Source organism: Anguilla rostrata, chromosome 4, assembly GCF_018555375.3.
Source record: "Anguilla rostrata isolate EN2019 chromosome 4, ASM1855537v3, whole genome shotgun sequence".
NCBI classification, from domain to species: domain Eukaryota; kingdom Metazoa; phylum Chordata; class Actinopteri; order Anguilliformes; family Anguillidae; genus Anguilla; species Anguilla rostrata.
In genome coordinates this window covers 16,198,058-16,342,236 of record NC_057936.1, presented here as the reverse complement: position 1 = coordinate 16,342,236, position 144,179 = coordinate 16,198,058, and the positions used below count along the sequence as shown (strand labels likewise).

Sequence of the window (144,179 nt, the reverse complement as noted above, 5' to 3'; positions counted from 1 at the left end):
CTTATGCTTTTGATTGTTTTACTGTATTTGCAGTGTTGCACAGTGCTTTGAGGATGGGAAAAAAATTGTTATAATGAATTTAAAAAGGAGTTATTATGAATTAACTAGTTGACTTCATAAATAATTTCATACATTAAAACTATTAGCCATGAACTGTCATGAAAAAAAACAGGGATCCTTATTGTAGTATAAATAGATAAATAAATAAATAAATAAATAAATAAATAAATAAATAAATAATAACAAAGAATGTTCTGCAGTTTTCATTTGGATGTTAAAATTACAATGAATACTCAACAGAAACTACCATTGAGATGGCCAATCTTAATGGTATACTGCATTAGTGAATAACCAAAATATCAAGAGGTCGACCATATAGGCCTGAAAACATTCAGGCATTTAGTCCTCTCTCACTACAGACTATCCTTATCATTTCAACAATTGTTACTTTTTTCACTACGTGCACAAAAGTATGTTTGGTGACCAAACGAAAATAATGATATATTATTAAATTAAGAATTAAGAATAAATCACAAATCGATGGCCCCAAAGAGTCACTTTACACCCTAACCAGAATAAATTTAACAACTTTGCTCCAAATAAACAAAACATGTAGTCAAAGATCACTAAATAAAACAGAAGAGGATTTGAGTCTACATTTAGAGAGGGAGGCTGAGCGCCCTCAGAGAAGATGACAGGATGCAGGCCTGCTGGACACTGTGTATGCGAAAGCCTGCGGAAAATGATTTAATGTGTCCCTGCTGTCCATTTTCACATTGGTAACTACTGGTCTGTGACCTTTTCTGTAAACAACTGTGAAAATGGCCCTGTAAGGAATTATTTGAATTAATCTATGTGGTAGAAGAGAAAAAGAAACTTCCATTAGGCTGTTTGAAATGTGACAAATGGAGATGAGTATGGTTACAGTGATTCGGTTTTTGTTCTCCTTTAGCACGGCTACATTTGTGAAAGAAAGCTGTGCTGCTGGCTATTATTTCCAGCATCCAGAAGGTCATATTATGATTGCCAAGGCCATTCATCAAGAAAAAGGTCAATACTCAATGAAAAGCCCCCACACAAGATTTAATCTGTATTTTCCATTTGAGACCCTGGGAACCTAATTGAAACTTTGTTCTTTCAAAACATGGGGCCGCCCTTTGTGCTGAGTAAATTCTTTTCACAATTTTTATGGCAAAAAGCAATTAATCATATGAGCAATGCCAAAGCTGTGAATGAATACATATTGTGTCAAAAGGGTTAAATGCTGTTGAAATGAAAGCATGTATCTATTGTTTTTTTTAGACATCAGCCTGAAATCAAATCAACTAACACATTAAAAAAAAGAAGAAATGCTGTTTGAATTTTACCTCAAACAGCAAACAGATTTTCTGAATTTATATGATATTAAATTGAATGACAAATGTTGAGAAGGTAGACACATGGTAGAATGGTAGGAATTACACCTGAATCATGTTGCTTTCAGTTTTCCATAGGCCAAAAAACCCCCAAAAAAAACGGACTGAATATTACCTCCTTATGGTACGCTCACGTCCACTTGTGGATAGAGCCCTTGCAATTCAAAACTATTTACCTAGAAACAACTTAGCAAAGCGCTAAAGAGCAAATAGCTATTTGTGTAGATCTACATTTTTTATGAACTTATTAAGGCCCAAATTCTTCTTTAGAGGTGCTGATGGAAACATGATCACTTTACCTTACCATCTTTCATACACTTTTGTGTTGAAACACACATGGATGGTATAATTCAGAGTGCACTCAGTACCATCAAATCTCTTATGGGAAATGTATTCCCTTGGTAATGACCAAGCTATTTATAATGGAGCTTCTATTTCAGCACCATGTCCATATATCCAGAACTATTTTTCACTGTAGTTTCACACTCAGTCTTTACACTGTGCCTTATCACAAAGCTTTCCTGCAAACCAACAAATGAAACATGCTTTCCTGTGAAAATAATATTTTCTATAATATTTTCTAAAATATATTGATGGATAGAAACAATCATATAAAATGCCAGTTCATTAAAATACCGGTCTTTGTCTAATTCAGCATTCTTAAGCCTTTCAAAGCTTACAAAATAATCATTAAAAAAATTAAGGCAACTGTGATTATAGCCAGCTGAATTATAGAGCTGTACTGAGATTGGAAATAATTAATGATATTTATCTTTGACTTTAAGATAAATTAATATTTTATTCTGAAAAAATAAACTGTTTTCCTGTTTTCTTTTGGTTAATTTTTTACAAAAGAATTGAAACAAATAAACACTGTATTAATACAATGCTAAAATAAGACCATCGTCATGCCATGTTGTGCCACAGTGAAGGTAAGTACGTACAGTAAAACAAGGCAAAAGCAAAATGTGCCATAAAAGAAATCACACAAAGAACTGACTGTGGATCAATAAATCCTGTTTAGTGATTTATTAGCAGAAATTAGAGGCAAGTAGACGACCATGTTGATGAAAACAGTGATTCATAATTAGTCTCCTACTATGGAGAGTTAGGAATAAATCATGTTAGTAGGTGAGCAAGCTGTGTCTACCTTATAATGAATTAACCCTGTATAGGATCAGATCAGCTATGACTAGTCTATATGATTGCCTGTTCTCATTGGGAACAAGAAACAATAAAAGCTATGGTCTGGATCTACATTCCCAAAGGTGAGGAAGTTCTAGGGAATCAGAGGTCACAAGAGTCTAGATGTCTGGTATGGGTGTAAGGCCTAAAAGTAGTGGACGGGTGGGGGGTTACCAACACCAGTTTTTAATCTGAGGTATGACCAGTAGTAAGTGCAAGAGATGAGATGTAACAGGTGAGTGTAAATACTTTGGTAAAGTTATGCTAATGTTAGGGTAGGCTAGGTTCAAGCTAATTAATGTTAAATGAAAACATACTTTCAATTGGGGTGTTCTAAACTTCTGTGCAAGACCGGTAAATATATGGAGGCTTTGGAATTGAGAGGGTAAGTCTATCAGCAGGGAATTTCTTGAATGAAAGAACAACAAGGCAAAAAGGTTTAAGTTCCATCAAAAATAGAATGTTAAACAGATATTTTCTCCTCCAATATTGATGGGATCAAGAGTGACAAGGACAAAAGCTTCCCATGTTTGCATCTCATTTAAAACCATTTGACATCTATCTGTACAATGAGAAATTGAACTGTATGTGTCAATATTCCCCTCACCTGTGTACAGGGGGGGTGCTACACAAGGTTAAAGCTGTATTTGGCTTTTAAATATGATGGCCTTGCATGAAATGTAAATTTCTTATCTTCTCAGAGCCAACAGTCAGGTCAGTTTTCATTGGGTCCACTGAATTATGAAAATCTATTTCTTGTTTGAAAGTGTGCCATGCATACATGAACCTGTTTCATTTAACATGTAGGAGTTACATTTAGAGCGAGCTTCAAGCCCACAAGCAGTTCAACCCATTCTAACTCAAATTGAGTGATTTACTTCCGAGATTTATATAGAAGTTTACTAATGAGCTTTTATAAAGGGTAATATTTAGAATGTGCGTTTTACCAGTATTGATAGACATATCAACATTTGTTAAATGATCCACCCTTTGCATTGAACAAATCAGGCTTCACTAAATAAAAGGACCAAATGTGAATCTGGACTGTGCCAGTGTAGACTGTGGCCGGCAGCCACATAGGACGACATGTAATTGGGAATTGCGATGCCCAGGGTATGGGAGCACTTAGTCGGATAAGAGTCCACATTATTTCACTCTCTAGCGAACCCCTCTGGTCAGGAAGGTGCCCATGGATTGCACACCAAAGTTGCACGAGATATCTTCATCTGACTCAACTCTTTGCAAGCTTGGCTGTGGGCTGCAGTGTGAAAAGAAGTAGGCTGGTGACACCACCTGTTTTGGCAGCTGTCACTCTCCTGAATCAACAGTGAGAGATCATTCAAGAACATGGCTACAAATAGCCGGATATTACAGTTAGAGTGGGAATTTGATAAACTCCGCCTCACGTTGGGTGCCAGATTTCTGGCAATTTATTTATTTTTTTAAAAGGGACCTGAAAATATATTTATTTTATCCATTTTCACTGCAACATTATCACAAGGAAGCCTTTGCATAATGGGCTTCATAATGTTCTGTTAAGAATCAGGACAAGGACACTATCATCAAAACAACTTTAGCTTTGTAAAAAAAAAAACAAAAAAAAAAAAAACAGCTCAAGTCAAATCAAAATTTATTTAAATAGCGCATTTAATGATCAATTGTCGCAATACCCTTCACAGACAACCCTGGCCTAAACCCCCCCCCGGGAGCAAGCCTAAGGCAACAGTGTCAAAGAAAAACTCTTTGTAACAGATAGGATGAAACCTCGGAAGGAACCAGACTCAAAGGGGGAACCCATCCTCCTCTGGTTGGCTCAGGGTGCAGCTTTGTGACCAGCATGGTCAGTCAGTTCACGTTGATCAAATGAGTGACAATCGAGAGATGGCGGCTCAGATGATGGACCAGGAAAGTGGGCAGGGTGGCGGCGACAACAAATTTCTTGGGGTTGTCATATTTTCCAATGATGACACTAAACTTTTATTTTCCTTTACTCTCTCTCTCAGCTTGCTTGAGTGACACTGCATGGTGGATGACAGACAGTTCCCTAAAGTGCAACCTGGCTAAAACATTTTCTCAAAATCATCACTACTGAAAGACCTCTCCATCTGTTTTGATGCTTCAAGAGAGCTCACACAGAGCACTTCTATTGTAAGGAACCTATGGGTAAGCCTAGAGACTATCAACTCTCCTTCTCCTCCCTCATAATGGCTGTAAGTCTCTTGGCCTCTTGGCAGTACAGCACTTGGTCCATGTTCTAGTACTCTCACACCTGGCCTACCTAAAATTATTTCTTGCCAGGCTCCCTGTGCCACTAAACCCCTGCAGTTGAAATGTAATCACATTACTCACCAGTGATCTCACCAGGCATGTTCATGTCACATCTCTCCTCAGCTAACTTCAATGACTGTCCGTTACTGCTTGCATGTAAAATGTATGCAGTCAATGGAAAAGCTCCACCATATCTCCAATAAATATTGAAACTCCACACCTCTGTTGCAATGGTCGAACAAACTTCCACGGTGGTTTTAAATGGATGTAACCTGTACATATTCAGGGTTTATATTTGGGTTCTTGTTAAGCATAGTTAATGTGCATTAATACTTTAGTGATGTTTTATGTGTGCTCACTGGCCTAAGAATGCTGTTAGCCATGCCTGATGCCATTATACATGTAAACCAGGTGAATGTGCATATGTTTTCCTCCATTGTAAGTCGCTCTAGATAAGAGCATCTGCTAAATGAATATTATGAAAGATGGGATAGAGGGCTACTCTAAGCAGCTGTTTCTATTTGTGTTTAAAATTGGTCTTTCATGTTCTAGCAAAGGGAAATATTTCAATTTACTAATTCACAATTAAAAAAAAACAAAAAACCTGTGGTTATGTAAAATTAGTTTTTATTCAAAAGAAAAAAAAATCAAGATTGAAAAGTTTTAAATGAATTGCATTTTTGCAGTTTCAATGTTATTGCTGCCACCATTGTTAATCTTAAGCATCACATTATATGATGGAAATCAGTATCTCAGAGGATTGTTGGTTATGAACACACTCCCAAAATGGGATTTTCCTCTTATTATCAGAATACAGGGCAGGGCATAATTTCCAAGGTGGTGAGGCTCACACACGATAAAGTTAAGAGCAACAAAATGATAGTTGTTACATACAGAAACCTCTATGTGAACCACAAGTGAAAACTGTATATGAATGCCCAAAGATAAGTGTTATTCAGCAGTGATTATGCTGAGTAACACTCACTTATTGCTGTGTGGGTCACCCGGTGAAAGCACCTTCCTCATTATAATACATGGATGGAGACCCAAAGTGCAGGACTGAATATCAACCATGCCAGTGCTGACTGTAGCCAGTAGCCCCACAAGGCAATGCATAGTTGACGGTAGCGTTGCCCAGGGATAGGCAATTGCACATTGCTCGATTGGGCGCCTGCAAATCCGCCTGTTATGCCGCAAGTGGAGCGACTTCATCTGACCCCTCTCTGTACGAGCAAGGCTTGCAAGCTGTGGTGCGATAAGAAGTGGCCCTTGATGTTGTTTCAAGAGCATGTGCATGTCTGCACTCTCCCAAATTGATCCAGAGCTGTGTTATATGATTGAACATTCCAAATTGGAAGGAAAAAGGGGGGAAAACCAATAAGAAACATTACCGCCTCCAAAAGTTTAGACGGGGCAAAGGGTGCAACTTGTATGACATTGCCTTGAAATTATGAGGATTCAAGCTTAAATTCAAGCTTCAGTTAAATCATGTCATGCTACGCTATATTATTGTGTTTTATTCCACCTTCTTTATTCAGTTTACACAAAATAAAACAGCAGCCCATTATTCTCACAGCTGTGCTGTTATACAATGTACTTTGGCTGTCTTCATGGTTTATAGACTCTGGGTCTACTCCAAGCTTGTGTTGATTTGTCTATGTGTTCATCTGATGACTGTTTAACCACTTTAGCTAGGTAGGTTTCCTTTTATTAGACATGCAAATATTTCAAAATAAACAGATTTTACATGTGCCTAATTAGATATTTACATAAATGACTGTTCAGAGATAAGCAATGTTTGCTTTTATTTGACACGCATCTATGAATATTCCCAGCTGTGGTAATGATGATGCCTGTACTCAGTCCTATTGTACCATTTGGCAACTTTGCATCTTTAAATAAATAACTTTAAATAAAATCTAAGGTTTCTCTTCTAATTCTCTGCACAAGCACAACTAACTTGTACTATTTTGAAATGATATTGTGTTTCAGATTATGTGAACCAGATGTAATTACAGATCTTTAGACTAAATACAGGGAATTTGAATAACAGTGGTATGAACATGACAGCATTGTAAATATGGGGCAGCTGCATTTCAAAGGTGCCGGGATAATTGTCTTGTTGATGCACAATGATGGTACTGGAATCAGAATGGTGTAGGAGAAAAAGTAACTGAGAATAGTTTATTTTTAATGATGACAGGACAAGTGTAGTGGTGTTTTGAAATAATGGGGAGATTAAGTTTCAGAATCTGAAACATCAGCTTTAGCAAACGTACCTATGATGTACTGTAAATGTGTGTGTGTGTGCGTGTGGACGTGTCTGCGTGTGTGTGCATGTGTGTGTGTGTGTGTTCATTAATCCATTGATAATTAAATCCTGAAGATGCATTTTGTCAAATTTACCTTCATAGCATGGGTTGCTGCTCTGCTGAGGAAAAATGCTAATATGTCTGTCCAAAAAGGCTTAACACCAGTAGATGGCTCCATAACACTTACAAACCAACGAACTGAAAATCCATTAGACTAAACGCTGTGTCAAGGCATGAGGCAATGGTACAGTGGTATTTTGAGCTTTCTGCCTTCTTTGGTTATACTCGGTGGATCTGAATTTGTATGTATCGGTGTTTCAAGGAAACATCCTTCAGGCAATGGGGTATACATGTATGACATGTAATTGTATTCATTGGAGAGCACAAGTAAAATAATTTCAAGTCTGGTCAGTTTTGTCTCATTAAAAAGCTCAGAAACTGCCATTGTGAAGGTCTAGATTCATGGAAACTAGTAAGATACTGAGAAGCAATGCTTGCAATGTAACTAATAAGAGATATTTTCACAACCTGACTCTCTGTACAGCTTACATAAGTCTACTGGGGGAGGTAGCATTAAACAGTAGAGAGACATTCAAGAGGAGGTATGTAGTGATGACATACAGGTCCTGGAGAACAATTTTGCTAAGATTCTTTCAAGGGAGCATAATCACTAAGCTGAGATACATCATACCTGGTAATGCATTTACCAAATTTTAAAATTAGATCCAAAATTAGCTGCACATGTATTCCGTTGTTTTTATTGAAGTTAAACTCATACCATTTAAATAATCACTTCCAATAATTACTTCTTGGGGAACTAACAGGTCTTTCATTTATATTTGTCTGTATTTTTCACTTTTTTTCTTTTTCAGGTTCATTATTATTGTTGAGGCATTTTGATGTACTAGAACTGTATCACTCACACTGAACACATGTTATTTAGAAAAGTAGACAGGACCATAAAAATGTAAAACAAGACTTTGTCTTAGTTGAACAAATATTTCAAAATATCAGAAATACTGTATCCCACTACTGTTTATATTTACCCTGTGAAATAATAAAATGAAAATCAGAACCAAATAAAAAAAGTATTGATAACATCTGCATGTACAAAGACAGAGACATTATTCTGTAAAATAAAATGCAGCATCTATGAAACAAAATTCCATGTCTGAGGGCCAGGCCTTAAAGTTTGAAACATCTCATGGAAACATTGTAAATGCAGAAAAAAACTTTATAAAACCAAAAATATTGTTAACTTGAGTATAAAGTTTTTATAAGGAAAGAACTTGGCATACATGAATTCTGGCTGGCAGAAAAATCTTTTCATTAGGGACAAGCAGCGATCCAACATTTGGATTGGAGTGGAGTTTGCATGTTCTCTCCGTGTCCGCGTGGGTTTCCTCCAGGTACTCCCGTTTTCTCCCACAGTCCAAAGACCCATAGATTGCCGGCCTGTCCGTGTGTGTGTGTGTGGGGGGGGTTGTGCACATCTAAGGTACTTGATTTGTAACAGCAACATATATAGTATGTACCTGTACACACTCTAGTCCCCAACCATAAAATCTTTTTTTTTGATCCATTTGCACTTTGATCTTAAAAGTACACATAAGTGAGAGCATATAATTATCAATGAACCTTGCATCTTATTGGAAATTACAGGTACAGATTCTCAGAGGTTAACTGGAATCATGAATACTTCAGAACCTTCACTGAGCTTGAAAGACGTGTGCAAATAAATCGACAGACTTCATTACAGCAATTATGGTGGATCCTCAGAGTTGAAGAGATATTTAAAAGGACATTGCTGCAAGTTTTGGAGTTGTGCATGTTGTTTCTTTTAATATACAGCACCCACGGTGCCCCTATTTGTACATAATATTGGCTGGAATGAGGTTATTCGGTTTGTGCAACTTTGTCCTATGGTACATTGTAGTAATTCACTTGTTTAAAATTCTGCATCAAGAGGTCAGAGTCCTTTAAATGGACCTTGCCTAAGATTATAAATAAAACTTTAGAATTATTTGCCTTTATAAATCAATTATGGATCATGATACGCACATTTGTTAATAATATTGAGATTAATCTCTCTCCATACAGTATCTTCACAAAAAAAGCGGCCAGGAGCGAATGTTTCACTGTCCTCTCCTCACACGATACAGAGTAACTGAATGACCAATGCTTTGATACAAATTGCACAAATTTTCTTGCACATATAATAACACAAAATTAATTAATTGTATTGAATGATGAAGTTGATATTGACTTCATGGTGGGGACAAATAATTGTGGGCATTGCAGTTATAGAAATGTTAGGTTTATAACTTGAAGATAATGCCTTTGAAACTTTGAATAAACGTAACAGACTACCCTATGCCAACTGCTTATTTGTGTGCAGTGTAATTCATTTTGACTGAAGAAAGTGTTTCAAAAAGCACTGCATTTTGTATTTCTTTTAGCAATTAGCTTTTTTTCATATGCCTAGATATATTTTTCTCTTAACCAATATAATAAAACCGTTATAATTTAGAAATACAACTGCTGGAATTTATTCAGTTGTGTCCTTTATTTCAATAAAATAGTTTTGCAAGTTCGTAATCAGTCTCTACTTCAGTGTCACTGGATTAACATTTTTGAAAGGTACCTCTCTTGGGTAAAAAAGTTCAGCGCTGCTTTCATTTAAAGCCAAAAAACTCCGCAGCAGCAACAGAACTAGCGTTAGCACGCCACTGCTGCAAACACTAACTAAAACATATAACTGACTTCTCTCTTGAAGTACACTTGGTAGTGTATGGTTTGTTTTACTGTTTTGGTGCTTCTGTGAACCTTTTGGTTTTAAAAAGAACATCAACCTGGATTGCCCTTTTTAACCTAACATTCTACCCGCTATGTAATCACAATCGGTGTTCCACACAGAAACACAAAACAAAATTGGCATCTGGGCTCACTTTAATGGGCCATTTAAGGAAATAAACAAAATCAGAGTCAATAAAGCTTTTAAATTGTTTCAAAAATGCATCGGCAGTTTAACAATGTTACTTCACTTTTGGAGTCAAAGGATATTATGCAAAGGAGTCATGTCTCGATCCAGGATGATTTGTGAATGTGTGTGTAACCTCACACAAATCACCTGAATGTTGAAATGGCCTGCCTTACAGTTCACATATATGGCCAATTTTATTCATCATTACTGCGTTTGTCAAATTTGGATCAATAAAATGACTATCCATTATGACATTTTGATATAAACAATCACACATGTTATCTTTCACATTGTAATCTTGATATTTTTATGAATGTTTGCGCATGCCCCTGGGGGTGTAATAGTGTGCATGCCCTTTGCGCACTCGCTTATGAAGGTGCACATTTCTATCTTAAGATTGCGGCCGTAAAATAACACTGAGACTGTCACACGACTTAATACCAGGTTTTTTCTGGCCTTAGCGCAAATGCTTTCAGGTGCATCAAAACAGCAAAACACCAAGAATTTCCCTGACCATGCCTCATTTTAGGACCAGCCTGCCCAGATGGGCACAGGTTCATTTGCAAGTTCATGTGTTCAGGTGAATAAGGGAATAACTAAGCTTTTTCTTTAAAAAACAAGCAGTTTTTAAAGACACTTGCATTTGTGTTACCCTCACTTTGAGCTGAGTATATGTTTTTTTTTCCATGTGGCTTGTTTGCATAATTTATCATTGGTCTATAGCAACAGACAGCAGATACCCACCTATTTATAGCAGTATGGATATATGATATTAGTGGGATTGAGACTGCTTCTCTGTGCAAGTAAGGCCAGTTTTGCTCAGATGAGAGGTCAGATGTAATCTGATGTACAAAGCACTTTATCCAAAAACAGGAAAAGCAATTTCAGCTACTTTAAATGGCATTTTAAAAATAGTAAATATACAGTATGAAAATATAAAGTTGTACGGTAGTAGACTATATATGTATAAATATATTAAGTAATAATAAAAATAAAAATAAAAAACAGCACATCAGAAAACTGAACAGCAAACGGTGTGTTTAAGAAACTTTATGTCTCAAAGTTTAGCGTAAAGTACAATATTAGATGAATCAATTAATCATGTACAAGGGCACTGGCTGTGGAGGAAGTTTTCACTGGGCTCTTTCAGAAGCCTTCCCACAGATTCATTTGCAATGGAAGCAAACACTTGGATAGCAAATAAATCTATGTCAGGTAAGCGGATGCTCCAAGTGACAATGAATAAAAACAGATCCATACTCCATCTTGGACAATCAATCTGGAGTGCAGAGGTTAAGAGAGAAAGTTCTGGAGCAAGTCTGCGTTTTGCCACCCCAGGGGGGCCCTCACCACTACCCTCCCATTTGGCGTCTTTCCATTGTGCCGACTGTAATTAATTTTTTTTTTCAGTTTTTTTTTTTCCTTTCTTTTTTTTCTGCTCTACTACTTGAATCTATACAAGTCTAACCTAGGGCAGAAGCTTTGAACACTTGCAAAGACCTGCTCTGAGGCAAGGGCAGTTGTGATTTGTTTATTCTTCTCAGGACTTTAGCAATAAAAAAGGGAGTTCAGGTTAGTTATCCATTCACTGGGGATGCACTTGGTCCTTGCGTGGTCACATATTTTGTGACCAGAGTTACATGCTAATTGAGCCTTCCTGATTCAGCATTAAGGATAAAGGAAAAATAATATTGAATACATTATTACTAAAACACTCCCAACTCGATAATTCTGAAAATGCGGGTGTGTGTGTGTGTGTGTGTGTGTGCGTGGGTGTGTGTGCGTGAGTGCGTTTGTGTGTGTGTGTGGGTGGGTGCATGCGAGTACATAGTAATAGTCGGAGATGCATTACCAAGCCAGCAGTAGATAATTGCAAACTAATGATACTAAATGAAATCTATAAAATTTCACCAAAAACATTGAAGCTGCCCATAGCCAAGACTCTGAATGTCCCAGCATGCTCTATTAAGTCTTTACCAGTCCGTCATACTCTTAAAATCTGTAACTGAATGTCATTGATGCTCTTTCTTGATCTGATTCTGTATCTCTAAATAATATTCATGCATATGTGAAAGCACTGAATTTCAGTCATGCTTAGCCTTAGTTGTTTTTTCTTGCACATTACCATCAGTCTGCAGGAACTTCCAAAGGCTTTCCATTAGTTGTCATGTTACTCTAAAATTTTTAAATATCTACTTAAGATTTCCTGTTTGTGTTCCCATTGTCTGAAACCAAGGGTCTGTTTCTGAATTTGGTGAATGTGTTCAGGTGAATAAGACATTAACTAAGCTTTTTCTTTAAAAAAAAATAAAATTTTTAATTAAAAAACAGCATAAAACTGATTGTTTATTTATCTATTTGTGCTTTGTAAATTGAAATATTTAGTAAATTTGAATACTTTAAAGATACAATGTCTGTTATGCGTTAATCAAACTTTTCTTAAAAAAAAAAAATCTCTTATATTTATACTCTAAATTGGTTAGTATTACTTGTCTTTTCAATATGTATAGATTAAGCCTGACAGTTATTCTGCGAGATCAGTTTTATGAAGAATGGCAGTACACAAGTAAGCATGTGATTTGTTCTTCTCCATGGTAACAATATGTAAGACCAAAACTCCACTTCAGATGTAATAGCTGTTATTCATTCTACAGGGGGACACCTCCATTTAAAAGTGCATTTTCAAGCTGTAATTTAAGCCTATGCCTCAGCTTCACTGAGCAATAAATTCATGTTCACTGATTCAGACTGCCAAGCTGGATTTCAAGTCAGATATCATTCAGGATTTTGACTTACACGATAATTGCATAGTACAGCCTTTTCTCGTACAACAAATTATCCCTATCTATTTGAATTGTTTAACACACAATTTAAGGCACAGTTATTCAACAGAGGTTTCAGGAGTCTGAGATTTGTCTGCTCATGATACAAATTGCATGAAGGTTTGGCATATCTGCCACAAAGCTCTGAGTCCTAATATGTTTTATTTTTTTTGGCATCCTGTGAATATGTTACTTGAGCTGAAAATGTCCATTTACAGTGGAGTTGGTGCGCCAACAAGTCTTAATAAAGCAAATGAGGTGCAAACCTCAGCTATAGGGAATTTAGCATTAATTAGAAGTTGTGTCAGCACATTAAAATCACACCCAGTTCATTTTCCAGATAAAGTAGGTACCTAGATGAAAACTGCATAGAGCATACAGCACCAGTGGTGCCTGCAGCCATACGAAAATACGCAATGTGTGTACCATCACACCTACACAGTAGGAAAAAAAAAGTATTTAAACAGGTTCCCATCAATAAAACTGCAGAAAGGCATGGGTTGAATTTCACTGTTATGATTGGAAGCATCTGCTCTTTGTCATATTCCATTAAGCTTTTTTCTAAAAATAATGTCTGATGATTGACTTGTAATTTCTCTTGTTGGACTTCTGATCACTTACTGAAAGAACAGTAAAACACTTCAAGGATAGCGAGCAACCCGGGTTCACCGTCCTCACCTCGCCACAGTCTGCAGATTGGGGACACAACCTTTGTTTCACAAAGCAGGATTACTGCGTTAACTGCACTGCGTTACTTTCTGGGAGCTGCATAGACTAAATAAAATAACTAAGCATCACTAAGCATTTCTGATGTGCTGATATATAGGGAAGCACTACATTTATAGGCTAGTGGGCAGCAGTGTAGTATAATGGGTAAGGAGCAGATCTTGTAACCGAAAGGTCACAGATTTGATTCCCAGGTTTGACACTGCTGTTGTACCCTTGAGCAAGGGACTAAACCTGCATTGCTTCAGTATACATCCAGCTGTAAATGGATGCAATGTAAATTGTATGTCAAAACAACACGTTCTCATTCCCAACTCGTCAACTATTGTAGCTTGGGCAAGGGCCCTTCTCGTCACTGTTCGATGCGTTGGATAGACTTGGGCATCTTGGGTTGATGAGTGAGGTAGCCCATTGACTACTAGGCTACTGAATAAACTATGTCACCCAGCATGCATTAGCCTAAGTTTATGTTGATGTTTTTAAAATAATTTTCCGTGTAGCCTATAGTATTAAAATGAAATAATTTCTGGTATATTTCGGTATATGTGTATGTGATTTTAAGTAATTAAATTAGAATAGGTCACAATAGTGTTGATTATCTACAAATACGAGGCTACTGTCTGTCCATAGCGTCAAAATCCGCCAAAGTGGTAATTCAATTCAATGGGCTACCTCACTCGTCAACCCAAGACGCCCAAGTCTTTCCAACGCGTCGGATAGTGATGAGAAGGGCAAGGCCCAAGCTGCAATATTTCACGAGTTGGGAAGGAGAACGTGTTGGTCAAAAAGTTGTGAAAGTCACTCTGGAGAAAAGCATCTGCTAAATGCCTATAATGTAATGCTGATCTCTGATACAAAGTACTGACAGGCCTTCAAAAACTTTGATGCATAACTATCTAGCCAGCGTGTGCTATTGTTAGAAACCCCATGAAAATAGTTGGTGCTAGTGTATTCCATAACAAACCTCGCAAACTCCAACAGACTTGCATTACTCCGAGTGCTGTGGGATTGCAAAGGCATTCAAGAAGTCCCCCTTTAGTGTCTGTGTCCTCGGTCATTAGCAGGGGACCCTTCATAGAACTGTATAACTAGAAAGGAAATGAGGTAAAACTTATGACGAGCCATGTAGTCTAATGTTAACTAAATGGCTTGTAATTTGTAATTTTTTCCCTGTTTTTGTTCATCTGGTGTGGTGACATGCTGTGTGTCCACAGGTGCGTACAGCAAAAATACTTAACAAAACGAATGATTTATTGTATTGCCAGAATGAACTGTCATATGACATGTCTCTCTGCTGTTATTTTGATGCACTATTAAGGTCTGCATGCTAAAAAATTTTACCTATTTACATAACCGAAACAAAGTTTCCCATATAAAGTAAGTTTAGATCATTTTAGAAACGGCAGCAATGTGAAATAAAAAAATGTTGGACATGTTATAGGCTTAAGTTATATGAAGTTATAGCCTATGTTACAATGTTATAATTGGACATACTTACTGTAATAGCTTGTTTTGAAATGAACACAAATATTTTGCATGTTCCTCACACCTACCTGTCCCAAAAGCTATGGAAATGCATAGCCTACACGCAATAGACATCTAATGTTTGTTTTTTGAAACACAGCTTTGATTCATTTGTTAATGTTTGAAAGAAGAAACACAAAGCTTTCCTTTTTTCGTGAATAAGGTTCAGCATTTACTTGTTAAGCTTTTAGTGGTGTTGAAATTAAAGAGTTTTGTAGGCTCATATCGGCAAGCGGTTGGTGGAGCAGCAGTTAAAGGACAAGAGAGGGCCTCATGATAAAATTTTGTAATGGGTGGTCATGGGTCACATGTCAGGCTTAAAGTTTGCGACTCTGTGTAAGACACTATTTTAAAGTGTTAACTGTGGTTACATGTATTGTTTTCAAGAAAAATGAAAAAATGCAGGTCTAAGAAAGCACCTTCAACTACCAACCCCCACACCCCCCTCCCCCAGTACTTCTCAATGTATAACATAAAACTGTTTCAGGGCAATAGGTCAGTCACAGTCTTCTTTTTCCATTAATCATCCTCTTGTCTTTGGGGAAAGAGTCTGGGTGTGCTCACACATTTCAAGGGGTCATTACTTGACTTTATCTGTTAGATGGGGGAAAATAAAACATTACTCTAATAGATGCACTGTTGTGCCTCATGTATACCAGTGGGACAGTATCACTAAATCTGCGCTCCATTAGACCCGCACACAGGTGTTTGTTCCTTTGGCATTACCCTAGGTCACGGTACCATTTTTCAAAAGTGAGAACATGCTTTTCTGTGGCCTGTAGACACACTAGGAGCAAATGAGACAAAGGTCTGATGGAATGTGTTTTTTTTTTTTTTTTTTTTGCATCAGGACAATGCATCTTGTCTCTGAACTGACCCCGGAAAGTGGTTGTGGGATACAGTGACTGTTTTTTCCACAGTGCTTGAGTTTCCCTTACTTGGACCGGTCTTGAACTTGACCTCACCAATGGCTACTTCGGATTTATTTAATTGTTGGTTTGTAGTAGGTGTTTTTGCAGTTTAGTTAATTGTAGATTGCATGGTGTATTTGCACGTTTACAGTATAAATTATACTTGGCCTTTTAATCTGCATTTGAATCCACTCACAGTTTCTAAACGTTTCTTTGAAAAATTAAATATAAAATTTAATGGAAAATATAATAATCCCTGAAGTGGTCTGTGCTCTGCACACTGACAACAGTAACATGAAATACATCAACGGGATACAAATGTTATTACTATTGCTTACATAAAGCACAAGACTCTGTAGAAGTAATTTACATTATGACCCCTGCTACATTTATGTGAATTGCATGAATGATTCAAACAAAATCTATATAAATGACATTGATGATAAAACTGGGTATCATTGCCCTGGCTATATTGAAACATGAATAAGCATCTGACGTGTTTAGAATTTAAAATCAGTAGCAGCATCTGGCTAATTTGCCTAACTGAACTAAATTCTAACTTCCAAAGGGAGTTCCTTGCATCTTCTTCCTGCAGGAAGACCGTGCAGTTTAATTAAATGTACACATTTTCTTGAATGCCACTGGCTACAGACCAGGCATTTGGCTGCACACAATTCATTTTTTGACATTGCAGTCTAACACAGTTCCCACCAATTTTTTTTGTGTCTATTGAATTAGATATTTCAAGCCGTAATTCGTAGAACCAGACAAATGAAAGCTATATGGATTTTACCATAAGGATGATTATGAAAAGACAAGCGCACATTAGTATCCATGGGAGAATATAAGAGAAAATCCCACTCTGTCTCTTGCAGCAGGCATTCTTAAACCTGGTCATGAGCGCTCTCTCTACCCTGGTGTCCATTCCATCCACACCTACAGCCACTAAATTGCAACAAGCTCTTAAATGTACTTAATCAGACACGTAATATTTGTTGAGGATTGGTTTATACATGAGGGATAGTTTACACAGAATTCTGTGTGGATCTTGTGTTACTGCAACCTCTGTGTATGCAGATATTTCCATATTCCCCTTGCTTAATGCTCACATTGTTCACTGCTTAGGCTCTGATGTGGAATGTTTGTTAAATGCTTGACGGAAATTATTTCTGCACACTTTTGTTTAAATGGCTAAAATAAGAGGACAATCCATTCCTATTTAAAATGCTTTAAAGCTTTAAAAAAATATATCTATGAAAAAAAAAAACCTTATTGTACATACAGTGAGCTCAATGTTTGGGTCAAATACATGCTTTTTTCTTGATTTGGCTTTTCATAATCAAACAATTCACATATGGATGAAGTGCAGATTCTCAACTTTTATTTAAGGGTATGTTTTATATATTTTGGTTCCACTGTGTGGAAATGACAGCACTTTGTATACATTGCCCCCTATTTCAGGCCACCATAATGTTTGAACATATTAATATCATATAAATGGAAGCCATGTTTAGTTCATTGTTGCATATTCTTCACATACAATAACTGGCTGAAGTCTGTCCCATGGACATCACCAGGCACCATCCTTTCAGCATGTGAAATGCATGTTCAATTTGATTCACATCGGGTGAATGAATTATCCAGTCAAGGATTTTCCCATTTTAACTTTGAAAAACTTTGTTGTTTTAGCAGAATGTTTGTTATCATTGCTGTAGGATGAAATGCTGTGCAAGGACTTTGGAGGCATTTTCTTGAACTTGAGGACATAAGATGCTTCTGTACGCTTTAGAATTCTTCATTCTGCTGCTATCAGCAGTTACATCATAAATGAGGACAACTGACCCGGTACCTGTAGCAGCCATTCATGCCCAAGCCATAACTTGCCATAATTTCTACATGGTGAAAGAAGAAGAATCTGCGATGAGAATCAGCATTTTAAGCATATGTGAAACCCAACCATTGGATGCCTCAAAACACATTGGATGGTGCTTCACCTTGCAGGAGGACAATGATCCCGAACATACTGCTATTAGCAACCAATACATTTTTCAGGGCCAAAAGTGGAATGTTTTTGACTGGCCAAGACAGTCACCTGTCCTGAAATCAATTTAAAATTTGTTTCACTTGCTGAAGACAAGACTGAAGGTAAGACGCTCCAGAAACAAAGAGGAACTGAAGGCGGCTGCAGCACTGATCTGCCAGAGCATCACCAGAGGACATATCCAGCATTTAGTGAGTGATGTCCCTGGGTTGCAGACTTCAAGACATCATCAAATTAGAAGGATTTCCAACCAAGTACTAAATATGATGACTTCAGATTATGGATAATTCGGCCAATTAATTTTGCTCCCCTGAAATATAAAAAGGACTGTAATTCTTACATGGAACACTAAATATGAATATAAAAACTTAAAGCTGACAATCTGCATTTTAACCTGATTTTCATCATTTCATTTCTGCACAACATTCTGAAAAAGCCACATGAAAGCATAACAAAGGAGGGGATCCAAAGAGCTATTTAATGAATTCAATTAGGAATTCTTTCCCAGTGTTTGTTTGCAGTTGTGTAAAAATAGCTGAAGAGAGTAGTAAGCTGATTTTACAGTACTTTCGAGTAGTTGGGCAGCTCCTCATTCCACAATCAGCGCATGTACAACAAAAGAACATTCATCAGCAAGGTAATTAACTGATATTCAGCGAAGTCAATGTCACAGCAAATGTGCACATCTTGGTTTCTTTTCTTTGACAAAAAGCCTAGCATTCAAATAAATTACGAGAATAAGGAAATATGCAATAGACAGTAGAATTTTCCATGAATACTGTGCAACACCAGATACTTTTCTGGCACATTCACTCTACATTCATAACCATTAAGAAGTGTATTATCACAAATCATGTGACTGGAAATGACTTAAAGCTACAAGAGACAGATGATAACATTGAAGTTAAACTATTTGAGGGAGAATATGCAAATTTACACAATGTTTCTTCATTAACAGTAATTGATGCATAGCATGAAAATGAAGTTCTTGAAAATATTAAGAAAATCATCTTTACAGATAATTTTTGTCATGGTTCTGTGTTCCCGTCTGTCCTTCCTTGTTGGGCCGCCAGATGGCGGTACTTCTGTTTTGTGTCCTGCTCCCCCTGTTTGATTGTATTATTGTTTTCAATTGTTCAATTATTGTTTTTTGGTTGTCTCGTTTTCCCTTCCCGCTCTGTGGCCTGATTGTTCATTGTGCCCTCCTGTGTCTCGTCAGTGTCGTGTCTATTTAAGTTCCCTTCTTCCTTGACTCAGGTGCTGGATCCTTGGTTGTTTGTTAGTGTGTGCCTCTGATCATGTTCCTGCCCCATGTGTTCCTGCCCATGTTCTGTTTTCCACGTGCTTTTGGACTTTTGGATTTTCTTGTTTCCTGTGTTTTTGAAGTTTTCCTTTGTTTTTGAGAGTTGCCCTGCGAGGCTTTTTGTTCCCTGCTTTTGTTCCTGTTTTCTAAGTAAAGTCCTTGTTTCCTTTACCGTTTGGAGTTTTGTGTTTCCCGCCCCACTCTGCGTTTGGGTCCTAACCCCCCACGCATCCTGACACATTTTGTTTCTATGAAGATTTGCACAATTAGAAGATTTTACGATATAAGGTTGTGTGGAAATGTACTGTAATTCTCCCTGTAGACTAAATGTAAAGGTTATAATGGTTCCTTGTTTCCTAATCATATCCTCAAAAATATTAACAAATCGGTGATGAATCTTCAAGAATTTCAAAATATTGGTCACACATTAAATATTTTAAACTGCTGTATTTTGACGTTCATTTTTCTTTGTTTTTCATGTGAGGTTTTCAGCTCACAGCCTCAGGCAAACCATAAAGTATTTTGCAATTGAAGGACAATCATAACTCATAAGCCAATGCATTATTAAGGACATGCACAGTATGTAACAAGATACATAATTTCCTTTTGTATCCATGCACTAGATTGGTATAGCCTACAAAGAATTTTCATAACAATAAATTAATTAATATTAATAAGATTGGCTATGTATAATGTTCAGGAGTATACAAATAATATACAATTCAATTCTTGTTTTGTTTTATTTACAGACGGAGTGACATTTCTATCATGGACAGAATCCTTCTGCAGTCATACAGGCACATTTAAGTCACATATCAATTCATAGTCATGAACATACATTTGTGTCCACTCGCATGTATTTCAATACAGTTATGGCTGAATTAAATCTGCTGCATCATCAATGTATCTTTGGTCAAATGACTCAACGCAAATAGTGTTGCTATTATATAATTTAAAAAAGCTTACTTCTAAAGGTCGATTTCTTTATTCAAGTAATTTTCTTTAAGTACACATTTTTGTAAATTCACATTGAACTAGTTGCACAGTTTTCAGCTCAACAAATATAATTTACATGTAAATCCCGTGGAAATCATATTCTTTTTGAATGTAAAAACAAAAAATTGAAGAATATTTGTCCCCTCTGCACAGCTTATTGGCAGAAACAAGTCATGAGACCACTATGAATGAAGGTGTCCACTTCATAGTCCTGATATATTAAAAAATAAAGTTTTGACTTATGTGCTATTTGTACACAAGGCACATAATGCCAGTGTAATAGGTTTGGAGAATGGACAGCTCATTGGATCATGTTGGATTTGAATGGTATTGCACCAATTTATAGACTTGGCTGAATAAACAAATGGCAGCTGAGCCACACTGAAAAGACATACAGTTGTCATAACAGTGATGGAATAACACACCTGAAGGCAAAGTAGACTAGCGCTCAATACGCAAAGTCGGACTCAGCAGTGCTTGATGACTAGTCACATACAGATTGATATGTTCGTTATGCCAGCTGGCAGGGGTGCTCTGCTTGCTACCCCTTGAAACAGAACATATTTGAGAACAGAGCCAATCTGCAGGCAAAACACTCAGCCCAGATTCTATGGTAACAGATGCTGTTGTGGTTGGCAGTCCAACTGGTCCCATAAGAGCGACATCAGTGTTGTGTTTGCAGTGGCAGTTGGTGAGCAACAAATTGAGGAGGCAGAGAACCCACACTCCATCTCCTGTGCTGTCAAAACTGCTTGATTGGTGCTTCTTGGTGGCTTTCAGTCCCCAGATTGCACATCTTTACTGTAAGCAATGTGACTGGAGAGATGAAGCCAAACTGTTTACACATAGCCCAATTTCCCACTGAAACAACATAATTCTACTTCTGTTAATCACATGAAAATTTTTGTATGGATTCGACCAAACTATCCGTGTAAGGGCTATGATTAGTGAGTCTCGACTGCTGATGTGTCTAGAGAGGGTCATGACAAATGGGCGCTTTTGGAGATGGAGAGAAGACCCATCTTTGGTTTCTGCACTTGGGTGAACCCCGAACACCATGTGTATTATGTGTGTATCCTCACAGTGATGGAGATGAGTTCATTACCTGAAGCCTGAAGGGGAAACAAAACATCCTCATAACAAAGAGGAATCTCACAGGAAGTGCTTACAGTGTGGTGTGGGCACAATGAGGCAGACATAGTGAATGAGAACACAAGGTTCAGAACCAGCATGTTAACACAAAATATTTGGCCTATGGCACCACTGACATCATGCCCCAGAGAGAAAAAAAGTGAGAGACATTAAATGCCAAAGGAGGTTAGGCTTCAACATGGCTTGAAACCAAGGACACAAACGTCTGGAGGCATGCCTTGTTTTGGGCTTTGAGGCAGGCCCAGGCAACGGGAAGTCAGGGATTTGTTCTTCTGAGATTTATGTAACAAAAAGCAAGGAGTTCCAATGAGATCCAAACCCCATCCCACTATATGCCCCAGCTACATGCGGATAGATATTCTCCCTTTGTCTTCAGGTACAATGCTTTCTGATGCTGACCCACTTGTAAAGGAAATACAGACAGCAGCTCTGATTCCTCATGTAAGACAGGTGTATGGAAAGACATGGGTGCCAAGCTGCAGTGAGCAAAGCTGTGTCCTGTCTGTCCTTTCTGGTGCCCAATTACCTTTAAAATTATCATTCGTCTCAACCAGTTTCATTTATGTTGTGGATTAACTAATTTCTTTTAATTGTGTTTTAAGTTGTAGCATTGTCTTTCTTCTTGTGACAATAAAATGTTAATAAATGGGAGTTCAATTTCATTAAATTACTCAATTGATTTTAAGAGCTTTTCCCAGCATTTTCTTCTCAGAGAGAGAGAGAGAGAGAGAGAGAGAGAGAGAGAACAGCAGAACTAGTGCATGTCAGCTTCCTGGTAGCAGGAGGAGACTTTCACCCTGAAGTCCTCGGCATATGGAATCAATCAGGGCAGTGATGTATGCTGAAGGAATCGACTCACTCCAGAGAATTAATGTGCATCACTGTTATGGACCATTAATTCTGGAATCTTTCCATCAAAAAAAGAAGAAAGTTGGCAACCTTGGAAAGTGCTTTCTCCTCTGGATTTTGACCATCAGTGGACAAAAGCATCCTGATTTTCAGGCCTCTAAACTACAATAATCCATCAGCGACCACAGCATTTCCTCACACCTGAAAGTCTGCTGTCTGAGTCGTTTTATGAACACAGGTCCTGGATACCTTGAAGATGATCACATTCTCAATTTACACACAAAGCAACATAAGTAGCCCTCTTTAGAATTCTAACCTAAAGCCCTCCTTCTATACAAGCATGGCTACAGTATAATTATGTACATGGAAAGAAAATCCATCTGATAAACAAAGTGATATTGTAACTGAGCTGGAAAGTTGAGCTGATTTGTTTACACCTCAATACTAAGCAATGCATGCCTGTATTAACCATGTCAACACAAAATGGATATGAACACTAAATATTTATTGAATATTGATTCTCCCCCAAAACCACTAAGCATCTGTCCCATTTCTCACTTTTCCTAGACAATTATATCACTAAATGAAGCTAAACATTTCATTTGCAAAATCTTCATTGGGACAATGCAGTTGGATAACCAGATTAGTTGAATTAACATTGCATTGATCGTCCTTTTAAATTCTATGAGTTGATCAGTATTTATACTTGAAAATAAATGTACAAATGCACAAAACAGGTCATTTACAACAATTGTAGTTTACATGAGCCAAGCATAAGGAAACAAACTGATAGTAGAGCATGGATTGGCCATGTTTTCTTGGTATAAACATCAGTAGAGGTGAGGATCAGAGGGAAATGTGTGAGGATTTTGTTCAATTGAACACCTGCAGTCCCAACTGTTCAAGGTGTGCAGTCATCCAACACAATGGCAACATAGGCAGTGAAAGAAAGTGGCAGCTGACTGTACACGTGTCTGGACACGTGCATTATTAGGCATTCCAAATACGGCAGTACAATTAATGAAGGGAAGGCTGATAAACAATGTCTGCGTATCTCTCTTTTTCAAGCCAACAGATACATACATACATAGCCAAGTACTGCATTAGTATGCGATAAAACACATGCTGAAAACAAAGTAATAGACAAAGACACTGTTTCTCTTTTGAGGAGTTTGAGGGTTCTCTTTAGTTGGGGTAGCATTGGCCACTCCCCTTTTTCTGTCACCATAGAGAGCAGCATCTCCATCTTCTGCTAGAATCCCACATCTTGCCTTGAGCTAGGAATTATTAGCTTGTCAACATAACTCATCTGTCTCCTACAGAATGGAGTGACCCATTGCCACAGGTTTTCCACAGACATGCTTCTTAGGTTGTTGCATCTCAGAATTTATGGGCTTCTCTGATACACAGCGTACATAGATGGCTTGTGTAAATAAAATTTGAAGCAAAGCAAATAGCGTTTGTAGCACGTTAAATACTAAGGGTAAGTGCAATGGAAAGGTAGAATGTGATAAAAATTATTTCTGCCAAGTATGCCTTCAAACATGATGGAAGAAAATTGCATGAGGCTAATGGGAAAGAGCCAATAATTGTTTCTCTTCCAAACTGAAATTACTCATACAGGATAATGTTTAGTGGAAGGTCAGTTGCTTATTCACAATTACCAAAAAAAGACTAAATAGATAATACTCTGCATACAAGACATTAAGTGAAATCTTTGTTTGGTGGGTTAATATTCCTTCTCTTGTCTGACCAATCAAATTAAGGCATCAGTTGGAGGTGTCATATGCCAACCAATTGTTTAGGGGTGCCAAGCAACTTGTAGGAGTACAGTGTAATTGTAGCAGGCAGTTATTAGCTTATGAAAAGTTCAACATTGATAAATCAACCTCTGGAAAGTACACCCTAAATTCCAGCCGTACACAATACCGACATGCTTGTTGTCATTGGGGTTTATAAGTTTCTATATCAACTACAACACTGTGTTTTGTAAAGCCAATGCACAGGCTCAGAAAAATGAGTTATGTTACTGCCATGAAGTGTACTGATCCAAAGTAGAATTTTCAGAAGAGATGAGAAACCTTGAAGAGCCTGATCAAAGTAAAAGGCTTCTGGTAAAAAGGAACCAGAAAGAGACTTGAGACCAGACTACACAGCAGGGCACTGAATAAACATACTAGATTAAGAGTGCAAGACCTTTACTCTGACAGTTATTTCAGCACAATTTTGGCAACCAACATGGAGCCAATGTAATTTTCCTGTCAGGCCTTAGATGGTATCTGTTGCACTTCAGTTGCTCATTGTGGGAAAAAAAGGGACATGGAAACTTTTGATTGTTTTAGATTGCTTTGCTGTGGAAAGTTTAAATGAAGCAGGACTGTACTGTATACACATTTTGTTGTGCTCAAGACAAGAGTAAATTGCTCCCACTGAGTTCAAGTTCATGACCGGGTTTGAAAATAGGTTTACTCCAGGAAGAAAACCTGCTAAGACAAGTTATTTTTTGATTATGCTAAGGAACTTTTCTGAATATTTTCAGCTGAATACTCAAGCATCACTTCACATTTCTGTAGTAATGCTTATAGGGAGAGACACAGCCCCCTTCCTTTTGTTTGGTTATACCAGATGAAGTGAAATAGTACTGCAACAGCCTTACAAATGCGAACATTAAGAATGTACATCAACAGATCTTATGAAAGGAACAAACCCCAATAATATGCTTGACATAGTTCACACAAACTATAGCTTTGGTTTTTTTCCCACGGTGCACAGGAACTGGCGCCGTGGGCTATGCATGGCAAATTGTGGTCACTCACTCACTCACGGATGACCTTTGAGGGACGTTTTGTGGGACGCATGTGCAGGTGATGCTTCGTTTAGTAGGACACATGCGCAGGTGGTGCCAGCTAAAATGTGTCTGCGGAAGTGAGTTGCGCCGTGGGTCTGGACAGTTCCGTGCTTGTTTTTCTCAGTGGGATTGGTTTTGACAGGGTAAAAATGAATCAATCGCTAATCTTGCTGTTCTGAGAACTGTGTTGCTCCCCACTGAGGATGGAATTGTATTGGGCAACACATGCTAATCACATGCTTTAATGTCATAGTTTTAGAAAATTCAAGTGTTTGCAAGTCTTTGTGGTCATGATTCATAATTACTATCAGTATTTAATGTCAAAGTAGCTTCTCAAAGTGATGAGAGCCCTATGTAATATTGGAACTGGTAGAAGCATGATACATTTCACATGCAGGAGGATTTGTTGCCATTGTGTTTAAGATGCTGCGTGGCTTTTTCAAAATTCCCTTTATGATTATTTAATTCTTATTTACTGGGAGCATTTTAACAGATGAATCCAGTGAAGGCATCCTCTGAGATGACGCATCAGTTTTTATGAAAGTCCCTTTACAGAACTGCCTCAGGATAGACCCAATCCTTAATCCGTTAGTATGGATGCAGCATCAGTTCATTTTATTATTGCACTCATTTCATTATTGATTTTTATTTCAATCCAAGGACAGCCTCTATCGGGGGTTTTGTATGGTAGCATATGGACTTGCGGCAAATTGCAGGCATGTGCCGAGAAAAAATCTTGGCCGTAGAATTCATTAATTCATCTATGAATCATAATTCACGTAATATTCAGAGATTCGGTGAATGTGACAGAAATGGCACATAACTTTAAAAAAAAAAAAATCACTGAGCAAGAACATCACCTTCCGAAATATAGTTTTTTTTTTCTGCCCCTATCCGTGAACTAAAGTGTTGAAATGGTGTTGTCGCTGATTAATTCAAGATGCCACACGGATGCAAAATTCCTATTTGAACTGCATAAGGCAAAAAGAAAAGGCATAAGCTAGACAATATAAGAATGAAAATTCTGGACCAAGAGAAGCAGAGCACGTGTAATTCCATGTGACATTGAAAATGTATTTCTATCAGGTGCCTTGTAAAGCAATGGCTCCGGAGGGCAAAGTGTGTGACAAATATTCCTCATAATGGCTGAAGCCTAATGAAGCATGAGAAGCCAGAGAGAGCCGCTGGGAGCCCACAGCCGTTGCTCTCTCCCTCCCTCTCTCCCTTCCTTCTGTGCCTTCTTTAGGGTTTTGTAGGACAACATGTCAGAAAAAGCCGTGTCTTCTCTGATACTTGACAGTATGACCCACAAATCTCAGGGTCAGAGTGCAGCATGCCCAAGAGAAAACGAGCACAGTTCGTCACAGTCAAAAGGGCAGGCCACAGATATTGAATCCATGATGACTACTGCTATAGTATGACTAGTGTGTCCTTGTGGAGGCATCCACCTTATGATTATGAAATTGTTGTTTGTACTTAACATGACACTTTATAAAACAATGCTCTTTCCAAATGAACAGCCATTAGGTAACTACTGTTCAAAAAGAATAATGTTTGTTCAATGAAAGTCTGTCGACATCATTTAAAAACAGAGGGCAGTGAAGCCTGGTATTTTTAACTAGTAATAAGCATACTGGAAATGGAGCCTGTATGTCACAACAAATTCCGAAGTTTTTACTGAAGGGCTTTCATTATACAGCTTGTGCATATATATTTTGTTTTAAGCCTCCTTATTAACCACTGGATACACTGCCATAATGTTTTAACATGTTCAGTACTTTTTCATCAGTTTTCCCTTTTTGCACCAAATCCATTATTGTACTTTTTTTTTTAATAGTCCCTATATTGGTTGTAATTTCATCCCCTGTGCCAGTTCCTTCAAGGTTCATTGCTGTCAGGTAATATATTATTCTGGAGCAAAATATGAACTATGGTAATTTCTTTTCATCAATTTTTATAAGTCATGCATTAAGGCACAAACTGTGTGTAATCACACCTGACCCCTAAAAATTAAATTGTGGGTTCATTTGCATGCCATTATAAACATATTGTCAAGTAAAATATGCAAATACGATGGTAGGGAAAATGTAAGTCTAAGAGGAATACTAAGCATATTAGTTAAATGGAGCTTGCTTAAATCTACATATAACATGAGGTACATAATCTGAATAATGTGAACTGATATCTCATTTAATAAATCCTAAAACATTACATTATACATCTGAAGTGGTCTTCAACTCAAACAATTGAAGTCTCTGTACATTCCAGTGCTACCTCACTTATATTCTATACAGTACATTTTATAAACTATCATATGTAGCTGTAGCCACATTGTTTTTTCCTTTTTAGTAGTAGTCTTCACCATAGAATGATAGAGGCAACAAATAATCACTTAATAATAATCAGTCATAAACACTGAGTGTCATAATTTGGCTTTCCAACAAAATCACGGTCCTGTAGCATCTTGACTACGTTCAAATAAAAATACATTGACTCAGATTTGATGAATTTGGAGCATTATATTAATTAGGATTTTTGAGCACAGTTAACACACACAGCCAACTCCCACGAGCATACGTCACCTTCAACCCCTTGTTCTACAGCCTTCGAAGGTCTAGCTAATGACAAAGAAAGCAATTAACTGGTATTTCCACCAAGTGGACACATAAGGTTAATACCCCCACCTTTAGGCTAACCAAAAGTCCTTCTACATGGACTATAAACACTAAAATAATGAAACCGTGGTTGGTGCAAAATGTGAATCGATGACCGTAGAGATATTTATGGAATCTCTGTATTGTAAAGATCACGGCCAGGCCCTCTTTATCATGCAACCCCTTGTGCATTCTCCCAGTTTAACGGGGCTTAGTAAATTCCATTTCAGGCTATAAGTTTGTGCCCCGACAACACTTACGTGAATGGACTTTTGCTTGTCTGCATCGTCTATTCTGTTTCAGAGAAAGAAGTGTCCCAAAAACTCATAATATTCTGAAAATTTCGACTAAACACCCCAAATGGTGTCCTATTATCCCAGGCATTTTTCGTAACGGTAATTTCCATTTTTTCCAGAAAAAATATGTGTCACTTACCCACTCCTCTGTATTCAGGTTCACCCATTTTGCGCCTCATTGCCAAATTGTAGTATCTTTGCTATATTAAATTAGGAATACACACTCAGAATTTATGAAATTGGAGGATTATATTTACCAATTTTAAGGTATTAAATCTTAATTGATGAGGTATGCCAGCATGAGGTTTCCTAGACCACCCCTGTTGATTCACACACATGCGTACACTTGCACCTCTAATGGGTACCCCCAACCCCCCTGTTATTATCACCTGTTTTGCATTGTTCTGTTCAAGGCTTTATTATTTTTTTATGCAGATTAATATATATAACTTATATATTAATAATATATAATAAAATAGTAATAGATTTTTAATAATCTGCATGAATAATGGGCTCTAAATTCACAAAATCCTTGCAAAACAAAGCTACACAGTGCACTCCTGAAAGGCAAGGATGTCATACTTTACATTTCCTGGTTCACAGACCACTTGTCCACATGCAGGTGATATTTTAATGGGACATGTAAAACTACATTCTACAAGGTAATTTGTAAACAGTGTATCCTGTGTTCCTTGGTGTCTTCAAATCTATCCAAAGTGGATAAAATGTGCAACAAGTAATGTTTGTTCTGACACATAGAAATCATGTTTGCATCCATTACATGAGGGAATTTCCATCTTTTCCAAAATCATTTTGGCTTGGATATATAGGGGTGAAAAATGAATATAACAAAAAATAAAAATAAAATGGTAGAACAACACTATGAATGTCAAAGAGTCAAACGTTTTTTTCCCCACTTTAGTTGATGAATTCCTTTCAGCCCTGCCAACAGTTTTGAAGGAGAGCCCACAAGACAGAGACTTCTGGCTGACAGGATGATAGAACAAGCCTGTTTGAGAATAGATGTGACACATTGTTGTTTGTGGTTCACAGATAATATACTATGGCTCAAAAAATGATTACACAGCACGCTTAAACTGTGTGCAGAGACAGTAAAAAGACATTTATTTTGGGAAACTGACTTCTGTGCCTCTATGAAGCGACATAGGTGTCATTTTTGATGTAAATGAATAAATAGGCAAAACTGTTGCCTTGAACAAAACATAAGTTTTAATACTAATCATTTTTTGTCATTGGACATCTCTTTCATTACATCACAAACACTCCATCCAAGAATTGTTTTAATTACTGGGTCAAAGTTTTGATGAAACAGAAACATCAGAGCAGGACACAATATAACAGCTTGTTATTGCCAAAAATTAAATTATATTGCTTTTTTAATTGAAGGAGCAGTATTCCACTACACACAGGTGACATGGGTGAAGATTCAGCATCACAACAGTGGATCTTCCAAGACAGCATTAACAGTAGCAAAGGTCAGTTGACATGCATGCTTACATAACAGGGCCTTAAGCTGTTGCTTAGTCAACACAACAGTGATTAATTATGCCCAATGGACTAATTATATGTAAATTTGGGGAACAAGCTGTCTGAAATCTCCCAGTCAATTTATGCAAAACAAACAATATACTAATATAGAAAGTCTTATAAAAAGGCCTTTAAAACATTCTAGAGTATCAGGAAGTCCACAAAATATAGTAAGACATTCTACGTGGCCTTGAAAAAAGCAACCAAGCATAAAGAATGCATTCTCTCACACAAAAGTACAAAAACTGGCAACAGTCATGGCAGTACTAGTATTTTCACAAAGAGGGTGGCAATATTGCCATGTGTTCTTCACTTAGTAGAGTGTTCCAGAAACAGAAAAGCTAGTGTAGTGTAGGTTCCCAGTCCACCTGTTCTGAGACAATACATGGGTACCTCATGTTGAGTGCAAGGATCAAACTGGAACTAACAGCTACTAACAATTCTACAGTGTATGAGGGCATTTTCTCATTTAAGGGATCTTGCAATTGCAACCTTGTATTTGTAGCACTATTTCACAGGGAACAGAAACAAGTAAAACAGACATGATGTCTTCAGTCCTACAGTCCTTCAGTTGGCTGGCAGCTGAATTATGGAGCTACAAACTACAACTTATTCAGTTAGCCGGATAGGTTTAGTAAACTCACAGCTCATAAGGCCTCATTCAAATTGAAAAGGAAGTGTCAATTGAAGAAAAACAACCTAGGACATCATTTGTAAAAAATAAATAAATAAGTCATTCTGAGGCTGTGGATAGTTACAACATCCATTATGATAGTACCTCTTACAATGGTTAAAAATCTAAAGTGGCTCAGCAGTTGCGCATGTGACATCATCAGATGGCAAGAAGAGAGTTTTAAAAGCTGTAATACAAACAAATCCAATCACATGGTCCTTTTTTTTTTTTTTTAGGTAAGGAAATTCCTGAATAACGTTCAGTTTTGAGGTTTACCATTTCTTTAAGGTATCCCTCAAGTTGCTCTTGATGCTGCAAAGATGAACTGCGGCAAATTACCTATTGAACTACAGTATATGGCAGCGACAATCTGTATGAAAGCAGGTTTATTCATCACAGCAATTTCATGTGTGGGTAACAACAACCAATGAAGACCAATGTAAATTGGACATCAATAGTGTGGAAAGAGTTTCCAATTAGTGGGCATTTTTAGGAGTATGATATGAGAACCATTGACTACGACTGATGTTGCTGGTATAATGGAATGAAAATCAAACCATGAAGGAGTATTAAAGGCAAAATTCTCCAAAGCTTGATATATGAACTTGGTATTTGCAGGCAGTTGGAAACTCATCAAGATTAATTGGGAAGTGTTTACCGTAGCATGCCTATTTTCGACTTAATTGGGAAGTATATACAGCAGTTCATCTGTTTTTAGACATTTGTTCCGTGGAGCATAATTACAATTTATAATTTGAGTGTGAAAGATCCTGTCGAGAAAATTAAGAAAAAAAAATTCTTTGGATGTTTATGGTGGCCCTGAAATGCCAAATACTAAAGCAAATAAAAATGCGTGAACAAATCATAAAACACAAATACATCAGAGACCAGCTATGTCACGCAGCTAATTTATTATGATGGACAAGGTCTCTGAAAACTTGTCAATATATGTTGTCTGTAACGGTTTTTTAATTTATGCTTAATGATGTTATGATTTTCATGTTCTACCATGTATTAATAGGTCGCACCAGATGTCATAAGAAAAAATGAGAAGCTTCATGGTACGGGCTATTCAAAAACGCGTTTTGCAGGTCCCTCCACACTCTTGAAATCAAGACGTCAGAACAGAAACCGACGGAGATGCTGAACGTAGAAAGACTTTTTCTACATATGGTCTTTCAAATAAGATTGGGGGTTTAAGCTACTTTAAGATTCAGTGTCAGTGAGAGGTGGCCATGGACATTACTGAGTATCAGGGTGGTGACACAGCTGTTACATATCTGAAAATTAGTTTGATGCGTCACCGCCGAGCCCCCAATTCTGCAGTGTGTCACCTTTCCACTCTTAACTCAGTAACCATCTGTAAAATCTGTTAAGTTCCCCCCGGGAAAAATAAAGTTCTTCTATTGTCACGGTTGAGGAAGGTGGGACGCAATTGCGGACCGAGGGGATCTAAAAAAAGTTAACCCTGAGGAGTCAACCACAAAACCGTCAAGTGATAGAAAGGGACAGGGGAAATACCAAATAAGAGCTAAATAATCTCTCCCTCCACTCACTGAAACTTCTGTCAGTGGCCTCAGAAAACTAGAAGAAACGAAACACCGCCACAGCGTAGCTACTCAGAAAGTAAAACCCCACTAGAAAAACAGAGTGGAGTAACTTACAAAAGAAAAATGACACTCGCAGCCTGGCGGGTAGAAAACAAAAGGAAAACTAAAGAGACGAGGGCAAAATGTCCTCCACAGCGCTAAGAGATAATCTGCTCAGAGAAGACACTAAATGGCGATCAAATCTTGCAGATAGGATCAATGCGGTAACTTCTGCAGATTCTTACACACCAAGAGCATGACAAACAATGAGTCTGCACTGAACCCCAGAAATCAGCGGCTAGATATAGGACTCCCACACCTGACCCTCATCAGGGACAATTAACTCAGAGCCCATGCCTGTGAGGTGCCATCAGCTCACCATAGCACTCACACACCTGCCCCTCATCAGGGACAATTAACCCACAGAAATCAGAGTGAGAGGTGCCACCACCTCACATCTATTCTAAAGGTTGCTTATGGCGACCAGGCTTAAGGTTCACCCTAGACAGGGAAAAGTGAGTTTCCCCTCAGTTATACCCAGTCAATTCCTTTGGCTATATTTATGGGACTGAACTATCAGAATAATTATCAATGCAATACATGATTTTAAATGTTACTTCAAAATGTCATCTTCTGCCAAGTTACAAATGAGGCTAGGGGCATCCTTATTACATTATCAAACTGTTCCTATGCCCACCTCCCAGACACTGTGTGTGATATCACACAGTATCTTCTATCAACTCTTTGCTAAATGAAATTAATAGAAACTGTGTCAGACCATCTTGGTTGGCTGGGAACAAAATCAATTTTGAATATTTTTTTCAAAGCACATCAGTTTGCACAATCTTTCAAACTAGCAGGAAGTCATCCGTGTGTTTAATTGGCCAGGTGTGGGATGGGGCACAGTGCACACATTGGGAATTATTTGCACAGTCCACTGAGTTTTGTGAAGATTGCACTAATTAATGGTAATGTCAAAATGTGCATCTCTTAGGTCAGGCGTCCTTGAACTTACTTGAAGTTGTGACCCAGTTCGGTTTCATAGCTGCAAGAAAAATTCATGATTTGTGGAGAAGAATGAAAAAAAACTCTCTTCTTTAATTCAGTTTATATATATTACAAATGTTCTCTCAGTATCACATTGTTAAATCCAACATTTATATATAATACCTGACTATATTGCAATGTTTAGAGGGCTCATGTTCAAATTGGAAAAATGTGTGAAGTTGAATTACACATGCTTGAAGTTCAATGGATGTTGCCATGGAAACGAGTTGTGCAATTTCTACCACAGGACCTGTTTGGGATATGCAAGCCCACCCATCTCATTAGACTGGTGAGTCAGTGCAATGAGTTATTCTCTGGTCAGTGCACATAATTATAACATAATTATGGTCAGAGCTGCATGAATGGTGTCATGCTGCCATGACCGTCCTTTTCTTTACTGTGGTATATAATCTTTTTGAATTGACTACCATGGTTGCAAATGTAACATAAATTATATGTAAAAAACAAACAGAAAGAAATATGCATTGTTCGTTCAATGCTTTTGGAATAGCTGGGTCATATTTTTTTATATTGGTGTCTTCTGGTTTAGGAAGAGATTAAATGCTTAAAGAGTACACCTTTCTGGTATCGGTTATTATTCATGAAAATGTTACAGAATGTTTTGAAATATTTAGGATACTGGATATCCTAAAGAAGAGAGAAGTGTCTACCAGACCAGACAAGACCACCTTCAACCTATAATTCAATATTTTATGGAGAGGGGGCTTTTTAGAATTATGTGATATATACTGAGTATAGGAAACACAAACAATCCATAAAAGGAACAATTGTATCTAAAAAGATCTGCATGGGTATTGTTAGTGTTTTCCCTCCTATCCTGGGTAATCTTCCATTTTCTGTCACAAAGGCGCAATCAGGGAGTCCAATACAATTTTCCTTCATTTGTATTCACCTGGTTATTTTACTACACAGTGAAAATCATCTTTGTCTGGTGGCACTGTTCTTTCATTTGCATAGTTAAATGCTTATGGTTGTATCTGATATTGTAAATGTGCTACAGTTTTCTGCAAATATGAACTTTGCATTGAAATAATTATTGTAAATATCTCAGCAGTACATTACGTAAAAATGCTTTTTATTCAGTGCCATGAGAAGGGGCAACTGGGAAGTTTAATAATGGGAGATCCAACACAGTGCTATAATTGACAGATAAGAACAATAACTAATATTCTGTAAATGTCAAGTGGATAAACCCACAGCTGTCTGAAATGCCAATATCAAGAAAGAATACAATTTAGCTCAGGCATTTGGGAACCACTCAATATGAAGAATGAGCGGTCAGCTTTTCAGACAATTAAGCCGTCTGTTAAGATACTTTCTGTAAAGAAAGTGAACGGTGCTTATTTTCAACACAGCCAGCTCAATTTCTGAGAATAACCTTAAAACAAGCGTTTTCTGTTGTTGTCTTGAATACATTTTGAAAGAAAAGCAAATATAATAAAACAATATTGGCTGAAATGTGCAAAAAACATAAACTGTAATGTGATCCTTTGTAAAATCTAACAGGCACTCAGCGCTGACACATTTCAAACATATCTGATCACCGTTTACATATTCACCTGAACAATTCATATGATTGGCAGTTAAAACCTAAGAAAAAAGTACAATGATTCAATAGTAGAAAATAAATCACCTATAGTGTTAGCAGTTGGGTCCATGAAATGTGAGCAGTCCCAACACTTTACAGTTATGAACAGTTGAAGTGGCAACAGGTCTTAAGAGCTGCAGATACACATTTAATAGCCTCACTTTTCTGTACCCGCACAGATATTACGCCTGGCGACGAAAGTCAGTTTTTGAGGATTAACTCAACCAGTTTCAGTGATTTAACATGACAAAACACAACTGGTGGCAGTACATTCAGAACAGGCAAGAGGCTATCAAAAGTGATAGATTTGCTTGTTTTGTTACAGCATTCTGATTTATTTGTAGATTGGACAAAATATGGTTTTGACTGCCAGACAGTGCAATAACCCACTCGTGAGGAGAAAAAGGCATGCGTGTGTTTTCCTGATGCTTAGTTTTGAGATTTTTCTAAGATGAAAGAAAAAGGCAGCTCTGTTTTTGTTTTTAAATATTTTTATGTTTAATAAAAGCACATTTTCTGTAATGCGTTACATCCCGTTGAGGAATTACATGAGACATAAGGGTATCATGTATGGGAAAAAAAGCCATGGCCCAAGAATAGAGCCTTGTGGGACACTGTATTTTACTAGGAAGATGAGAACAAATCCTTTGATATACACAATTTAATTTTTTTCCTGCTAGACATGCTCTGAAGCAACCATGCAATTCTGAGCTCTATGTACAGATAAACATAAAAGCATTGGGACAGTGACACTATTTTTGTCATTTTGGCTCTGTACTACAGCACATTGGATTTGAAATAGAACACTGAATATGAGGTTAAAGAGTGGGCTGTCAGCTTTGATTTGAGGTAATTTACATTTGGGATGGACTGAGTATTCAGACAAAACAACTATCCATTACAGATATTGGGTTTCCTACAAATATGATTGTCATCCAATCATTGGAAGCCATTATGGGTAATCAAATAATAGAGGAGTGCATATTTCATTAAATACTTTCCTTCAGTTTCATTGCTTAATTTAGCTGGTCGAACGATAAGATACACACTCGGACCTCCTTTATGTCTCCGATCAGCATCCGTTTACGAAGGCTTTCCGTACAGATACAAATATGATTATGAGTTTATCAAAGTTGGCACACCCCTTATTTCCATATCCAAATTGGCTGATTTTTTGTAGGAATTACATTTTTATACACAAACCCCCATTTTACGGGAACAAAGGTTATGTGACAATTTGCTGCCCAGCTGTTTCTTGGCCAGATGTGTGTCTTTGCATCATTGGTTCATGCACAAGAAAATGAACAAAACATGCAGAGCTGATTCTGGATGGGAATTTGCATTTGGAGTCTGTTACTGTTGTCTCTGAGCATAAGGACCAAATAAGTGCAATAATAGCAAAACAAAAAATAAATGTTTTTAAATGATCAGACATAGGTAAACAGGCGTGTCAAAATCAATTTTGTTAGGAACTAAGAACAGACTGCGGAGCCCAGCAACAGCAACTACCAGGGAGAACACTGAAAACCACTATAGTGGAAGACTGAATAATACTATATTATAATAATAATATCAATTGTGAAGAAAAAAACAATACACTTTTCAACTGTCAAACAAATCAAGACCACTCTCTAAAATTACATCACATATCATTTGCTGACTTGCATATATAGCTGAACACCAGTGTCAGCATACAGTGCCGTGAAAAAGTATTTGCCCCCTTCCCGATTTCCTCTATTATTGCATATTTGTCACACTGACTGTTTCAGATCTTTACTCAAAATTAAATATTATTAAACGGAAACTGAGGAAACACCAAACACAGTTTTGTTTTTTTTTCTCATTGCAACGAATTTCAATTTGGGAGAGCACAGAAAAGCATGTGCTTTCCTCCAGAGCTTGTAATGTCAGTCACCACTTCTTATCAAGGCACAATTTGTAAGTTGGGCTTGCACAGACACTAGATGGGGGAAGACATTTTATGTGTACATCAACAGACAGACTTGCTTGATCAACCAGCTGGGGTCACTGGTGTGAAACGAGACACCCAAACCTGTCATCCCAGTGACTGTAACTCTCCCATTCCTGGGCACTGCCACAGCCAACCGTGCGTCACCCTGCAGGGCTGCCAATGACAGTGGACGCTGGCACAGCTTGGATTTTATACCACACCTAGCGTAATGATTTGCTGAACTGATGTTCCATTTGTCATGCATTTCGTATCCTCCTGAGACCCAGAAGAGAAAAAGTATTTCAATTTTACAAAATACCAGTGTCTTGGATGCTGCAGTGAAAATAATTTTAAAAATATTTTTTTAATTTTCATTTCTATTAAATGTCCTTTCAGTACACACACACACACACACACATATATATATACTAAAAAATGTTTTTCGGTAAGTTGTAGTATAATGCTATAAAATATTGGGATGTTGACATCCCACCGTAAATAGGAATAAGAAAATGCAAGACTTTTGTCATTTCCAAAAAAATAAGGTTTATTAAGGTGCGTACGCATCGTAGCCTAGGCCCAGGTCATAGTGCCGCCAATTTGCCACCCCATTTTTTTGCCGCCCTAAACGGTCACCTACAGCTGCCTAATGAACGGTCCAACCCTGTGTCTCCAAGAGGGGACAAAATTAATTACCGAGTCTTAGGAGGATATCCTGAAGACTGAGGAATTGAACCTTTGGATTTAAATTAGGACCATATACCAGCTAGAAACTGAATTTAAGTTTATCATTCCATGCTGAGACAGTTTTTGAAAATATGCTCATTGACTTTCACCTTGTTTTCACTTGGTCCATCCGCTTCCAATAATTCGTTGTTGAAGTTCATTCATTCTTGTATATAATGTGTATAATGATATTTTCAGTGTGCTTAACAGATCATTTGATATGGCAATGAGATGCACAATGCTTCAGAACTATCCAGCATTCAAACGACACTTCATTTGTGTGTTTCCATTAAACCTGGTTCAGATTTTCATAGCTTTTTGCTAATGGAGAATAACAGTGCAGGCTATTTTGTGTTACAGCCTGCAAATTGATTTAAGCAAGATGCATGTTCCATTGCTTTTCTCCACTAAAAACACAATTACTCGTACTAGAGGAAAATGCCATCCCAGTGAATTTAGGCTGCCAATAAATCTAAGCACAATGCATTTTATTCTTAATTTTGAGTAATACACACTTGCATGGAGTCAGTGCTTTGCCTCAGCCACATCACTACCCCCGTCGTACATTCTTTTCCAAAAACAGGACAGCCCATTGTTGTTTATACTTTACACACTGGCATGTATGTAAAATATATATATACATACAATACATATATACATACTGTACACTACATGGCCAAAAGTATGTGGACACCTGATAGAGAATTTCTCATCCAAAATTATGGGCAATATGGAGTTGGTCCACCCTTTGCTGCTATATATATATATATAGTTTTATCTGGACAAAACAGTAAGCCTCATTATTTAATTTGTATCTCCAGTAACCCAATACAACCCATCTACTTCTATTTGTATTGTGCTCCGCCACCTTCTGAATTACAAATTAAGCACTGCTTGTCCTTAATGAGAAACCCATATTAAGGAAAGGACAGAGCATCAAAAAACTACAACAGAGAATCAATAGTAATCAAGCTAGTACAGTGCAGTGAGGGCAGTAGTTGAACAGAGCTTGCAAATGGCCTCGACAACTTCGAAGTTAAATAAGTTGTTGCAGCCACGTGCACGCTTTGTGCTTGAAATGTAAGCAACAGCTTTGCGTCACCTTCTTAGGTTCTTACGGTTTTTCGACTGCTGAATTGATTATAACGCATTGTAATCAGGGCTTGGCATTAACGTTTTGGCTCACTGGCCACTGTGGCATGCGGTTTTCCAAAGTCACTAGCCATGTTGTATCACTCATGTAGTATCACCGCAAATTATTTCTTAATTATTTCTGATGCCTCTTGTAAACCATAATAAAAAATAAAAAAAACATAGAAACTGCCAATAAAAGGTCACCCGCCAAAGTGGCTGGTATGAGTGATGGAGCTGCATGCTACTGCCGAATTCTACCCGCATTTGGTGCGTGTTAATGTCAAGCCCTGACTGTAATTATAATTCTTGAGTTCTATCTGCAGAAGTGTAGAATCACCATGGCGATTTCATATGAAGTAATTCAATATAACATTAAAACGTTCAATTGATTTATTTAATTATAAATTACATTTTAAAATAAATTTAATTTTGCAAGAAATCGTTATTAAGAGATATGAAAGCACTTTGGCAACAAACATTGCACACTAGAATAGACTAAATTCAGGTCAATATACTGTGGGTCATTCAATTTTATTGAGTGCAAATTTTGGATCATGATTTTGCATTTAATATTTTTAATATGTATTTAATTAATGTTTCTATACACTCTTAGAAAAAGGTAGAAAGGTACAATTGCTTGTCACTGTGGCAGTACCCCTTGAAGGTACAGAACTGTACCTTTACTAGAAAAAAAGGTACCATTCGGTACCTAGAAAGGTACAATCGTTTGTCACTAGTACCTTTAGAGGTACAGTTTTGTACATTGTACTACAGAATTTGTACCCTTGTGTACCTTTATATCTGCGAGTGTATAATCATTTACACAAGTGAATGATTAATTTTTTTTACAAACTACACCTACATTGGTAAAGTCCAATATTCATTTAAAATTTTATTAGATTTTTTTGACTAAACATAAACATTGATTTTTACAAAAGGATGCTTGCCTTCAAATACCTTTTAGTTTGACATATGGTTTGTTTTAATAGTAGATCTTGAAATCTTGTACTAACAAAAAATGCCTTTTCATCATCTGACACTTGAATGCATCTCAGATACTAACTCCATATTTGCCTCCAGGAAACCTTGGGGGGAAATCACACAGCTTATTTAATTTTTATAGGCTTTTCATGGTATTTTTTTAGTTCTCATGCATTTTGTACATTTTCTCCATGAAACCTAACTTGTTTAAAGCCTGCTTGTTTTTATGATTAACTTCTCTAGTTTGCAGATATAATCTCTTTTTCATTTTTGAAAGTGATTTGATCACCCTGCATGAAAAACTCAGATCATTACCATATCTTTTTTATTTACACTGTGCATATATTCTTCACTTCTAATTAACACATTCTTAACTTTGTACCTTAAAATAAAAATGAAATGGGCAATTAGATCAGATGTCAATCAAATGTCATTCTTCTAGTGGGGAATAGCATGGAAGAGCAGGAATTTATTTAACCTTTATTTAACCTTAGAAATTACTCAGAATCTGAGCTGTCTGTGGATACAGTTAAGTAGGGAGTTGTGACAGCCGTAAGTGAAGATTTGATTACACAAGACATGCCATTTCACAACATACATCAGCTCATTGTCATAACCTTTATCGTGTAGTTTTGATCCCCTCAGACTCATCTTTCTCTTTGGTATATAATGCAATAGAGGCCACTCCTTCTTGATTCTTGAAATCCAAACTGAATGTTTTACCACTGATAATCCTGTACAACCAAAATTAGAAACAGGGAAATTACAGAGAATTTACAAAAGACAACCCGTGTAATCACATATTCATTAAAGGTCTATCAATTGCCCTTGAATCCATGCCTACATTAGACACGGCTATTGTCTTGGAACTCTGTGTTCTATGGGGAGTGGCATCAGCTTTTTTGGATGTTCAATTCTTGTATACTTTTGGATAAAGAAACATGTATATTGCAAACAAATCCTCACTGTCATGATCTGTATTTGTCATTAGTAATGATAATAATCACTAAACCATGTTATAGTTGTTTGTAATATGTTTATACTTTTACATAGTATGCGTTGTTACAGCAGAGGCTCTTTATGAAGGCGCCACAGGGTGATTTTATAGTAAAATAAAAACCAGAGAAATGGCTTGTCTTTAAAGTTTTACAGTCCAGTCATTTGTATTGCAGGATGGAAGTGTGGTCCTGAAATATCACTGAGCACATCCTTTCTTACAAGGTTATCCACCTGACATGCCTTTCCTCTGTTGAAGAGCTGAATTTCACGAGAGGTGTTCTGCAGTTCTGTCAAGCTAAAGTTCTGGGGGCTGAGAATTAATTGTCTTTTACATGTAGATTTCCAAATGTCAGCTCATTTTAGAAGCTAATACAAAACTGCCAGGGGTACTCTGATTGCTGTCTCTTTAATCATTAATCTGGGCAGGTAGACTGGTTGTCTGATGCCATGTTCGCCAATTCCCACCGGCAGTGTTTCTGGTTATTTAAGTAGCCTGTCAAAATCAGTTTTTTTTTTCTTCTGTACCTTCTTTCAGCTTTTGAAATTTTGACATTTAATCTCAGTTTTTATATGGTGGTTGAAACTCACCAAACACTAATTTTTAAGATGCTTCTCTTCTCAAAAAGTCTAGTGCGTCCTGTCAATGGAAATACTGATTATAACTAAATACTGATACCTGTGCCTTAGAGTTTGATACTGTGTAGAGCTGCTTAGTTTACTGGTTCAACGCTATGTGCAGAACATTCCGGAGTATGTTTTGCATAATCTTAATTTCACCATGCATGGTTTATTTTGATTTCAAGACTCAGCTAATGGTATTCCTGTAAGCTATCATTTAGATAGGAGAGGAAAAAAATGTAATGTAACTGCCACCAACCTTCACTTTGACTGTCCCTGGAAACTGGCCTGACACACATACTATCTGGCACATCCTTTTCCTTGTCACATTTTTGTATCAAGCTGCTGTGAAATTGTGCCATATTGGACTAACAACCCAACAACTTGCAACATATTCTTCAGTATGTGTGTTTGTGTGTGTGTACAATAGTGAGGATGGATAATTAAAATGTGTTCATTTTAACAACCCTTACACCTAGGCAACAAGGATGCAGGGGATATAAATATACATTACCTCATTCGGTGATCAAATGCTGCAAAAGTATAATCAGTCTCATAAAATTAATGATTAAATCATGATTACAAATTTCAATATTAAATATGAAAAAAATAACCAATAATGTAAACATGCATTCTGCTGGTCTCAATACCTTGCATGTATTTCAGTGCTCAAAGGGTCCTCTATTTAAAGCCATGTGACAAACAGTCATTCAGTTAATTACAACAGTAATGTCAATTAATCATCCATTCACACTTAATTAGAAGAAAGACAGTGGAATGTTAATGTCTGTTGACACGTATATGTCAGACAGCGGATTGCATAAGACATTACAGAAAAAATTTCAAATATCCACCAACAAAATATAAAATATCTTTTCTTTGAAAAGTCAGTTATATTTTCTCGGTAGTATTTTTTAGAAAGTAATGTAAAGTGAAAAAGAAGTCAAGTAGGGGTACGTGAATAAATGGGGCAACTGTAAATACATCATACATTTATGTTTAAAAAGTCAAGTGTTCTGAACCTTTCCGCTTAAAAAAGTTAAATCGTTGTGAAATAACTCAAAGGTATTAGCAGACTTAAAACAAAAGGAAGGTAGTTTTCTTCTCATTATATTACACCAGCATAATGACATATTGCATGGGTCTTGTGAACTGCTGGTGGAGAATTATGGCTTCCTGCGGCAATGCTGCCTCAACTTTTTTCCTTACCACCAGTGGCATTGGAATTCATTTTCAGATGGGCCTCAAAATGAAAGTGGCTAGATTATAATTTTTTTTTGCTAGATTTACCTAACATATTAGTCAAATGTCAACAATTCATGTTCCAAACATAAAATTGCAAATATTATAATGCCAGTATTATCATAAATAGCAGGAAATGCACATGATCACACTCTCTGAGAGCAAAGACCCATTGCAATACAAGCAACCAAGTAGTGTTGTTCCATATAGCACAGGTCACTCAATAGCTGATTAGGTACAGACATTTCAGGAACTAAACAAGCAACCAGTCAAAACCCAATTAAGAGGCCAGTGCATCATCCAAAACCGAATATGGGTGAGGGAATTATAGCAACCATTAATGTCTTTGTTTAATCTAATTCAGCCAAATTACTTAAAAACATACAATTCTGGAGAAATGATTGTGCCAAGCCTATTCAATTTCACCCATAACTATGCCACTGCTTACCAATTCAAAGATCCACCATGTGTAATAAAATTTTTTTAAAGAATTTTAAAAAATAAGCAAATGATGCAGCTTTGCATTTTAATGCAATAACATGAAGTACAAGTGATGAAGCAGTTTGATTTATAAAAAGGTATCCAATGTCATGCAATTCCTTCCATGCAATTTTGTTTAATGCAAGTTACGTGACACACTGGGCCATTACATTATTACATTACATTACATTATAGGCATTTAGCAGACGCTCTTATCCAGAGCGACTTACACAACTTTTTACAAAGCATTTTTTACATTGTATCCATTTATACAGCTGGATATATGCTAAAGCAATGCAGGTTAAGTACCTTGCTCAAGGGTACAACGGCAGTGTCCTTACCCAGGAATCGAACCTGCGACCTTTCGGTTACAAGTCTAGTTCCTTACCCACTGTGCTACACTCCGTCCTATACAGAGCTGCAAGCCCACACAGAGCTGCAAGCCCTCTCAAGGTTATCCAAAGAAATGGACCACATCAAAGGTCCACCCATCATGGTACACTTTAGGGTAGTGTGACCCAATGTTGGAGTCTCATCTCGTTTTTAATACTGTGAGATTCCCCAATGTGATCTAGGAATGAGAATATCCATTCCTGTCCATAACTGTCTTTTGAAAATGATCTCTGGCAAAACGCATCAAAGACTTTCTTTTGTAATGTCTGCCATTCTTTTATGCCATCCCATCGATATGAATGGGAGCACACTCTGTAAAAGGACACGTTCAAATATTATGGTTCTATGATTATCATTACCTTCTTCAATTTTTCTGAATTTCAAAAGATCTGCTGAGCAGAAAAGAGGTCAGTTGAGAAAATGGAACGAGGAACAGAATAAAAGTGAGAGAAACAAATTATTTTTTTAAAAATGGCCATTTATGTTTGTATAAATGCCAGCACTGGCAATATAGCGACAATCCCTAATAGACAATTGGTTCAGTGATTGGATTCACAATAGTCTAAATGTTAATGAGATACAGTTCAGGCCTGCATTAAAGAATATATATTCATTTGAAAGAAGCTCCATTTTACATATGACAATACAGCCGTGTGGTGCCTGAAAGCCATCTCTCATTTATTACGGTTGGTTCGGGGGCCAGGGACGTGCTACAGATTCATTTAGAAATAATGACTTCCCATAGCAATCCTGCTGAACGGAAGAGGGGGAAAAGCAGTCCAAATGAACGAAGAAGGGAACTATCTGTTTAATCTTCCTTTTCATCAAAAATCGATTTGCTAGTCCAATGGAATTAATTACGAGCAGGCTTTAGTATAATTAACAAAATGATGGCTGCCTTCTAAAATTTAGGTTAAATATGCAGGATTGCAGTGAATATCAGAGTAAACGGAGAGTGGAGACATAATATGCAACATATTTGATCAGTGGCCACTTTATTAGGTACACATCTCTAGTAGCAGGTAGGATGCCCTTTTGCCTCCAGAACAGCCTGAATTCTTTGCAGCATTGAATTCACAAGGTGTGTGATATGTGTGCATATTTTAACGGTACATCAAAAGTTGTAAGTAAAAAATGGGCAGGATCTACAATATATGCATTATATCAATCGCTTGTTGTGAGTGCCATTCATCCTAAAATGACCAAACTATGCTCAAACAGCATTCCTATTCATTTCCTAGTCAGAGTACAGCAAGTTAAGTTGACAAGATAGTTAGAAACCTCATAAAATGACATATTCCTTGACTTTTCATCCTTGACGTCTGTGCAACTCAACATTTATTAGGGACTGCAGCACCTGACCCTCTTCTTGAAACAACCAGTTCCCGATACAATACCCACCTTATAAATGTTCCCTATTCCACAAGGTTGTTTGTAATACTGTATGTTGTTATGTTCTGAATTCTGCTGAACAGGAATATAGCACAGGACAGCAGCCCTTTATTCTTCCTGCAGTCAGCTTGGTTTGTAGCATGTTGTTAACTACTGGACACTGGTTTCAACCAAGTATGACTGACATACCCAGCACTTCAAACGTAGTAAGCAATCATTCACAGCCTTAGACACTGGGTTGGTATAAGTCATGTCTAATTTTTTCTCTGCCTAATCATCCTTTTTTCATACTTTCCCCTCCCATCCTGAAAGGAAAAACCAACAGGATCTCTAATTGAAAATCCCACGTCGTCAAGTTCCCGAGCACATTATATCACAGTGAGCGTTAACCACAGGAAAAGGCACTTATGAATCTCAGCTACAAGACCAATTAATTACATTTATCCCAGCGCAGACACAAGCTGTGGATCTAAACTGAATTAATGTATTGAGGGATGAAAAAAAACTAATTTCCTCCCTTTCAAGCTGAAATCTTTAGACAGCATTGGAAGCGTGAACTTGTCTAAAAGTAATTATGATTGAATCTTGCAAATGGCTAAACAATGGGAAATTGCTGAAGACCTACAGTATGCACAGAATTCTTTCAAGTAGAATAAATGAGTGACTAAATATTTTTCTGATATATAATATATGTTTTAAGACTTTATTTTGGGGTTCACACGATAAAAGCTAATTAAAACCATATTAATGACTCTAAGAAATGGTTACTATTTAAACAAGCACGGAACCGTCCAGACCCACGGCACAACTTGGCAAACTATATTTTTTGTTTGATTTTACGCACTCATATATGACAGTTGGTTGAAAATAGACACTTCATGCTACAATCATGATAACGGCAATGACTGTGTTGTGAAGTTTAGGTAGTAAACAACAAGGCTGAATCCTTTTGACGTAATTTACATAGAAACTATATGCTCAGATCGCCTAGTTTCACTCACTGTGGCCAAGCGGAATCGATAACATTTCAGAAAATATATAACGTTAAAAGATTTAATTCAATCTTCTACTGGGAGTTGTGCCGTTTATTGAGGGTGTGACAGAAAATGTCGGTGCCACTGACTGTAATCGAATGTTTTTCACATTTAATGTTCGATTGGGCAAGTACCATTCACAGTACATTTTTATGGTTTAGTGCTGTCAGATTGTGCTAGCTACTTTACATGAACCTTGTACCGCGATCAATAAAGGCTAACAGCACAGTACCACTTACTTCTTGTCACTTGTACCACCACTGTAATGAACTAAAAAAAAGGCTACAAACTACCTTTTCTATGAGAAATGTGTTGTCGAGCTCATGCGCATACACTGCTGGCGACATTCTAAAGCTCCGATTTGCACTACGTACTAAACTCCTCAAAAGAATGTTTGGAAATTTGTGTTTGGTCGATCATATCTCTGTTGTCACTGTATTATTAGCATTGTATGTTATATCATTGGAAAGCCTGTTCATTTCCCTTTACAATGATGTTCCATTTGTAAGGATCATTTATTTGTGGGATGAGCAGCACAGCTGATTCACCCACATAATCAAACACAAATTTCCAAACTTTTTTGAGGAGTTTATATAGCTAGCTAGCTATGGCACGTCCTCACCTCTGTAACGTTATTTGTTGTCCTCCGTGTGTCCATACATCTGTATCGGTGGTTGTTGCTGTGTGTCCTTAGCTCCTACTCATGCGTGCAGGATAGCATCCCTACGCGCTAACTAGGTTAACTAAAGTAGGCGTTCTGTATGCGCTAACTAGGTTAGCTAAAGTAGGTGAAACGCGAACATGTTAGATTTAGCTCAAGTAACGTTAGGCGATAAAGCTGTACTTAAAAATGTTGTGCCGTACCATCTGTGCATGCGTCCTACTAAACGAAGCACCACCTGTGCATGCGTCCCAGCAAACCTCCCTCAAAAGTTGTCAATGAATGAGTGAGTGACCACAATTTGCCACGCATAGCCCACGGCACCAGTTCCTGTGCCGTGGGAAAAAGCACCAATATTTGTCAAGGCTTGGGAGCAGTTTTGACAGTGTTATGAACATTCTAAACAAATTATGACCTACCATTTTACTTTATTTATTTCTGACTAATTTGTGAGTTCTTCATTAAGATCTGCATGAATGGGCCTTGAATAATTTGACTTTACTCTGGACTAATGCAATAGTTGGCAGTTACTCCTGCATAGTTACTTCCTCATAAGTGTCCAAGAAAGGCAAATGATAGGTACTAATAATCAACTTGTATTCCCTATTCTGCAGGGGACATTTTGTTTCAACTTATTGTTTGCTACATTGTTACAATCACTTGGCAGATCTTATCCAGAGCAATTATAAAAGTGGAAACCATCAGTGTTGGTCTTAAGAACACAAAAGAGCTATAGCACCAAGAAAGCATAGAAGGCTCATTTATAATAAAAGTGTACATTTAGCCAAACAAAGGAATTTGAAAAGAAAGAAAAAAGATAGCTAAAGAAGGCAAAGGGACTGGTGCAGTCTGCAGCGGTGTGTCCAGATTCTGCATCGAAAGGTGCGTAGGGTCTCTGCTCTCCTGCCCACTGTGGAAAGTTCATTCAACCAGGGGGCCCAGAACAGACAGTTGACATTACTGAAAAGTGTAGGTCTGTAGGGGCGCAGGGGCCAGGTGCCTGGTGGTTGCAGAACGGAAAGGTCTGGCTGGCGTGCAGGGAATGATGATCTTTTGAAGATATAATTGAGCGGTCCCTTTAGCTGCCTGATAGTCCAGAACCAGGGTTTTGAATTTGATGTAAGCTGATGTCAGTAGCCATTGGAGGGAGATTGAAAGGGCAGTAACGTAGCTTCGCCTGGGGAGGTGATAAATCAGGTGAAGAGCAGCATTTTAGATGAGGCTCTGAAAGGCTAAAGATGTCACTAATAACACAACTTGTAATTTCTATTCCATTATTTACAGTTAAGGTAACCTTGTCTCATAGCTGACATGCAAAAAATAACATGTACTAAATTCCTCATTGTTTGGGTTTGAATCCCTTATCTTGCTTTCCTTATCTTTATTTTTATTTACTTTTTGAACAAAGTCATTATGTTGAGCATTGCCAGTTCACCCAGGAGTATGGGTGTGGGGGTTCTGGAGAATGTGCAACTTGAACCACTAAACCTTCTTCCTCACCGGCACAGGCAGTAGGTGCTGATTGCACCACTTCATCCAGCTCCACCCCTAGGAAACCCCCAAATGCATTCATGTACCTCATTCATTATCACAAACCACGTTAGGAAAATTAATGACATGGGAAACAGCACCTTCTGTCCTTTCAATTACTATGATGCCAAACTGCACCAAGGTATCAGTGATATGTACAGTATAAACAGGAGACAAGTTGTTTTCCAAAGAATTAAAATGCAAAACAGTTCACCCGGCAGCGACAATTTACAATGGCTGTATCAAAAGACTAAGTGTAGTCTAAAATCCCCTCTGTTCTTCCATCTTGTTTCCAGGTGGAAGACTTGTACGTGCATCACACTGTGCAGCACTGGTGCTGCAGACATATTAATCATATTACTCAGACATATTCTTCAAATGGAATCATTTTGGAATAGAATGATAAAATGATCAACTCATGTTAGGAAACACAGCACAGATAAATAAATACATATTCATGTATGAATAGTCAATGTTTGATATTGATAAGGATTTTTCTGCTGTGTGCTGTGTGAAGTAACACATTGACAGTATTGCACACTGGGAAAGGTCCAAGACTTTGAAGAAAATTATGGCAATACATCGACTGAACATGATAAGAGAGAGATGGAAACATTCCTCATGTTTGAAAATCATCTTTTATATGTGATGTGTCTGGAGATGTATTATATCATTTGAAGGAATTTTACATTATCAGAGCGGGAACTGTTAGGTAACAGTAATATATCTGTACCACATATGAGGCTGTCAACTTTGATAAATAATGAATATCAGAAAGAAGTGTATGAACAAACAATACCTTTACATGTGAACATGTTTTTTTTCTCCCCAAAGCAGTAGATGCCACACATCATTTCAACATACTTTAGCTCCCAAGTCTCTTAACGTGACAGTGTGATTGTCATGTGGAACATACAATTAAAGAACAATCTATTTCTCGACTGAAAATTCTTAATCAGTTCATTTATTTACAAGACATTAAAAAAGTTTTTCAATAAATCAATTCATATAACTGCAAATCATGACCATGTAATTCATTATGTGAAACGCTGAGTCACTCCATTGTAATTATGTAACCTTTATATATATATCTGTGATCTGTTAAAGATTTTTCACTGTGAAAATAGTCTGGGTTGGTCAATTAGTGGTGTGAAATGAGGCAAACACAGAACAGTGTATTATATATATTTATGATACCCCTTTCCTTTATCTGTCAGCATAAAAATGACAGACATTGAATCACTCAACTGTGCTTTCTACAAGGGGAGACCATTCTATCAGTGTTTTCAGGAAGGTAATATAAAATGTAAAATGCCATGCAAACACGTTAGCCTATCCTGGGTCTGAATTTGCTATGTAGATTTCAGGAGCAGAAAATAATTTCAAAATGAACGCAGTAAATCAATTGCACAATTGGAATTTGAACTCGGGGTGGGAGCGAAAGTAGAAGCAGAGAACACAGCATTAATAAATAAATGAATAATGCAGTGCCACTGCTCATTTATTTGATTCTAAAGCCACACTTGTGCATAATTTCAGAATTTTACTCTCAACAATTCTGAACATCCTCTGTCTTGCTTCACTAGACTGAACTATTTTGTCAGGTTTTCACTGAATTGCCTTTGAGGCACATAAGCTACGTCCCAACCTGTTGCAATGCTTACACAATACTTGAAGGCATACAAAAAAGATTGTTTCAAACATGCACATATTTAATCATGGCTAGACTAGTTGATGAGTCCATACTGTCTACATCTTAGCAAAAGAGAAATTAAATTTGAGTCTCACTATCATTAAAAGGAAATGTATTAAACATCAATAGTGTAGTCCTAGGTGGTTGTGGTGCCCAAGAGAACTCTCCAATGCCCTGAAGATTTTCTGAGATTGTCTTTTGATGTGGAGGTTTGTGCGTGTGTGTGTGTGTGTGTGTGTGTGTGCGCGTGTACAGCATGTAGACATACATATACACCAATCAGCCATAACATTAAAACCACCTACCTAATATTGTGTAGGTCCCCGTCCTGCCACCAAAACAGCTCTGACCCATCGAGGCATGGACTCCACCTGTGAGGGTGTCCTTTGGTATATTTGGATTTCTGTATATATTTGTATCTACTGTATATTTGTATCTGATATTTTGTATCTACTGTAAATTTGTATCTGATTGTGTTACTTTGTTGTCTTTGATGCTGCAACAGTGCAAATTCCCCCCCGGGATCAATGAAGTACACTACTACTACTTATTACATTATTGGTTTTTATTACATAAAATTTTTGAAATGGATTACACTATTGGGAATTATAACACTATTGGTAGTTCATTAAATTACTAGTTGCTACAGGCCTATAAAAAGCTAAGATATTGTTAGAGGTGAATTATTTCAACATGATTTTAAAAACTTGCGATGGGCCAGAACTGTTTTGGCGGCACGAGGGGGACCAACATAATATTAGGCAGGTGGTTTTAATGTTGTCGCTGATCGGTGTATGTATAACATTTAATTTTCAGCCTAAGCTAAATGTTTTTTTTTTTTTAGGATTTAAAATAATTTTATTTTCATTTGCTGAATGCATGTTCCCTAGTATACACAGAGAGGATGAGATCTTACCATTGTTGACCTTGAACAATCAGCTCCACTCCTCTGCCCAACATCATTTAATGTGTGATTCACTGCATTGGCACCCTGTGGCACTAGCTGGCACTGCATGAACATTACCCATCTCTATTTTTTTTTTTTTTTTGCCTCCCAGCAATGTGTCTGCAGCTGTATCTCCATTAGGGAACAATAGAACACAAACTCTTCAGTACATTTTCAAATGGGCCAACATGACTAAATGAGCCCTTCCAACGAATAACATACATGCACATAATTTCTCAAAATTAAAAAAATCTATTTTTAATTTCCTTGCATTTTTTTTTTTTTTTGGGTAGCACATCTGGAGTTTAGAGCTGATATAGTCATGGCTCATACATAACTCTTAACATTAGTACTGGTCTTGTTTGGTTTTTCACTTTTAAAAACATACATGGTGCTGCCTTTTTCTATAGAATATGGAATAACAGTATATGTCCCATTACTAATTGAATTTATGGAAGAACAGTATATATCACATTATCAATATAATACAACTTTGTTGGATTAGTAACCTGTACAGTCATGGCAACGACAGACAAAAAAAAAAAAAAAATTAATTGTGCATGTAAATATTTTTAAAGGATAGTGGTTTTGGACCTGCATTTGCACTTTTACCCACAACCATTAATTGATTTCTTCACTCAAACTCCTTACACATACAGTACATGTTAGCGGAACACACACACACACACACACACACACAGACTTTCATACTTCACTTACTGAATTTACTTATGTTTGTTATTCCTTTAATACATTTAAACACATTATTATTTCCAAATGTGTCACCTGGCATTTTATTTGCTCCACTGAGTGGCTATCTTAATGAGCGTAACACATCAGGCACATAGTTATGTCAAATTTACACTTTGAATGGACAAGATAATTAACAGTTAGCTTAAACTTTGTTCTGACATTTTTTTCACGATTCGCATAACGATTACTTTGTTCTGACATTTTTTTCACGATTCGCATAACGATTCACATTTCTTCATGTGCTGTCAGCACATAGTGACTGCTTATTATCCCTTGTCTTCTCTTGTTGTAGCTATTGGTAATCCTAGAGGTATATTTGAACTATGAGCTAGCTCAACCCACTTTAGTGTAGGTCAACCAAACTTGACAAAATGCGCAACCTAGTCCACGAGAGACTAGTTTGATTGGGATTGAATCAGCAATTTTAAGAGACTCTGTACCAATTTGAGACTGTGCTTGCCTCCTGAATGCCTTATTACACAGTGCTACACTATCTGACACTTTAGCATCACGCTCACAGTAGCAAGAGAGGTGGCAGGGGTGGTAGGAAACATTAGACCAGGCTAATATGTTGAATTAGTCAGTGTTTGCCTCATGGGTCTCCCTCTTCTCATTTCTTATGCAGGCAGTAGATACAGTATTACTTTTCCTAAGCGCCACAGTAGAATAAATGTCCTCACATTTATCAAGCTTTCTCATGAGAGGAAACCTAAAATATGTCAAATTCCATACACGGCATATTATATTAAACTATGGAAACACTGCTTGTACATTTTTCAGGTTACAGCATTCCCCCCCTATCTCTCAGATTTATGTTAAGACTTTTTACATACTTAAGTAAAGCTTGTGAGGGTGCAATACTGGCAGTTTGATTTACACACACACACACACGCAAACACACACACACACAAACACGCACACAAACACACACACACACACACAAGCACACATTAGTCTTCGATAAAGGGAGAAACAAGCCATGAAATAGGAATGGGACCAGGATTGTTCAGTGAAACCTTCAAAATGGGCGGGGCTATGATATTCTCTCATCTGTGACTTGACGGTATGAACAAAACATGTTATTGTGTTGCAGAGAGCAGTTTTGACTGACTCGGGCAGCCCATTACTGCTGTTCTTGCTGGGTGTTTCCCTCTGATTTAATTTTCATCTCCAATTAGAAAACTGACAGCTACAGTGGTGACAGGATCTCTGACCTTCCCTGGCTTCACTTGGCTGACACCTTCAGAGCTGTTAATCATCTCCCCACTTCCGTCCATTCTGCTTTGTGCATTTATATGCTTTAATCTTCACTGTATTTTATGGGTTCTCCATTCTCTTTTAATCATTCAAATGCATTATGTCATTAGGGAAATGTGTAGACCTCATAAGTTTACAGTATGTCTCTAGGATTTGTATGGACAATCCAGGTTTAATTAACTGAGGTTTTTCTGGAAAAATGTAGAGGGCAGGTGTGACATTGTGTCTTTCTGTAGTTTCAGAGAAGAGTTGACAAATTATGTTTCCCCCTTAAATACATTTTTTTTAATGTCACAAGGCAAATATCAACTCTTGGACATTGAACTGCAACCTAGGAGTCTATTAAATCATTATATCCTAAGATGCAGGCTGTTAGCTATCACAATTGCCATACCCATATATATATATATATACCCATATATATATATAGGTGGGTTGCCATTAACAAAAAAAGAAAAAAACATCTGATGCTCTTGTGAACTAGAGTTGACAGTGGTGAGTGTGTAGGAAGCTGTAGGAAGACCCCGAACAGCTACGCCTGAGGGACAAGAATTAAGGTCACTAATACAAGTTCTGAACCCTAACTAATAGGAGTGCTTTTGAATTTTTCGCTCAAATGTGTGAGTTGACACATGACTGTAGTACAGCACCATCTGATAGCTCTTCTAGTGTCCTGCTGCATCAACAGGAAGCTAAGCTGCAGTTCACCAGTTGCCAGAAAATACCACAGCTCGCAGTAGACAGGTAAGAACCTATAACCCATTTTATGTGTGCCTGATGACTTTCTCTATCTTTGTATAATTATCATCCCTGACTCATAGCAAGGTGGTTTTGTTGCTTTTACAAATTGAATTAAAAAAGCGGTGGCAATAAAAAAAAGAACTCTGGTGGCGAAGGTTTTTGTGGCCTGTTGAGAGGGATGTCCTTGTGCACTGGGAATCACCTTTGTACAGCGCTGTTTTATCTTTTTGGTGTGCTATGTAACTTTGTGCAGTATGCTTTCACAGCATACAGGAGGGGAAACGTGTGTAATGAAAGTGCAGAGTAGGGCATGTATTCTGCAAGGAGAGTTCTCTCAGAGCACTGAAACTGACAGCTGAAGTATTGGGCAGGCTGTGGGAAGAAGAAATGGCATTAGGCTCTATAATAATTCTTTCTTTTCAACTCTTCCTGTACCTGCTTTATTTGTATATTTTTGTATTTTTGTTTAGGCCAATTATTTAATAGCATTTATTAATTTCTGTTTGCAAGAGATGCAATAGTGCATTAAAAGTTCTGTACAAATCAAAATATTCATAATGAGATATCACTGTTAAAACATGGTTTTTACTTATGCAATGGCTAGCCGGTTGGGGGGAAAAAGGGCTTGACAAATGGAAAAGAACATAAGAGTAGCTTCTAGCTACAAGTATAATCAGTACACATCAAGCCTAGCTACTTAGGTTGATTTCTGCATGTAGCATGACTAATGTTGGCTTCATCCAAATAGAGAACAGCATTAGCTAGCTACACTAGTGCTGCTGAGCTGAGGCAAAACAGGGCAGTGTAATGCCCAAACCACAACTTGTCTTTTTCCTTTCTCGCTGCACTTTACAACTGTGGGGTCTTGGGATCTTTGGGTTGTCATGCAGGTACATGCAGTGTCACTAACAATTCAGGACTGTATCTTTTCAAAAGTGTTCACTTTCCTGAATAAAATAAAAAAATATTTTGGACATTCCTACAATACAAAATGATAACTTATATGCAGTGGATTTCATCACTTTTGACATACACTAATGACAATGAAATTGTTATCTTTTTGTGAATTTTCAGATATAACGGGCAGAGCTGTAGATAAACTAAACTAAAATTGATGACAGTGACCCTGAGCACCAGATCAGAGACTTCTAACAGACTACAAATCGATGCACTTTTGGTACTGCTGCATTAATAAACTGAAAATGCCTTCATGGAACAACATGCTGCAGGAGAATGAGGAAGAGGAGACGGTGCATTCTCCAAAAAAGTCAGCATTTCCTTCAAAATGTTTCACATGCTCACAGCCCATTCATGGTGCTCTAAAATACAGCTTTCATTGGACTGTCACTATTAAACTATTTTTTAACCATTTTGATATTGATGCATTTTTAAAACCATAAATCCAAAGCCGTCATGCAGACATGAAAAGGCAATCATGTATTTATTTATTCATCGTTTCATGAACTATCAAATAAAAAGGGAGGAGATAAAAGAAACAGACTTTTGATAATAATTTGTATTTTCTTTTTATCTTCCGAGTTATCTTACATATATTTAATTGCTTTCATAAACATACAAAACTAAATTGTTTCTCAATGTTTAGTTCTGACAAACACTCACAAATTCAGCTTGGTATAAACATGCTTTAACTTGGTAGTGAGGGGTGAGACTTCAGTGTTGGAAATGACGTCTGTCACACAACACACGCAATGTGATAAAGAAAACTTCAAAAAAGATTGTGTTTAAATAAAACAATGTGATGTTTATGGTCTGTCGTCTTGGGTTTTAGTTATATTTGACTAATGGGATAAACATAGCTCTGGTATGTGACCATAACATCTATTATAGGTGAGTCATGGCTACAGTGTGATAGCTCCATGCATTATATACAGCCACCGCTGTATTTAGTTAATTTTCTAAAATGATTATATACACAGGTGCTGGTTTATTTTTTATTTATATATATACATATCAGAACAGTAAAAAGATGTTTTAACCAAGGACACATGTGCAGTTTGCTGACGTTATCAATAAGATCACATCAAATAGCTGGGATAGTTCATTCAGTAAGAGCAGAAATTCTCATGAAATCCTGAATAGGACCAGCCCTTGTGCACCCCTGGTATAAGTCAACTACGTGGATCTGAGTGCTAAGCCTTCACTTTTGATTGACCTTGTGAGGGTGATGCACTTTTTAATATTTAGTAAGACTCTCACTCACTGTCAAACCACTCTGTCTACTGTAGACTCTGAAGTGACTTGTAATCTTTTCAGCCACAAATTAAAAGGCTATTCACTATTCACTTCAAATTCAATGAATTCACCATTTAGCTCCTGCGAAAATACAAAAAAGTGATTTCAATACTTTTTTCTTTTCTTCATAAAACTACCAACAACCTGTAACAGTGTTAAGTGTGGCATTGACAGTTCTTTGGTCCTCATGTTGGAAAAATAACAGCAAAGACTACAATGCTAATGCTATACGTAGAATCAACTCTTGTTACCTTGACATTTTGTGAACTTTCTTCTGCATGAACTAATGATGCTACAACACACAAAAAAGTAAGTGAACCCTTGTATCTAGTAACTGGTAGGACTTCTTTAGCAGCAATAACCTCTAACAAATGTTTCCTACAGCTGCTGATCGAACTTGCACAATGGTTAGGTGGAATTTTAGAACATTCCTCCTTACAAAACTGCTTCAGTTCATAGTTATTTCTTGCGTGAACGGGCCTCTTCAGGTCATGCCATTACATTTCAATTGGGTTAAGGTCTGGACTCTGAGTTGGCCATTCCAAAATATGATTTTTCTTTTTTTTTTTTTTTTTTTAATAAACAAATGAAGAACTAGCCAAACAAATAATGGCTATGTTCACATGGACAAACCATTTACCTGTGATTTCACAAAGCATTCATTATACTTCATCCTGGTAACTGGGCCATCGACAGGATGTGAAGGATCTGCATTATTAGTAATGAATCTAATACTGGATCTAATACTGTAGGTAGTATGAACAAACTATTGACTAATGTATTAAATCATTATCGATACTTGTTCAAGCCATTAAAAAGTGTAATAGCAAAATATATCTGGCCATCTAAATGCATTTAAAGACTTTTAAAATATCCTGTGTACCTCATATTAATGTGATTAATTGTTGTTACCTTTAATTTCCATTCAATGATGTACAGGCTGATTGATGTAAGTTGTCTTATCTTTTTGGGAACTGCTTTTTAGAGATTAGCCTAATTCCAGATGAAATCACATCAAAAATCACACATAGGCTGGTATGCTACAAATTGCTTTAGGGTCCAGCTACTTAGATTTCTAAAATCATTCTGATGCATGTAATAAGATTTTACACATAACTGAAAATAAAATTGAGCAAGGTCAACATTAAGCAAGTTATTTAATGTCAGACAAATGCATTACTTCTGAGACACCAACCATGCTACGCCTCATCCATAAAGAATCACAACTATATTCCCCCTGAAATAATGTTAGAACTGACATATTATAATATATTAAACCCAGGCAAAATTTCAGGGGAAAAAAATTGAAAGGGTTAGAACTTACACATCACACAAAATGTCTGTTGATATACAGACTTACAGAGCATGTAATAGAATTAGACAAGTGACAAGATACAGTACCACAATGAAAAAAGGACATGAGCCTACAATATTTTCTTAGACCTGGTTAATATGCCATTGGCATCAGAATACCAATTTGGTTTTGTGAAGTATACAAGACCAACATTATTTATGTTTAATGGGGCATTATCGAGAAGAAACATAATTCAATTAGTAGATAACACAATTAATTAGGATTTCTCTGCTTTCTTTTTAGCATCAAACACAGAGACTTGTTTAGGAAAGCTTGCACTAAGTCAATAAGTAACAGCACCTTTGAATTGTAAATGAGATAACACTTTACCTAACTGGAGTTCAGCTCATCCTTTCTCAAACCAGTCTTATTACTCCACTTGTATAGCCCACATTGTTGCATATATTTTTTTCAAATCCCTTATCTTTTAAACAGCTGTGTAAGCAGTTCTACTGAGAGATTCAATCAGGTATAGCTAAACATATCATACTCATGACCAAAGTTATTTGCTTTGTGTAACACACATGCTTTTTATTTTATTCCATTTCTTAGTTTACTTTCAATCAAGTAAATTTAGTTATACGCACTAAGTGAACTGAGTCAACTATGCAACACTCTGAGTGCTTAAAAATAGGCTCACCAAAAAGGTCTTGCCCACTTTAGTCAGTAAGTTTGATCTCCTTTTCCACCAATATGCTTCAGAGAAGCATCTGGAAGTAGATTAAAAACAAATGTTTACTGATTCTAAAATGGAATCTGTCTCAGTTGGACAAGATGTGATTTCAGCTGGCTGTAGTTCAGATTCCACCTGTGACTCATTTTCCTGAGCCAGTGGCAAATGCTCAGTTCAGCTCTCAGTTTAAATAGCAGTCCCTTTGCATTACATAAATAACCGGGTGTTATGCCCGTATGCTTTCCCCTCTGTGGTAGAGCCCCTCTGTACCCTTAGTGTATCGGTGTCTCTAACATGGGTATCAGCCTACAGTACTCTGGTATGATCTTGTTTGAATATATATATATATATATATATATATATATATATATGGCTGCCAATGTCATTTGCCTGTATAAACTTATATCATCCAAATAAATGGTGCTGTTTATGGTAATTTCTCAGGAGTTTTCGGGTTGTAACACAGATTAATAAATAAATGTTACATCTGGAAAACAATTCAGGGTTTAAATAGTGCACTCATTATACAACAATTCTGCTTCACCCTTAGTGGTTAGTCTTGAAACGTACCTATTGCAGTACAGTGTTGCAATGTGGACCAGAGAGAAACTACTTAAAAATGATTAGACTTTTAATCGGGAACCATTTGAGTCTTTCATCCCTCTCAGAACATATGTGCCATGCCAAGTAAATATACATGCCTGTTGTGAAAAGGTACATTGCTTTATATTGCGTAATTAAAATAAATCATATTCTTTTTATGACCCTTGATGAGTAGATAAGTGATCTTATCCTCTTGCAAATATTATCAGCTTATTTTTAAGCTAAGTTCCTGTAGATTCGTTTTAATAGGAGTTTTTGTAATATATTCCAGATACACTCACTAGTATTAGTTTATTGATTGGTTGTTTTCTTACATGTTACATTTGATATCACATTGATAAGAGCATCTTCTAGTTTGTAATAATAAGAAAAATCTTTCTTTATATGTCATTGATCATGGAAAAATGGTGCCTTCAGCTGTGATGCTCTGAAGGTCATAAAAGAGAGAGACGCTCCATTTGGTAACTAGTGCAACATTTCCAATCCAAAGAAATCCACCTCATGTGTAATGACGGAAGTAGGGTAGCACCCCAGAGACCCACAACAGGAGGAAGGAGTGAAAGGTGATGATGTTTCCGAGAACACCACCACGCCCCAGCCCCTCCTGTGTGGAAGGCTGACCAGTAAGGTGGAGGGCAGGTCAAGGAGGAGCTCTGCTCTGTGCCAGGCCTACAGTATGCTCTCCCCAAAGCCTTCATAACCAACATAAAAGTGCTCCAGATAATTTTTGTGTGTGTGTATGTGTGTGTGCGTGCGTGCATGCACGTGCCTGCATGCACGTGTACGCCCTCCTCAAATAACCTCCTGAAATGCGCAGTATGTCAGCCTACTTAAATGTGTACTTGAATAACTTAACAGCTTAGCGAAAGGCAATGGCTGGTTCACATTGCATTATTGAGTTTATAAACCCTGGACAGTTTACAACGCACATTATTATAGTACAGAAGGCACATTGGTTATACCTTGCTCCAGGGCACAATTACACCTCCTTGCTCCAGAGTTTCAGTGCTGTGACTTTTCTTATCAGTGGCAGAGTGCGCACACCTCTGCATGGCATGACAGCATCATTCCACAGTTGAATTAGTCCGTCTGCCAAAAAGTCTTACCAGCCTTCATTAGACAGTCCATACTCACGGGAGAGCATCAAAAGCTCTTTTTATAATATGATTACACTTTCATTTACAGCACAACTTAAGACTTAACTTCATTTCACCATAGAATATAGGATCCGTATTGCACTTAGTGTAAGGTGAGTCAATCACGGCTCCTCAGAGACTCTATGGACCGGTGATATCACACAACAGCACTGTGTGCTCAGAGCATGGAGACTGACAGGGCAGGTAAATGACTGTCACGCATGGGAATGGAGTCTCGTCATGCAGGGTGTAACTAAGTCACACAGATCCTCCACTGTAATTCACAGAATCAGATTCATTCTATTTAATCTGGCTTTATTAGTATTGCTCAGCAAAAAAAACTACATCAAGAAAATCTCAGGTCTCAAAAGCAGTCAGATGCACTTGCATTTCTCCAGATTTAAAGATTAAGTCATTCTGCATCTACAGTACTTGATAACCGTAAATCAAATTGAGTGTAATAACGCTGCAGTTACAAAACACTGATTGGTACTATGATTACAAATTATGTCTATTATTTTTTTCCACATCATTTGAAATCATCAGTTGTGGCTCTTAAGGCACTGCTGGGTCACTTGTCAATAGTACAGGACAACTCCTATGATTCGCATACCTGAATAACAATTATCATGGTCCACACTAAGAGCCAAACAATACTACAGGAGAGCTAGCACTGATCTTAAGAGAGAACAGCTGATTGTCTGCCGGCACCTGACGCTTTGCTAGGAGAACGCAATTCCAAACCCTGGTTGCTTAATCTCACCCTTTTCCTGCCTGAATAAAGCCAGTTGTTTTGTAACTCTGAAAAAGCAAGTAACAATTAATGAAAGCCCAGACGCAAACCTGCTACCTTGTCCAACTACTGAGGTTTTATATAGATCTGTGTTTACAGTTTGTTTTCCCTAATAGTAAGGCTAATATCGGACTGAGTGAAGTGAAATTGAAACTTCTCAGCAGAAGGATCTTTAAATTAAATATATATATATATATATTTTTTTTTGTGTGTGTGTGTCACTGCCAGGAATCGAAATCACAGCCATGCGAGGGGATTTGTATATGGGTTGGATATCACACCTGTTTCACCCAGTTTATAAACGATCTGTTAATGCATTTGTTGATGGCTTTAACATGTACAGTATAAGCATTTTATAATTATTTGTGAACACATTCATTACTTACTGCATTTGTTCACGATAACTAAGGAATCATTACTTAATATTAGAATATTGTATGTCCATGCCATTTTGTGATAGTTATACCCTTTCATTTGAACTTGAGAGCCCAGCTCAGTGTATTGGTTGTGTGGTATATTTGTTATTTTTTCATTCTATTATACTCACTTTCAGTTAAACCATTCTTTATTTTTCAATTGAACTGACATTTCTTTTGATAAATATATACTAATAATATTTTGGATGGAACTTAAATAGGTACAGTAGGTCTCATTAACTGAAATTAGTAAACCAGCTGGAAGCCACTGACACTGCTTGGGTACTTCATGCTGGTACTGGGAGACGTGCTAACATTGATCTTCTCACATAAAGGAGTGGAGCCCTCAGAATGTGAGTCACAAGCAGTGTTTTCTACAAGAAAAGGTGTGACAACACATTTCAATCAACTGGACTACTCAATTGGGTCTCAATCTAAGCTATATCTGTTAGCCATATCAAAGCAAATTATAATTAGCAGTAAAAGAGCATAAATATTTAGTGATGTATTTTCTTCATTCAGTTCATGAGGACTGTAGACGTATTTGAAAGCAAAAAAAAAAACAAAAAAAACAGGAATACTAAGAATAAACAGGAAAAGATTTGGGTAGAGAAAGAAACTGTGCATGTTGTCGTGCAAACTAATAATTAAGACCGGAGTTGAAGCAAAGAGCAGAAAACAAGCACGAAACCATCCACGGCGCACCTGTACAAAGTTTCATGAGTAAAACTTGGCTAACTATATAGCTAGCTAGCCATGGCATGTCCTCACCTCTGTAATGTTATTTGTTGTCCTCCGTGTGTCCATACATCTGTATCGGTGGTACGCGCTACCTCATTAACTAAAGTAGGCAAAATGCTAACATGTTAGGGTTAGCTAAAGTAACATTAGGCGATAAAGCTGTGCTTAAAAATCTTGTGCCGTTCAAAGTGGTGATTTTGGGAGATGCACCTGCGCATGCGTCCTACTAAACGAACCACCACCTGTGCATGCATCCCACCAAATGTCCCTTGAGTCATTCATGAGTGAGTGAGTGACCACAATTTGCCACGCATAGCCCACGGCGGCAGTTCCTGCACGTTGTGGGGAAAAGAGTACCTAGTCCAGACTATTTGTTTTGGATAACTATAGAAAACTTTGAATGTATCCCAAATATCAATCAACCAAGTTAATGAACAAAAGTACAGAGCCTCTAAGCTGACATGGGTGAGAAAAAAAGAAAAGAAAATACTTTGCGTTCCCTCACAAAACTTTTGCATTCCCTCACAATACTTTAGGGTTCCCTCACAAAACTTGTGTTTCCTCGCATATGTGATTACTCATTGTCATCATCAGCACCATCATCATGCAAAAACAGAAATGCTATAGCATTTCAAATGATAGTAGGCTATTAGTAGCAATATCAGAATGATTCACAAATGTTTTTTTTTCCTTTTTTTCTCACCCATGTCAAGTTTAGGGGCTCCATACAAAAGTGCAATAAATGAGGAGATATTTTATATTGCAGACCTACATTTTCTGATGAAGTTTAAACATTGAACTCTGCACATTGGTCAACCTTGTTTATGCCCTTCTCATAGAGTTCTCTAATTCTAGTCAATAGGTTGCAGAAGTAGCAACCATTAATGTTTAATATGTTGCCTGGAATATTAATAGCATTCTCTTAATTACACCATAGAAATAATTTACATACTAAAGTGATGCTAAATATGCAATTAAATCTCAGCAGCTGGGCATTTATAAATCATTTTTCAAACTCCTTAAGTTCCAGGTTTGTTTGGCAGTTAACATCAGAGATTCTGCTCTCCTTAAGCTCTCCTTGCCATTTAATGATGCTTGTACAGTTTTACTTATTTTTGGCAGATGTGCCAAGCCCACATTCAGCCATTTATCACATTATTTTAATGGAATGTCATAGCACATCAGTGTACATGCACATGGCAATAATCCATGAAATCATAAAAATAACAGAGAGCTTTTGCTTATTTTCCAGTACAGAAATTTTGTGTCTGCAGGGGTGAATGGGCCCCACCAGAGCTTCAGATTTAAAGAATATTAATTGTTACTCGCAGGCATTTAGGAATGATATCATTCTTCTTGGCTTTCATTAGTGAAAAGGCATTGTCCCATTAGTTCTTTGACAGTTAACATTTAATGCAGAAAAACAATAATTGATACCACAAATCAACAAAACTCCCAGGGGCTTTCTTTTGTTTTTCTTTCCCACTTTCCCTTTCCCTTGCCTTCTGCTCATGAAATTGACCCACTAACAAACTGTCTATGTTGTTTTAAAATACCTACATTGTTCTTGTTTTTATAGATGGAAAAGTACCTTGTGCTATTGTAAAACTACGGTCTGAACAGATGTCTCTTTAATACTTGAGTCCACCAACAATGTGTAACATACACACACACACACACACACAGTGCAGTCTCTAAATATTTGGGCAGTGGTACAATTTTTGTTGTTTTGGCTCTGTGTGAATTACAGGTTTTTATACACAGTTCCCCTATTTTAGGGGACCAAAATTCATTTGACAAATTAATATTATCTTAAAGTCTTGATAGCCTATTTAGAGTTTGGTAGTAAATATTTAGCATTTGATGACTGCCTGACGTCTGTGTCACACAGACATCACCCAATGGGTATCTTCCTTCATGATGCTCTGCCAGGCCTGTATTCCAGTCATGTTCACTTCCTGTTTGTTGCCATAACACACTACCCTCCCCCATGTTTCAAAGATGGGTGGGGGTGGCCGGGGGGGGGGGGTTTGGGTAGTGAACCCCCTGAAGAATGCTGGTGTAGTCTGATCTTCATTTTAGACACATTTATGCCTACACCTGAAGAGGGTCTGTGGGCTGTTCAGTTGAAAAGGGGTTTCTCTTCACAATTGAAAGTATTCTTTGGTCATCTACCACAGTGATCTTCCATGGTCTACCAGGTCATATGCTATTGCTCAGCTCACCATTGCAATGTTGATTTTCACACACCCAATGTTTTGGCTATGTCTCTGAATGATGTATTAAGATTTATCAACCCCATCATGGCCTGCATACTGGCATGGACACTTCTTTGGCTCTCATGTTGAGAGACCACAGCAACAGACTCCAATTGAAATTCTACACATAAGATCAACTAGACCTTTAGTTAACTTCCTTGTACATTAACTAATGATGCAAAGACACACAGCTGGCCAAGAAACAGCAGAGCAGTCAACTGTCCAATTACTTTTGGTCCCCAAAAATGGTGGTACTTTTTGCATGGATTGTTCGCATGTAAAATAGCACAGTGTGTCTAGTCTTGGTTTTAGCCTTTGTTTTCATTTGGGGAGATTACATTTGGATTGAGAAGCATATACCATCATGAAGACCAGAATACTAACTGGCTAAATTACAAATTACAAAATCTAATGGTGGATATGTAGAACTACTATAGATGTATGAAGCAAAAACTAAGCAGTGTACCCAGTGTCTCCAAATCTATCCAAAATGTCTAAATAATGCATATTCACGTATTTCACTACGAATCAACTGTTTTGACTCAAGAAACTCACTGTTGCATCATTTTTAAGTGGGAATTACAAGCTTTCTGTCAGTACAGTGGTCTAAAATATCTAGGGGTCCAGAAACATATCCAAAATATCTCCAAAATGAATAGAATGCTTTTTGTCCATTATAAAACATATAAATGAGCCCCATATGAAGGTTTAAAATGAAACATTGCTATTAGATTACAAAAAATAATGCAAAAATATTGTCACACAATGCGGTACAGTACATAAATGTGTAATAATTAACTCTTGTATGTATTTGTATGCTCTGTACTCTCATATGTTTTCTTGTATGGGGATGGGAGGACAATTTTCAACTGCCCACCACCTTTTGGCAATGTTCCAACTCTCACGTCATCACTGTTGCATGTTTCACAAAAACTATTACACTACTAACTAACTAATACATTCCAGTGTGAAATATCCACATTATATAATACCACTAACCTATTTAAAGACACTCAATTTCAAAAATAACGTATATAACCGAAATATTTTTAGCAGTAATACTTACATAGCAATGATGACATCTTATCTATGTTCAGTAGATGGAGACACGGACAGTAGGCTAAATCAATGATACTGTTCTATTAGCTTCTGTTTTGCTCCAGAAAACGATGTCAGCTAGGTCTATCAGCAAACATATGGCTTAGCTATGCTCAGAAGTCCTCAATAATAATAGTATTTTCCAAGAAATTACGAAAAATCGTTGACCACGTTTCGTTAGGTGCAGCGTCTTTTACTGCTACCACAGAGTGCGTTTAAGTGAATGCCATAAGAAACATTTTGGATACGCTGACCTAAAAAACTGTTGTCGGGTTTATCTTATTGCTATGACAAAAAACGATTTTTTTGTGGTGAAAGAATATTTTTTATGAATGCCAAGATAGACAATATTGTCCATTATGTCATGGGTGGGTGGGTGGATGTAGTTATAGATGAGACTGCAGGGAGGGGGTGCGTGTTAAATGAACGACCAGAGTGACAATGGCGGAGCTGCAAAGCTAATTATTCGACATAGTTGTGGTGTATCGTCTACTAATGAAACTAAAACGCGTTTCTGTTTTTAACTTTTTAATACTTTGGTTGCAGCAGCACCGAATGTCTGAGTTCAGTAATCTCGGCACCATCGGCATGCCGACCACTAGCGGCTTTGTGCTAAGAGGTTAGTATTGTTTCCATTTCAACTGTTCACTCTATCAGTTACAACAAACAAGTAATTCATTTACTTACACGCCGTTTATTAAGTCCACCATCCATTCTTCATCTGATTTGTTCTTTCTGTTAGCCATTTTCTCTTTTTATCGTTTTCAGTCTGAAACTATGTTTGCTCTGCCAGAGGCTCTGCTGTCAGATGCGCTTGTTATTTCCTGGATGTGCCACAACAGCGTATTTCCGGGAAATACTAATGTTTAAATTTCAAATGTCCTGGGTTATTTTTTAAGTGCACCCCTAGAATGGTAATAAATTATTTATTGTATAATAAGTTTAATTATAAGTTTAATAATTCCATAATTAAACTCCTATTCTGTATTGCATGGTGATGTTTGGATACATTTCCAAACAGTTTAAATCCAAACCTTAATGCAACTCCCCTGTCAGTTGTTTGGTACAGTCCTTTGGAGGGAAACTCAAATTGTACTGCCTATTTAAGCAGTGGCTTTTGGGACTGCCGGGGACTAGTTTAACTAGTACTGTATGTGATACTTTGTGAGCTGTTGAAGTTAGCTGTCTAGTTATGACATTCTGGCTGTTTAGCCAGTAAATCTCTTAGGGTTTTTTGTTTTTGTTAATTATTATTTGTCTACTAGCCTGTTGTATATACTTACATATCTGATCACTGTTAATAAACCTGGAACTTTTTGCACTGGTTTTGATCTCCTGCGTACTTCCCTACCACCCCCCTTGGCGACTCAACCGACTACATCTTTACATTTGGTGGCAGCGGTGGGGTCCAGGCCAGTAGGGGGCAGCAGGGCAATATGCCTCAACACAAGCCAGCACCAGTGCAAGACCTGGAGGAAGATTATGGCACTGAAGAGGACGTTAACCAAGAGGGCGCGGCAGGAGCACTGCCTCCAGCAGGCCAGAAAGGTGTGGCAGAACTCAGTGCCATGCTACACCAATTCATACGGACTCATTGGAGGAGTCTTGAGCACCACTTCAGCCAGCTTCAGCAGGAGGTCCAGAGCGAGAGCAGCAGATGGGGGGTGCTGCTGCATTCACAACTTCAATAGCAATACCGTCTCTAGTAGAAACATTGAGGGCACCAGCTCTTCGTGGGACAGGCTCAGAGAGTGCTCCAGCCCAGTTTCAACCAGGGGCCTCGCCAGTGAGTCACGTTTAATGTATCCAATTCCTTGCTGATCATCTGTAAGCTTTTGTTACCTCAGTCATAGTCATTCCTATCTCTTGACTAATTTATGGTGATGTTTTGCCATCACCATAAAGTATGGGAATGATTAAAGGGTTTAGGATGATTCCGTGACTGACAGGGGCCGTCAAACATATTATAGGATTTTATGGGGTGGTGGGGCCCAATGTGAGATTTTGTCAAGGGGCCGAAAATCCCTGGTGGTGCCCCTGCCTATTTCTGTATAGATTTTTAGTTTCTTTGAAGCGGTTTGCATCTATTGTCACTTGACATTTCCTATGTCAAAGACTTTCTGCATATGGCAAAATAACACGTTGCCTGGTATTTTTAAAATTTATTTACTTTTTGTGATGAGATTTTAGCTCCCCATAACTTTGGGGAGACTTTGAAACAACCATATTTTCAGCCAGAAGTATACTTCTAGCACTTCATTCTAAAGTTCTGCTAAGCTGCTGATGTTGCAGATTGCACATATTTATATATAGCACACATGAGGTTAGCTAAAGTTGAGTCCAACATAAATACTTTTTTTTGTCAACTTAAACATTTTGTTTATTTTCTTCATGTATATTTATGTCTCAAGTTTTTTCATGATTTGCGTATTTATTTGTTAAGAAAGTTAAACATATGAAGCGTGAAAGCGTGAAAATATGCATAAACTGGAACTAACTTTTCAAGATAGTAAAAATCCCATCTCACAAGTTTCAAATAAACCAGTATAATCCATGAAACCTCCAATTTACATATGACTTTATAATAAGTAATTAGGCTTTATTGATAATTTAAATACTTGCTTACTTACATAGCTGTAAAAAGCAAGTGTTTTTGGCTGCATTTTATGCCAAGAAATTATTTGCAAAAGGACTTAAGAGAGATGAGTTTTATGACCAATTTTTATTCACATTGACTTGAGTTAAGTAGTTGGTCACCAGCGGTCCCATTTATCTAAAAGGAAATAAAAAGAAAAGAGGCTTTCTTGAAATATTCAGTGTATTTTAAAACCCAGATTTCTTGAGTGGCTGAATAAGAGACCATATGTTGAGTAATTGCATGTATGGCAGTTCCTGGCTCATCTTATGAAATCAAGTTCTTTACTGTCATCACACCATTGCAGTACTGAAGACCAACATTTGAAATTGCTCCAATTTAGAAAACCGCATTGCATTAATAGGTCTGTCTCATCACAGTCTCATCACATGTCCTCTGTCAATGTGAGATTGCAGACAAGCTCACACTCCTTCTTTCCACTCTGCATTGCATCAGCGGTAGTCATTGCACTCCAGGAGTAAATAGAGTACGTGTGCCTCCAGTATGACTTCAATAACTTATTTAATGGATAGATATGCTAATAATCATACATTAAAAATGTTTCGCCACATTTCGATTTGAAATGAGTGGCTTTATAGACTTTTTTAATTATTTTGAATTGTTCGTATGTTCTTCTGGAATAGCCTTCTTGTCATCTATGCTGTGACCAGATGCAACTATTTTATTAGTGCATGCTGATTGCTTCCAATTTTACAAGGCCTATGTAGCCTAAATACCAAGCTCAATGACTTCACAAGATCACAATAATTCATGTTATATTGTGATCTTGTGAAATCATTTGGATGTTTCCCATTTTGCCATTACGTGCAATTCCAGTCATAGTGATTCATTATCCCTGAACCAGCACCCTACATTGCCTTCTACGTATAGATGATGTAATGGGCTCTATTCTGAAGAATGCAAAGGCAAGTTGCAAACAGTAGGAAAGTGCTGTGAAGATAAGAGGTTTGTCTGAACAAGCTTTGGTACACCAATTCTTACTGTATAAGAATAAATGCTAGTTTGCTGCCCTACTGGTTTATATTGGCCTGGACCTAGTTTTTAATTGAATTTGGATGTCTTCCATTGCCTTTTTTCTGCTGACAAGGTAGATCCACTCCTGTTTTGATGATATTTTGTTAATTTAATTAAATAAAAGTGCCAAATGCACTCTTGTGAGGAAAATGTGGCCTGATAATCTTTCATTATGGCAAAGCAGTCCCTTGGACTCCTAGCCTGTTTTACACAATACAGATCTGTTGCCTTATTTAGTGTGATGTGTCATTTAATTTCATCCACGCCCAACATTCACCATGTTTCTGCTAATGGAGTAAGGCTTGAAAAGGTTGAGTGGAAATAACACATGCAGTGGCAATTATTTTGTTACACTGAATATGCTGGGGTGAGTACAGATGCTTTTGTTTTGTGTGCCATGTAATGCATACAGTATATCCTGTAATTAGCGGAGATGCTATGAGTTACTGCCAGCTACACAGGCAGCAGCCAAAATCTGAGAGCTTGAGATATTAAATATTTGCTGAATTATGGCAGCTGAGCTCAGAATATTTGAGAACAGCACAGCTTCAACAGCTGTGATGCTTGTCAGATTTCTAGAGACAAGGAGGGAGATGCCATTGCCAGTGCTTCCCTGTCATTGCACAAACTTGACCTATCAACAGTGATGTCACTTGACCAATTAGGGTACACAAGGTGCATGCTATTCAGCCTCAGACAAACCCAAAATAGGCGTTTCAGTACATGGAGTCAGTTGTTGTTTCTGACATTTTCTTATAGTTGGTATAGTTGAGGTGGGCAGAATATCGTAAAAAGAATTCTGTAGGAACAGTCTGTACCATTTCCCAATAAATGTGGCTGATTGGCCTCATTCAGGTAAGGAGAAGGGAATTGTGCTATTATTCCTTTGAGATTGATTCAATACAGAAAGTTGACAATAGTGTGAGTGAATGCATTTGCTTTGCCCTGAAAATATATGCTTTAGCCCTCCTCCCTTTATAATATTACATTTTTAGAACATGCCCCTTTTCACATATAGCTATGTAGCCAGACAGTTATACTTGACCACGAAAACAAACAACATCTGACAACATTACATTTGTCTAGCTATGTGAATTTGCTTATAAATCACCCACTTCATGTATAGTGCATTATACCTCATTGTTAATTTTGAGTTTTGATCATTCTGGTGTTTCCATTTATGTGCTTAAAAGTTGCATTATAAGGACTAACTTTAAAATCAGCATCTACTTAATTTGAATATAATCGCTAGCAGTTATGATGGCATGCATAAAACCCAGTTGTGTTAAAAGGTCTTTATTTACCCATCAACCTCAGAAAAATAGCACAGGCACAGGGATATCATAGCTGGCATAGATTTTCATGCGTCTTTGATTGCCATTTCTATTATTCAAGTTCTCAGCATGCAGTATGAAAACTCCATTTTTTTAAAAATTGTCTTTGAATACCGTCAATGACACTCAACGCCCAGTTTAATAATTCAGTATTCTTAGAATTTAGGTTCAGCGTATAAATTAAAGAAAATTAAATGTGTTGTTGCTTGGGGAATATATTGATTTTACATTGAACTCCATTGTTCAATGACCTTGAAGTGGAGTGAAAATATGCCACGGGTGAGGGGAAAACCATGAAGTGTCTTCACTCTAAAAGAAGTGCAAATGGATTTCAGAGTATCTACAGCATTTCAGATGAAAGCGCCAGACAAATGAATCATTATCTGAAGGCTTTGACTGAGGCATACCCAGGTCTTTGAGGAGCTGCTCTTTGAGTATGTGGGGGTCTCTGTCAGATGATCTGCAAATCAATTCATTGAACAAATTGCCGGGCCCATCTGGTTGCCTTCAAAGACTGCAGAGGGGCAGATTTTTATTGTGCATTACATTTCTGTGGGCGACATTCCTCACACATTTACAGTTAAAAGCCGATGCACACATGCCTGACTTGAACAGACCTTCTTGCAGAGGGAAGGACTCTGGGGATCTATAATGCAATGGCAACCTGAGATATGATTTAAGCACATTATAGACATTTTTATTACCCCACCCCAGCGTCCCTTTGCATCAGTGACCCCTGAATAGATTAGGAGATTAGGGCATTGTCTGTCATGGTGTGTAATCAGCATCAAGAAGACAGTCCAAGACACCAGAACAGTGATTGTGTGTGTGTGCGTTTGCTCATCTCTATGTGCGATCATCAAAAAAGTTAATTAAAATTTATTATATGCATACATGCTATGTTATGGTTATACACTTTGTTGTACGTCGCTCTGGATAAGAGCGTCTGCCAAATGCCTGTAATGTAATGTAACATGCATTTTGCAACAAATACTCATAAATATGCCCTTATGTAATTCTAATTAGTACAATAAAAATAAATAATAATAATAATAATAATAATAATAGTAATAATAGTAATATTAGTAATAGTAATAATAATAATAATTATTATTATTATTATAATACCATCACCATAGTTGACAGTATATTGTCATATATTGGCTGGACCTCTAATTTGGCTGGGGGCAAATATATTTCACAAGGTACATTAAAAAAAGAAAATTGCATGCACAGTGTGCTCAATACATTATTTCTCAAGCCAAGTACTTATTATATAAACAGTAAAAGCAATTACCATTTACTGACTAACTGTTTAGGTGAACATATACATGCCTAAGAGGGTCTTTTGATCGAGTACGGTATAAAAATGTCTCCCCGAAAAGAAAACCGAAGTTTCAGTAAAACAAATGCAAAAAGGTTTTTGTTTTTCATAAATGTTGAAAAAAGTATACTGTACCCCATGTCTTTTCCACTTCACATCTCAAATTCCAGTTCACTCTTTTGGGTCCACTGAAGGATCTTAACAGGTAATTCATATATCAGTCTTTATACAGTATGTAACTATACATTTTTCATTGGGCTTTTCAGTCTTTCTGAAATACCTGATTTTGCAACAGGTGCCTTGAGAGCACCATTATGTTTCAGAGGAATAATACTGGGATGGATGCAAAACTGAGCAGCACCCTGCAGATTCTCTTTCCCTTTTCTCCTAATTTTCCCAGCCTCCCTCCAACAGCTTTTACTAGGCAGCCCAATGCTGAAACTCTCTCTTCACTCCCATACGCAGCTTATTCAATGGCTAATCCCACATCACATCAAGGTGACTGTGCCTCACTTTTGCTTTACCCTGCGTCCCCCCCCCCCCCCCATTTCTCTTGCTTTTCATATCTGTAATATGATTTATTCATGCATTATCCGAGGCAGGTGCAGATAATGAGACTGGCAGGTGGCAAGGGAAGGGCAACCGATCCTGTGATAACAATCGGTCTTTGCACCCGATACTGGGGGTGCTGTGTGTGAGGGAAAAGATGAAGGTGAGGAAAAAGGAAAAGGGTTGGGGGGGGGGGGGGTGGTGAAAAAAGCCAACCGCCTTTTGAAAATGCTTTGATTTCACACTCAACAGAGTACGATCCACCTTCGCCCACTCCCCTTCTGTGCGGTCAGCGGCCCACCTTTGAAATACAGTACATCATACTCAAAGATAAGCTTGCTCAAATTATCGCTGGTACAAAGCTTCCATTACACTGTCAAATGAGGCAGGTGTTTTCTGGTTTGGTATCAAACCATTTGCGGATGCATCCTAATTCAGCGATGTGCGCCCAAATTGAAGCCAGCCAGCTTGGAGGGACATGTAAACAAAAGTCATACAACTGTTCAGGGGGAAGAGCTTATGCCGAATGTCAATGGGTTCTATGATTGTTGGCCAGATGCAAGGGCAGAAAATAATGGCAGAAAGAGAATTAGAATTGTGTACACTGTAGGTATTGGGCCTTGGTGTAAAGAGCGGGTCAGTGGGGATTGCACATTGAAGTGTGGATTGCACATCAGCCAACAGGGTCAGAGTGTTAAGACTAAACAAGGAAGGGCAGGGACAATGGTACTGAAAACCAATATTGCCCCGTGTAACTCATTTCAACAAAAAAAGGTTGTGTAAGCGCTCTTACCTGTACTCATACAACAGTCAAAAGGTGAAAACATTGAAAACTTTCTAGTATACCTCCTTGAACCCTTCCGTGAGAACCCTTTATCTTTTTTCCCCACTACTTTGTCTATCTCTGTTAAAGAGGTCAAGAGCATGTGTCCAGTTTGAAGTGTATATCATTATCAACACCAGAAAGAGTGCCATCCAATTACATTACAATATTAAAATGAAAACACATAGTATTCATTTTAGTATTTAATTAACTGCTACAACTTAATTAAAATGTAGCAGAGGTAGTAGTTCCATTTTTGTTCCTCATGAACATGACACTTTGCTCTCGTTCTCTTTCAGTACATTACTTGCAGTTAATCAGAAAATTACACTTTTAACTGGACTGAATATGTGAATTACTTGTACTGACAATTGAAGTCCATGGCAAAAGGCCAGCTCAGGCCAGGTATCATAGTGAGCACATCTCCTATTAGCAAGCCATTTAATCCAGGGTAAGTGCATCGGACCAAACATGTATAATGGCTTGCTTTGTAAAGGACAATTGTTGGTGTGATTAACATTACTGCACAATAATGTCAAGCGACTAAAGACATAAAGCGATATTAGCACCAATAGTACATAACACCAAACATTTTACTGCCTTTGCAATTAAGCTGAAATATTCCTGAGTCCAGGAACATTCAGGGTGTTTCAATTTTAATGACTTGTCACTATTAAAATGCTCTTGTATAATAATGATTAATTTGTGAGCGCTAATCACATCTTGTCTTGCCTAATAAACATAACCATCAATTTAAAAAGCAACACTTTCTGTTCTGCACTTGCATCAAGAATGTTTTATCAGTTCAGCTTACTGTTTTGCATAACGCAATGCATGAACAATTCAGAAACAACAAAACAAATTTTCCATGATTCTAATACTTTTATGATACCTACTGTGCCTTATTTTAATTCCACCTGCCATTTTGAATCATCAATTTCCCATGCCCCCATACTTACAACCCTTGCACACATGCAGGACATCCTGAACAAGTGCACTCGCCAAACAAACAGACCTGGGAAGCCTGGTTATGGTTATGGAATGCCTATATTTAACACCACACGTGTACCTGTATTACAGGAGAGCTAGCACATATTTGAGGGGCGGTGAATCTCTCATTGGAAACAACTGTGGGTGGCGGTTGCTGAAAGTTGCATTGATGCAGTGGTGACCTGAGGGACCCTTATATCCACCATACCCCAGCTGGATGAAAGCAATTTTTCCCCCACTGCAGACTCCAGGTCACACAGTAGTCTGTTAATGACATGGCCCAGGCTCAAACTGTGGAGCTGTGGGGCTCGGCCAACACTCGCTGTGGGCGCGCCATTGCTGACTGAGCCACATAACACACAGCTGGTCTGCTCTTCGATTATTCAAAGACAGTTATTCATCATGTTCAGTATGTCTTTGTCAAAGCACATTTAGCCATGCTAAAGGCTTTTGTTTTTGTTTCTTGTTTTTTTATCGCCTTCCAGCATCTTAATTCATCCACTTGCTTTCAGAGAGCAGTCGAGTGCAGTGTGAGACTATGAGATCTGTTCTCTGGAAAATTTGAAAGTTCTTTCTGACTCTGCTTTCTCTATATTGGTCAAAACATGTCTTACATGTTAGTATGACACTGCCTCCACCTAATTCGATAGTAGGTTCACAGTAAGAAAAAAAAAACCAAGAGCATAAATTCCATGATATCAAAACCTGGCAAGAAAACAAATGTGTGTATTAGCACATGCTAATCTATGAAAATCTAGGCTATATATCATGGAGGAAACATTGCAATCTGTCATTTGGTATATTATAGCATACAGGGGAAATATGCCCCAAGATTTCAAAAAATGAAAGAAAAAATGTGACTGTGTCATGTGACCATGGCTTTTCTGACCTTTAAAATCTAAGGCTCCATGTGAGCATGACACAGTGTTCAATTCAAGATATGCCTCTTTTCGCTTAGTGAATGTGGTGAGTCATTCTGTCCCTCTTTCCCTCGATCTGCTGCCATATACATGTAATGCACCCGCAGATTTGAGGCTAGGATTAGGAAGAGTAATGACTTTTTCAGGTTATTTTCTCCTGGCGTAAGTACCCCAAAGGGGAAATCAACCCTTTCTGTGGAAAAAGATGGCAAAGCCCACTGAGGCATGCTTTTTTTATTGAATGCATAACATAATATACGACTAAACCGTGTTTTTTGCTCCATGAATCCTGGAAATGGATCTGCTACATGTGGGATGGTGAGGGATGAAAGCACCGGAGAAGTACATCTGTCCATCTGTCTATTTAACTTATGAGGGATGCTTAAATGGACAAACTGAGAAGTACATTCAGAATTTGAAAAGGACACTGGAGAGCATGGAGAGCATGACAACAAGCCTTATCTTTGAGAAAAGAGCCAGAGAATATTTAATAATCACAAGTGAGAATTCTAGCTTAAATGCCATGGATGACCATGCCTTCTTGGTCAAAGCTCCTAAACTCTGCAACAGCTATCCAGCAGAGACCAAAACAGTAAACATCTGTTACCTCTTTTAACTACTTTTAAAAACACACTTTTATCGACTTGCTTTTAGTATGCCATAAACCCTGTTTTTATTTATATTTTTATTGAGTCGTTATCCTTTTTATCTTTCTTGCTTATTTTTGACCTTGCCTGTTATTGCTGCACTTTGGCTGTCATTCTTTGTTTTAATGACTCATGCTTTGTGCTGTATAATAACAACAACTACTACTACTATTGCATAAAATCTTACAGCACTGCAGTGATTTTCTTCTTGGTCCAGAAAATACTGCACCTGTGTGCAAGTGAATGATTGGTAACTTGGGAGGCCCAATTGGTTATTTCAAACTGGGCAGAAAAAGAGGGGGATAGAAATTTTTAATTGATTGACAAAATACAGCCATGAACTCATGCATGAACAAAGGGTTAAACAACTTATTTTTCAGGGCTTTACTTTTGGGTTTTAATTTTGTTCTCAGACCCAGTGGAAGGAACTTCTGGGGACAGTCTAGGTTGATGTAATACATCCATTCTGAATGGTACTAAAATGGCAATTTATCCTGACCAGCTGGTAGTATTGAATGCTCTGCACGTTGGACTGAGCTAACTATAGTAGTGTTGATATGTACTGTGGCGCTGCTCACCTAAACTCCGCCTCAACCTGTATTTCTGGTCTAACCACCTCTCCGTTCTGTGCCTCACCACATTCTGCACCACTGCCAGGAACAGCAGCCATGGTGGCAAACTAACGAGCTCGTAGCAGCAGCAATCATTCAATCAGGGGCTACAATCATTCAATCAGAGGCGACCAGCCGTCCCTCATTACCTGTCCCAGCTGCCGCTCATCAACTCCGCTCAAAAGAGAACTTAAAAGCGGCCAGACCTCACTCTCCTGTGAGCTAATGTAGACTCTCAACTCAGACTAACTGCTGTGGGACTGCCTTACTGAGACCAGTGTTGGTAGGTTAGGAGGATTCATGCCCAATTGGGCAACTTCTTAATGTTATTGCGTGGGGAGAAATGGCCTTGTGTGGGTTCACCGTTTTCAAGTCTGGCAACACTGACAGAAATTGTCAATGAAGCCATGTGCCAGGATGAATCCTTGTCTTAAAAGCCTCCCTGCCTCTTCTGCCTACCTGCTTTAAATAAACCACGCCTGCTGGCTTGAACTTACTCCTCAGTTTCCCCTTGTCTGTGTCTGCCCTAGCTGCTATTTTCATGGCAATGTACAATACATACAGACAGGTGACAATTTAAAGGAAAAACCTTAAATGAACATGAAACATAACTAATGCAGACCTCAATTTGGATCATTATGGAAAGAATAAAAAATCTAAGTGACTTTGAAAGAGGGTTTATTATTGGGGCACGAATGACAAGCTCCTGTCACAATGTTATAATAGGAACAGTGACTGAAGTGACATCTGCATTTGGATCTATGGGAAAGACATCAGTAATCGGGGTCGGAAATTGTGGTCAAAGTGCACATTCGATGACCGTGATGCTCGTACAATATGTAAGGAAAAACTTCCTCAAGTGACTGAGAATGTCAATGCAGGACATAATCAGACTGTCAGCAAGAATAGCCCGTTGACAAAAACATGGATACTGTAGTAAGGTTACAGTGCATTATAATATAATGCTCATTACAAAGTGGAATGCACATTTGAGAGTTCAGTGGTGAAAAAACCATAGGCACTGGTTTATAAAGATGTGGGTAAAAAAAGTGGTATGGTCAGATGAGTCATCCTTCACCATATTCTCAACGTGCATGTTAGCATACACCAAGAGAACGGTACAGGCCTGAATGCTTAACTTCTATAGTGAGGGGGTCCGGTAGCTCTGTTATTCTATGAGGGGGAATTTTCCTGGTATGAGTTGGGTCCACTTGTCCCATTAGAGGGAAGGGTCATTGGAAATCAATACAAAATTATACTCTACCAGGATGACAATGCTCCTATCCACCGGGGTCACTGAAATGTTTGAGAATTAAAATGCTGTGAATCATAAGCTCTGGCCTTTGCAGTCACGAGGCCTCAACCAAATTGAACGCGAATTGAAAGGAGATTTTGGACTGATGTGTTAGTCAGCGCTTTCCACCACCATCATCAAAACACCAAATGAGGGGATATCTTTTGGAAGAATGGTGTTCCCCAGTAGAGTTCCAGAGACTTGAATCTATGCCAAGGCACATTGAAAGCCCAACACCTCACTAAGACACTTTGCTGGTTTTTCCTTTAATTTGTCACTGGTCTGTATATACATCAGAAAGATGCTGGGGAAGTCAAAAGGGGCATGCATGCTTATGGTATTTCTTACACATGTTATGTTGAAAGTGACTTTTTACTTTACAGGTCAGGAAGCAACGAGTCCTCAATAGCTCAATGGAGCTCATATTTGGAGTGTTTTTGTTTGCAGTTTTGCTTGGTTTATTTGACTAAATTCTTGCAGTTAATTATTAATGGTATAGAATTGTGTAATGCTACTACTGCTATTATTATTACTGCTGTTATTGCTGTTATTTATGATATACTTTGCGTACTGCTGAACAGCACATGATGAATATGTTTTTCTACAGTCTTTTTTCTGTGAAGGTACATTATAATCAAGTGGATGATTTATTCTAAATGTGTTCAAATCCTGCAGTGGTTTTTTTGTTGCTCATATAGCCTTGTAAATGTGTATATATATATATATATATATATATATATATATATATATATATATAATATAGCCTGGAGCTTATCCCTATGGCTTGCTGGCAGTCTTGAAATAATTTTCTAGCGGAAGCTTGTTTGAAGTGCCATAAAGTTGTATATGGCATCTTTCATCTCCCAAACATATATACTGTTTACCCTTGAGAGAATTGATCTTGACTGAGCCTCTCATACCTGGCTGCTTGTTCTTCATCAGACATTAAAAATACCCATTTATTGTGTTATTAAAGAAAAAAAGGCTTATTTTTGATTATATTGATATCAAAACCAATACCACACAGACACAGCTTATTTATGAATCTTACACTAACCTCTTTTGAAACTGCCATGAGGGACACTGCCATCTCCGGTCTCAAAATTTACAGTTGGACAGGCAATAATTTACCACCATCCTGCTTTAGCACTAGAGACTTCTCGTTGTGCCCTGAATGTGAATCTAGGGCCCTCAGCCTCCCTAATGTGAGCATTGCACATTGTGACAAGCTTTATTTGTGGCAGTAAAATCTAGAATCTCTCATGAATAGGCAGGACTGGAAATGTGGCACCCAGAACCCTCAAGTACACAGAACAATATGCATGTGTTCTGTGTACTTGAGGGGCAGCTAGCCACAAGGGGGGCACTGTGGGTTTGTTCAGGATTTCAGGCAGCATGCATATGCTTGCGCTCAACAGTAGTGCTAGCTTTATTTCTGATCCCTGTGAACACACCCCTTTCCCCCAATCTCTGCCACACTGCTCTGATGGCCCAGCAGCAGGCAGGCACCTTGCCATGACACTGATGCAGCAGAGGGCTGGGCTCAAGCAAACTGCTGAATCCAGAGTCCATAAAAAATCAGAAGGAAAGCTTGGCTATACATTCAGAGAATGTTGGCAAAAAACACACCAAGAATATTGTTTCTGCTTTTATTACAATGTTACTTTTTATAGAACATGATATTAAGCCAATGCCTTTTATTCAGTGTGCACTCACTGCACTGCTGTATTTATTTCTGGTGGACTAGAGACTAGCACTAGTCACCGGTAGGTACAATGCAAGCAGGCTTACTGCATTGTGAGGGTATTTCTGCCAAAACTCTGCTTTCAAAACCAAAAGTCTACTGACCCATGCCCAAATCTTAGGACTTAAAAAAATACAATTAGAGATAATTGTATGAGAGAATGTGCATTTCACAAGCAAGGGTTACCCACCTCAATTACAAAATGACATTATGAGAGTCCCCACAGTGCAATTAGGCTCATCACAACAAATGCTCAAGAACTAATTAGCTTTCAAATTGAGAGTGGAAATGCTAGGAGACAAAGAGGACAGATTCTCCACCAAGTCAGTTTTCTCTGCCTCTCCGCTATTTTATATGCATCTACACCATTCCTTGCGGCACACAGCTTGTGACTGCTTTCAGGGTGCTCCCTCAAAGTCAAAGGAATTAATGCGTATTGTTCCCTGCTCTCCACAGCCGCATTCTGTGATGCAAGATGTGATTAACACCCCGCCTCTCTCTATTTCAATCGTTCCCCTCCTAAATATGTCGCTCTCCCTCTTTTCTAGTGCTTTTGATGTATTACCTCTGTGATATATTGCATAGGCATCTCTCAGAGAGGTACTGTAGATAGAGAGAGCATTTTTTTTCCTCCATCGGCCCCTCCCTCCTTACTGTCTTTCTCCCACACATCTGGTTCCAGCTGCCTGTGTGTGGCTGTCCTGGAAAAAAAAATTATAACGGGCCCGAGTTACTGGGAATGGAAATGCCATTCTCCAAAATGATAGCACGCAGAAGCATTGAACTCCAAAGCCAGGCATCGAAAGGGAGGTTCAAAGGGACTGTGAGTCTTCCTCCATTTCCCACGCCTGAACTGTCGATGGCTCAGGGACACTTATCACGCGCGGTATGGGGATGGTCGCCTTTGCCCTCCATGTCCGGGAAGTCACCGGTGCGTCAGTCCCATGAGAACCTCCTGCTCTGCAGTACACAACGTCAGGTCCTCGCAGCCCGGGCACAGCCACAGTCCAGCTCGTCCGCTTGACAGCATAATCCTGTCCTTCAGTTTCTGCTCAGAAAAACACTCTCACAGCCCCCCCCCCCCCTCCCCCACCCAATTTATTTACCACCAGTCTAGATAATAGCTAGACATCATGTTATATGTATTATCTGTGACCCCCACCCCCAACATCCTCTTTTTCCAAATGTTTTTTATTTTCATTTATTATTATTCTCATGGCTTCCATTTTTTCTGATTTTCATAATTTCATAGGGGTGGTTTGCTACCATTCCCTTGCTCAATTCTGGAATAAATATTATGTTACATTATATTATGAAAAAAAAAAAAAATCTTTCAAACTTTTAACATTTATCTGGCCTCGACTGACAGGCTTTATTCAATTTTAACTATTCAACATCTAAAATATAGTCAGCTCTCATTTACTATAGCTGCCCTTTGGCTTCCTTGATTTAATAGAGTCACAGTGATATAGCATAAAGGTATAAGAAAATACTATATATTATTCATTGTTCATTGTTCTTTGAAAATAAGGTTTACTTGCTATAATATTGAATGGTTGTCATGTTGTTTTACAGTTATTATTATTCACAAGTATGCACAATGGATACTGCTGTGCAGATCAGTTTGAGTCTAAATCAACCAAATCAAATCAATCAGTTTCTTCATTCAGGAAAGATATATCAGAGCTTTATTATTATAATTATATGTGTGATTGTGAACAGGCTAGTTAAAGTTAAATGGGTAATTGAATGCCTCAGCACAACAGTGGCCTGTATGTTTTAATAGGATGTGCGCAGTAAATTATCATTGTACAGCAATCTCCACCATACACGTGGTCTATTATAAACAGATTAGAGGCAGTTGATTTAATCTGAAAACTCATTTTATAACTCAAGCTGATCAAGCACTAGCACAAGAGTATCAATTTACATGCATTACTACCGCTTGAAATAAAGTAATGGCAATAACTCTTAGAAACTGATTAAAATAACTTTGCAATCAGTCGAGAATTATATTTTTTGTTTCACTGCCCACTGGCAAAATCAGAAATGAAGGGATATACAGTAAACATCTTATAATGCTGTAACTTTCATTTAATATACAATGTTTGCATGTTTCAGATAACACACTACATGATTAACCACTTAGCCAATGTTAATTATTCTGTATCACTTGTAAGGACTTAACAAGTACTTGTTATAGTACCGGTGAAGCGTAATTAGGAATTAATGTCCTCTAAATTAATTTCCGATTTTTCCCTTAATGAAGCAGGTCAGAATTAATCAATTGACTCATACAGGTGTAACACAAAACACAAGACAAACTCTCAAAACAATTAATCATTTGGTTGCATTTTCAGGCCAGCTGTCAGTGGCAGACCTAGTTGTTTTTAGACCACATTTTTAAAAAGGCCCTTACAGTACACATTAAATCCATATCCACCCTCAAATGTCTCCACTTTCTACGAACGGGGCTTAGTAATTATCATTGTGGACTGGGAAGACACATTGCGATCGTGGACCCACATACACCTTGATAATTTTGCTGTCCTCTCTTGGGTCCTATCCAGTGACAGGTCCCCTAAAAGCCTCCCACTGACTCTATGCATGGCCACATGCCTAGGATCCATTGAACTTGCACTACATTTCTGGCTGTATTACAGTACATTGTAAGTGCTATGGCTGCCAGTGCCTGTGCTTCTGTATTACATTGGTATCCTCCCTTCCCTATGCTACACACACCTGTGCCACCTGTCATGTTTTCCCGGGTGTGGTCAGCGAATGAAACATTGTGCAGGGCTGAAAAGGCATAGGCATATGGAATCCGTCCTGCCTCCAGCTGGCTCTCCAGCTTCCCACCTTGTGCTGTATTGATGTGCTGTCAGTTATTACTGCTGAGGTAACTGACTGCTTTTGTGGCAGGCGGGACCCAGCGCTCTGTGGTGCATTAATCTGCCTCCTCCCTGGTGTGTGGTCATGCTTGCACATCGTTCTACTGGGAAACATCACGAGAACATTCAGCTCTCATGCACATAGCTGTGGCTTTATGTTCAATGTCTAGTGGCTGTAACTGACTATGATACACCGAATTATGTGCAAATTATGCATATTGAAACTATAGTACAATGTTCTCAGCGGTGTTTTAATGTTACTGGCTTATGGATGACAAACAACCCCATCTGCCTTTTAGGTTGTTTTGGCTCAGAAAATGTGTATGTGCTTATATGAATCTGTCAGTGTTGGCTACTCGCTATTCTCTGCCTCTGGGCTATGCGGTAGGGAGCTATTTCTCCAATAGCCACTTTTATATGCAGGTTAGGAGATTGACCCTTTTGGATATTCCCCCCATTTTGCAATTGCTACTTCATTTGCCATTTTGAATCTGATTTGCATCTTGCTGTTAACATTTGTACTGGGCTCCCAGATTCTATCAATTTTATCTTGCATATGGTACTCTTTGCCTTGACCTGAACTGTCACTTCTTTTTCTGATGTACACGTGTTGTTCCTGCTCCTGCAAGAGATATTGGCCTTTGGGCACAAGCACTGAACAGCCCTGTTCACTGCTTTGAGAGTACAGGCTTCCTATATGTGGCATTATAATATGTTTCCAACCTAAATGCTTGAACCTGATGTTGATGTTCGCAATACCCTTAAGTGTGCCTTGCCCTATGTTCTTATGAAACATGGTCAGGTCAAGTTTCAGAGCCATCACTCACAAGTTTCTTAACTTCATAAGTCTTACAGTAACTATCTCGAAGATCACTGTTTCGTTGTCATTGATGGCATCTATGGCGATAAGAGATAATTGCAGGTGTGTTTTTGGACCTCACTTCCCAGCGATCCAAACAGTGTCGCCTGTGTGACGTCAGTCAGTTGGCACCTGGGCCACGCCTCCATAACAATTCGAGGTCACCAGTACACATGAAATCGAAAAGGGAATGATGTCTTCTGAGACGGTAAGTATAACACTTACTATTTACTGAATTAAAAATGGTTGTTATAAAAGTAACGTTATGTACATACTCATTCATTGTCTAACATTAGAACTTATTCCGATCATTATAATATATTGATGAACTTGATGGCAATGTAAATAATGGTAACATTAAGGCCAGTTCATAATACTTGGTAATACTGCAAATGCCATAGGCTCAATCACCATTGTGTTACCTCATTCGGCGATAGATAGTGACTTAACAGACATTTATTTAAATGAAAATCTTCGAGATTATTACTTTTAAAAAAATTAAAAATTGTTGATGAGAGAATCTTGGGAGGATCCCAGGTATAGAAGGGGAGTTCATCCACAGATGGTCAGCCTGGTGTAAAGTACGCTGTAGAATGGATGTAACATAACCGTAATAAGGGATCTATCACTGCAAATAATCAAATGGGTTGTGCAGTTTAAATTTTAGGTATTAAACTATCAGGTAAGTAGAACATATGTACTGCTCCACCTCTAAAGGGGCATATTTCCCTCCCATAAATTAGTGATGTTTGACTTGATGCTGCCTTTGTGAGATCAGGAATCTGGCAACACACTGTTTGTACTACCACCAGCATGCGGACCAAACAGTGGACCATAATGGTGGTCCATATTGTGGTTTGTGCTATCATCATAATGGACCAAGCAGTGGTCAATTATATTGCTGTACTCCTTGTGTAGTCTCCTGGCCTTTCTAGGTAGCAACCTGTTGCTCTCTCAGTTTTCCCTTGAGGCAGAATGTCAAGTTAAAACTAGACATTAAAACTTGGAAGAGATACATTATCTTGAATATTCAATGCTTCTTCTGGAGAGAGAATTGAATTTGAACCGACTTGGCAGTTGGATGAGAGAAGGTGGCGTAGCTGGATTAAGCAGTGGATTAAAATTAAACAATATTGAAGTAACAAGTGATTTGCTGAGAGAATTGTAAATTGTAAATCAAATAATCTGTATTTATATGACTATATTCACTCATGGATCTTTTAAAATATTTGTTCTGCTATCAGATCAGAACCTTGTTCACAGCCTTATTGCTTTGCCCAGTGATTCATTGTATTTGGTAACAAATGAGAATTATACACAAAAAATATTTGCCATGACCCAGCTGGTTCTAGCCAGGTAACAAGCTAGCCAGGGGAAACAAATGCTGAACTGTACAATGGCTTTTTGTTAGACAATGCCAAAGCTGTCCAGGAGAAGGAAATGAGAGCAATGAATAAGTCATCAGACATAACTCCAGAAATGATGGCCAATATTTTATGTTGTCATTCTTAGTATATGCATGTTTATGTGAACTCAAGAAGACTAATAACACCAGAGTGCTGCTCCAGGGCTTGGTAATTTTAAGTTTTAATGAGCAGATACAGCAGGCCTTCACAACAGAGTGACTTGGAGATGGGCCATGGCAGATATTAATCTGTGGAAACAACCACAGAGCACAGTTTATATTGGTCAGGGCCAAGACACAGCAGCAGGGGAACACTGAAACTTTAAGCAAAGTGAAAGCACAGTAGGAACCTTATTTTTATGCTGTGTCATTAAGGTCTTTCAATATCCCTTGCTGCATTATGTAGATCAGAAACTGAGACTTACCAATACACTAAGTTAGAGATTAAATACCAACTGTGGATCGTAAAGTTTGTAATGCAATTGATGGCACAGCAAAGTAATCAATTGCTATTAAATTTTTGTCGCAAACTCTGCAACTGATAAGCATCTATGCTATTGATCACTGCACCAAACTTGCAGAGGCCACAAACAAACACAAACTCCTCTCACTGCTCTGGTCATCCAATGGTCAAAGAGTTGAGTTTTTTTTCTTCCCCTGACCTCAAAACAATTTGTGAATTTTTGTGAATTATTTTTTTCTAATGGTAGGATTTCATCAGCATGTATTTTTCTGTAGGCAGGACAGAAAGCATACTAACTTCTCTTGGTTATTACTGTGTAGGTGGCTGATGGTATAGTTGGCAGTGGATCTCTGAAAAGAAAAGAAATCTATATTAGCATTAAACTTTGTATGAGAGTGATGATAACAAGGTCAGCCAAGTCTATAGGGTTTGGATGAAATTTTCCAATTGTCATCAAATTCTATCATCTTTGTAATTAATCCTCGCAAAGATGGGCCTTGAACAACTTCACACAAACATTTGGACATTTGAACCCCATGGGAAGGTCAGCTTCCTGCAGACACTGCTGTTTTTCTTTTTCTTTTTTGGCAGCCAGTGTTAATGAGGATGACTAAGAGGAAGGTGGAAAAAAATTCGGCCAAACTGTCCTTACTTTCTTTCTGGACAGGGAGTCCAGCCCTGAGTCCGGCTGCTTTTAGTTCCAGCCAGTGGACGGCAGCGTTGGCAGTGTTATTATTAACTGTGGATTTGAACTAAATGCTGTATGGCTGCTGAGCTTGCAGCCCCTTTAATTACACACTTTCCTGAGCATGTCATTCCTTCAACTTGGCTGTCCTTTAAAATGAGTGGGAAATGGTTTTCCGCTCCCACACCCCTCCCCCACCGCCACCCCCACCCTTGGCACACAAGATGGTTGCCTCCTTTCACTTACTCTTTTCCATGGTCAGTGGTTATCCTGCACCATCTGGTAAGCTGCAAACAGAGCCACTATCTAGAGTATGGCTCATAGGCATGAACATATTCAATCAAAAGCAAAGCATTCTGCTTGCCAGAAGGCAAACGTCATGCATTCTGTGTTTCTTAATAATTTGCATGCAACATATTGTAATTACAATTACTTTTTTTTTTTGCTGTGGATCATAATAAAACTATCGTCATACAATTACTATACATATTATATTATACAAATAAAACATACCTTTCATTTCATATAGTGTAAACCAATGCATGTACTCAAATCACAGCATGCATACCACACAATACCAGAAAACTACACATAAAACTTTAATATTCTAGTTATTATATCAGACCAATAGAAGTGCAATGCGTATATCTCCAGTAATTATGTGGCTCCCTTTGGTGGTTACTTATTCAGTTTTAATGGAAGCCTTTGACCGAGAAGAGAAAAGCAGAAAGGTAGAGGAGACAGTGAAAGGTCCTCAGGGGACAGTGAAGTACAATAGACCACAGCTGTGTTTCTGCTCCAGCTCACCTATGGTTATTGCAGTACCCCTGAGACCACACTCTTGGGGCAAGAATTCCCTTATATAACCGCTCCGACATAAATTCTGTTTGTGTAAACATTATTATTCATTCTAGCAGAGGTCAATTTAAACACTGCTTCCAGAAAATCATTCACCGGTATTCCTCCAAGCTTCAATTCAAAACACTTAAAAAAAAAAATGTTTGTTATCTTTAACACGTCTTAACACAAGAATTAGCAAATGGGGGAAAAAAATGATGGTTTGAATTTTTCCCTTACTGTTGACTTTTTTTCTGCTTGCTTATGTAAATTATTATAACCACTAGAATAGAAACCGCATAGGTCAGTAGGTATCCATCAATGTGCATTTGACAAAACAAGTGACAGCAACAGCAGAAAAACCACATCAAGAAGTTAGGGACATTAATTATCTAAGTTTTGCTGGCTTAAAAAATGCAAACCACGCAGTACTCAATGTGTCCTCCTCCTGCATTCTTCTAGGAAAGTATGATGGTAAGTTCCCTGCACATATTCTGTTGAGCTTTTATTTAAAAAGCAGTGCATGAAATAGGTGTAGTAAACACTTGTGTTATCAGGAAAAACTGAAAATAGCCCTGTGACAAACACGCCTGCCACAGGCCACCGAAGTGGCTTTCTTTGGGGCCCTCCAGCACAGAGACACAGGGAGATGATGTTAAAACAGTCCACATTTATTCCACGAGGGTTTGGCAAGATGGTACAGCCAAACGAGCAGATGTTAAACCCTGTCATGACAGAGAGCTCCCTGGTGTGGGTGGGGATGGCAGATTTAACCTGTGCGCAGTGATTACCTCACTACGCACAGGTGCAGCCACTCCTGTTCCTGGGTCCAATTAGCCTGGCCAATTATCTAATTCTTCACCAATTATCCAATTGGCCAGGTCTAATTAGCTTGACCCAGGGCAGGTGTGGCTGCTTAAACCAGCCATCCCCACACCACATACCCCCAACGCCAAACTGAGGCCAGGGAGAACCACTGGCCGAAGCCTACACCCCCCCCACCCCCACCCCCACCCCCACCCCCACACTCCCAAGAAAGCAAAAGACAACAAACAAAAAACACTCCAAACACGGTTAAAAAAAATAAAAAAAAATCAGGGTGGGTGGCCCCGGAACAGTCCAGTACATGTGGTGACCCTCCTTCGGACGACAAGGCAGCCCTTCTTCCTCCTCCCTCCTGGAGCACGGGAAGTCCTGGGCTGCTCTGCTGGCTGGTGGGGGCGTCACCGGCTTGGGCTGTTCCACGGGCTGTGGTGGGGTGGCTGGGCTGGTGGGCTGGTGGACTGGCCTTGTGGTGCTGGGGACCAGGAACCCTCGTGGCTGTGGTGGCCGCCAGTCGGCTCTGCTGGCGGGCGGCTGCAGGCTTATCCCCTCATGGGCTCCGGGCAAACCAACCAGGCCAAAACAAAGAACGAAAAACAACCAAACGGACGAGAAAGGAAGCAAAACGGCGCGGCCACCGCTCGTGCGCCGCCCGTGGCTGACCCGCCTTCCCGGCCAAGTCCAGCTCACGGCGCGACCACCTCTCGTGCACCGCCCGTCGCTGACCTGCCTCCTCGGCCAGGTGCAGCTCCTCAGCGTCCCAGCTGAGGATTGCCTCCTTCCCCTCCCTGGTCATCTTCCGCTCCCCATTCTTGGCCCGGAGGATCCGCCCGAAGCCCTGTCGGGAACACCTCAGCCGCCCCTCGTCCAGTGTGCTTCCTGGCTGGCCCTCCTGTGCCTCTTTGCTGTGCCGGAGGAGCCCCACGTTGGGCGCCACTGTGGCAAACACGCCTGCCACAGGCCACCGAAGTGGCTTTCCTTGGGGCCCTCCAGCACAGAGACACAGGGAGATGATGTTGAAACAGTCCACATTTATTCCACGAGGGTTTGGCAAGATGGTAACGCCAAATGAGCAGATGTTAAACCCTGTCATGACAGAGAGCTCCCTGGTGTGGGTGGGGATGGCAGATTTAACCTGTGCGCAGTGATTACCTCACTACGCACAGGTGCAGCCACTCCTGTTCCTGGGTCCAATTAGCCTGGCCAATTATCTAATTCTTCACCAATTATCCAATTGGCCAGGTCTAATTAGCTTGACCCAGGGCAGGTGTGGCTGCTTAAACCAGCCATCCCCACACCACAAGCCCGTTTCTGGATTTACATGTAATACTGAAAGCCCTCTTTACACCCTTCTCACAGTAAATCCTCATTCCTTGATCTTGGCAACTGGAAGTAGATGATGTGGGTGGGCGTACATGACCTCTCCAGTCCAACACATCATGGTTCCCAGCCTTCTCCACCCGTGACCTAGCCAATGCCACCAACTGCTGAAGTACAAACCAACTGTCAGAAGTCAACTGATAGAGAAAGTATAGATAGATAGAAAAAAAATATCTGGTCTGTTTCTCCATCTGTTAAAAAAATAAAACATTTTTATGACTAAGATTTTTTCCATTTAGTAGAACATTCATAGCAAACTCATTGAGGAATGTATCTCTGTCTAATTCCTTCAAATGTCTAAGCATTTTTTGTTCTGAAAGAGACTTTCAGCAGGGAACATTGCCTTGGAGCCAGTTTTATGAGCAGGAAAGCAGTGCTTAGTGCTTTCTCTATTTATCGTGTTTCAGACAAAGTTCTCCAGTCTTCTGAATTTTGGAGGGGCATAATATGTATGTCATTACCAGCCTGTTCTGAATTGTGTAAAATTTAACTTAACTAAAAAAAAATATTTAGTACTATTTGTCAATTATGATAATGCTTATACATTACTGAGCTAGTGTTACTTCATATTAATGGCACTGAAAAAATACTCGTTAAATGGACAGAATTCATTTTCCTCATCGTCAGGACAACAAAAAAAAAAGCCCCAGAGCCTTTATTAGTTCATTTGAAGAAGTGGGTAAATGAAAAATGAAGGTTATTGGTCATTTCCATATGATAGCAAATAAACTCAATGGTATTCTGTTCTACTGTATGCATTGTAGGTTCTGTCAGGTAATGCAACAGCCTTGGCCAAAAAGTTAAAAAAAAAATAATGATAATAATAATTGAATTGTTTTTGCATTGCATTTTTCAGAAGCATAATTTCCTGAATAAATACACGTGTGTTTATTCTTATATAAATTAGAATGAGAATTTTACAATTCTAAAGAACATTTTCCACCCTTATACAGTAATGTCCCACAAGAAAGACCTTAAAAAAGTTTTTTTAAAGCATTAAAAGAGAAATCCCTGAAGTGTAATGTTTCATCTAACTGCAAATGACATCTAAGGAGCTCAATGCTTGATGCACAGAATCTTCCGTTGCTTACTCATATACGGTACTTGTATGACTGCCATGCAGTTCATACTTCTCTGGAAGATTGTATACCTTTAAGGAGCTGTTGAAACCCAGTAAAACAAACTGTCTCCATTCAAGGTAAAAGCCAATGTGCTTTTATAAATATCTTTAGTGGGGCCCCCTGCTTGGCCTCAGCTCTGTTTTGCAACTGTACCAATTTGTAAGTTTGCCTCTTTGATCATGCCACATGCCATTTGATAATGACAGTACAACTCAGGGTTATAGTGTGAGGAAATTCCAACTACAAATTGGCATAAGATAATTCCTGGTATGATATATGACTGTTGACATCACTCATCCCAAAAGAATCATTCTTCACTAATGAATGATTCCCACTGGAAAATTAGATAGCTTTTGCAGTGTTTTCACAGACCTTTTGAATCAAGTAAAAAAATTACATTTTACCCAATTTTATTTTTGTAACTTTCCAGTGAAAGCATGATGAATAAACATAAATTCATCTCTGTAATATCACAGCCGTGATGAGTATGAGCTGAGGGAACAGGCTTCCATGCTGGAATAAAGCTAATCCTGTATAATACACCCAATTCTGTATAATCTGGCAGCTTCTGCAGGTCCGATTCTGTTGTCATGTTGCTTATCTTTGAGATTAATGTTACCCTTCAGCTATCAACTAAACACTGAGGTAGACTGTTTTTCATTATTCTGATGGCTTAAAGTTGCTGTATAAAATTCCATTTGCAGTTCACTGGCATTCAGCAATTCAGGTGCTGTTGCTAGGCAATTTTACACTTAAAAGGCCAACAGACATACCACCCTGTGACTCTCTCGTCTGATGGCTGAAAAATACTGGTAAGTAAATAAAGATAGTGGTAAAAATATATGGCTGAAAAGTTGTACTTGATGAGAACTTGGATCTGAGACCCTCTGGGACAAATGATTTGCAGTTAGATCTGGTGCTGATGGGCTGATAGAGGGTAGTATTCCCTTCAGACCAGGCAGAAATGAATGAAGCCAGTAAACCCAGGGGAAATAAAAACAATTGTCCATGTACCCTGGCACGTCTCATCCTTGATCTCAAAATTTACTCTTCTAATTATTCCCCTGTTAAATTATCTGACTAATCCCTCCTTCACCTCACTTGGGGTGCATACAATAAAAATGGTAGTACATTTTGTGATTCTCTCCAGAGCAGGTGAAGCTTGGGGCCACCTGAAATGAATCTTTAATAATATGAATATTATATAATCATAATCTATAAGGTCAAATATCAGGGGCCTTTCTAGGTGTCCTTTAAAACACAATCTGCAGCATTCTATCTTCATGTATCATCCTTTAGGTTAAAGGTTAATGATCTTTCTTCTCTTTGAGAGCAATAAACTGCTTACTTCTTGACTGAATGTGAAACTGCTTGTGTAAGGACATCTTTATGGGATCACTCAGAGGCACCTCTGAACTTTGTGGCATTTTTATTGCTTGCTCACTCAGATATGGTTCTTGTCACCCCCTGTATTTAAACTAGTGTTGGCCAGGGGTTGTCATAATAAATTTACAAAATAATGAAATAATTAAACCCCTAAAAATTTGACCCCCTAGAATGTACAACAGTGTGTGAGGAAGTTGTGACCGATGGTCAAAAAATCTGAGACTTACTTATGCTAATTTCATCGTCCTTAAATGAAAAAACAATAAGTTGGTTGATCAATGACCTGTTCCTCAATGTCCTGCAATTATAACAGGACCACAGTCCTTAAAATGGACCCTGGCTCTTAAATGCTATAGAATGTTTTCAGTCTTTGCGACTTTGCATTGGTTCTAGTCTAGTTCTGAAGTCGAATTACACAGATGGACATCTTACCCTTTTCTAAGACAAAACCTACAAGAACAAAGAATACTGACTGGATTTGGATAGCACCACATACCCTATATTAGCACACCCTTCCAAGTGAGCATGTGTATTACATTTGGTTTTGAAAATCCATCACCTAAAAAGAGAAAATGTCTCTTTATCAGTAAAATGTATCACAAGGTCATGTCAGTATCTCTCGGAAAGCAATAATCAATCTAATATTGTGCTTCACAATGCGTTTTCTACGTTTGTTTCACAGTATACCATAACACAAAACAGCAAATCCATCATTCAGTTGTCAGCATTGAACCGCAATGCACAATAACTCAAATGTACCCTGGAAGATGACAATGCAACCAGTCTTATATTTCTGGTGAGAGGCTTTGAAAACTGAATTTCATTAATGCCACAGGGTCCACACGAGAGAACTAAAGTTTTACATCTTTTTCTTGGAGAAAGTGTAAGTAAGCAGTGGCAAACCCAGCTCCACCCGCCCCCCGAGCCCCCTTGACACAGTGATGCTAATTCCTGTTGATGCAAATAAACACTTGTGTGCGTGCAACTGTTTGATTGTGGAGTGATGGACCAATTCGGCTGTCATGCTGACATTGTTCAGCCTTATTAATTTTGATCCATGCGCACAACTGTCTCCGTCGGGGATGGTGTACTCAGTCTTTTTATAAACTTCAGAAGGTATCTTTGTCTCAAATTTGATTGTGCCAACTCCACACTTTCAGATGCAGACACCCTTTATCCCTAGTCATTGAATGCATCCCAAATGATGTTGTGCTGACTCTATACTTTCTGACTTTGGGTTAGTATTATTCTGCCTATCTGCATTCTACATTCTCAAAATAGTTGCAGTTTTAAGAGGAAAAATGCATTTGTACTTCCATTTTCCTAAAGCAGTGTAAGGAGTGGGCGCCATTTTGGTCCAATGATGTCATGATCACATGATCAAAGTTAAAAAAATAAGTCATAGGAAGCAGTGCAACTGATATAATACAGTAAGTACAAACAAAAAAGAAAAATAGAGTAAACCGTAGGATGGTAAGGTGCTGCAGTGTACATAGAGATAAAAAGGTGCATGTGCTTGAGGTATTCAAAAAAAATGAAAAATGTGTGCAAAAAAATGTGTAAACAAGTAGTTGGTCGCACTATTCCAGGACAGTTGTCCTGGCAGTGGAGTTAAAGTTCCAAGCACTGATGGCCTGAGGGAAGAAGCTCCTCCTAAGTCTCTCAGTGCTGGTCCTGTGGCTGCGTAGGCGTTTGCCTGACTGCAGCAGCTCAAACAGTCCATTGTTGGGATGGAAAGATTCCTTCATAATCCTGTTTGCTCTGCTTAAGCACCTCCTGGGGTACGAGTCCTGCAGAGTGGGGAGTGTGCTCCCCATGGTACGCTCAGCCGACCGCACCACCCTCTGCAGGGCTCTCCGGTCCAGAGAGGAGCAGTTCCCGTACCACCCGTATGGTGATGTTCCCCATCAGGATGCTCTCAATAGTTGCAGAGTAGAAGGTTTTCAGGATCTTCTTGGAGACTCTGAACTTCCTCAGCTGTCTGAGGTGATACAGGTGATGCCTTCCCTTTCTCACCACAGTGTCGGTGTGCAGTGCCCATGTCAGGTCCTCTGTGATGTGGACACCAAGGTACTTGAAGTTGCTGACCCTCTCTACCGGTGTCCCGTTGATCTGTAGGGGGGTGTTGGTCCTCAGCCGTTTCTTTTTACAGAAGTCCACCACCATCTCCTTGGTTTTGCTGATGTTCAGGAAGAGACGGTTGTCCTGGCACCACAGTGACAGGTCTGCCACCTCCTGGAGATTGGTGATCGGGCCTACCACCACTGTGTCGTCAGCAAACTTGACGATGGTGTTGGAGTCGAACCTGGCCACACAGTCGTGTGTGTACAGGGAGTACAGCAGAGGGCTCAACACACACCCCTGGGGGGCTCCAGTGTTAAGGTATGCTTACCCACCCTGACCACCTGGGGTCTGGGGGTCAGGAAATCCAGGATCCAGGCACAACGGAGGTGTTCAGTCCCAGGTCAGTCAGTTTTGCAGCCAGTCTGGAGGGGACTATGGTATTGAAAGCTGAGCTGAAATCAATGAACAGCAATCTTACATAGCCCCCCCCTCTGTTGTCAAGGTGAGAGAGAGTGGCATGCAGAACCTGACAGACAGCGTCGTTCGTGGATCTGGGCGGTAAGCAAACTGCAGAGGGTCCACGGTGCTGTGAAGAGAGGAGCAGATGTAGTCCTTGACTAGCCTCTCAAAGCACTTCATCACCACCAAGGTGAGTGCTACCGGGTGGTAGTCGTTCAGGCAGGCTGGGGAAGCGTTCTTGGGTACAGGGACAATGGTGGTCCTCTTGAAGCATGTGAGGACCATGGACTGGGCCAGGAAGAGGTTGAATATGGTGGTGAACACAGGAGCCAGGAGATCAGTGCAGGTCTTGAGGATTCGTCCGGAGATTCCATCTGGTCCCGCAGCTTTCCTGGTGTCCATCCGTTTCAAGGCTCTCCTCACGTCGTGCTCTGACAGGATGAGTGAGCTTGCAGCTCCGGGGGGAAACTCATGTTATCCACGCTAGCTGCGCTAGCCCTCAGGCTAACGTTAGAAGTTCAGCTCATCTGCCAGAGTAGTGTCAGCACTCCCCATAGGGGGGCGCCTGCCCTTATAGTCTGTTATGTCCCGTAGTCCTTGCCACACGCGTCGGGTGTCTCGCTGCTGGAACTGTGACTCCACTGTCCTTGTAGTGATGCTTCGCATGCTTGATCGCTCGCCTCAGCCTGTAGGACGCCGCCTTGTACTCCGAATGGTGGCATGGTTTGATTTGCCGAATGGTGGTAGAGAGGTAGCCTTGTAGCCCTCCTTGAATGGTGAATAACAGTGATCAAGCGTCTTGTCCATTCGGGTAGGACACTTGATGTGTTGGAAAAAGTTTGGCATAACCTTTTTAAGGTTTGCCTTGTTGAAGTCCCCTGCCACGATGAGGGCAGTGTAACACTATGTAAACGGCCGTAGTGATCACTGCGGAAAACTCTTTGAAAACTGTTCAAATTAATTCATTCATTCTAAGAAATGAATTATTATTAATTTAAGATTAATTATGAGTGATTATGCTTTTGCGTCATTTGATCACCACATGAGGTAATATATTTGTATCTCCTGCATTCCTTTTTTTTACTTATAAGTATTGTTAAAACAGACACGTTTTAATTATTTATACTCAGGATTCTATAATTTGTGTTTTCCCCTACAGCAGGATAGATACATATGGGTATTAAAATAATATGCTTTATGCTGTTACACAGCAACACTGATACTTCTTTCCTGAAATACATATACTGGTACTTTATACTTTTTACTTTAGTCTCAAAGAGTCTGTAAGACAATAAGAATGCAATGTAGTACAAGTCCTGAGAAGCAATACAGGGATGAAAATACTTTGAGGGGGGATTTGCAAAGTCAATCCCAGCCACTTGGGTGGACTGAAAGAGAACACTTGATGAGGTTCTTGGATCAATAAGCAGCCAATGTCTGAAGTGAGGTAGATAGATCCAGTGGTGTTATGGATTAAAAATGTGTAATGGCCCCAGCACGCGGGTGGGGGGATATGGGGGGGTGCTGATGGGGTGCAGAGTAGGTGGAATAAATGGTGTTACTGCTGTGACAGGGGATGTTCAGTCAGTGGTTACTCTTTGCCTCTCTTTAAATTATTTAAGATTTTATGAAAATGTAGTGTTTCCTTGTACAGGCAGACATGTACACACATGGACACACTGGCACACACACACACAGATCACATCGTTATTATAGAATTTATTTATTTATTTTTTACAGTTTTGCTCATGGACTAAACAACATTCATTTGCACTCATTAATTCAGAGCTGCACAGTGTGTCTGGACTTTCTGTGTGAGAATAGTATTAACAAAATAAACAACTAATTCATAATTTGACAATAAATCAACACAAAATCTGGTAATGAGACATTGCCAAGAGGAATACATGAGAAACCCACTGCAGGTTAATTTGCAATGCAGTTGCCCAACTTAGTATTGATGTATTGTGTCCAAGGCTTTCACTGTTTCAGAAATTCAGCCGTGTTTAACGCAGACCAATAGTCTCTTTAGAGAATGGTGTAGACTAGCAGCAACAAGTGACAAAAGAAACAGGCCATTGAAACCAATCTTGATGGTTTCAGGTGAAAGTCTTTTAAAGCTAGTGCACAGGGAAAAATATTTTGTTAAACAAGTAATGTTATTTTTCCCAAAATGGCATTTACCAATTTCACAACTTACATTATTACAGTCTACCGATTATGTTGATGTATGAATCTACCCATTATGTATGGCTTTTAAAGATGGCCTTTCATATCATATGCATGTGGCTAGAAAAAAGTGACTGCCCCGTATAAATTTAATAACCAATGATTATATCTTTAGAAGTCAGCTTAAATAAAGGTACATCATTTGGACAGCATCTGTGCACAAAAAATATCCTCAGGGCAGCATTTTCGTATTTACGACAGTATCAGGCAGAAGTAGCACTGGACGTTTAGATAGCCTCTGTACTTAACACCGAACAGTTAAAATCAAAAGGCCTCTGAGAGAAGAGAGAGCCTATTGTGTGTGTCTCTAGAAAGCTATTTCTTTGTTAGTGACAGTATAGCCTTTCCAACAAAAAGGCAACTGTAAATGAGAAAAATGGACAATTAGCATGGCAATTATTTGTATGTCAGTATAAATGACAAAACTCTATGGTAATACTATAGAACATATTGCGTACATGCTTCACAGCTGCATATATCCTGAGATGTACACTTTCAAGTCCAGTAACTTATTTATGGCTGTTGACATTTTGTACAAACATTTGACTTTCTTTCCCTCCTTGCTTTTCACTTAAAGATGACAATGTCTTAATGTCTTCTATATATTTGTCACTCCAAAGCTAGAAGTGCTTGGCATAAATCAATTTTCACTCAAAAGCTAGAATGTAGCATTTTTATTCCACTATCTATTTTATGCCAATGTATGCATAATTTTGTTTTTCAGAGGGGAGGAACAATACATTCAGAAACACGACCAGCATATCCTCTGCAGTCTGGGTCTTGAATTGAAATTTCAGGTTCCTACAGAGGTCATTGTCAGGACACAACAGCTTATCCATGTTAATGCTTGCTTTTTACCTTCCATTCCCTCTTAATTGATAGCTCAGCAGTGTTTCTCAGCAATCGATCAGACTCCTCTGCTTATCAACTAAATCATTCCTGCCAGACCATTGCGCTTTCTTACAAGGGCGTGAAAACTGTTTCAAGTAATTTCTGGAAACACCTTGGATTTCATTATAAAACCATAAAATGAGAAATGGCTGAGCTTTTCACAGCAGAACCTCAAGCCATCTTTTTAGAGTGGCTTTTACTTTAGCATTTAACATTTTCCACATGTAAAAGGTGAATATAATAATACACATATCATTTACTCTCATCCACTCACTATTTGGGAAGATACTTTTTCAGTAGATGACATCGATTTTTTTGATGCAGTTGAACCAATCAAATGAGAACAATATTGATCTGAGTGCAACGATCATTAAATTCAGAATTGTGGTATGGGTGACATTTCAAATGAAGCCTTCCTTCAGTAAGCGTTGGTGAATATGAATGTTAATTATGAAAGCTTTGACCAACACACAGGAAAGCTTTTTACTAATTACTGAAATTAGATTAGACCTATCTGATCCAATGATTTATTCTAAATGCCCTGAGTATCTGCCACTAAACTTAGTAAATAGCAAAAACAAAACCAGTAGCTACCACGAATTACATGTGCATCATACTAAAGCCAATATCACATTGTAACATGTAAACAATTGTTCAAGATTTTATATATTGTTTCTAGTGTACATATGAACCATTTGTCCATGAAAGGAAGTCAAGAATATTCCTGTCACCAGGGGAATTGGAGTCCAGCGCTTCTTAAAGCTGAAGCTAGAGACCTCACTACTCAACTGCCCTGACCCTGCCTCAAACTGCTGCCCACGATTCCGCCCAGTGGGAGACTGGAGATGGGCTTCATTTCCTGGATCATAGAACCTGCTTTGTCTTCATTGTGGAGGCCACGGTTGCCATCACTGGCCATGCACGACTGTCCCCAGGGTGGCAAGTGGATGGGGGAGGTCTACTGCCGCACTGGGAAGCAAATGATGCGGAGACCGTCAGCATGTTTTTACGGTACTTGGCTCAGTGGCAAAAAATGTGACAAGACTACATTTCAGGATGAAACAGTACCATCAGCACATTTCATGGAAAACATGGCCTTTATTTCAGGGGTGGAAATGTCTCATGAGTTTGTTGCCAATCGACACTATACTGATGAATGTTCTGCAACATTATAACAAGACTGGCTAAATTACACACCGAGAACAGGGCTGATTTAAAATGTTTTTTGTACACATCTGAAAATGTATCTACTTGATATGGAAACCTAAAGTAGGTAGTAACACATTACAAATACTTTGTTACTCAAACCTTTAGGATTTTGGAGGTATTTGTAATTTTTCTGAAAGCTCCTTTGTTAAGTTCAAAGATTATCCACCCTGCTTCTCCCATAACACTGACATTTTGATTCTTTCAATTAACATGCTAACAGGACAAAATCTGGAGGTAAGCTACTGATGAAAGTTCAAAATTGGAACATTTAGTGTTCAGTTTTGGAGGACCGGTAAATGTAAACTACGCAATCACTATACATATGCAAACATATTCAAATAAATGATTACATTTATAATTATTCACAAACACAGTTACCATTTATGTGTGTAGTTAATCGCAACAAATAAACGCAGATGGACAAACGGTTAATCATGCAGTCCAGCACGCAGTAAATTTAACTTGCACCAAACAAAGAAAATAACACCAGGAATAGTGACTTTTGTGGTTACTGTTACATATTATCTGGTTTGCATACCGTGTAGAACTTTTAAAAGATGAACAGTCTAATCAGAGAAAAAACTGTTATTGTTAAGGATAATAATTGCGATTCCTGAAACTGTCATCATGTAGGTTTTCCACAGAAACCCTCTCTGTGTCCAAAAGATGTTCTACTCTAAAACACTAATGGAGTCACAATTGAGGTCAGAAGTAGCATGTCTTTTTTTAACATGTTGATGTCGAGGCCGGTGAATCGATGAATTTGTGCCTTGAACTCAAATGTCAAAACGGAGACTGGACTTTCTTATCGCTCACAGAAATACTCACTTAAGATGGATCACCATCCAGCCCCACCAGCTAGATTCTAATAAGTGCTGTATTGTTCACAAAGCAGAAAAAAAGATAGATATCCATTTGTCTCTCCAGGCCTTAGCTGTCTGCATCATAATGAAGGCTGTGAATGTACGGCCCAGTTCAGATGTGACCCCCAGACAAAGTGCCTGTGTTTGCTCTTCCTCTGTAGAAGTTTCACAAAATGAAAAAAGAGAAAGAGAGGGAAGGGAGGGCTTCAGTGGTAGGGAGTGTTCAGTGTGTGGGTGACCACAGCGTTTGTCTCCCAAGAGATTTTTGCTTTAACTCTGCAATTCTGTAAACACCTCGACCAGACCGATTCTGAATTTTTGGTACAAAATACCCTGCAATGTTTTCCTGTAGCTCCTGGAGATCTGGGAAGGTGTGATTTATACAGATCTAACATGCAAAGGTAGGAAGCTTGCTTTGTTTACTGTCAGATCTAAGCTTACTGTTGTGAATGAGTGGACTTTTTTCAAACTTTATAAGGTCTGACTGTATGTAATTTATGAAAAGTTGGGTTTTGGCAAGCTTGGAAGTTTTTATTTGTCATATTTTTGTTGTTTTTCTTTAAAAATCCATTTCAAGCTTATTTAACATATGACAAATATATTTTGCATACAGTGTTTTGGAACACAAGTGTGTTTTTGGAAATAGAAGTCACTTTTTTAAGACTGCATAGGACTTTCAGGGAGGCGGAAATACAAACCATTCAGGTTGCAGTCTTTGTCTGAGGTCTATGTGATTTGTCTGTGGTCTTGCAACGTGTCATCACTCTCTTTCAAGGCTTAGTAGGCCACTGAACTCTTGAAAATGCAAATCTCAGTTCTGTAGTATACTTGATACTGTGACATATATGTATTTTTTCTTAAATTAATCTAATCACCTCCAAATGGCTTTAGGTGACTATATTTCAAAGAGCACGTATTGAACAATTACCATTGTGCAGGCCTTGTGGCCCAAAAGCCAAATGAGAATCCAAGTCTACAAAATTTAAACAAATGAATAAATAAATAAATAAATAAATAATGCCCCACACCCAGTAATTCTGGTTTTTAACAAATAATAACAGAGGTTTATAATCATTTGTATTTTAGAGCCTCTTTGCAATCTCTTGGTTAGTGTATCACCCATATACTGGCATGTGACATCACGTGTAGCATCATCTGTATCCTCTGCTCTTTAATATTCATATCCGTAGGAAACCTCATATATACATCATTCCTCGTCACTAGGTTACAGCAGATTGTACACTACCGGACAACACGAAAGAAAGCAATATAAGCTAGGCTTTGCCATAATATTGTTAAACCTGCAGTTCATTCAAGATGTAATAACGTTGTAACTGTACACATTTGACTCCACAGCAGTCTCATACTCTGGACATTACAGCCGAATAAGAAATGCTTTAATTCCATAAATCTACGCTTTTAATTAATTAATTAACACTAGCTAACGGTAAGCCTACTTGCCAATCCATCACGTCTATTCTGCGACCACTGGTGTCAAGTGTTACTAACAGCAACAGTTGGGAGGGAGTTGAATGGAGGGAAGGCACCGCACCGTGCATCGATGCTACCTTTTTAGCAAAGCCACGGTGTTTTTGTAGAGAGTTGATGTAGTGCTCCTCATGAAAATGGGAACAACAAATATTAACTATCGGGGGTTATTGCAATATTGTAGTGCCTGTGGGTTCCCACTAATTAAACCAATTTCTTGTGGGTCTCTTCATTTTCTGGAAAAGAAAAAAGTGTATTGGTTTTTCTGCATCCAGAGAAAGTGCAATGCTTAGGCGTTTCCAACTTAGCTTGCCTGCACAAAATTGGCTTGTGCATCACTTACATCTTAGTAGACAAGTAGAAAGGATTTCACCAGTCATAGAATTTTAGTGATGTACACCCTACCCAGTTAACCTCGCCCACTGAAAACCTGGCGTTTAATCAAGGGGGAAGGGGATTCTTCGAATCATTTTCAAGAAATTATTAAAACAACACAGCTGCAAAGACTTCATATATTTAAATGTCCTGGACCTTTAACTTGTGAATTAGCGTGGTATTATACAAGTTTACAACTTTATCAATGTTGTGATCGATCAGAAAAACACGGCAACCCAAAACAACCTGTTCAGCTCCAAGAATAAAAAAAAACTAGCTGGATTTATATTCCCTTAAAAACTTTATAGACATATTTGGTAGACCTTGTTGAATAATATAAAATGCCAAAAAATAGCATGACATGGGACCTTTAAGTCTGTGACCCATAGTCAACAGCAGGGGCTGGTATCCTCTATGGTGATGCTTTGCCAGGCTTGTACTGCAGCGATATTCTGCTGCTAATGTTTCAGGGGCTAGTTGCCTCGTTTACCATTCAGCATAAAATACATTCACAAATACACGATTCAGATCGGGTGAATGACTTGACCCGTGAAGAATTTTCCAGTTTTTGGCTTTGAAAATCTCCTTTGTTGCTTTAGCAGTATGTTTGGAATCATTGCTTTAGCTGTTTGATATCAGTACTATAGGATGAAGTGCAATCCAATGAGTTTGAAGGGATTTTGTTGAACTTGAGCAGATAAGATGCTTCTGTACACTTCAGAATTCATTCTAATGCTGCTATCGGCAGTTACATCATCAATGAATTCTGAAGTGCATAGATAAGATACTTCTGTACACTTCAGAGTTTGATGCTGCTATCAGCAGTTACATCTTCAGTTAATACAAGTGAGTCAGTACCTGGGGGGGGGGGGGGGGGGGTCCTTTTGGCTTTCACACTTTGCTCTTGCCATCAGTCTGATACAAGTGAGTCTTGGTCTCATTTGTCCACAATACTTTTTTCCCAGAACTCTGCAGGGTCTTAGGTACCTCATAGCAAACTAGCCTGGCCATCCTGTTTTTGCAGCTAACTGGTGATTTGCATTTTTCAGTGTAGCCTCAGTAGTTTGCTCATTAATTCTCCTGTGGACATTGGTTTCTGACATATCCACACCTGCCTCCCAAAGAGTGTTTCTGACCTGTCAGACAGGTTTTTGTGAGTTTTTCTGCATTATGGTGAGAATTTCAGTCATCAACTGTAGAGGTCTTCCTTGGCCTACCAGGCCCTTTGTGATTCCTGAGCTCACAAGTGCTTTCATCTTAATGATGTTCCAAGCCATTGATTTTGGTAAGACTAAGGTTTAGCCAATGTCTCTGACTGTTTTTACTTTTCTTATTTCTCAGCCTCACAATGGCTACCTTGACCTTTATTGGCACAGGTCTGGTTATACTATTTTTTTGCTTGGGAACTCTGATCCTCCTGTTGGCAAATGCCAATAAGAGACTCCAATGCCAAATCAAAAGTCTAAAAACAAGCCTAGATCCTGATAGCTCCCTTAAACCTGCACTGAGGAAGCAATTGAATGCACCAGACTAATTATAAACACCAGTGAACAATTTGTCCCTAACATTATGGTGCCCTGAAATGTATAAAAGTACTGTAATGTCTACATGGTGACACCAGAATGCATAAAAATGTCCTTTAATAAAAGTTGAGAATCTGTACCTTAAGCACATGAATTGTTTGGTTACAAAAATAAAATGTGGAGTACAGAGCCAAATAAATAAAAAAAAGTCTTTGTCCCAAACATTATGGAGCTCATTGTATTTATTTATTTTTTAAACTTAAAGGGCCAGTTTCACTGGCACGTTAAACCTATTCCTAGACTAAATTCAATTTTGAATGGAGATTCTCCATTTCTCCATCTGAATTTAATCCAGGACTAAGCTTAATCCGAGTCTGTGAAGCTGGCCTGAAGTATATCACTGAAACAGCCGCAATTTATTTTAAACCCTTAAAAATGCCTTGCGTCTTGGTTACAATGCTGTATATATATATATATATATATATATATATATATATATATATAAACCTTTATTTGACTAGGAAGTCACATTGAGATTAAAACCTCTTTTACAAGTGAGACCTAGCCAAGACAGGGCCAAAGCAGTATAAAACAGCATACAAAACAACAACAATGACCGCAAAATGATCACGATGGCTCTGTCAAGGAGCTCTGCAAAGTCATAGTAGATGTAAATGGATTGCACAGCATATAATTTAAATATTTGTTTATTTATTCTAAACTGTATAAATTTGCTCATAATTCAAATCATGCCTTAACTACCTTAATAACAGTCTTAATAACCTTATTTAATTTTAGTAGAACAGCATGTTAGATGCTTTATATTTCAATATTATTAGGGTATGTAAGTTATTGGAAAAATGTATTATTGAAATACATTTCAGGTGCAATTACTGACAAGATATTTATTCATTGTTTTATTGAGAGACAAATTTATATTTAAACATTGTTGCATTTTAAAAGATGGCATTTGGTGCACCAGATTGTTTTCAGTATTAAAGCACATTCAGATTCAATTAATACTGAAAAGTAATAGGAATTTGTGAAATCACTAGACTTGTGGTCTTCATGTAGCATCAAGTGGACTACAAATACAATTTGTATGTTACTAATCTTTTTGTTTTCCCAGATTATTAGGTATTAATCCGTCTTGAGGTAATTTTTTTTATAGATAAAATCTCCTGATTTGATAGGAAATATTCACACTAAAGTGTCGTGGAGATACCGGAGTTGATTTCAGCTGTGTCTTCTCACTTTTCTGCAGTTTGCCTCTTCAGTGAAGGCTGTTGGCAGCTTTGTGACAGCTCTTCATTAGACCACGATTCATTGAGCACTAATTGAAATGTCACTCCACGAGGTAGCAAATATGAATATGTCTAGTTCAGACACACAAATGGTCACAAGTCATAAATGTTGAATTATATTTAATTGTGTCAAGGAAATTGAGCATCATTAATTGATACCTCTTGAATTACTGGGAGTGTTAAGTGCCATGTAGTTAACAATGGTCCATTATATACACAGTTAAAAAGCAAACGGATTGGAACAGTGACAATATATAGTTAAACACAAACATATTGGGATAGTCACACATTTTTTGTTGAAGCAAATAGACAATTGGCAGCTCAGCTGTTTCTTGACCCACTGTGTGTCTTTGCACCATTAGTTCATGCACAAGCCAGCAAAAGCTCTAAGAACTGATTCTAGGCCTGGAATTTAACATGATAATGTGGACGTTTGTAATTTTCTGTACTGTTTACTTTGTTGTCAAAGGTTGTGCTAGTCAAGAGTATTGCATATCATTGTGTGAATTTACTTAACTTTACATTTAATAGGTTTAACATTCATTATATGGCCAAAGATTGCCATGCAGTACTGTGCACAGCATTGGGGAAGAGAAAAGTGTAAATATGCTCTGTTTTCCTGATTAAAAATGTTATTACTAGTATTATTATTATTATCTGTGCATGCCATATCTTAGAGAACAACACATACATTGCCAAACACTGCAATTTTTTGTCTTTTGCTCCAAATTACAGAATTGCCAATCTGGTCTCTTGAATTATTGCAATACAATCCACACCTGATAGATAGATAAATAGATAGATAGATAGATAGATAGAGAGACAGACAGACAGACAGACAGACAGTATTACACAGAGTAAAACAAAATTGAGTAGCAATTCTGACGGTGCATTCACACATAACAAACAGCAATCTGAAGTATCTTCACTCATCCCATGCAATCACCTGCAAAACAGTGATAATTTGTAGGCTATGGGTGCTTGATGTATCATTGCAGAGAGCTATCACAGTGATAACCACAGCCTACAGTAATGTAGGTTACAATTTGATAGGCTACTGTTAATTATATAGGAAAGATAACTAAGTTGCTGTTAAAGCAAATAACTTTGAAACATTCACAAGAGTAGCCTACATGAACACTTGCTATCTAGTTTGCTAACCACAGATGTGTAATTCTAACTATTCACAATACATACTATTAACATTGATAACTTGTAACATTGTAGCTGCTTCCCATGTTGGATTGTAGCCTAGTATCTCATTCTGAACACAGTTTAGCTCAGCATCAATCATTGGAATTACATCATTATTAATAATAATTTGTAAATTGTGCTAATTTGTATTTCTGTTCACATACTTGCAAACAATCACTTAAAGAGGTAACATTTTTAACAGATCAAATTAACGAGGGGAACTAATAGGCTCCTAATTAGGTTACTGAACACACGTGTTTAAGTGCGTTAAGTGCATAATATTTCCCTTAAACTAATTAGCACAATACAGGTTTGACTCAAATCTATCAAATGATTCGATTTAGTGGCCAGGTGTCCACACTTTCCCCAATTAGTAACAATATAGCACAATTTGAATATTAACTTTTATTCTTTATGGCATGCATAGCTATTTCTCACACAAGGTGGCTTAAGCAAATAATCCCTCTGACATGAGAAGCACCTAATTAAAAAGAAATAATAGCTTGTTACAATTCTGGGATTGCAGTTGTGGTTGGAACGAAACCCAGTATACACAGTGGGCCCCCAGGACTGAGGTTGAGAAACACTGAGCTAACGTACTAGCAAATGCTCCCCTGACTGAGACATTACCATAATGTCAGATGCAACGACAGGGTCAGGGTTCAATGTGTTTTATGTTTGAGCGACATCCTCAGCAACGTGACAGTTGCCTGAAGTATAAACCAAATGTTGCTGCGACCAGTAACATCCATCACATGTCATTGGGTTGCAGTGACATTCTGTTGTTGGAGTAGAAATTGGCCTTAAATAAAAAAGCCAGCAGACGATGCAGTTCTCCAGGACCAATAGTGTGGACCACTGGCTCAAAGACATGCTTTTCATAGCATTTCAACTTTCATCCATGTTCACATTCCTCTGTAAAACTAAGAAAAGGAGGAGCTTAGCCGATATCTTGATTACAGCAATATAAACCCACAAAACATCTTTCACCTAAAGTAGTTTGAAATACACACTATAGTCTCTGCTATAGTGGCCTAAATAGCTATACAATAATAATATATGCATCATAACATTTGAATACTTGGCAGGATTGTCACACATGATGGTGCCAATGGAAAATAGCTCAACGGAGCAATTGCAGAACAGATATATAGATATGTTACAAAAATGACAGTTTGAAAAGGTATCAAATATGGCATTTTTAATATGAGAAAGTTAAAATATCAAGTATTACAAATCACAGAAAAATTATAATGATAATGTACAGTCAGAGCTCATTCTCTGAAATGTCAATTTCACTCATAGGATACATCCTTTTCACACTGGTGAGAAAACAGTACTGTATATGAGTAAAAGGTTATGTAGGCCTCCTCTTCATATTGTGAAGGCTTTTTCCATTGTATATTCCTAAAACACAACTTCCACACAACCGCCTCTAAGTCACACTGCAAATAAGGTCGAGACGCTTTTAATACAGTCTGCTCTCACTAAAGCTTAATTCACTCTACTGCAGTGGCATGAGATGAGGTTTCCGATGACGACAGGATCAAAGCTGCCAATGCTGTGCATCATTTACACTATTATTAGTTCCAGACTGCATCTCCCTTGTGCATGCTTCTGGCTTAATGTCGTCGGACAGACTACAAAAGAAGTTCACTGTTGCTTTTAGGCTTGAACCAAAGAAAGAACATGCTTCCAGACCTCCTCCATCTCTCTTCCCCTTGGCTGATTGAACGAAGGCATAAAAAAGGCTCTTTAAGGACTACAAAGACTGCTTTTGAGGAGAAGGGGATGTGGGGGCAAGGCTTTAGAAGAGTGAATAAAGTAACTGAAACAGGAGATTCACAAAGTAACTTGGAGATCACGATACCTTTGCAAAAGGGCATAGATTCATACCGAGGACCAATCAGGAAGAGATAATCAAAACCCTTTCATCACCATGCTTCCATTTTGTTAGATTCTGACTTCAGATCCTGAATTTATGACATATTGGTGTCGATTTAATCAACCTGAATTTGATTTTCAAATAAAAAGTGTTCATAAAAAAAATGATCATTTTATGTTTTACATTTTCTTCACTTTATAGTGAGATATTTTTGTTGATTACTGAACTCAAATAACTATTTATGAATAAAGAAGACTTAATGGATTTGCTTATAAATTCAAAACAAATGTTTGAATCCAGACAGCTGTCTTTCTAATATAAATTTAGTGAAATATAGTTATAGGTTCTGCTTCATTTTTCATATAACAATGTAGAAAGGTAGTTATTGTGATCTACTAGGTGGGGCACAATTAAAAAATGACATTGCACCATAACAGGTCCATAAATTTGAAATGCCACTCTTTATGGTAATAAATTAACTGCATTACTTGTAATACCATTTATATCAGTATTTTAAACACTTACACATAATGAACTTAAAAATGGAATTACATTACATTTTATTAGCAGAAGGTTTTATCCAAAGCGATGAACAACAATGCATAGTAAGGTCATTGGGACAACTACAAATCACAGATTCAATTAGGTACAATACTCATTTTGTACAGTTATTCATAGACAAGAACACAGTCCAGTTCACACAGTGAACATTATTCTTACCTAACCTATGCTAAGTCAAACTAGGGGGCAGTACAAGCTACAGCATTAGGACGATAATACAAAGTACGATAAGTGCTGGAATGAAGGTACATGTAACATGAGTGGCATGAAAGAGGGGAATTTAAGTGAAATGATCTGCAGAGTGGTTTCAGTTAGTCCAGGTATAATCTGAAGAGATGCGTCTTCAGGCCACAGTGGAAGATGGGTAATGAGGGAATGGTTCGAAGAGGGACAGGGAGTTTGTTCCACCACTGGGGAGCTAGGGTGGAGAAGCTCCGTGATAGGGATGAGCGAGAACCCTTTACCCGGATGGGAGGGGGTGAAAGCTGCAGAGCGGAGTGGTTGAGCAGGTGTATAGAATTCCATCATGTCCTTATAAGTAGACCGGGGCCGTCCTGTTGGCCGCAGTGTAGGCATGGTCAGGACGTTGAACCTGATCCTGGCAGTGACCGGTAGCCAATGGAGTGACCTCAGCAGAGGAGTGATGTGGGAGAACTTGGAAAGGTTGAAGATGAGCCAGGCAGCAGCATCATCTGTAGTGGCTGTATGGCACAAGATGGCAGGCTGGCAGGCTTGCAACTACTTTCAGTGTTCCTAAGTGTGTGTTTGACTAATCCTGTACAGCACAAGGCTTGGAACAAATTATGCCATTTTTTGTGTTTTATTGTTTTCTGGCTGATGCAATGGCAGATGTTTATGGACGCGCATAATGCATAATTGAATTTGCCTCTAGTTTGCTAATTGCTGAAGCAAAAATGCAAAGAGCAGTTTGTGTTTTGCAAATGTTTTTTTATTTTATTTTTTTTATTATTCTTTTAGGCCAAAAAAGAACAGACCATGATTTTATCTATAAATATGTTTATCTCACAAAGTTCCCCTCTTGCTGCTGAAATAACTTTTTACATTTTTTTTTCGATTGTTCAGATTTTTATGTTTGTGTCATAAACTCAAATGAAGCTCACATCTATATATTAAAACACACCACAGAATTATGTTTTAGACCTTCACAGTAGATATGCTAACGGTTTGTAATTGGTTCTATTCCTGATTCCTCAGAAATGAAAATTCTCAGTTTTATCCAGAATTCTGTCCTATAAGAGCCTCTACTTGCTCATCATACAAGCTTACAGAAAGATGTTAGGCACACTGAACTTTAAGGATTTTATTTTGACCATACTGCAATGTTCCAAACTTTTTATATTTACATAAATACCATTGAAAGTTATTAATTGCAGAAGCATGTCCTTATCCATTTCACTGAAAGGAGTTTAATTAAATTAGTCATAAGGGCTGGAGACTCTATGTAATGTTTGAGGAATGTCGTTGTGCTTCCTCCAATGAAGTACAATAACGTGTTTTGTTCTTTCTCATTTTTTGAGGCTTCCTCATCCAGCTGGATGCAAAGTTAGACTTCTTCAACTCTAAAATTAGTTTTCTTAGAGTTGCATCACTTTTAATTGTTTTAACGTCCTGGCCTTCCTGGAAATGTTGATTACTTTAGTAAGTTATTTTTTGCTATTCTATTGAAAATGTAGAGTATTTGGGAAGAAGTCTGAAGAGGGAAGACCAAGCTGATATTTGGATTGCCTCTTATCCATAAAAATTTTATTGTCTTCATGAAAGGCTTCACTTGTAGATTCTTAGGAAATAAGCAAATATTAAATTGAATACACAATAACAGCAAGTACTGAAAAGTGTGGTCATTCCACATGCACATGGCATGACTACTTTATTCAATCAACAAAGGCAAAGGTATACTACTACTACTACTACTAATAATAATAATAATAATAATAACAATAACATAGCAAGGTTCATATAGGTATGGTTTTGTAAAGAATGGTGTGGAAGAACTTCACTGGCCTGCACAGGGCCCTGACCTCAACCCCATCCAACACCTTTGGGATCAGTAGGAAAGCCACCTGTGAGCCAAGCGCCAAATCACTGCCGGTTCTCACTAATTCTCTTTTGGCTGAATGGAAGCGAATCCCTGCAGCAATGCTCCAATATCTAATATAAAGCATTCCTAGATTAATGGAGGTAATTAGAGTAGCAAAAGGTGGACCGACTCCAAATTAATGCCAATAAATTTGGATGAGATTTTGGATGGCAGGTGTCCACATACTTCTGGTCATGTACTGTGTGTGCATGTATGTTTATATTTATATATATTTCAAGTATTCAAGACCAAAAAAAAATAAAAAATCATGATGTTAACACGGGTGTCTTAAACCCATTCAACCCTTGGCATGCTACATATGTCCTCTCATTTTGGAACTCATCATTGCTTCCTGCACATGTTTTATATTTTGACAAAAAAAAACAAACTCCAAAATTGCACATGCAAGCTACTCATACAGACATAAATGGATGAGTTCTTGTACAGACATGCAATGTTAAAATAAGCATTAGTACTCATTCAGGTACACATCTGCCCACCCACAAAAGCAAATAAATCCACACAAACACTGTTATAACACCTTCAGAGATGCACAGTGGGTTGTCATTTTGACAGGGTAATGGTAAGGACATGGTATGACAGAGATGCTGATAACACATAAGGAGTCTCAGCTCAAATAAATCATGGCAAGAAACAAATCCAAAAAGTAGTACAATTTGAAACTTTGGAACTGACAGTTTAAGAGCCTACGCGTTTCAGAATGCATTTCCTCTTGTCTTTTCCATAATAAGTCAAATCAGTGATGATGTGCCATCAGGCTAGTGTGTTAAATTGTACTGACGAAGAACGCAGCACAGCAAGACAACTGTAAGGTCTATCAGTTCCGCTGTTTGTATTTTGGCATTTTAAGCCAACGATTACCCCTGTCTGAGCAAGAGACAGACAGGGAATGCACATCAACTACACATACTTATGCAAGACCAGTGAAGTGTTCTTTGTTTGGGCAGCCTAATACACTCTACAAGGAACAAGCTTAAAAAAAAAAAAAAAAGTTTTAATACATTACAAATATTCCTGAACTTGAATGGTATTTTACCAAACATTTATGAACTTGAAATGGTTTCACATGTAAAAATACTATTGCCAATTCTTTTTAGTTCCTGTTGTATTTGCCTCCTAAAACATTAGCATTAAAGTTGCACTACTACTAATTTTATTATTATTATTTTATTATTATTATTATTATTATTTTTATTATTATTATTATTATTATTATTATTATTATTATTATTATTATTATCAGTAGGCCAGTGCAGTATCACAGTGTAAAGAAAAGAAAAAGCAGGTACAATTTCACACAAGGTTGCAGTATGCATTGTTCTGAGCAGCATGTATACAGCCTACCAATCCTTGTTGGGTTTGGGAAACCACCATCTCTTTAACGATACATTTACCATTTAATAATACCGGATTAAACAAAATGCATATTTCATATTACGTATTATACTTTGACACAGTTATTAAGAGACCATTGTATAGTGTGACAACATTTTATTATAACTGTAATAAATCCATTTACCATGAAATTAGATTAATACAGCAATATACTTAAGGAAATAATGTAATGAATAATAAGAGGCTTTCATCCATGGTAGAGCATGGTTCTTTTAGTCACTTAGTCTAATGTACTAGTTAATGGAATGGTATGTGTGTGCATGTGTGTGTGTGTGTGTGTGTGCAGTGTACATGGATATCATTTTACACACACTATATATCGCTTACCTGGCTAAAGGACTTGCTAAGGAGCTGGAGTTATGAAGTCTTCAAAGTAAAGATAAATAGAAAAATATACCGTTATAAAAATTAAATCACACATAACCATCATACTACTGTACACCTATACAATATACGGCAATATCAGAGAAGTGTGCATCATTGCAGCAAATCAGCACCTCGGGAGGTGGCAACAATTTTCATAATTTGGATGATCTCTGGCAGTTGCTGAATTGTGTCTTTGTTGTTGTACACAAGTGCGTGCACTCACGCACACATGCACACACAACCACATACACACACACAAATAGTAAGAAAATATATAATGACGTATATAAAACATATACTGCATGTCAGTGGTGGCTGACAGCAGATAATACATAAGCCTAGCATCAGATGCCACATTGCTCTTTTCATCCCCTTGCTTTCGTATAATAAGTGTTCCTGTTTGTCAATCTGAACTGTTAATGACACTTTTTCAGAGTTTGCAACGTGTACCTCCTTGGTCTTAATAGTGTATGTTTATTATTACTATAATTATTATAATTATTATTATTATTATTATTATTTCTACCCATGTACTGTCTATCTGTAGCCATGCTTGCTGTAACATGTTTGTATTTTTAGTCAGTGGAAGTGTCTTGATCAAACTCTCAGCCCAGGGTACAGTTATAGTTTCTGTTCATGGGAAGCTGGATACCAAGTACCTGGATGTTAGCTTTCATGTTCTGGGCCTAGTTATTGTGGTTGCAGTGATCTTACAGACTGGGAAGTAAGAAATAGCCAATGTGAATATGAAACCATTTACAAGTCAATTATAACTTGAAGGAGACAGGCACTCTGAAAGCAGATGGGACAGCTCTATTGCAATTACACACTACATCGATCTAAATTAGAACTGGTATTTTTATTTTCTTTTAATTTCTTATTATTTTTCAGAACAATTAAGATCAGACTAACACAACCTACCTTAAACAGTTCATCAATATAGTTGTGATTGTGTTACTCTTCATGTATGTGTATGTGTATGTGTGTGTGTGTGTGTGTAAAGCTTTCATTTTTGTAATACGTTTTCTTCTTTTTGCATTTCCTCGCATATTCGTGTTAGGACTGTTGAAAGACTTAAAAAACAAACATGAACAAAATAGTTTGGGATTGAGCATCCCTTTTGAACTTTGCAGAATATTGTTATCCTTGCTGGTTTGCTTCATGCACATTCACTTCCTCGACCACAGTTTCACTGTGACATCGCTAGCCACCATTACCGGAATACACCCACACATTCCCTCCTGCATCACACACATATACTGGCTTATAAACTGGAGCAGCTGAAGTTATAATATAAAAAATCAGTTTCCCATGTCTTGATGCTATCATGCTAGTACAAGCTTGCACAATGGTACCAACCATATATCTCTACAACCTACTACCTGACTCTCTGTTGTGTATTATGCCTGTGTGTATACCCTCATCCTAAATGCCACATAAAAGTAAAGGATGGGGCAGAATAACCATCTCCCTCAGTACACTCCACATTTATGACTGGCTCAACCTAATCTTCAAAATATGAAAAATGCAACAGTTTTCAACCTATTATGGAGCATGTACAGAATTTACCTAACGATGGGCATCCTCATTTCAAAGCACAGTTACCTTTGTGTTCAATGCCCATTTGACTATAGATCAATACAACACATTGTGAGCAGCCTGCTCAGCTATTTACTGTAGGGAACATGCTGACTTAATACAAAATAAAGAACAAGATTTTATTCACAGCCCAATTGAAATTCAGCGGGAGTTTCAGCTTTCTTTAACCTTCAAATTTTGTTGCTAATTAAAATTCAACAGTTGCTGAACGAACAATGCCTTTGTCACGCGCGTCCAACTGCAGAATGTGTGTTCCAATCCTGTCTCGGTGGTGGGTGGTGGTAGGAAGGTGGGTGCCTTTTTTCAGCCCCTACCCCAAAATGTGTGTTCAAGTCCCTGCATTGTGCAAATGGTCTGCTGCGGATGAGTGCTGTTTGTTGTCTTACTTAAGAACATGACTGCTTTGTTCACATGTTCATTGTATGGGTCATGGCTTGGTTACAGTTCCCAGTACAAGGACATTTGTAACAAGAAAAGCAAAATCTCAATCTATAGTTTTTTCTTGAGGGTACATTTATTTTGACATGTCAGCAAAGAGGTAAAAGGATTAAATCATCGAAAACATTTTAGTACTTCTTACTGATGTACTGAATACAATTTCATGAAATATATGGCATGTTTCTGAGTTAGTACAACAATTTGTTTGTAATCAAATATGATTGTCTGCCTTATTGCTAGAATCCCTGGCCCAAAATATAATCGATTAGCAATGCCTATTAAGTTCAAACAGTCATGCAGCATCCCTCTGCTCTATGTTGTGGATGTACAGTTTAGCACAAGGTCTGGACATCTTAATGAATCTGTGCTGGAAACTCAGGTGCCAAATAGTATTCCTATTATTATTGATTAATTTATTCCCCTCCTTCACTAAAATGTCTAGATCAAACTACTAGGATACATTCCAGAAGATATGGATAGGTGGTCTGCCATGCCAGCCTCCTTACAGTCTCATATATCAAAGGTAAAAATAAACATTCTCCCTTGAATAAATTTAATTAGCACCATGACATTTCCCCCTTCCAGATTATTGAGGCAAACTTGATTTTGGTCTGCAAAAATTTTCATGGGGAAGAAATGGCCACATAGCAAATATTCAACACTCTATAAAGCAAAACAAAAAGGTGGTTCTGTGATGCCTTGGCAGGCAATTGAAGAGGCGTTAGTATCCCTGATATCCTATATTCAGGTCACTCTTCTAAAAAGATAATCTTGCTGTATGGACCAGTGATCATATACTCAATTACAACTATGGAAAAGCAATTAAGAATGAAAACGACACTATCAGTCACCTAGTTGACTTAATAAAAGGCTTTTATCTGGAAAACAACCCTTTTCCTCAGTATCTTGGTCTCGGGCAGGGAGTAATAATCTTAAGGACATCTATAATGAATATGGCCTTCTTAGCTTCCAGGAACCTTGACAAATTTTTAATTTATCGGGCTCATCTTTTTAAATTTATCTTAGACTCCATGCCGTACTGTGGGCATATGTGGCTCCCTCGGTAGCAGAGTTTAAGCACACTCTATGGTTAAAGGACTCCCCTCAAGAAGAAGTTTAAAGCTGGGGTTTTCAAACTAGGAAGGGTTGCCACTGGGGCACAGGCAAAGCCTAAAATAAGATGAATCCTCAATTTTAGCATGCGTTTTATGATGTATCATTGAAAATAACTGGAAAAATCATGAAGACAACAAAATAAAAGTAAGACAATGTCATGCGGTATGATTTGAAAATATATCATTTATTTTACTTGTCATTTTTTCCTGACACTCAGTTATGGCAACCAGTTTGTTCACAAGGCAACACCAGATTGTGGTACTTTTCAGCTTGCTCACTAGCTAGCCAGTTAGCCAGTAGCATTAGCTATCAGAGGTAAAGATCAGACCACCACAATGGAAAGGACTGAAACAATGCATAACGAAAATGCCAACAGTGGTTTTTAGATTTGGGGTTGACTTACACATTGGGGAGCCCTGTCACCTCAAAAGGAAACACCACACACTAATGGACAAACCCAAAGACTACCGCAGTTAAGAAGTCTGGTTAGTTAACTATTGGAAGGTGCTTTTATGCCATAAATGGATGAATGTTAATGAGCGCAGGAAACACGTCCACCCTGTCCTTGTCTGCTGAACTGGTCACAATAATCTAATAGTGTTTATTACAATTTAATGGTTATGATTTGGTTGAAAAGTCAATATATTGTCACTTCTGGGGAATATAACCACAACTTGAATCTAGTTTCCTGGACCTTTAAAGATTTCTTATGCTGTGTATTTTCCTAAATATATATTTTTTTCTTGTTATTTTACAGAGAGATGGGATGCTACGGAAAACAAACTACTGGTGTGCACCACGTCTCCCTTCAGATATTAGTATTTTCTTGGCGTGTTCCTGTGACACAAAGAGAGGAACAGGACACCATTTCAATGGAACAGCGACACCATTTTCTGTTTGCCTAATATCGAGTGGAAGAAGACAAAAAAAAGAAAAAGACACAGCCGAAATTGAACAATGACTTGTTCTGCTTTGCTGGACATGCTAATTGTCTTCTCCGTGATTGGTTTTTGTGTAACAAATGAAGTGTGGGCGGTGAGGCAGAGTGTGGATCTCCACGAGCCGACCAAAAAGTCACACACGATGCGACACCGCCTAAAGCGTGGCTGGATTTGGACACAATTCTTTATCCAGGAAGAACAGCCAGCTCCCCAAAATATTGGGCAGGTACACTTTGAAGAGATATTTGAAATTAAGTTGTTGTTACCACGTGCATAAAATACATAGAAGCTGTTTTTATTCTCCTCACGAAAGCCATACATACTTATTTTACCATGTCTATGACAGTGTTCGAGGTAAATTATCTATGTGAATTGCCTATAAATGCCAATCTCTTACAGCTTTCACAGCCACACACACAATTGATGTGAATACTAGGTATCAAAACTTCTGGTTTAATTAAATAACTTATTTAATAGATTAGAAAAAATGCACCACTACATTTTGGAGATGCCCTGAAACATTGATACATATGAACACACACATATATATATATATGTATATATATATATATATATATATATATATATATTATTATTATTTTTTTTTTTCATGTTTACTATGATACTCGCCAGACATTCAAGGTGTTTTAAAATGCCATTCAGTAATTTTCATAAATACAATTTCTCTCTGATTGTTCTTAAGAGAAGTGGTATTTGTTTTTTGTTCTCAATATTAGAAATGCAAACAAGATGACTGATGGAAAAAGTAGCCAGTGGTGTCTGAGATTTATCATAATAGTCATTCAGACACCTAAGGTACCAAAGTCAGCACAGATCTAATCACGCACCTTCAAATATTTGTGCATTTTGATATTAATATAACATTCCTGTAACCCAGGTTTTGCCATCACAAAACTAATTTGCCATTGTTGCATTAATGAGTAATATGGTCAGATTTTATTTTATTTTTTCATCTGTAATTCACATTTCTGTGTGCAGATTGGGTGTGCACAACAGCGTGATTGATTTTAAATGGATATTAGCTGAGGGTATGTGTGGGGGTGTGTGTATGTACTTGCATATGCATAAAACTCTGACTACGTACAACCTATCAGAAGAAAAAAATGTTATTTTCTCACTGTCTCATATGTCTTATAATTTTGACAGCTCAAATCAGACTCTGACAAAGGGGACCTTTCTATCAAGTACGTTTTGTCAGGAGAAGGTGCTGGGGACGTGTTCCATATAGATGAGTTTACAGGCAAAATTATCACTTTGAGGAAGCTGGACAGAGAGGAGAAGGCCTTCTATGTCCTCCGCGGCCAGGCTTTAAACAGAAGGACCAATCAGCCGGTGGAAATGGGGTCAGAGTTCATCATCCATGTCCAGGACATAAACGACAATATGCCACAGTTCATAAATGAGCCCTACGTGTCCAGCATTCCCGAAATGTGTCCTGTCGGTAAGTTTGTCACACAATATTTTCAAAATTTGAAAGAGCATTATAACTGAATTATTTTACTGCTTAAACAGTTAGACTACATTCAATACAGATTATCTCCACATTTGTCACATATATCTGTTCCTGTTGTAATTTGAGTGCAAATAGCATGAGACATTCCAATAAATGTGCTCATGTAGTTGTACATTTTCCAATGTAAAGTGAGCTCCCAGACTAAAGGGATAGTTTTCTTTCTTAATTAAAAAAAAAATAATAATTTCACCTCTATTTATACGTTATAGGTTGAGTAAGCACACATGTTTATTTACAACACGATCCTGTTAAAGCCCCTCTCCCCCAAGTAGCCTACGCAGCATGTCTTTGGACTGTGGGAGGAAACCAGAGTACCCGGTGGAAACCCACGCATGGGGAGAACATGCAAACTCAACACGGAAAAGCTTCAGCCGGTTCAAACCACGGCCCTTCGTGTTTTTTATTTTAAAGTGCAACATTACTCTACAAGCTATTGTGTTTGTGGGCCAATAGAAAACACACACTACAAAAACCTCAGAAGATTAAATATACATTTAAGGACTGGATTAAAGTAACATTTTTCATTTAACTTGATTTCAACTTATCACCAATATTTATTATGAGTTTTAATGAAACACTTGTAAAGAAATTAAAGTATCACTCAACTGAATAAGGTAGTGCTGTTGTTCCAATGCAAAGATGCCCCCCCTCACCCACCCACCCCTCACTCTGCATAGAAATCTGACCATGCCAGTGTGGCCAGCAGTGCCATAAAGGGGCACCTAATTGGTGGTAGCATTGCCCATAATTAAGGAGGGTTCGGTTGGCTGGGTCCGCATTATCATTCTCTGGCGACTTCCCCCCAATGGTCAATTGGGCACCAGCAAGTCCAGCTGCTGAACTGCAAATGAAGAGCCTTCCCCTAACTCATCTCTGTGCAAGCCTGAATTGTGAGCTGCAGAGTGATAGGAAGTGACGCTTGACACTGCATGCTTTTTATAGGAGAGAGTGTGCATGTCTGTGCTCTTCCAAATTGATAGCAGGGGATCCAGTAATGAGCACGGATATAAGATTAGGTATTCCAAATCAGGGAAAGAATGCAGGCTTCAATCTTATCATAATGAATTCAACCAACAGCGTTGTAAAATAGAATTAAATAAATCGCCTGCTTAATTCTGTTAATCAAAGTTAAGCGCTAAACACTTTGTGATTTTTGAACTGGGGCCAGAGAAAGAGATTTGTCACGGCAGGACCGTAATGGCAGTTATGGAAACGTGTGAATCCCAGCGCAATGTTGAGGAATAGCTCTGAGCGTGTGTATTGCCCAATGCCAATGATAGACCTACTCTGCAGGACACCTGCATAATTATTTCCTCCTGTAGACATGAACAGCGGATAAAGCCAATGCATCCCTGTGTGACGCCTCCTTTCACAGGGACCACAGTGGCGCAGGTGACAGCCACAGACGCAGATGATCCATTGTATGGGAACAATGCCAAGCTCATCTACTCCATACAGCAGGGGGAGCCATACTTCTCTGTGGAGCCCAAGACAGGTAGTCATGACAACACAAAATGTGTCCAGAAATATGATTACTTGCTGAAGTATCTCAAGTATCTCCAATACCAGTATTCACATTCACAGCAACCTTTGCTTTTACTTTCATGAAATCTGGACATTGCACACTGGCCTGGACAAAATGTCTGAAGTGCAAGAAAACAAAACAAAAATGATTTTTCAATGAAATTGTCTTGTGCAGGGTCTGCTCATCCTGTATTGAACTCTTGTAGAGTGTGGATGGGCCCTGTGGTCTGGTTTTAAATGTGGACTGTGCTACTGCCAACTGTTGTTGGTAGTCCTGTAGGGCATTGCATAGGAATTAAAAGCTTTTGTGGGTTTTAGCTCCACTAAGGACCCCTGCTAGTTGATCACCTGTCTACAAGCTGGACTGTTAAGCTACACATGAAGTGTCTTATTCCAACTATTGTCTGTGTAAGCCTATTTGAGAAAATTGATCATCTGATATGCTCTGATTTGGGACAATATATACCTGATGCAATGAAAATGTGATATCTAATATACAACTTTTACAGCATTTTTTTCACCTTTCAGGGCTTCTGTAGGTTGAAGAGTTATAACATAGGCTAGTTCCACTTTTATACCCTGTTCAGTTGACTGGCTAGTATGTAGCCTTCTTTTTGAGAGAAGACAGTGAATTTCAGACTCTAAATTATCACAACATTATGTAATATCTATGGTAAATCTTTCCTAGTATCTGTATGTAACATTTGCTGTTTAGATTTATAAAGAAATCTGTTTAGAACTTGCACCCGTACAACTCCTAGGTTACCCTGTAGAACATTGTGTTGTGTTTTACTTTCAGGTATCATTGTGACATCATGGCCCAACATGGACAGGGAGACACAAGAGAAGTACCTAGTGATTGTGCAGGTGAAAGACATGATGGGTCTTTCTGGGGGCCACTCTGCCACAACTACAGTTACCATTAGCCTGTCTGATGTCAATGATAATGGACCTACATTCCAACACAGTAAGTCATACCTGCCAAGCCTCACCCACCTGTCAAATGCAGCCTGGGGCACCACACCACTTAGTTATTAGCAAGCTCACTAAGTAGCAATATGGTTTTCCTCTTTCATTATGAACCAAAATATTCACATTTGATTGAACACACTGATTGTTTTATACATAGCTGTTTCTTTGTTTGGAGTGAGCTCGCTCACTGTTGCTGTGTTCCCTGGCTTTGCAGTGATGCACTGTGCCACTGATCTCACCAGCAGGGACAGAAAGTAAACAGAGTGGCGTAGTCTCGCTAGTTCACTAACAATTATTTAAATGCACTGATAAAACTCCTGTAGCCAATTACCACCGTTGCAGCTTCACTACTGTGCATAGCATTGGATATTCAGTTATTGATCCACCTGACTGTCTTTCTTAATCTATCTGTGCTAAAACTGAAACTTAAAACTAAACAAGGAACCTCAGTTAGCTCACACATCAAAGTTAATTCCTGTGGTTTGTAACCCCAAATGTCCGCAGATCTCTTTACCTTTGCCGTGGCAGAGTCTGCCCCTGTGGGTACCACTGTGGGCAGGATTATGGCCGATGACCCAGATGTTGGCATCAATGCCAGGATGAACTACAGCTTTGAGGAGGCGGACGGCAGCGATACCTTCCAGATCCGCACCGACCCCGTGACACAGGAGGGGGTGATACTGCTTGTCAAGGTAAACAGTCCTCAACGCAGCCATTTGTGTGGTGTCAAGTGCAGTACATAAAATAAACACAAAATAAAAGCAACCTACCAATGCTTTCTCCAGGACATACTTTTTGGGTACAGCAGTGTCTGTGCTTAATGGCATTGTTTTGATTGCTTAGGCAGCAGCTAAGCAGCAAATTATCTGGCTATATAGCCACATTTTTTCTTCTCTTTTTTGTCACACAATTGTGCTTTATATATATATATATATATGTTTCATTTTTAGAAATTTCCACAGTGCATTTATGCATAGTCTTTGTAGCTAGGCCAAAACACATATTTCGTGTAATTCAAGCCCTTCCCCTGAGATTCTCCAGCCACTGACTTTTTGATTTCCTGTTTTTCATTGGGAGCTTGATAGTTGCATAAACCAGGCACAAGGCCTCAGATGAAAAAGACTTTTCTGCACCCAGAAGTAACATAAGGAAATTCAATGTCAAAATGTGTCAATGAAAAACATCTGAGGCTGTATTGACCACACTTGGAGATCTTAGTATTGGCACTGATGTTCAAAGATGTTCAAAGCTTGTATTTTGAATAGGGAATTGGGTTTCTATCTAAGGGACAGAATCTTAGAGTGACTTCACAAAGATAAAAGTATACAAGAGTAAACATCATATGAAACATTCTAGTGTTTTGTACACTAATATAAAATTATCACAAGGAGGAGGGTAAAGATGTGGGGAAAAAAGGGAGGAGGTTTCCCATCACAGCAATCTGGGCCAGTGGTTCTTATTTTCTCTTGCTTACTGAGCTGACAAAACAATGAACACCTAATTTAAACCATATAATGTGCAAAACCTGTCAACCAGGCAAATGGCTTTCGGAGAAACACCACTGTTCCTTAGAATTTCAATTGGCGAGCATGGCTCTTTTTGGAAGCGCTTGTACTTTATAAGCATGCAGTAGCCAGTCACCATGCCATGCTAGCTAGCCAATTCCAATAAGGTTTTCGATGTTTTTAATACAGAATTATATTCCTTTTTGTTGTCATGTGATATTGATCATCATTTTAGTCATTATGGACCGTTAATATATACATGGCCAGAGCACTTTTGGGCAGCTCGGCTAGCAGGATCAAATCCTCTTTTTATTAAATATAACAATATATCTGTATCTCTTGTTTATCTCTATTTGTTCATAAATCATTATTGTCCTGAAGCTGTAAAGATCAGTTAAAATGAAAATCGAATTCAATTATTTTCATAAAAGTGTTATTCGCTATTTAGAAAATTATATTATCTGAAACAGTACTGTTCCACAGATTTAAATTTTAAATTCAAACATCACTTCCAAGATTACTTTTAGGTTATTCTGATCCGTGGTACTGTTAAGGGCACCATTAATGCAGGTACACTTCACATATCAGTGCACACCAATATTGAGACCTTTAACTGCATGTGTACTTTAAAATGAATTCAGAAGAAATGGACCTGTTATGAAATGGTTGGCTGAACTCAAGCTCTAGGGAAATAAAACAACTATGTGGCAACAGTAACTTTTTGTCCATAGATATTTCAGATGACACACAAGCAAGCCCGAAGTAGATGGCTCATTGACCATAAATTGACCATATATCATATTCTGGTAGAAATGTAAATGGTTGCTAGATGCACCGTGTTTTAGACGGTAAAATGGCTACTTACTTGCTTCAGTTCAAGTAATTGTTAATATAAATCAAAATAGCTAATTCATTTAAAAATCAAGTCTGCAGCAATCGTATAGCTAATATGTGTTAGATGATAGGACCACCAGCACTCATTAAACCAGCACCATGCACAAGAAGTAATGTAACATGCTGTTTTCCTCAGCCTCTGGACTACGAGAGCAAGAAGCGGTTTGTAATGGCTGCAGAGGCCTTCAATGACAATGTGGACACTCGCTTCTTAAGTTATAACGAGTTCCGTGACCGGACGACGCTGAAGATATTTGTCGAGGATGTGGACGAGCCGCCAGTGTTCACGACTGGGGAGTACGAGTGGAAAATTCAGGAAAACATGGCGGCAGGTACGACGGTGGGCGTCGTAAGTGCCAGGGACTCAGACGCCGCAAATAATCCCGTTAGGTAACTGTACCTTGACTTTCATTAAACATTGCTTTCCACCCAGGTGACAAGCTCTGAAAGTGCGCTCTCTCTATAAATATCTATCCTCCATCTATCAGCTCAGGATTCACTTCAGCATATAGTAATTCAGAAGCTTGCTTTGTGAGACATTTTGGCACTGGGGAGCACAAATTTATTTCCAACTGCGTTACCAGCTCAGTGCATTCAGTTAGCTTTTATCTCACCAAGCTTATATTTATCATATTACTTTAGCATGAAATGAAAACTGCCGAATAAAATATGCCCACTTTTCTCCTCAATGCTTTTTCATCTACAGCTTGAAATATCAAATGCAAGGAAGAAAAAAAAAAAGAAAAACCGGGTAGTGCACAATCTGTGCTGCATTCAGTATTCACACTGCATGCAGTTTTATTTAATTTGTCAGCAGTGAGTGATACACAGCTGCAAGGTGGAATAATTTGCCTACATGCATCAAATATGGTTGATTTACAGACTGCTTAAAAGGGCAACTAGTGCGTAATCTCTAATCATGGCTGGTGCCTTTTAATGGGGGGTGCTTTTTAATGCAACTTTGGAACGTCTTCACAAGTGCTGCCATCACTGCTTTAACGATAAATGACTGCCAAGATTTGGGGCGATTAGCACATTGTATTAATTTAAGTTGCCCAAAACCTCTTAGGTCTCCGTTTATATTTTTCTTCTTTTTTCTCAGACAACATTACCACGTTATTGTGCTTGCCTTTTGTTTATCAGGATGGAAAAGCTAGAATTTATTTACATTTAATTGCATTTGATTATTTATTGACATTTTCATTATTTGAAATAATTAATATATTTCTATTGTAATACACTTTAATTTTTTTAGTGTATTGGGAGTATATGTTCGTGGGAGTAAGTGTTCGTTATTGTATCCAACTTACAATAAGGGAGCTGTGATGCATTTCTGACTCAAAAAATTCTTGCAAAAGGCTCTGGAATTTCCATGATAGCTCAAAAATGGCCATTGTATTGTGTGAAATGGCTTTGTGAGATACCGAATAGTCACATCTTGCCCTTTTTTCCCCTCCAGGTATTACATTGCTAAAGGCTCTGATATGAAAAGAGAGTTCAAAATAGACCCAGACAATGGAACAATTATGATTGCAAAATCCCTGGACCGAGAGGATTCAGCCTGGCACAATTTAACTGTTACAGCCAAAGAGAAAAGTGAGCCAAATCCTACACGTACTATGGTGCACACCTTGTATGTGTACAACACAGTAATACAATTAATGAGCTGATGCATTCATTTGCATTTCTTCTGTGGATATCTTGTGAACAGAATTTAGTCAGAGGCAGTTTACAAATTGGATACATTTTTATTGTGTTATGTTATACTTGTATTACAATACAACTGTTTGTTTTTTGTTTTTTACAGCAGAAGTAGGCAATCTTGGATTTAGTACGTACTAAAAATCTTGGAAGGGGATCTAGGAGATATATCAAGCAATTGTGTGTGTTTCAATGATCGTGTGTGTGATTACGGTATCTTTTTTCTTTTTTTTTCTTTTTTTTAGAACAAAATTTTCTATTTTCTTCTGCACTGGTTTTCATCAAAGTTCTGGATGTAAATGACAATGCCCCTCAGCTCTCCCAGGAGTACCGGCCATACATCTGTGAAGGGGTGCAGTCAGGTGAGGTGAGTGGTTTTTAGTCACAAGTCATTCCAGGGTCACACACATTTCATGAAATTTGTCCACTCTCTATAATCAATTTATAATCAATTAAACATCTTTATCCCTGGTAAATCACACAGTATAAAGCCTATAAATGATACATTGACATAGTTGGATTTGTAATGACACTATTCATGTGACTCAAGACTTGAACCTGTAACCCTTTCAGAACATGTTCTATAACTGTTATTCACACTTCCACATATCTTGTATTTCACAAACAGTGAGCTCTGCAATAAAGACATAAACAATTCACAGTGTGCACTCTCTCAGCTTTTATTTAAGAGTATTTTCATATATTTTGGTTTATCCATGTAGAAATTACAGTACTTTTTATTCATAGTCCCCCATTTCAGGGCATCATTACATTTGGGATAAATAGTGTGTCACAGGTGTTTTTGATTAGTCAGGTGTGTTCAATTGCTTCCTTAGTGCAGGTATAAGAAAGCTTTCTTAGTGTCTAGACTTTTGATTTCCTTGGCGTTGGTCAACACGGGGACCATAGCTGTGGCAACTTGTGCCAAGGAAGCCAGTATGAGGCTGAGAAATAATAAAAAATAAAAAAACAGCCAGAAACATAGACCAAACCTTAGACTTACCAAAATCAACTGTTTGGAACATAAATCACAAAGGATCTGGTATGCTAAGGAAGACCTCTACCGTTGATGACCAAACAATTCTCACTAATGAAGAAAAACCCCCAAAAAGCTGTCTGACAGATTAAAAACACACTTCAGGAGGCAGGCCTGGAAATGTCAGTGCCTACTGTTCGCAAACAGAACTACAGAGGCCACACTGCAAGATGCCAACCACTAGTTAGCTGTAAAAACCTTAAATAACTTAACTTAAATAAAAACTCAGAATGTGCACTTCAACCACACATGAATTGTTTGATTACAAATCTAAAATGTGGAGTACAGAGCCAAATCAATAAAATATTTCTTTGCTCATTGTATTTTGGAACCCATTTTAAAATCAATTTTAACTTGAGGAGTTCAAGGAATTATCTTGCCCAATGGCAGAACTATCATGTATATCTAAGACTTTAATAACAGTTATTTCTTAATGAGGCCAGTGCCCTAATCTGTTCTTCAAAGTTCAGAATCATCTCTCTTTCACAGAAATTAGTTCTATTGAATTAAAAAGATAAAGTGCTTGTTCTGAGGTTTGAAGGCCTTCTCCTGTGGCACTTGGTTGTTTGGTCCTTCTAAACCCCTCTGATCTGAAAACAGTGTCCCAATCCTCCAGCTCGTCCAGGTAATTAGCGCAGTGGACCAGGATGACCCTCCAGAGGGCCACCATTTCTACTTTTCCATGGTTCCAGAAAAGCGCATCAACCCCAACTTCACCCTGAGGGACAACCAAGGTAAAGCCCAAAAAAAAAAAAAAATAAGAGGTTCTGGTGGGTGGTGACACATCTACACTAACACAGGACCTGAGAGTAATACCACAATATTTGTATATTTAACCGCACATCATGAAGGAGTCCTACAATGAATGTAAAATATTCTCACTCTGTGCCATCCTGCCGTGTCACAGACAACACTGCCAGTATCCTGACCCGCAGGAGTTCTTTCAACCGGCAAGACCGCACCCAGTACCTCCTGCCCGTTGTAATTACCGACAGTGGCAGCCCGGCGCTCACCAGCACTGCCACCCTCACCATCAGCGTGTGCAGCTGCCAGCCTGCCGGGCACTGCCCCACTGGGGGCGTGGAGGCCTTCGCTATCTCCATGGGCCTCAGCGTCCCGACGCTCATCGGAATTCTGGTCTCTCTGCTCACGCTCACAGGTGAGAGGAGGGTACCAACCTGGCCGGGTAATGTGGTTTTTTTTGGGGTTTTTTTAACCTGAGTGGGCTTCTGCTGCTCACCCCGTAGCTTTCCTGAATGAGTTTTATTTCTTCTGGAAGCAGGGCTGATATGTTCTGAAGGCATGGGGACCACTCATGCCCCTGCTTTGTTTGTGGGGTGCATGTGCTTATGTGGGAGTGTAGGCATTCATGCATGTACATAATTGCATGGGGTAGAGTCTTTGTGTGTGTACCTTACATGTATTTGCTTGTGTGTGTGTGTATGTGTGTGCCTGCGTGCTCGTGTGTGTGTCTATTTGTGAGTGTACTTCTATTTTTGTACTTGGAAAGCTTTGGATGAATATTCTGAATATGATTCTGAGAAATTAGGGCATTTATGCATTTATTTATGCAGTGCTACACAGGATTGGCTCATTCAGAGCAAAAAAAAAAAAACTGCTGTTGCTTGAAAAGTCCTGCTTTCAAGTTGATGTTAAATCTTTTCATTTCACCTAATAACTTTTTTTGAACAGAGCATTTGCATTAGTTTGAGCTAGTGCAACACAACTAGGCATCTTCTCATCACCTGGCAAGTATGAAGTGTGTGACTACAAAAATGCCTCTTAATAATTCAGCACCTTCAACTGATATCGGTTACTCATGTTTACTAGAATGTTCTTAACACAAACTAAATATAACTAAGATTAACACATGAGTGGAACTCTATGTTCTGTGATATGCTGGGTTACAGAAATGTTAAATCCCACCAGAGAACAGCATAGTAAGGCTTTTCTGAAGTTCATATCGTATTTAAAATTGCTGCTGCTGCTGTGTGTATTCCCTGTCCTCCTCTCTGCAAATATGCATGTGCCGTGTGATATAAAGGGGGAAAAAAATCATTCAAAGACAAATTTTTAAAATAATTGTTTATTCACACGGGTGTTCCCTTATGAAACTGCAATATATTGTAAAATATACTGAAATAAATATTATCTGTATATTGCAACACTTCATTATATGTTGGCAAATATATGAATTATTGCCACTTTAAGATAAATGTCTGTGAAATATATTTATCATAGTTTTTTGCACATACAGTAGGACTACATATTTATAATATATTGCAGTGTATTCCATTTCCATAAGGGATTCCTAGTTGTTCATATTGGCCTGGACTTGACCTGCAACGGCCACGTTTTGCTTGTCATTCCTCTATTAATAATGCAGTGGCCACTACCCTCCTGCCCATTTATGCTTGCAGTCCTGTCCATACTAATGCTGGCGGTGTGGAAACACAGAAAGCAACGGCAGAAGAAGGAGCTGGCCCGAGAGAAGGGGACCGAGCGGTGGGATTACATTTCGGAAAAGGTCCTGCGCTACTCGGAGACGGGCGTCGGGGAGGCCGATTCGGTGGCCTGCCGCACGGTGCCCCTGAGGCCCCACCCGCGGCGGAGGGAGCGGAGGCTCAGGAGGGAGGAGGTGACGGCCAGCATCCGCATGTCGCTCCGCCACTCTTACCTCATCGGTCCCGAGGACGAGGTCTTTCAGCAGTTCATCCTGGACCGGCTGGCCGACGCCGACAACGACCCCTGCGTCCCGCCCTTTGACTGCCTCCACAGCTACGCCTTCGAGGGGACCGGGTCTCCCGCCGGATCCCTCAGCTCTCTGGGCTCCTGTGCCTCGGAGCCCAACTTCGAGCGACCCCCTGACCCAGGGCCGAGGTTCATGCGGCTCGCACCGTGGACCGGGGCTGGAGAGGAGCAGACGACGTTCTGAGAGAGCCCATTAAAAAATGAGTGGACCCTGGTTCTCCCCCATCCACCATACAGTATCAGGACAGCTATATATGCTGATTTAAAACAATTATTATTATTATTATGTTTTGCTTTTTTATTTTTTTTTAATTTTATTTTCTATTACACACAGTGCCTTGAAACTTGTCTAACAATATGTAAAGGAGGCTAACTTCAGTTTTGTCATATTACCTCAGTATTTATAATATTTAAGTACAAAGAAAGTTTGTATCACCTATTTGCTTTCCAAAGATAGTCATGGATTAATATAAATGTAGTCGTATGAATGAATCTGAAATACAAGTGCAAAACTGAGTCGCGGCATTACACATTTCTAAATCAGTACTGCTGCTTACTGTGATTCCAAAAATATGATAGGCTCTATAGAAACAAATCTAATCTAATACTAATACATTTCCGACAAACAAACTGTAGAAAACCACCTTGCGTGATAAATGTATAAAATATTGATCAGTACCTGATGTGAGTCAGTGTGCAGTAATGGCTTCGCAATTGTTTTTTTTAATTTTTTTTAGGACAGCAGACCGCTCTCTTTATGCTCTTGTTTGGACTTTAATCAGACAGGGAAAAAATCAGAAAGGGCTATAGATAGAGGTGGGATTGCAGTACAGAATGTGCCATGGTGGGGTAATTGAAAGCCTGGGGAATTTGAAAACCAGATGCTCTACAGACTGAGCAACACATTCTTGCCGCGGATCTGTAATAATATTTCAGCCCTTCCATCAAATGCCAAAAGCATTGTTCAGGTTTGCAACATGCACAGTGCCCTTTAGGTGTAATGCTCCTCCTACTTCTGGTTACCGATGGCAGACAGAGTTGAATGGGGCTTGATTGTGGTATCTGTTGCCAGTTTTCCCGTGCAGCATGGAACATTATGCATTTTTTCATTGTCAGTCTTCAAGCATTATAGTGGAATTTAGGCATTGACAGGCTATATTAGAGCCATTTTACCCAATTGCAATCAGTTTACATTTGGATTATGGTAAAATAATTCATTGGGTATAATTTGTATGCGATAGGGATACTTCATTTATTCACTGGTTTATTTGCTGAGCCTGGGGCACGCTATTAAAGTGTACTGATGTAAAAAAATAAGTTTTTTTTATTTTTTATTTCTTTGTTATTCTGATTTGCAGGTAAAATACAGAAAATATACACTAATAATAAACTATTTCAAAGAGTAAAACTTGCACAATGCAGCCAAAGGCATGAGGCGATTTTAGACGCCATCCCTGTGGAGCTCTTCCTCATTTTGGTTTGCATTGTTTGTCTGCATAAATTATCAATTTTATTTGCTTAAATAAAATAGGACAAAAGGCAAACATCAAATTTGTTTGCAGTTTCCTTTATTCTTGAATGAATGGTGTGAAGAGACATTGTTTACTTAGACTGGGGCTAGGTGCACACCTATCAAGGGATGTAATGTGTAACATGGCTGATTTCTCAGATCGGCCAAACTGAAAATCCCTGTGCATGCATCTCAGGTTTCTCTTGTTTACTGAACAAAAACACTGTCTGTATCCATAGAGGCCAGGAGAATCTCTTTTATTAGAGAAGTCAGATTTAAAGTATATAGATAAAACACATTTTAATCTTAAGGCCGGTCCTTACCTCCAGAACTCAAATCCTTTGAAATCAGTAATTTTAAAGGAATTTGAAGCATATACAGAGAATTAAATAAAGATTTGACTATGTCAAATTTGACTTAATCGAGATTTACCACAAGAATTTTATATTTACATTTCTACACATACAAATCTACACTCAAACATGTATATGGCACCAGGTAAATATCTGTTCCCAGTCTGTTCTATCACATCACATTGGCAATCTGTATGTGTTCACACAACTGAAGACAAAAATGTGAGAACTTTCTTAAAATTCAGATGACATCCCATACCCCAGGCTATATATTTCTACAATACATTTAATAAATTTGTTTTTTAAATTTTTGCTCATCAATTTTAGGGACCATGTAGCCTTTGGGTATTTTCTCACAACATCAAAAAGCATTTATTTTTTAAATTATTATTCAAATGGTTTTCTCAAATGGCTGCACCAGGATGGCTAGTAATTTAGAAAGATTTGACATGCATACCTGTAGATTAAATAGAAATACATTCTTAATGTAGCAACCCTCTTTGAAGAGAAATAATTCTTTATAATTCTTAATAATGAATAATTCTTATTCATTTCATGATCTTTGATTTCAACACATTTATCACAAGCAATAACCTGCTCCTCCAAGAAACAATCAATTACCACTTTCCATGCTTCGTAGATACTGAGGCTTGTGGAGCAAGTTTTTATTTTTATTTTCTTTTAGAAAAGAAAGTTACATTGGTTAATTTTTGTCATGAGCTACCATACAATTTGAGTTTGTTTAGCTAGAGCTAGTTCTTCTCTTTCGCATTTTCATTCTTCAATCATGTGATGCCAGTAAAGACATCCTTTCAATGACCAGTCTTACCTAGGCAGTATATGTTCATTTTAGCAACTCTTAATTAAACAGGATTTGAAAAAAAAGCTGGGACATGTTCATAGACAGAAGTCAATGGGCCTCATTCACAAAACATGCCTATGATCAGCTTTGATTGTAAACTGTGCGTAAGGACGTTTCCACAAACATTTCCACATTGGTACAGTCAAAATCTATGTGTGTTTGGAAACATGTGTAAAGCTATACCCATTAGAGATGTCTATTTATACTGCTTTATCATTTATCCAAAGTCAATTTAAGTAGTTACACCTCATATTAACAACACAATTATAGACATAAATAGGCTATTGATATTAACTGCATAAACTGACATACTTTAATAAGCTCAAATCTTTCTCTAGTTTCTATTTTTATTTTTCAATTCAGATTTAAATTTCAGTTTAGTTTTAGTTTTAGCTGATTTGCTAAGTTTTTGTTTAGTTTTAATTTCTGTAAAAACTTCTTTTCATTTTTATTTCAGTTTACAATGTTTATTCACACCTGTTTTCATCTTAGTTTTAGCAATAATAATGTTGTTGGGAACATGCAATTAATTTATTTTATTGATAAAAAGTGACTGATGATGAGGTTATATAAAGATGCACAAGTGCAATGTCAAACCCAACACTTTAGCAATGGAATATTTTGCAGCTTGTGGATGACTTGGCTTTCTCCTTGGGGAGAAAGCAGGTCTTTAGGGACCACATAGATATGTTTGCAAAGAGCAAAGATTGGCTTATATTTGCACATGTCCCTGAAGTCGACATGCCTTTTATTGGATTGCTAGGGTGTTTCCTTACGCTAACCACATGAACAGGCACACACATCAAATTTACAAGCAATCAGGTTTCATCATCTCATATACCTGGGATGTGCACAAAAAGATCTGTGCGTGTTTTATGAATCCCACATTGGTTTTTTGCAGGAATGTCTTTCAAGAGCAAAAGTAAGAATACTTTAAGGAAAGTTTTGTGAATGAGGCCCAATGTTCCCTAGCATCCAAAATGATAGAATGTTGATTGAATGTCATGTGCTAGTACAGTATGTGGTCACTATGACCTTCACAACAAAATATACCGTCGGCTTTGCCTGCATTTTAAATTCATTATTACAACAAATTCAGACCACCATGGAGGGTAAAACATATGTGACTCTAAAATAAAGTAAAAAATCTTTTGAATGTTGTGGATGATGCAGTGCACATTCAGCTAGAGAAATCAAGGAAACAAGGTAACAGAACTGAATTAAAACTTCAAGACAGCCTTCTACTTTGTCCTCAAAAACAATTTCAATCCTAACAAAAGACATCCTCTGTGTAATTGTAAGTGAATTGTCATCCCCAAACCAGAACAGCCTCATTCACAGGAGGGGACACAGTAATCGAGAAAGCACTTTTCAAACAAACTTCTAGAAAACTTCACCACATTGTTTGATGCTGGTTGAGGAAAAGCGATGGCAGGTCCTTCTCTTCGGCTGTCGTCAGAACCTCTTGGACCTTCTGGACCATGGGTGGCAGAAGTTGATTTGCCTTGTTGCCTTTGACAGGTTTGTAATAAAGGCACAGAGTGAGACCTACCTTGACACAGCAATTTAGTCACTTGGCAGATGCTTTTAGCTAAAGTGCATTTAATGTGGTGGCAAAACACAGAGCGAGAGATAGGAAAGGTTACAATCAAACAAGTGCCTCTGTCAAGGTGCATGCCTCAAGACCCATGAAATAAAGGGAAAAAAGTTTCCCACATATTTTCCTAAATAGCATTCCCATCTAAAATCACATTAAACAAGCAATTCTCCCTATCCCAAATTCAAGCTTGCACAGACTGATTTGGAATAGGATACCTCAAGGCAACTGCATCAAACTTAGGAGGAGTTCAGGACCAGCCTCACAAATAGTATTTCTCTCAATTGATCAATATCGATTTCAAGCAATTCAAGAAATATCTGTTCTGATCTAATTCAGACAATGACCAGGTCTGTTTAAAGGCCAATTTCAGGACACAAGGACTCTGTGTAGATTCAGTAGTGGCAACAGATTTTTTTTTTTTTGTCATCATTTTTTGTTTTCTTCAGTCTTAATCTTTTCTGAGTATCTTTATTCCCATGACAAGCAGCCATGGTAGTAGCAGATTGAACCACTTTGTGTGAAGTTTGGGAAAATTTTTGCAGTTCATTGCAAAAGGCATATTCTGTAACTTTAAAAACTATGCTATATTGCTTAGAAAGTACCATAATAAAACTATAATAATAAAAAGCAATAACATATAGTTATAATAACATATAGATTTAGCAAAGTGCAGTGAGTTGTTTCAGGGGGAACTCTTGCCATGCACTGAATGATTTAGTACACAATTCAGCTTGCCAAACCCAACCTCATCTAAAATAAATATTATACTTTGGAAACATTATTTTAGCTATGCAAATTATATAATAAACAAATCTATGTGTTAATGTAAATTGTTCAGCATGTATTTTTCATGAACATTTTGAATAATTTATTATATTATTAGTTTGGGATTTATAGTTAATTGGAAATTAAATATGCAAGATCCTTGTACATTATCCAGTATCCATGTGAGCAGAAACCTGGAAAATTACATTTTATTTTCTCTAGGCATTGTGCCTATTTGAAAAGGACCAACAGGACGTATAATTCTGAGGTTATATTGATGTCATACAATGCCTGTGTCAGGCCACATTTATGGTATTGTGTGCAGTTATGAGTACCACTCTATAAAAGATATATAGAAGCTCTTGAAAGGTACAAAGAGCAGCTAAAGAGCTTCCTGCAATGAAATTTAAGTAAGCCATGCTAAATATTAGCAAAAGTATACCAAGGCTGATTTGAGGTTTTTAAATTAAAAAAGTGACAAAATAAAATGTCAAACAAAAGATTTTTAGGTTTAACTTCTTAAAGCAGAGCAAGTAGGCAAATATAAAGAAGCTTTTTGGCACAATTTTCAATGTGTAGAACAGCTGAAAAGTTCACAATGTGGAGACCACAAATAAAGTTTTTTTCTTTCATGTTTTACTTTGCAAATTGTAAATTTAATTTCTTGGTCAGCCAGTATGTTAAAAAAAAAAATCTTTTGCAAGTAGAGAATACATAACATTAGGTACAATCCAGAACTGAGTCAAGCAGCTCTGTATTTCTTAATCATTCCCTTCATTCTTCAAGATGAATGGTTGGGTTCTTAAAAGTTCAGGCGTATGTATTGTGGCACCAGGAAATGTGAGGCAGGAGAGATGGCTGCTCCTGTGTTTTGCTTTGACACTAACCCCTGATCCAAATTCACCTCCTAATCACTCCCGCTCTGTTTTGAGTTACAAATAATTATGTCTCACAAATGTAAGGGCCAGGGACAAATGAGGGAAGGCGGGTCTGTAGGACACACTTTTGGTTTGCTCCGACAAATTGCAATTTACAGATCGGAATTTACAAAGAATTAATTATTATCAATAATAAATCATCACCACTTAAAATAATACGACTTAACAGCTGGGCACTGTGAGCTACTTTGGGCTGCTATATTTGCATTACAAATAATGATTATCACTGCACTTTAATTGATGAAATTTGCATCATTTGAGATGGCACTTGTTTGTGAACAAGATAATACTGCGGTGACCATAATTGTGTTTTGGAAAGATATGACATGGCAGTCAAATTACATTTGAGTGTAGTTAGCTCTGTCATGCATTAACAGCTTTGATAACGACAATAAGCAACACAAAGCTTGCTGGATCAGCACTTTAATTTACTCATTATTGATCGAGAGTCAGAGGACCAAACAGCCACCACCCCCTCACTGAAAGTTCACTCAGTTCTGGGACAACCCTTATCAGTGATGATCATCACTGTAGGCTTTCCAGATGGTTCCTTGCAGCCTGCCATTGTGCCATTGTGGAGCATCCTGAGGGTCTATCATCATGCACCACCAAATGCCTGCCTGGAGCCCCTTCACTACCCTACACTGCTAGCCTGCTGGATGACCTCAGGCTTCCCCATCCGGTAGATGCTGTGTTCCCCACTACAGCAGTCCTTCCTGGGGCTGCCTTTCCTGCTTGCCAAGAGGGTGCCTTCTCACTCTGCCCAGAAGGTCTGCTGAAAGCTGCTTCGCCACCTTGTCTTCCAGAGTCCCCTTCTGTACATTCAGATATGGCCCAGCCAGATTCCTATCCAAAGGCTGATATGGGTTTTCCAGAGGAAGAAGTGGCCTACACAGCACTGCTGTGGCCCGCATTGGTGAGAGGGCAAGAGGTGATCATGGTGTTCCTGTTTTACCTTTGGGGATGGCTGTGGAGTCCCCAATGCCCCTGACTGGCACGTGTCTTTGCTGCAATTTCTCTTGGCTCGGGGCTCAGGGGGATGAAATGTGAGGCAGGAGAGAGGGCTGTTTCTATGTTTGCGATGATGGTGTTCGTTCATCGTCTCTAGTGCTTCATATACCTGGGAGGCCTGGACCACGGACATCGTCAGCCTCACTTCACAGGCAAGGTGGCAACAGTGGCTAAATAGGCAATCAGACTCCCCAGGGCCTCGTTATGGGGCTCTATAAAAGGACATATCTCTGGGGACCCAAGAGAGTCCTTTATCTTTAGCCAGTTTTTGTGAATTTGCTGCCTGAACCTCAATCTCTTTTGTTTAGTCTTTTTTTATTTGGCAATGTTTTGGTTTTATATTATTGCCTTTTAATTTCTTTTCTTGTAGACCTGGGGGGTATTTCACGAAGCAGGATTAATGACTTAGCAGGATAACTGTGCTGAGTAAAACCCAGAACAGCTCTTTTTACTTCATTCCATGTTCTAGATTTTGGAGGGTTCTGGGTTTTACTCAGTGTAGTTATCCATCTAGCTTTGCAATCCTGCTTTGTGAAACAGGGCCCGGTTCCTCTATTTCTGAGTTAGTGCAGTGAATGAAGAGTGGTAAGCCAATAGTTTTCTTTCCTTTGTTTTGCCCATTTTCCAAATGACACAATGGCCAGCCCCAACACTGTGCCACAGTAACCATCGCTATTGTGTATTCATATTGTGAAGGATGTGCATTCATAGGCAGAAATGCCATCGATGCAGCTTGCAGTACATCATTAATAACCGAAAGACCTTTGAAGTTCCTGCATAAATGTCTAATTAGGTTTGGTAACCTTTAGGGAACTCAAGTGTATGAATACTAAGCAGAGCAAGAGGTCCTGTATTGCATGGGAACTATCTACTCAACATGTTTGAGAGAGCACTGACATTACACAGCATTATCCCAATATTAAAAAACAGCATGCAATTAATAAGCAGAAAGTCCTGATAATGGTCAATGCCCCATGCCAGCCCAATTTAACAGCTATTTATCCCTCTTATCTCTATGCTTAGTCAGTGGATGGATAATAAAATGTGATTATTTAAAAGCCTACAATTGATTGTGTATCTTATATCATCATGAAACAGGTTTTGGCCTTATGGATTCTTCACAGGTAGTTGGCAATCAATATAGACAACGCAGCATTAATACTGCATTCATCATAACTGTCGATATTAACTCTGACCAATATTTAATTCATTTCCTCACTACTTTTAGTATCCTACAGAATGCCCAATGTGACCTTGGATTTCATGGTGTAACAAAGCATTCATACTAAATGTCAGGTCAATAAGTTTTACTGACGTTTTTTATAGATAAGATTTAGCTGACAATGCCATTTCAAATTTTTCCTCTGGATTCAGTTAGGATTCAGTTAAACCCACTAAGCTATTTTGTGGTGATTCAGTTTAACCAAATAGAACATTGCTGGATTAATTAATCACAGCACAGTATTGGAAAATATTTCCTTTCTTTTTTTCTTTAAATTTACCATAGGTGGAAGTAAGGTGATGCAGCTAGTAAATTGGGTGCCCTGGGTTGCATTTGGTTGTACACATAATAGTGCATATAAGCGTCAGCTGCTGAAATAAATGTGAAATCACTGCTTGCATGCTGAATTGTTTACAGGATGGATGGCAAACTATTGACCTCAACACGTTGAAGGTAAAGTGCAAGGACTGCTTCTTCTCTGTCAGTCTCATATATTTACACGACCGTGCTCTCTTTGTTCATTGTCAGAAGAATCTCGGGTCCATTTCTAAAGACCTGTTATTATTACATGGCACTACCTATTGGAACTGTCAGACCAAAGGTTATCAAAGTTGTTATTAGGTTGCCAAAGCTGTTATTAGCTAGTTAGCCAACATTGGTCGATTAGTTATTGCCATCTCTCCATTCACACCAAATGGTGTGCCAATTAATTCACACAATCTTTATTTTCAAGTGCATTATTAAAATGTTTGTAATGTTTTATATAAAGAACTTTTCGATTTTTACAAGAACTTTTACATTGTTCACTGAGGATAAAGTGGTTTGAAATATCAGAGTGCACCCATGATGATAAACTAGTGCTGTCATCTCAAGTGTACTTTGATATGCATTTTTTATTTGTTGATTTTATTGTTGCTGAACAATTCTGTAGCCAGCCTTGAAGCTATACAATAAAGTTTTGAAGCCTGAAGCCATTTGGTACTTTTATTGTTATTGTTATAGCTACCATTATAGATCATGATCTGAATGGCCCTTAATGTTTTAGTTGACGTGTGTGGTTATCTGGGTCTCATCCTGAAAAGACCAAGGTCCAGTGGCAGCTGTCCTCCAAAGTGGCAAGACAGATTGATAACAAAACTTAGGAAGTAGTTAACTACTTCCCATACCTTGGGAATCCAGCATGGACTCAATGCCTGAGCTGCACCAGTGCAACATTGCCATGCCTCTGATTCTTTTTGAAGATTGTGACATGCACACCATGCTTCTGTGGCTAATGTGTTTATTTTATTCATAATATTACATTATATTGCAGGCATTTAGCCAACATTATTCTCCAGAGCGACTTCCACAACTTTTTCACATAGTATTCACTTTGCATCCAAGTATACAGCTGGATATATACTGAAGCAATGCCGGTTAAGTACCTTGTTCAAGGGTACAACAGCAGTGTCCTACCCGAGAATCAAACCTCTGACCTTTAGGTTACAAAACCAGTTCCTTACACATTATACTACACTGCCTAATAATAATAATAATAGCATATGAGGGGAAGGGGCCATGCATCCCCTTTAGGCTATCCCTTACATACAGACTAGATAGCAACAATAACTCGGTCAACCTTGGATTTGAACACTTCAAGGTTAAAAAAAAAATTATATACAGTATATTTCCAGATATCAGTGCTGACATTATCTTTACCAAATTTGCACTCATGTGGTCTTGGTCTGCTGATACAACTTAATCTGGGAAAGCTTTAGTAGTTTTTGTTAATCCTTCTATTTCAAATCCTCAATCAAATTCCCCTTAGTGTCATTTTGCTCAGCTTAAATAGATTAAGTGCCTTTAGTCTCCTCATAGCTTTTATATTTTCATAGTAGGAATCAATTTAATGGCTTTCCTTTAAATGTATATATAACTATCTTTCATTGTGTGGTGCCCAGATCTGCACATAATACTCTGAAAGGGGTCTGAAAAAGTGTGTGACATCTATATGTGCTCTTTTTGATTTATGTGTAATACATTTTTATATACAGTACATCCCAGAATTCTGCTTTGAAGTGATATTTTACTGCTACATGCAATGCTTAGGCACTGATAGACTGATCAGCTATTGTTCCAAACTGCTTTTCAGATTGAACATGTTCTAATTTTACTCCCCCTAATATAGTCAATCATGTCTTGTAGTTACATATGCCAGTTAGACAAGACAGTTGTCTGCAATTCAGTCATCCCACAGCAAGAGGTCAATAGTCCTTTAGTCAGTCAATTATCACATTGCCTATTCCCAGTAATCTACATCAATTGCCACTAATTAAGCAAGTTCAATGACTGACAGCTCTGTTCCCACACTGCTAGAAGCTGTTAGCGGTGGATAGAACCACGTATATTTTTATAGTGTTGAAGGTACGATGCTTTTCTCAATCCTGCCCTTCTTCAAGTAATGAGAAGTAGACATAAAAATACAATTAAATTATGCGCACAAAAACTGTGAAATGATTGCAATGAACTATATGGGTTGCAGCAGTGCAGGCTTATGAAAAAATGAAAGGCTGAAACAGATGAATTCTGATGAAATCAATATGTAAGGTTTAAACTTTGATTAAATTTCATTATGGTCAGCTGTTTAACAGTCTCACATGTTTTAAGTGCTCCGGCACTTATGAAATAACATTGCTTGGCAAAACATAGCACCCCCCACAGACCAAAGGAGGTCACTACATTACTATTGGTCCAATATTGACAAAACTTGGAGGATTGACACATCTTCATACTGTGCTTTGGCGTTTTGTGTGTGTGTGTGTGTGTGTGTGTGTGTGCATGCGTGTGTGAGTAGCACTGAGTAAAAATGAAATGAGATAACCTCCAGAAGTCATTTTCAGTCTCATTCAGGTAGGTGAGAAACGTGCACATGAGTATTTGTACTAATGGGATTGTGTCTGTCCATAAGATTCTGTGAGCGACCACGGAGTGTTTTCCTGCAAATTCTTACATGGGCCATGTTGACTCGAAGCACCTAGGTGTAATATTTTCTGTGCAGGCAAATCGAAGTATCACTGAAAAATGATTCACTTAATTATGAGGGTAATTTTATTGAGTTTATTGTCAAAACCATTGACGTCTGCTTTTTTCACATTTGAAGTTGTTTTTTCGGGTCATACTGACACAAAGACCAATTTATCCATCAATAAATTAAATATATAGCCCTAAAGTGAAACATGGAATACTGTACTTTTAAATGTAACAAATATAATTATATGGCAATGTGAAAATATGCTGTAGCTGAATGTCCTTTTAATAGTATATTTTGGAATAAATTAGTTATAAATGCATAGAATGTGCATATTACTGTAGGTTTCCATAAGTGTGCTATTTGGCAAAATGAAACTAGTCTTCTGAAGCCACATGTTGGCTGTCCATTCAAAGTCACTGCCTGAGCCATCTGGGCTTATTCCTGTGACCAGCTCCCCAACTGCAGAAAATGAGAAATCCATTTTGGTGCCAGCAACAATAATGAGCAGGCACATCTCTCCACATCAGTCTGTCAATTGTGGATGCTTTAACTCATTCAGAAAGTAGCGTCCATTCCACCCATTCTCCATAAACAGCATTAACGTCAATCAAAATATTGACCGATCCAGTCACGGTTCAGGCTGGATGGGAGTGTGCTGATCCGTGCTAACACAGAGAGCACCCAAGTGTGGTCTTGCACTTAAGGAGCATAGGTTTAGGGACAGGTGTGTCCCTCAATGCCTCGAGTGTTTATGAAGATAAACGGGAGATGCCCATGGGGACCCGGAAAAGGGCTGGGCAATGACGGATTGTACATGTTAGACCGCCGCCCTCCTCAATGACAAGCTATCGCTGTGGCGATGGAACTCGCCTCAGTGGGAGCTTGTCACTGGCGATGACAAGCCGCAGGGACCGTGGAGCAGCTGGGTACAGCAATGAGCTTGGCGCTTCCTTCCCCTGGGGAACAGTGACTGACGCTGTGATTTACAGCCTGGGCCAGGGCAGGATTAAGCGCAGGGGTAAGAATGTGATTCCACTCAATACCTTGTTGCCATTTCATTTGTTGTACACTCTCGCCTCACATAAATGATAGCTGTTTGCATATGAAAAATGTATGTAAAACTGCCAAACGCTGCATTTTTGTCATAGCTGCACCTGATGATGAACGATGCCCTGACATGTTAAATCAAACATTATTTGCAATCCCTCACTGCATCTCAAAGGAATATTCACTGCAGGTCCCCTGGTCTCTCTTGCTGTTTTCATTCATTCAATATTAGCTTATTCCAGTATTCATTATAATTTAGGGCTCGGCTGGAAAAAAAAAAGATGTTGCTAAAGGAAATCTAATTTCCAAAGTATGGTTTATGGTTTATATGTACACCTGAAAATGGCATTGAGACAATCTAACAAAAAGGTTTTTTGAAAAGAACTGCCCTTTGTAATAAATACAATAAAAGTTTCTCACTCTGGCCATCAAGTGCTTCTTGCTGAATCCCATCAATATTAAAATATTGAAAGCTGCACAACTGTATGAGCGCTAAAACCTACTCCTTAAAATGCATTATGTTTAGACACCCTCTATCCTCCCACTTTATTTTCAGTGAGACTTAGGGATTTACAATTTTATAATTTAGTTGCATATGATAGAAGGCAGCACAATAAGGCACTCAGCAATCACAAACGTAAGGTAATAATACGTAATAAGTACCACAAATGGCTACAGCAGAAGTTGGAAAGTGCTAGTCACTTACCTCAACAGGAGGCTCACCTCACAGAGTTGAAACAGTTCTAAAACGGACTATATTAATCATTGTAGAGAAGAAAAAAAGCCTGTGGCTTTATTTTAAAATGCAATGAATGTACCCAGCTAAATATTTACAAAGTGCATTAAAAAGCATGTTTAAAGTGTTTCTGTCCTTTTAATTGTATTTCCAGTCCAAGTAGTTTGTCAATAAGAACCTTAACACTCTATAATTTATTGTGATATTTGTTATATTTCTAACTCCAGGTCATGTTTTGGGTTAAAGTCTGTCAGGGAAAATTTTACCTGAATGCACCGGCTCTAGCACAGATTTATTCAAATAAAAAAAATAAAATCCTTACAAGCAAACACCCAAATTAACCTGTCAAACTGAAAAAGAATGACTAGCACTTGCATTTAATTGTTAGTCAATTATGAACAAATGCTGATTGAATCCAGAACAGTGTGTGCTTCAGACTGACGCTTCTTAGATTACATGCTCAAAATGTAACACTTGGAATGCAGTCTTTGAAATAGAATCGCAAGACCTCGCACTTCTCACTGATCACTGCATTTTAATAAGCATAATCAGTAGCCTTCAATCAAGCTGTACCTATTCCCCCAAGTTCTTGTTTTTTTTTTTCTTGCCATTTTATCACTTTTATATTATTTTTCAATGTTGGACAATGTTTCAGAACGACAATTAGGTTGTTTAATTGTGAAGATTCAGCTACAGTGAGCTCCATATTGTTTGGCGTGAAGACAATTTTTTTCTTGATTTGGCTCAGTACTCCACAAACAATTCACATGTGTTTAAAGTGCAAATTCTCTGCTTTTATTTAAAAAACAATATTTAAAAAAAAAATATATATATATTTACACCTTCTATGGACCTTGTAGAATTTACAGCATTAGTCCCCAGATTTCAGGGCACCACAATGTTTGAGACAAATGGCTTCACAGGTGTTTTTGATTAGACTGGTATGTTCAATTGCTTCCTTAGTGAAGGTACAAGAGAGCGTTCAGTGCCTAGTCAAGAAAAGTCAAGAAAACTCAAGAAAACCATTATGAGGCTGAGAAAATAATAATAATAATAATTATTATTATTATAATTATAATAATAATAATTACAATAATAATAAAAATCAGTCAATGACAAACATAATCAAAGACTTATCAAAATTAACTTGGAACATCATTAAGAACAAAAAGCATACTTGTGAGCTCAGTAATAGCAAAGGGCCAGGTAGGCCAAGAAGACCTCTACCATCTGGTGGCAGAATTCCCACCAAAATGAAAAAAAACCCCAAACACCTATCAGACAGATCAAAAAACACATGTCAGGAGGCAGACGTGGATGTGTTAGTCACTGCTGCCCACAGAAGACTTCACGAACAAAATGATGGAGGCTACACTGCAAGATGCAACACCACTAGTTAGCCACAAAAACAGGTGGGCCAAAAGGAACTTCCCAAGGTCCGAAGTGGCCCCCTCACCTGTGAAAAAAGGTGGTTTGGGCATTTATGGCTGCTGCAGGTACCGGCTCACTTGTCTTAATTGATGATAACTTCTGGTAGTAGCAGCAGAATGAATTCTGAAGGGTACAGAAGCATCTTCTGCTGAAGTTCAAGCAAATGCCTCCAAACTCATGGGATGGTGCTTCATACTCCAGCAAGACAATGATCGCAAAAAAAAAAAACAATTAAAGCAACAGAGAAGGTTTTCAAAGCCAAAAATGTTCCCATTTCTTGACTTGCCAAGTCATCCCCCTGATCTGAATCAAATTGAAATATGCTGGAGAGAAGGCTTAAGGAAATTAGCCCCCAAAACAAGCAGGAGCTGAAAACGGCTGCAGTAAAGGCCTGGCAGAGCATCACCAGAGAAGATACTAAGCACCTGGTGATGTCAATGGATCACAGACCTCAAGCAGTTATTAAATGCAAAGGATATGTGACCAAGTACTAAACATGACTACTTTCATTTGATTAGATTGATATGTCCCAAACATGTTGCATATACACAGTTAAATGCATATATATTGGGACAGTGACACAATTTTTGTTGTTTTTGCTCTGTACCCCAGTACATTGTATTTGAAATTAAAATAATGCAAATCAGGATAAAGTGCAGATGGTCAGCTTTAATTTAATTTACATCCATAGCAGGAGATGTACGAATTACCATAGTTCCCCCATTTTAGTGGAGCAATTAATGGGACAATTTGCTGCTCAGCTATTTCTTGGCTAGCTGTGTGTCTTAGCATCATTAGTTCATCCACAAAAAAGCTAACAAAAGGTCTAGAGATGATCCTAGGTGCGGAATTTCCTATGGAGTCTGTTGCTGTTGACTCTCAGCATGAGGACCAAATACTAAATAAATGATTAAAATTGTTCAGAAACATAGCCAAAACATTGGGTGTGTCAAAATCAACTGTTTGATACATTGTTAGGAAGAACAAATGTGCTGGTGAGCTCAGCAATAGCAAATGACCTGATAGATCATAGAAGAGCACTGTAGTGGCTGACTGAAGACTACTTTCAATTGTGAAGAAAACCCCCTTATTAACTGTTGAACAGATCAATAACACTCTCCAGAATGTAGGCATAGATGACAGACTACCGTAAAGGGAAGACTACACCAGCACAGGGTTCACCGCAGGTTGCAAACACTAGTAAGCCTCAGAACGGCCAGGTCAGAGTTTGCTAATGAAGTTCAATTCAGACGTTACAATTTATCCAGTAGTAATTATTATAGAAGTACTGTTAATCAGACATATTTGGGAAAGTATGCAAATAACAGAAATTTCCTCGCTAAATAATGTCCAGGATACACTCTACACTCATTCCAATGTTGACTGGTGCCACCTGTATTTTGGTCATAAGTAGTCCCTTTTTGTGTTTTGGTTGTTCATTTGGTTTTTCTGAAATGCAGCGTGTCTCTGTAATAGTTGTGTTTTCGATTTGCAGTTGCTTCACAATATGCAGTTGCATTACAATTTGCTGTGTTTTTTTCATGTGGTTGTGCTTGAGAGATTTATTTTCTTGTCTCACGCTATTGTATTTGCATTTGTTTATTGTCGATGCATGTTCATATTTGTGTTTATGTTATGTTATTTGTTAATTTGTTTTCCAATTTGTATTTGTGTTGTGCTAATAGGGAAAATGCATTGCTTTGGATGTCTCAGCCACCTTGCATGGCAGCGCTGTTACTTTATCTCTTAGGCTAATATTCTTATTTTCATTATTTGTTTTTTTCTGTTCTGGGCAGTCTGCCGAAATAATCCTTACAACCTCAGAAGCACTGGGACTGGTTTCTGTTTTTGTGATTCATGGATGTCTCAGCAACAGCGACATATCAAAGACATTTTTTATGGGAAAATGTCAAACAACTGCTGTAATGTGTTGTCATGTGCCATTTTAAAATTAAAATATGTTTTGCATTTTAAATTGGTTTGCCATACTGCTGGCATACTAAATCGAACACATTTACATATTTATTTGTGTATGCATAAAGTTTAGGAAATCATAAGGGACATTGTTTTATGTGGTAATGTGTATGTACTGGCAGGTCCATTGACAATTTAAAGGGTCTAATGACTCTGCCTGAGACATACTTCATTGCACTCACTAAATAGTTTTGAAAACAACAAATTCAATGCGAGAAACAATATGAACAACAGTAACTTGTACTTATGTGTAATCACATGCAAAGTTTGTGTTATTATTGTACATGGCACTGAAAATTTGTGCAGACACAGTTGACACATTCTCTCTCATTCAAACAAAATAACTCATTGAAGTTGGAGCAAGTATTTAAGAATCTAGAATTTTTATTTTCCTTGTGGTTGCTTTAGACTCCTAAGAACATGTTTGATTTCATATTGTATGTCGTGTTCATCCAGTCCTACTGCTTTGACAGAATATTTAATCCCAGCATGAGATAAATTCCCTACTGTTTCCCTTAAAGGCAATCCCAAGTTCATTTGACTTTTGAGAATCCTGAAAGGTGAATAAATTATGGCCAAATCAGTAGCCAATTTAATTGGAATGCCATTTTGATTAAGAGGTAGAGTATAATTTATGTGTCAAATATCAAACTGTGTACAAAGCACAACAAAATAAATCACAACTGCTCTTCACTGGAATCGTCTGAATAAAATAAAATCGTAAACAAACTGAAGTCATGTTGTTCAACAGTATGCACATTTATGTATGCAGTACATATGCATGCAAAACTTAGGAACACAGCTTTAGCATGCATGTGTATGTACCTGATGCAAAAATAAAATATGCATTGAATGTTGACATTGCAAATGACATTGGGACTCACTAATCGGGGCATTGCAGTTTTAAATAACATCAACAAAATGTTTTCAAGATACCAAAATGTCAAGTTTCTCGTGTACATAAATCACTGTCTATGTCATTAATTAAACCTTGCAAAATCTGGCCTGCTATTTAAAGAAATGATAGCAAAATGAGGCAATGTTACAACAAACTATATTAGCTAGCTTAGCTCACACAAATTGAACAAGCTCTATTCCAAAGCAATGCTACTCAAGGTTTACTAAATTATTTTTTGTAACTTGGCCCTGTGTTTTATTTTCTTGTTTTTTTCTTCATCTTACCATCTGAAAAAAATGTGGTTCAGCTTGGTGTCACATCAAAGTTGCAAATGACTATCATTTATAGTGGAAATAATTGTGTTACAGTGTGTTACATTTAAAATTTTAAAAAATGAACTACACTTTGTTTGAACAATGGTCTGCATCCAGTGCTTTGGGTGTACGAACAGCACATCATGAATAAAATGTGTTTTTGTCATTGTCATTGTCCATTGTCATTGTTCAATAAGCAAGTCCTTGACT

General features: G+C 38.2%; 1 protein-coding gene and 1 long non-coding RNA gene across 2 annotated transcripts; both read left to right on the top strand.

Annotated features, from left to right (window-relative positions):
- Positions 1-65,743: 65,743 nt before the first annotated feature.
- On the top strand, positions 65,744-88,078 carry LOC135254278 (uncharacterized). The gene is made up of 2 exons (XR_010329808.1): positions 65,744-66,393; positions 87,835-88,078. It is a non-coding gene; the product is annotated as an uncharacterized LOC135254278 (long non-coding RNA).
- A 10,171-nt stretch (positions 88,079-98,249) lies between these two features.
- cdh19 (cadherin 19, type 2) lies at positions 98,250-127,849 on the top strand. Its single transcript, XM_064330965.1, has 12 exons — positions 98,250-98,478; positions 114,198-114,607; positions 115,549-115,843; positions 117,291-117,410; positions 118,239-118,406; positions 118,916-119,103; positions 120,947-121,200; positions 122,270-122,406; positions 122,757-122,878; positions 124,164-124,281; positions 124,455-124,706; positions 125,968-127,849. Exons 2-12 carry the CDS (start codon positions 114,398-114,400, stop codon positions 126,480-126,482), a joined length of 2,379 nt encoding a protein of 792 aa, XP_064187035.1. The 5' UTR covers positions 98,250-98,478; positions 114,198-114,397; the 3' UTR covers positions 126,483-127,849.
- The last annotated feature ends 16,330 nt before the right edge of the window (positions 127,850-144,179 follow it).

What these genes read in the sequence shown, in the direction of transcription:
- cdh19 (XM_064330965.1), top strand. Translation starts at nt 114,398, where the DNA reads ATGACTTGTTCTGCTTTGCTGGACATGCTAATTGTCTTCTCCGTGATT. An exon ending in TCCCGAAATGTGTCCTGTCG is followed by an intron (nt 115,844 to 117,290) that starts GTAAGTTTGTCA and finishes CTCCTTTCACAG; the next exon opens with GGACCACAGTGGCGCAGGTG. An exon ending in GCCGCAAATAATCCCGTTAG is followed by an intron (nt 121,201 to 122,269) that starts GTAACTGTACCT and finishes TTTCCCCTCCAG; the next exon opens with GTATTACATTGCTAAAGGCT.